The sequence below is a fragment of the Macrotis lagotis genome, chromosome 3, assembly GCF_037893015.1.
Source record: "Macrotis lagotis isolate mMagLag1 chromosome 3, bilby.v1.9.chrom.fasta, whole genome shotgun sequence".
In the NCBI taxonomy this organism is placed as follows: Eukaryota; Metazoa; Chordata; class Mammalia; order Peramelemorphia; family Peramelidae; genus Macrotis; species Macrotis lagotis.
Window position 1 is genome coordinate 288,193,231 of NC_133660.1, and position 144,179 is coordinate 288,337,409.

Consider the following 144,179-nt stretch of genomic DNA (forward strand, 5'->3'; position numbering starts at 1 on the left):
CAATGCCACTTCTTTACAAATTACGTTCATTGTGTACAAGTTTGAATGACCATATTGGATGTTTCCTTGGCATAGATACTGGAGTGCCATGTCATTACCTTTTCCAACTCATTTTACAGGTTAGAAAACATAGACAAACAAGAGTAAATGACTTGCGCAGGGTCACACAGTTTACTAGTTTTGTCTAAGGACAGATTTGAATTCAGATCTTCCTGACTCAAGTCCTGGGATTCTTTCTACTATGTCATTTAGCTATCTATTACAAAGAATAGACAAATCTTTTTCTTTTCTTGTTTTCAGGCTTAAACTCATTTTATAATATTAAATCTCTGTTCACCAAAGAGTGGAAAGGATTTTTCCAAGGACATGCAGCTGATAAATGATGGAAAATGGCTAGAAATGATCTATTTCACAAAACAGTTTTTCTATTACATGCTCCTCACTCTATATTGGGTGGAAGAAACTCACATTGAAGGCACTTTTAATGCTTTGTTGTCAAAAATTTCTGCAGAAGGAACAAGGAAAGAGAGAAAAAAAGAAAGAAATAAAATATAAAGATGGAAGAAAAAGTGAGGAGTATTTTTATTAACAACATAAGAGCCAAAGAGATACTTTACTGTCATTGATGAGGAAGAATTTGAGAAGACTTGGCTCCTTAGGTATTACATTTCTTTTTCAGTATCTCCATGGTATTCCTGTCTACCCTGAAAAGGATCACATAGCACTTGGGAGCAAAGAAGTGGGTGAGAATCCCAGCACTGGAGGACAAGATGGAGAAGACCTCCACCGCTACTATGGCCTTACCCTTGGTGCTCTGATATGTGGGCAGAAAGGAGATACAGACACTACAGAATACAAGCATGCTGAATGTGAGGAAGTTGGCTTCATTGAAAGTGTCTGGAAGATTCCTAGCCAGGAAAGCCAGAGAGAAGCTCCCTAAGGCCAGCAAGGTCATGTAGCCCAGCACACAGTAGAAGGCAAGGAAGGAGCCCACATTACACTGAATGACAATGGGTCCAGGTTCACAGTGGATGTTCATCTCAAGGAATGGAGGGTGTATTCCAAGCCAGATGACACAGATACTCATTAGGATTAGAATACAGATAAAAATGAGAGAAAAGGATGTTGTGGAGCTCCCTCTAAAGCTTGCTTCCTGGCTGGGTGATCTTAAACGACAAAACTACCATGATGGTTTTTAACTAAAATGGAAGCAATGGACGTGGTGAAGACAACTGCAAATGTGGTTTGTCTCAGGAGACAAGTGGTAGAGTTGGGATGGCCGATGAAGAGCAAGGAGCAGAGGAAGCAGAGGATGAGGGAGATGAGCCGAGTGTAGCTGAGACTGCGGTTATTGACTTTGACTGCAGGGGTGTCCCTGTGCTTCACAAAGACTCCCAGGACCAAGGCAGTGAGGAGGGAGAAGGAGAGAGCTGCCCAGGCCAGAGTCATGCCCTGAGGTTCTTAATAGGCCAGGAAGGTCACAGTCTTGTCCAGGCATTGATCTCTCTGCAGATTTGTGTATTGGTCTTCAGGGCACTGCAGACACTGCTCTGCATCTATGAACACACAAAAAAGGAACCTCATATATGCCTTGAAGAACAGACTCTTCCATCTCTAATAAATCTCAGTATTAGGCCTTCCACATTGATCTCAACCTCACCATGATCTCCTATTTCTGAGTCAGAGGGATAAGAAGACTAAAGACTGAAGTAGAGAAGCACTTATATCAGTGCGTACCAATCTCTATGTATGGATAAAATAAAAATTGTTTACAAAATGAAATCAACTACACTTGACTCTTAAGAGGTCACTCGTAAGACAGACATTTTCAGAAGAGATGAGACAAGAAAACCAGTAATACTACCACATTTTTACAGATGAAAGCCGTGATTTAATAATTTATATGATAAACCTTTTTAATGTATATTTTAATGTAATGACTCAACTTCAAATCTTTTGTGTTCTCATGGTATATGATTCTGCTTATAAAATTCAAACATTCTTCAAATAAAGTAATTTCTATAAAGACTGATTTTCTTAAAGTCAGAAAATATATTGTGCAAATATGAGAAATATTTTTTGGTTTACTCAGTATATTAAATGAGGATTTCAAATCTGCCTCCAAGTTTTCTGCTCATCAGTATTATAATCTTATTGTTGGGTATAAGAATTATTCCAGAGTTCTGGCCAAGATGGAGAGAAGCCGCACGCACTGTGCTAAGGTCTCTTCATCTTTTCTCATCTATAATATGAAACAAAACCTCTTTTTTTTTAGTTTTTGCAAGGCAAATGGGGTTAAGTGGCTTGCCCAAGGACACACAGCTAGGTAATTATTAAATGTCTGAGACTGGATTTGAACTCAGGTACTCCTGACTCCAGGGCTGGTGCTCTATCCACTGTGCACCTAGCTGCCCCTGAAACAAACCTCTTAACAGCAATTTGATTGACAAAACCAAGAAAAAGAAGATAGGAGAAAAACATCTACCTCAAGGTTTGTCTTTGGGGATCGTGCATGAGCCAGGGTAAGAGAGCAGAGAGCTGGCAGGGCTGGGGGAGACCTGGAATGGCCTGGGATCAGCCACAGAAGCATTGACTGTGGGAGCCACAGTCCAATAGCCAACTGGGGCTCAGTGGATTTGGCTGTGGGACTAAAGGTATGGGGATATGTCTCAGACCAGGTACCACAGAGACACATTTGTATTAGAGAACAGATAAAAATGAGAGAATAAGAAGCTGTGGAGCCCAGCCACCTCCCGAGCTTGGTCACTGGACGGGTGGACTTAAAAGCCAGAACCACAGTGATGGTTTTAGCTAAAAGGATGTGATGGCCATGGTGAAGGTAACTGCAAATGTGGCTTGTCTCAGGAGACGTGTGACAGAGTTGGGATGGCCAATGAAGAGCAAGGAGCAGAGGAAGCAGAGGATGAGGGAGATGAGCAGAATGTAGCTGAGACTTCGGTTATTGGCTTTGACTATGGGGGTGTTTCTGTACTTCACAAAGACTCCCAGGAGCAGAGCAGTGAGGAGGGAGAAGCAGAGAGCTGCCCAGGCCAGAGTCATGCCAGAGGTTCCTCATAGGCCAGAAAGGTCACAGTCTTGTCAAGGCATCTGTCCTTCTCCTTACTTGGGTACTGATGTTCAGGGCACGGAAGACACTGCTCTGCATCTGTGAATAATAGTAATAATAGTAACAATAATAATAATAATAATTATTATTATTATAAAAAAGAATCTCACTATTTGACATATAGATCAGACTTTTAAGTCTCCAGTAAAGTACAGTTTTGGGAATTCCACTTCAAGTTGAGTCTCATTTAGTACCCCTCCTCCTCAGTAAGGACCAGATTCTTAAGGCTGAATAAGGTAAACACATTATTTCTGTAATTGCAAATCTTCACATACGGAAAAAGATAATATAAAGTATTGATTCCAAATCATAAATTTACTAAAGAAATATTTATACTACTATAATTCATCCCACTATTAAACAATCTACAACTGAATCCTAAATGGTCACTTTATAGATAATCTTTTATTTTCTGAATAGAAATGTGACAATGAAATCAGTAATTCTGTCATTTTTTCATTGTTAAAGGTCAAGAATTAATTAAAATAGATTTTAGAATTAAAATATTTCTTTCAGTGCAAGATCATAACTATGAATCTTGTGAATTCTTAATGTATATGATTCTGCTTATACAAATGAAACTTTCCTCAAATAAGTAATTTTCATAATGATCTTGATTTTTTTTTCTTGGCTAGGCAATGGGGTTAAGTGGCTTGCCCAAGGCCACACAGCTAGGTCATTATTAAGTGTCTCAGGCTGAATTTGAACTCAGGTACTCCTGACTCCAGAGCTGGTGCTCTATCCACTGTGCCACCTAGCCGCTCTGATATTGATTTTTTAAAATCAGAAAATGTATTGTGCCTATATGACAGTGGTTCTTTAGTTATTTAGAATAGTAAATAAGGATTTCAAACCTATCTCAAGATTTTCCATTCATCAGTGATATATAATTTGTAAAAATGTATTAGTCCTACCTTGAGAGCTATTACTCTCTCGATGTCTATTTCTTTGCATGTTGAACAAATATGTTCTTTTCTTTTTCTTTTTAGTTAAATATTAATCAATTTTAGCTAAATATTAATCAGTTTTAAAATTAACTTATGAGATTGAAGAGTGAAATATAGAAAGATAATAATGAAAGCTTTTGCAACAAAATATTTCTCTGAATTTTTAAATAAATGATGATGATGATGTTTGACCCTCATTCTCGAAGAAGACCATGACATGAGGGAGGTGATGTCATATCGAGTACATAAGCAGGATTTGAGTGAGGCAGTATTGTGCTAAGTCACCAGTCTCACTTTCTCCTTTGGAGCCATTTGGATCTTGTGGCTAGATATGGATCAGGATGACTGAAGATGGCCCTGGATGTGAGGCAATCTGGGTTAAGTGATTTGTCCAAGGTCACACAGCTAGTTAGTGTCTGAAGCTGTACTTGAACTCCAGTTTTCCTGACTCCAAGGCCAGTGCTCTACCTACTGCATCATGTAGTACCCCTATTTAATAAATAGCATTTAATAAAATGATAAGGTACCTTTGAGATAATTCATGACTTAATAAAAGGAATGTTGGCATCTTAATTATCAGTACAGACATTAAAGGAACATATCTTTTATTCAGTAGATTCCTAGAACACATGAAATGAGAATTCTTTGAAATTTATTAAATAACCAGATTGCCAGAAAAGCAAATAAAAAGCTTAATTAATATCAGATGAAAAAAAAATTGAACTTACTGTAAAAAGCCAGCCAAGAAAGGGTAACTCTTGCTGCTGCTGCTGTTGAATTCATAGGAGAACATTATGAACTTCTTGAAAAGTTTAGAACAATACTGCAGGCATTATTCTGATATTATTCTGGAAAAGGTATTATCAGATAGATTTTATGAGGCAAATAAAGCCCAATACTTAGAGTAGCATAAAAATCAGATATCATTTACAGATTAATAGATATCTATTCAAAAATTTTAAATGACCCCCTAATCAAAATAGTCTGCACTGATTCATACAAGATACACTTCATCCCCTGCAACCTGAATATGTAAGAAGACAAAGAAATGGCATTAAACTTAAAATATTCCAAGCCAAATATTTATTCTGAAAATAATTCAAAAGTAAATGCAGAGTTTTATATCATTATAATAATCCTTAAAAAGCAAATGATAGACACAATGATCTATCTATCTATCTATCTATCTATCTATCTATCTATCTATCTATCTATCTATCTATATCTTTCCCAATAATGATAGGAATAAAGTTAAGATGAAAAATCTTAACAATTAGTATAGTTCCAGAATTGGTATCAAAAGCATTAAAATAAGAGGAACTGAAGCATAAAGATAGCATATTTACTCCAAAATAAGACTGTCTCTTATATGAATTTTTGCTCCAAAATGCACATTAGGGTTTATTTTCAGGAAAAATCTTAATTTTTTTCCATATATACCAAACTGCATTTATTCATTTGTTCATGTAGAAACATCTTCACCTATTCAAATACATTCATGCCATCTTTTTTTTCTGGGACATCATTTAAAGTCTCCCAACCCCAAATTCTAGCCTGAATTTCTTGCAACTCCATTTCCTATAGATGCATTGATCCCACTCTCTCATGTTCAGCAATAGAGCTCTCTTAAAATGAACATTTCTTTTCCATGTAGTCTGCTCATAGTGCATTGACTGTCGGTGATTTCATCCTATGAATTCTTCACCCAAGTCACAATCTCTTTCAGGCTATGTTGATTCTATGTTGATTTCTCTCCATTCTATTTTCAATGTACTCATTGATTTCCATGCCCAAATGGGTAATGAATATCAGGAGTCTGGTGATATGCAGTAATTCTTCCAGAAGTCATTTTTTTCATCTATTCTTTTCTCTTCAAGGAAGTTCATGTTTTAGAGTGCTGAATGCTACCTGAATCACAGACTAGCTGACTTCTCTGGCCACCTGGCAAAACAAGTGGCACCATTAAATCAACACACTTTTTTAGAACTGTTTTGGCTGCTCCAAGATTTTATGGTTTCAAGAACATAAATTCCTGAAACTTGTTCAATTTTGTCTTTTTTTTTTTTGATGTTACCAAAGTGCATATTATACCTGGCATTGGTCGTACTCAGATTAGTCATGTGGCAATAAGTTGAGTTCATCTTTTCCGGGTTATATGGCATGAAGAGATTATCCCCCAAGAATTTAAGGATGCCTCCATTACTCTATAATGGCAAAGAGAATAGATTGTCCTGTGACAATCACAGGGGATATTTCTATTTTAATCATTGTTGATAAGATTCTTGCAGACTCCTTCTCAACAGGGCTCACCCTTCACCTGGAAGATGGTCACCTCCCTGAGGGCCAGTGTGGCTTCAGCAAGGGTTGAGGAACAGTCAACAGTTGCTGCCTGACAACTCCAGGAAAACACCAAGTACAGAACAGAGGTCTGTGTACAACATTTTAGATCTGACCAAGGCCTTTAATACCATCAGTCATGAGGGTTTATGGGAAATTATGTTAAAATTTGGTTCCCCGGAGAAGTTCATCAGTATTCTCTGTCAGTTTTATGACCACATGCTTGCCCAGGTTCTGGAAAGTGGAGGGTGCTCTCAAGATTTCTCAGTTACCAATGAGTGAAACAAGACTGTGTCCTTGCTCCTATGCTTTTTAGGTTGTTGTTTTCAGTCATGTAATCAAATTGTCTTCACTGATGATGAACATGGCCTCAAGGTCAGCTACTGCACTGGTGGCAAATTCTTCAACTTGAAAAGGTTACAAGCCAAGAGCAAAATGGAGGGAGTGTTGGTGCAGGATCTTCTGCCTCAATGTAGCCTCTGAAGCTGAGATGCAACAAAGTATGGATCAATTCTCTGCTGTTTGTGCTCATTTTAGTCTAATGATGAACACCAAGAAAACCCAGGTGCTCCATCAGCCAGAACCACACCATCCATATGTGGGAGCATTGATTACAGCAAATGGAGAAGTTTTGAGGACTGTCCAGAAAGGTACACTTTGACAATGAAGTTGACACACATATTACCAGAGTAAGCTCAGTATTTGGAAGGTTCTGAAAGAAAGGGTGGGAGAGAAGAGGCATGAGACTGACCACCAAACTGAAGGTCTACAGAGCCATTGTGCTATATGTCTGTGAAACCTGGGCAGTCTACCAGCACCGTGTCAGGAAACTGAATCGCTTCCATTTAAATTCTCAGGATGATTCTGAACATCAACTAGTAGGAGAAGATACCAGACACTGAGGTCCTTTCTCGAGATAAACTGCTGAGCATTCCAACATTATTACAGAGAATGCAACTATGATGGGCTGGACATGTTTTTAGAATGCCAGACATATGCTTGCCCCAAAAAAACTATTCTATGGAGAACTCACACAGGGCCAGTGCTCACAAGGGGGTCAGAATAAGTGATACTGAGACATCCTAAAGGTCTCATTAAAGATTTTACAAGGGGTGATTCTACAGTTCTAAATTATGAAGATAGATGGGAGAACCATCCTTTTGTGCTATTATAATTGTGGTAATATTGTTTGAATTAGTTAATGTATGTTTTCTAGAAAATCTTTGAATTTTTCTTTCTTCTTTATCTTGACCTATGATTTTAAAAAATTAAAAGTCTATTTTCCTTTCCAAGATTCTTCTCTAAATAATGCATCATATTCAATTCTAAAGCAACAAAATTCAAGGTAAGACATTTTGCCAGCCTAGGATAACTTCAAAGGTCAGGAGGAGAAGTCTTTGGCATGGGGGACAAGGGCTTGCAGGGAACTCTTCTTAGCCTGGATCAGTGGTGACATCATTCTGGTACTTTGAGGAAAGCCAAGGCAGGGAGGAGGGCTGGTGAGTGTAAGGAAGCAGGTGCTCATCTTTTGGGCTGTAGTTCCAGTGAGAAGAGGAGTTGTGGTGAGAGAAAGTGGAGGGTCCTACCTGGATAAGAATCAGAGCACAGACCAAAGAACAATGACCAGATCACTTTTATTGTTTTTGTTGAGTCATTTCAATCAAGTCTAATGTTTTTTTCAACTCTATTTGGGGTTTTCTTGGCAGAGATAATGAAATCATTTGCCATTTCCTTCTCCAGATCATTCTTTACAGATGACAAACTAGGTAAACAGGAGTTGTAACTTTCCCAAGGTCAACAAGCTTCTGCAGCCTAATGCTGGTTTTGACTTCAGGAAGAGGAGTCTTTCCGATTCCAATCTTCGCACTCTGATTCCAACCTTCACCACATAGTTGACTTCAAACCACCAAAAATGCACAGGATAGTCCCCACCCCACTCCCAACTGTCTTTGAAAATAGCAGCACAACGACCTGAAACTTCTGGAAGAGACATCTCCCCATTCCCTGCCCACATCCACCCCCAGTGGATGAACTCTACTATAAAGTTCAAGCCAGAACAATGAGCTAACAACAAAAAAAGAACCTGACCACCAAAAGCCATGGGTGACAGGGAAGTTTGAGATACAAACTCAGAGGAAAACAATAACATGAAAATGTTTGTAAGCAACGCCTCAAAGAAAGAGATTGGTCACAAATATGAAAATTCCTGGAAGAATTGAAGAGATTTTTAAAAAGCAAGAAAAAAGTCAAATGCAAGTGAGAGAGGAAAAAAATGGGGAAAGAAATGAAAGCAACACAAGAAAATTGCAAAGAGAATTAATAGCTTAGTGAAAGATGCATAAAAAATATTGAAGAAAAACCATCATTGACCAAATGGTTGAAGAGCTACAAAATCTCCCTGATGAAAATAGTTCCTTAGAAATTAGAATTGGTTAAATGGAAACTAGTGCCTGTAGGAGGAATCAGAGTCAAAAGAATGCAAACAATTGAAGAAAATGTGAAATAAATCTCATTGGAAAAACAACTGACCTGGAAAATAGATTGGGGAAAGATAATTTAAGAATTATAGAACTGTCTGAAAGTTCTTATTTCAAGAACCTATAAAGGAGAACTATCATGAACTTTTAAAATTAGATGGCAAAATAGAAATAGAAATAATCAATCTCATGAGTGAGAATAGCAAATGAAAACTCCTAGGAATATTAAATCCAAATACTAGTGTTTACAGGTCAAGGAGAAAATATTACAGTAAGTACTGTAGAGTCATAGTCAGGATCGCAGAAGAAATAACAGCTGCTATAATAAAGGAGCATGGAGAGCTTGGAATATCTTAATGTGGATGACAAAGAATCTGAAATGACAAATAAGGAAATATCTACCCAGCTAAATTGAGTATAACTCTGTAAGTCAAAAAATGGTCACATAATGAAATAAAGGAATTCTAAGTATTCCTTATGAAATAACAGAGATGAATAGAAAATTTGACATTAAAACACAAGACTGAAGAAATATGGTAATTGAGTGAACCATACTGACCCCAATTTATGAATTATTTTTGAATACAGCTCTGTTCTCTTTCTATTAAATTATGAAATTGTGAGAAAACTTTATTGCATTGGTTCAAATTAGCCAGTGTGACTGGAAAGCTGCACCATCTACACCTTGAACTAATGACCTAGAGTATGTTGACCAGTGATCCAATCAGATCCAAAGCTTAACACAAGGAATTATTTCACAATCATACATCAAGAACTTCATTTATCTTATCTGAAAATTGGCCCTGTACTGATAAATCAGTTACTGTTTCCTGGTTCCTTTGGTTGAATACAGACACTTGGGAATAATGGGACTTCTTTTTCTAATTTCAGTGAATTGTATCTGTTTGTTCTTCCCTCCTAATTTGAAAAAGATCCTAATTGTCCAATCAGATTCCTAATCCTGTATTCTGATTTCTTCCCTTTTAATTGTTGTCTTTTAATACATAAAAATCTGTCTCCCCAATATTTAGGGTCTGGTACCTAGCTGAGGAGGCCTGGTCCTTATTTGTTATGCAATTGTCAGACATTGCATAATAAATTGAAGTGTTCAAAAGCTTAAAAAATGATAAAAAGTATCTAACTAAACCATCACCAAACTACATGTATAATATATATGAATTCCTAACAAGATCAGAATGAAACAAAAGTCCTCATTATAATCACTAATATTCAATATTGCAATAGAAATGCTAGCCTTAGCAATAAAGAGATGTGTTGGGAGTACTACTGATATTAAAGAAACCATGAAAATATGGACTTCAGAAAAGCTTGGAAAGACTTGCATGAAATGATGCAGAATGATGTGAGCGGAGCCAAGACAACATTGTACGCCTTAAAACCAATATTGTTAGATGATCAATGATAATAAATGCAATTTCTCTCAGCAGTTCAGTGATCAAGGACAATCCTGCAAGACCTGTTATGGAAAATGCCATTCACATCCAGAGAAAAAGCAAAGAAGTCTGAATGCAGAGCAAAGCATGCTAAGTTCCCTTTTATAACTTCCTCTATGCTGTTTTCTTTCTTATGTTTTTGCCACATAGTTCTAAATCATTTTTCACAACATGCCTATGGAAATGTTAACTACAATTGAACATGTACAACCCATAAGAGATTGTTAACTGACATAGGGAGGGGAGAGAAAAGAGAGGGTGGTAGAAAAATATAGGATTCAAAAGTTTGCAAAAGGATGAATGTTCAAAACTATCTTTGCATATAATTGCAATAAAAATAAGATACTTCATCAACAACTCCTTTTTTAGGGTTTTTTTGGCAAGACAATGGGGTTAAGTGGCTTGCCCAAGGCCACACAGCTAGGTAATTATTAAGTGTCTGAGACCAGATTTGAACCCAGGTACTCCTGACTCCAGGGCCAGTGCTCTATCCACGACACCACCTAGCTGCCCAATCAACAGCTCTTTTGTCAAAAAAAAAAATACTTTGAATCCAAAGGATTTTGAAAGTTGACCTTTTCTCCTGGAGCACTGGGGCCAAAGTCTAAAGGTTCATGTATTGGATACCAGGGGTCTAGTCACTGACTTTCAGCACTGGGCCTCTGAAGGTAGACACTTGTACAGACTAGAGCAATTGAATAAACTATTCCCTCATTTCACAGCTTACAATATGCCTACTTCACAAGTTCTCCAGTCCTCACTGTTTGCCTTTTATACAGCTAGCCTGTTTAGCCAGCATCCAATGGCCTCAATTACTGATCTTTGCAGTGGCTAAGAACCTATCATTGGTTTCACCCTAATGTTCCTGCACTGAACTGTGGTCTCCTTTTCCCCAAATGGAAAGAACTTTTGTGATGACCCTCCAAAACTTCTTGAGATGGAAAAAAATATTTCACTCCATCATTTTTATGCTCTGCTGCTCTAGAATATATGTGGAATCCTTATTTAAGACTTCTGGTGAGGACACATGATGACACAAAGCTGATAAACTCCTAAAAAGTTTAAGGAATATTATAGCCAAATTTAGATTTCCCAGCTGAAGAAGAAAACATTGCAAGCAATCAAAAAGAATCAATTTAAATACCAGGGAACCACAACCAGGATCACATAAGACTTTTGAGCTTCAACATTAAAGAAACAGGGAGTCAGGAATATGTTATTCTGGAAGACAAATGAGCTTAGGTTACAACGAAGAAATTACTACTCTGCAAAATTAAACATATTCTTTCGGGGGGGGGGAAGATGAATTTTCAATGAAATAGAGAATTTTCAAACTTACCTAATAAAAAGAACAGAACTTATCAGAAAATAAGGTCTTTGAATACAAAATTCAAGAGATGAGCAGAAAGCAAAAATAATCAATAAAACTAGACTGTCCACATCCTTACATGGGAAGAAACTTTCAACCCTTGAGAATTTTATTTCTCATAGGACAGTTGAAAATAGTACACTTATACAGAGGGTATTATGTGATCAAAATTTTAGCTCTTGAAGGTTATATTTCTATTGTGACAGTTGGAGGGATGGTACTTGAGAAGGGGTTTGGGGAAGAAATTGATTGTATTAAGATCAAACTTTTAGCTCTTGAGAGCTGTGTTTATATTGGGACAGTTGAAGGAATTGTTCTTGAAAAGAAGAGAGTATAAGAATTAACTGATTATGATGGAAGGATGCTTATGACTCTTGAGAATTGCACTTCTATCAGGATAATTGAAAGGAGTATAATTTGATAGTGAAGTAGGTATATGACAAAAAGGTAGAACATGGACAAAAGATTATATTGTGGAAAAGAAGGTAGAGGTAGCAGAAGATAAATAACAGCACACAAAGAGGCACAAAAGATCTAATATAGCAGAGGGGGAAAAAAGGAAAGATTGAAAACCATCTTTATTTAAAGTTTTTTTCAGAGGAAAATGGAATCAGTGCAGCTAACTTCTTGGTTTCTCTCCATTAGCTTGGCTGTCTTCTACTTTCTATCATTTTTCTACCATCTAGAACTGTGATCTGATCTATTCAGTCATTCTCTTTGAAACAATCTAAAATCTGAAAAAATTGAAAATAATAATTTTTTTCTATTAATCACTTTTCCCAACCAGGGACAGATTATTCTGATATTTGATTTTCTTGAAAAAATATGCTTACAGGATGGTTTGATGCTTCTGTGGTTGGTTTTTCGGTCCCTTAATTGGTCTCTATACAAAATCCTCCTAATTAGTATAATTATTCTTTTTGCCTACATAACTGCTAGCTGGAAATTTCCTACCTGTCTCAGGAAGAATGATCTATTGATATGACAGTTAAAATATGTTCTCTGTAAATTTAGCCTGCTGATAATTCTGTACCCAGATGGTCTCTCTTGTTTTATAAGGATATGATGATGACTTCCTAAGTTCTGGTTTTCCCAATAATATATGAATGATGCAGTTTCCAATAGTGAGTTCCTCTGCATTTTGAAAACTGTATGCACCATTGAAGCCAGTATACACATGTACAAATATCACCAATGCATCTTAGCCATAGATGTTGACAGAAGTAAAAAAATAGTTGATCAATCAGAAACCCTGGAAAAGATATTTTTGCATTTTCAATGGCACGACCTAGACAATTGGAAAGTCCTGAATTGCAATAGATTTAATCAAAATTTCCTGACATATAGATACATACTCAGAGATATATGCAAAAGAAAGACAAATAACTTCAGCAATGATGCTATATCAAAGTTGAAATAAATGCTTAATGTATGAGGTGATATCATTGTTTTGATACAGAATAAAATGTAAACAAAAATGAAAAAAAGATACAGGGACCATAGTGGGGAATAAAAGGTAGAACTGAAGATTTAGATCATTGCTGCAAACATCTATAGAACAGATAATTGAAAATTGAATGCTTACTGTGTGCTAAATCCAAAAGTGTAAGAGAAACATTACCTTCCAAGAAAAAATCTGATTTTATTTGAAGTTCTGATGTCTCTTTTACTTCAGACTGGAGCATTTGATGGAGAATATTAGCCAATACATAAACCACATTGTAAATATTAAAGCTCAGTTCTGTTATAATCATATCAAAATTTGTGGAAGATGAATCTATTAAGGAAACACCATCTGTGCACAGAATATACAAAATTGTAATATGTCTTTTTTTCTGAAAGTGTGCAATTAAAGACTAATTCCCAGAAAGACTTTAGAAAATGTCCTGTGTTAAAACCAGGATTCAGGCTTCTTACAAAATCTTTGAAACCAGGAATGCCTATCTTGGAATGAGAAAATTAAATTGCTCTTTGAAAATGACTCAACATTTTAAATTGAGAAACTAGAGAAAAATCCAAAGAAGAGGTCGTCACCAACAATTTCCTCTGTAATTCAAAAAAAATTGCAATATAAAAGAAAATTCTAGAAGGAAGTCTCCATCTCCACAGACAAAAATTACATTTGATGTTGCATTATTGATCCTCAAAATGAGTTCAAAATCTTTATCATGGGAAAACTTAAAGCTTTGGGGCACTCTTTCCTTGAAAAACACACATAGATCATTTCTGACCATCTTCTCTTGCAGGTCATTGAAGAAAATTTCCCCTCTTGGATTATCTGAAAGCACCAGTCCCACCCAATTCCAATCAAAATGGATCATCAGTTGGAGGAATGCAAGGTGAAGATTGGATTCCTTGAGGCCTATCTGATAGACATAAGGATATTGGATTTTGTCAGTCAGGATAAGATCAAATGGACCATAGCTGATCTAAAAAATAAAAAATAAAGAATATTTGAATAGTAATTTAAGTATCTCCAGAGCAGGAATTTGTTCTCCTTTACATTTATATATCAAATAACTATCCAAGGTATACACAGAAGAGGTAATGAACAAATGCTAGTTAATTTTAATTTATAGTGTGAAATAAAAAAAGACACTATAATGGTATGTAACAATTTCAAGGAAATTCTTAAATTTTACCTGACCAAGGATCCTTTCTCCAATATCTTTATCAAGCAATTACTGTCTGCTTGAATCTTTTCAGTGGAGTAAAATTCAGTTTCCTCTGAAAAGAACATGCCTCTTTTAGACACTCTACCAATTAGCATCTTTTTCCCTTAACTTCATAACGAAATCAGCCTCTTTGGAATATTGTCTCATTACTCCAAGTTCTTTTATGTTGACTTAAGTCAAACATTATTCCAGTCTCCAGCATGAATCTGTTAATTATTTTCACACAGCTGCATGTTTTCCCTTACTTATCTCACTTTTTCTTCAACTTAAAACATCAATAATTTCTTTGCCCACCATTTCTATGTCATGATTTCCATTTTTTTCATGGTTCCACAGGTATTTATTTGTCTGATATCAAGAATTTTGCCCCAAATCATGTTATAGCATCAAATGTTCTCCAACCCATACCATGTTTGGAGATAGAGACCTCTTCCCACTGAAATCTACTGCCAAGGTTGGCACTGTCTATTACCCATACCCTATGAGTAATCATTCTATGAGATAAATGTTGAGAACTAAAATCCCTGATCTCTAACCAAAGAAAATCAATCAGCATCAAACCTTCAGTCAACAGATTTCTTCTGCAGTGTATTGGGGTTGTAGCTTTTCCTCCCCTAATTATATAAGAATGAAATAAAATAACTAGGTTTTTTTTTATGTTTTTGCAAGGCAAATGAGGTTAAGTGGCTTACCCAAGGCCACACAGCTAGGTAATTATTAAGTGTCTGAGACCAGATTTGAACCCAGGTACTCCTATCTCCAAGGCCAGTGTTTTATCCACTGCGCCACCTAGCCACCTAGCCACCTACTAATAGCTTCTTTTTCTTTTAGGTTTTTGCAAGGCAATGGGGTTAAGTGGCTTGCCCAAGACCAAGCAGTAGGCAATTATTAAGTGTCTGAGACCGGATTGGAACCCAGGAACTCCTGACTCCAGGGGGTCAGTGCTTTAACTAGTTCTAAACTACGACTTTAATTAGATTCCAGAAACCCAATTAGCAAGGATATATTGATCCAGATTCCCAAAATAGTGTCATTGTGAATTGAACACCTCCATGGTTAGTTGTTTGAGACAACACAGTCTCATTCATTCTAACATATTTTCTCCATAAAGAAGGAAGGTGAGAACCTAGGTCAAGGTTACTTTCTCAATTCCATGACATGTAATATCATCAAGTTATTCTTAAACTTGAAGCTATGGGGAAAATGTATATTATTGGACTGACAATTATGGTCATTTTGTCCTCAGAAGAGCAATTATGAAATGACTTTCATTTATATCCCCAATCAGAAAGTAAAACTATTCTTTTTCAAGGAGTTGCAACCTGCTCTACCTGCCATAACATATTCCACCATTTCATTGCTCAGATCTTTTCAAGATAATGATGGATAAAGATAGAAAAGAGATGAAAGAGTCTGGGGGTCCTGATCAAAAACAAGATGATTTAGAATTTTCAAAATTTTATATAATAGGATCAATTGCTGTGGCAAAAAGCAATAAGAATGACAATATTTTTTTACCTCTTAACTCTGCACTCTAACTTTGAAAGATATCTAATAGCACTGAAAAATTGATATTTTGATTTTGAGGTTGTTAAGTCATATTTGATTTGGTTGAAATTTGTTTTGTAATTAAATGATGATGTAATGAATTGGGTTTGCATGTTAATTGAAACACATGAAGCTGAAAAAATGCTAGCAAAATTCAGAGAAATTTAAATTGTAGTCTCGTTTAAGAGATATATTTACTGCTTGGTCTTAAGCAAGTTATGTTTACTTGCTTCAGCATCTCATCAATAACAAGGAAGATAGTAATGCCATCTGCCTCTCAGATTATTTGTGAGAATCAATTGATGGAATGCTTGTAAAGTCCTTAACATATTGACTGACATGTGATAAGGATTATATAAATTTGACTATAATTATTATTATTAATAACATTATTTCTTTAATGGAATATTATTTATTTTAGATTTTAGTATCAAATTCAAGAGGCAATAAGATTAATAAGAAGTTAGAGAGCATGGTGGGTTAGGCTGGATAATCAGGAAGGCCTATCTTCAAGTGTTCAAATTAGGCCTTAAATACTTATTGTATGATCCTGCGGTAATCACTTAACTCTGCCTTGGAGTGAATATTTACTCAAAAAGACCAAAGATTCCTGCAGCATCCATACCAAGTCCAAAGATTAGTGCTCCTCCATCCAGATTGTCAACAAACATTGTCTTTTATCAGATCATACCATGAGGTGAAGTAGTTCTAGAAAAAGCAGGTGAGAAGGATGTCTCTGTATAATATACCCTTCACTATAATTAACATAATACACAAGTCATGCCAAGGTTATCTTGATTGATGTGATATTCTTTGAAATTGGAACTGCTATTATCATTTTTATGATTATGATTATGATTATTACTATTACTAGTAGTTTCTTAAAATGAGCCAGAGAAAGAAATGGTAAACAACTCTAGTATCTTTGCCAAAAATACCTCAAATGGTTCTAAGAGAAGATCAAAGGACAGATGATGGAAATTGACTACCATTTTAAGAAGTGAAAAGGAGAAAGGGAGGGAGAAAAATTTGAAATGCACAATATTATAAAAAAGAATCTCATGGGGCAGCTAGGTGGCATAGTGGATAGAGCACTGGCCCTGGAATCAGGAGGATCTGAATTCAAATGTAACCTCAGACACTTAATAATTACCTGGTTATGTGACCTTGGACAAATCATTTAACCCCATTGCCTTCCAACCTCTCCCCAAAATGAATGCTAAATTTTTTCTTGACCAATATTTGGAAATAGTATTCAAAATCCTATGATTTTAAAACCAAATATAAGCATCATGAAGGAAGGAATTTTTTTTTATTTCCCTTTTGTTTCTTCAGTGGCTGACATGACCCTTGTATATAACTGGATCTGAGAATGTGACCCTTGTATAAGAGTTGAATCAAAATGATGCAATATGATACTTTATTTTAATGGGAATAGAACTCCAATAGAGCATTTTGATCAAGGAAATTGTATAGTTAGATTAGTGCTTTCAGAATTTCATTTTTGTGGCTTTGGGTACAAAAAGATCAGAGAAAACCTTGAGACTAGGAGAAAAAGAATGAGAAACCAGTGCAAAAGCTGAGGTGAAAAAGAACTGAAAATGCACACAGTTGAGAATAAAAAGGTGGAGATTTATCAAAGAAAATATTTTAAAATTCTTTATTATTTATTTTCCAACTCTATGTAAAGATAATTTTCAATATTCATTTGTTTACATTTTTCTTCTTTCCATTTTTTCCACATGTCACCCTAGGATAGTAAGTAATTTGTTATACATTATATATGTAAAAATGTGTTGTGCAAATTTCCAAATTTGTCACACTGAGGAAGAATAAAAAAGACCAAAAAAGAGAAAAACCACAAAAAAAAGTAAAAAAGCAAGATACAGTTTTAAAAATGTGAAAATAGTCTGCTTTGTTCTGCAATCAGATTACATAGCTTTTTCTCTGTATGTGGATAGCATTTTTCATTGCAAAGTTTTGAGAATTATCTTTGATAGCCATAATGCTGAAAAGAGCTAATTCTATCAAAGTTAATCTTCACACAATGTTGTCCTTAAGGCGTACAATTCTGTCCTGGTTCTGCTCACCTCTCTTATCATCAGTTTGTGTAAATATTTCCAGCTTTTTCTTAAATATGCCTGCCCATTGTTTCTTATAGAGGAATAATATCCTATTATATTCATGTAATGTAATTTGTTTAGCCATGCCCTAATTGATGGGCATTCCCTTAATTTGTAGTCCTTTGTCATCACAAAAAGAGTTGCTTTAAGCATTTTTGGCTATGTGGGTCCTTTTCTATTAGTGGTATTGCTGCATCTCCAGAATGGTTGGATAAGTTCACAACTACAACACCAATACTTCAATGTCTCAGTTTTCCCAAATTCTCTCCAACAAGGATCATTTTCATTTTCCTTCTGATTAGCTAATTTTGTAGAGTGGGGTGGTACTTGAGAATTGTTTTAAATTCCATTTCTCTAATCGATAGATATTAAGAGCATTTTTTCATAAGAGTAGAGTTTTAATTTCTTCTTCTGAACACTCCCTGTACATATCATGTGAAATTATCAGTTGGGGAATTACTTGTCTTTCTCTCTAATGGTTTTCTTATGCTATCCACTGGAGGGTCCACTGGGACATAGGATAGAACACATATGATTGTTTCTGTTTAGGAATTAAAATGATATGGGTAAAGGGGCCTTTTGCTGAGAAAGTTCCCTGTTGTGGTGCCAATTGGCAATTTCTTGCTCTTTCAAGTCTGGTTTTGGAGAGTCATCTGGGAGCTCTGTGAGTTAGGTGATTGATTTTTATGCATCTGAGGATAGAGTTGAACCAGGATGCACTTGATCCAAGACACATTCTCTATCCATTTTGTTATGACTGCCACAATTGTCATTATTTATAGATTAAAAATGAAAGGGAGGCACTTAGGTGGTGCAGTGGATAAAGCAGTGTCCCTGGAGTCAGGAGGACTTGAATTTGACCTCAGACACTTAATAATTACATAGCTGAGTGATCTTTGGCAAGTCCACTAATCCTGTTACCTTGCAGGAAAAAAAAGAAAGGAAAGTGAGAGGTCACTGATGGTACTCCAGTTCATAGAATCTGGCAGGACAAAGTCTGGGACTTAGAAGCCTGACCTCTTTCTTTTTATCCTTGACCCTGGCAACAGTTTTGAAACTTTTCTTTCTTCTCAATGCAGTTGCTGCTCCTTACTCTTCTATATTCTCTTTTTATTTCTTTAATTTTCCAGCCTGGAAAGACCGACATGAACTGAAGGTGAGTGAAATGAGCAGAACCAGAAGACCATCGTACACCCTAACAACATAGGTCATCTATGATGGACTTGTTTGTTTCAGCAGCAATTCTCAAAGACTTGTGTTGAAAAATGCCATCCATGCGCGCGCACACACACACACACACACACACACACACACACACAGAGGGAATTGAAGAGTTTAAATCCAGACTAAAGTCTATTATCCCAAGTTTTTAAAATTTGTCTTAGATGTTATGCTATATGTTTCTCCCTAATGTTTTTTCCCATCCATTTGGATTTGATTTGTTTTTCACAACATGATTAATATGGAACTATGTTTAGTTTAATTATACATGTAGGTCCAATATGAAATTGCATTCTGTCAGGGAGAAAGGACAGGGAGTGAAAGATAAAATGTAAAACTCAAAACTTTGCAAAAATGATTGGTGAAAACTACCATTGAATATTGGAAAAACAAATACATACACATATTTTTAAAATAGTTTAGTTTCCCCTCACTTACATGTCCTGTTCTCTTTCTAGAATATAGATAGAGTGCAGCTGGTTTTCACATTCTTGCAATTCACCATCTCCAATTCCCCTCTAGTATTTAGGCATCAAGTGGCCTGTGGTAGTTAGGGTGAGGTAAATGCCTAAAGCTTTCATACTACCCCATTGTGCCATGGATCTTTAGCTATGAGATGCAGGCAATGGGCCTGGACTGATCAATAAGGAAGTTTGGTAACTTCTAAAGAACATCTAAGGAAGACAGCTCCTCTCCTGGAATATGGGCTCACCTTGGTTATTGGTGTCCAATCTCCTACACCTTTGGACATCCTAGTCTGTTGTCCAGGTGCGGAGTCTAATGGGCAAGTCTGTGCTTAGCAGTTGACATCTGCTAAATATTCTAATGTTTCCCTTTCACCATCAACCATCCTCTCTTCTTTGATGACACTGGCACAAAATTTCTGTGGAAGAGAACATGAAGAGAGGGAAAGTTCTCTATTTGCTGCAAAAGGGACAGGCAGGGGACCAATGAGGGAGATAATAGGGGGGGGCTGGGGTTGAGAAGTTGGAACAGGGTCAGCCTCCCCTACAGTTACCTTCCAGGGTCAGTTGCCCCAGGCCTGCTAGATATGAATTTATGATGTTGGTATTTGCTACCTTGCAGGTTGCCCTCTGGATGACTTTCTTTCTCTATGTGGAAGAAGTCCCTTCTACTGAAACATTCAATGAAGGGTTGGTGATTCAGGGCTCTGGTATTGATGAGGCCAAGTTACTCATCAAATATTAGATGTAGCATTTAAACAATGAGTTCTTCAAAGTCTTTCCATGTTCTTCAAAACTTGAGAGTTTTTTTTTTTTGCCTCAGGTTTAGGCGAACTTGAAAATTCACTTGGAAATCCAGTCCTTTTTGTATCTCCGTTTAGCTTCCTTTTTCTTTTGGATTTTTTGGATTTGAAGGGAATTGAGTTTATCTAGAACTATTACTTATTTACAATTTGTTCTTATGGACATCTCAGTGGTTCTACTTCCTTTTATCCCTCTAGTGCCTTCTACTCTCCTTCCCCAGGGACTCAGAACTGTCCAAGGGTACCTACTCCTCCTCCTTCAGATCTTCCCACATGACCTTGATGTGTAGCGTGCTACTCCTTCTCTCACCTGTCCTCCTCTGTATGAGCAGGAAAAGGAAATACCCCAGCCATACTGCCAGACATGACTTTTGCTCAGAGTCCAGAGCCACACTCTACCTTGGGAATCAATTTGTAAAACACTATTTTCTGCTATTTTCTTTTCCTCATTCTCTGCATTTGACACTAAGATACTTGAGGAACATAAGTTCATTAGGCACTCCCAGGATTTCTTCCACTAAAATAAACAAAAATAAAAAAAAATCAGAATTGAGAAATATTCATTAAGATCAAAATGGTGTGAAAGAACTCAAGAAACCTTTAATGGTGAAATTCTCCTTTTAGTTATTGTACATATTAAATGTCAGCAATAAAGTTTTACAACCAAGTTTCATGGTAGAATGAGGAGGATTTTTGAAACCATAGAGAAAACAATTACTCCTATATTATTCAGCATATTTGAAGGTCCTTACAGAAATTGCAATCCATCAACCTATCACCAAGGATTTACATATAATAAATAAAGGCCTGGAGATAGCAATTTAAATTGGAAGGAATCTCAGAGAGCCTCTGATCCAAATCCTTTTTATAGAGAGAAGCAGAAGGTAGAGGTTACATATATAGCAGAAGTTTTATTTAAATATATCCAAATGAATTAAATATGAATTCTTTCAACTTCCCACACTCCAGTTCCCTTTCTTTACAAAGTATTGTGAAAAAATTGCTTCTTAATCTTAAATTCCTGAGGAAAAAACTGATCTCTAATTAAGATTTTTAAGTCTGAATGTTAATCTCTCCTAAGGTTCCCAAGGTTTGTAGTCTCTCTAGTTATAAACTGAAGACTGATTGTCTATACAAAACAACCTCTCCTCCTGATTGTATCTACAAGTTTGGCTTCACCAGTTGTGTAAACAGAGAAAGACCATCCTGAAAAAGGAGGAAATTATTTTGGTTATCACCATAAGAGATTTAAATAAATTCTTATACTTATAACATCTTGGAAATGGAGAAATCTCAGTGTTTTATATGTCTATTACATATCTGTTAACAATATAAAATATCAAGTCAGAAAAAGAGACAGTAGTCCTATGCTTAATTGAATCTCTGTCAATTCTGACAAAGAACAGACTTTATGGATGCATTAGATATAGATGGATTAGATATGTATAAAGCAATCACTGATACTTTTAGGTACTAATGTATAAGGTGATTGGTGGGTCACCAAAATTATACAATCCTCCTGGTGAACCAAGATGGGGGAATAAAGGCAGGGGTTCTCCAGAGTTCTCCCCAAGACCACTTCAAATACTTTAAAATAATGGCACTAACCAAATTCTAGAATGGCTGAGTTGGTATGAGTTGGTATGAGTTGGTCTCAGGCTATGGAAGAATTCAAAAAAAAGAATTTGAAAATCAAGGAAGAGAGGCAGAGGAAAAATTAGGATGGGAAATGAGTATGATATGGGAAAATCATGAAAATCAAGTCAGCAAGTTTGATGGAGGAGACACAAAAACAAAGTGAAGAAAACATTATCTTAAAAACCAGTTTGGGTCAAATGGAAAAACAATCAATGATGAAAAGAATGCCTCCAAAAGTACAATTGACCAGATGAAAAAGGAGATACAAAATCTCTCTGAAGAAAATAATTCCTTAAACTGCACAATAGAACTAAGGGAAGTTGATGACTTTGTGAGAAATCCAGAAACATTAAAATAAAACCAAAAGAATGAAAAACTAGGGAAAAGGGTGAAATATCTTATTGAAAAAATCCCTGAACTGGAAAACACATCCAGGAGAGATAAATTAAAAATTAGTGCACTACCTAAAAGTCATGATCAAAAAATAACAGACTAGAGATAATATTTCAATAAATTCACTAGGAAATCTTCTTTGATATCCTAGAAGCAGAGAGCAAATTAGAAATGGAAAGAACTCAGCAATTACCTACTAAAAGAGATCCCAAAATGGAAACTGCCAGGGATATTATAGCCACATTTTAGATCTCCCAAATTTTGATCAAACTATTACAAGCAGCCAGAAAGAAGCAATTCAAATATTTTAGAGCTGCAGTCAGAATAACAAAAAATGTAGCAGCTTCCATCTTAATTAGGACTCATATGACATGAAATATGATATTCTAGAAGGCAAAAGAGCTTGGATTTCAACTGAAAATCAGCTATCATCATTCCATAAGACATCATGAGATATGGAATTTCAGAAAAGCCTGGAAAGACTTGCATGAATTGATGCTGAGTGAAATAAGCAGAACAATAGAAACAATATACACACTCACAACAGCATGGGGTGATGATCAACTATGATGGAATTGTGCATTTCAGCAATACAATAATGAAAGGTATTTTTTAAGGACTTGGATTGAAATATACTATCTTGGGGTGGCTAGGTGGCATAGTGGATAAAGCACCGGCCTTGGAGTCAGGAGTACCTGGGTTCAAATCCGGTCTCAGACACTTAATAATTACCTAGCTGTGTGGCCTTAGGCAAGCCACTTAACCCCATTTGCCTTGCAAAAACCTAAAAAAAAAAAAAAGAAATATACTATCTATTGCCAGAGAAGAAACTATGGAAATTAAATTATAACCAAAGCTTATTTTAAGTTTTTAAATGTTTTATTATGTATTATGTCATTTTTTCTCACTAACGTTTTCTTTATTATATTTGGATCTGATTCTTCACTCACATGTTCATAATCAATCTATGATTATATAGAGAGAGCTTTTATGAGATTGCTATCTGTTGGCGGGGGAGAGAGGGAAGGAAGAGAGGGAAAAATTGCAAAAGTAAAAACTTTGCATATAAAATAATTGGTAAAAATGACCATTGTATTTGGTTGGAAAAGCAAATAAATGAAATATTTAAATTAAAAACAGATATAGACTAGGCAATCAATGCAATTTTCCCAAAGCTTTCACTGGTCATCTTCAGGATACTAGAATAGACTCTTCCACCTGCGACCTTGCTCTTGATGGTTACTGATGATGTTTATCAAGGAAACCTGGAGAGTCTGAGTCCAATCAAAAACTGGCAGCCCTCCCTCCTTTGACAACAGTAACATGTGCATTTTATGAGGCAAATAAAACTCTTTTTTTTCAAAAATGGAGAAGCAAAAAAACACAGGAAATATCTTTTAATATCTTTACTAGGTATCTATTTAAAATTTTAATCAAAATCCTGTCAAACATTCTACAGGGATTCATCCAAGACAGACCAAGACATCCAAGTTTTTAACTTATCAAACTGTTGGATTTACATCAGAGATACAAAAAATACTCAGCAAGAGAAAAAAGTCACAAATACAATATTTTTCCCTTCTAAAAATACCACAAAAAGAAATGTAAAAGGATCTTTTAATAATATAATAACTCATTTAAAAGTAGAAATTGATGGAAATTGAGGGGTTAAACAAGTTGTGGTACATGCATATTATGGAATACTATTGTTCTATAAGAAACCATAAATGGCTGGACTCTAGAGAAGGATGAAATGAATTACAGGGTCTGATGTTGAGTGAAGGAAGAAGAACCAAGAGAATAATGTACAGATTAACAACAATTTTGTGAGATGATCAATCCTGATAGATGCAACTCCTTTCAGTAGTTCAGACAGCTTGTACAACCCTATTAGACCAGCTATGGACAGCTATGGACCAGTAATTCTCCATCCAGAGGAAGAAAAACAAAACAAAACAAAACAAAAAATCCTTCAGATTCTGATGAACACTTAACTCTATTTTTAAAAAAAAAGATACCTCATGGATTTCTTTCCCTTAATCCTAATTCCTCATATGAAAATGACTAATCTGTAAATGTGGTTGTACATGTTTATATATGTACAATATTAATACATGTATATAGACAACGTTAACTTGAGTGTTTACCACTGAGGGGAGGAGGGTGGGAAGGGAGAGTAGAAGGAAATTTTGTACCTTAAAAATATACATAGGCATATAGATGAATGTTGAAAAACTTTCTTGACATGTATTTAGAAAAAATAAAATTCAATAAAAAGTAGAAATTGAATGTAAAATAATTTAATATAAATTTTCTCAATAACTATTGGAATAAATGTAAGTTGACAAAGATCCTGTTTAGTAATCGATATGGTGCCAGAACTGGTTATAAGAGCATTGAAATTAGAAAAATTAAGAGGGTTAGGACAGAAAAAGAGGGGGCAGAGCCAAGATGGCAGCATGAAGGCAGCATTTCCTGGGAACTCCTTCCTCCAAAAACTCCCAAAGCTGTCAAATCATGACTCTACCCAAAATGTAGAAGAGCCGAACCCACAGAAAGACCAAGTGTTACATTTTCCTAGTCCAAGAAAACTTATAAGCTGCACAGGAAAGGTCTGTTTCATCGGGACCAGGAGTTGGAAAAATGCCCCGGCCGCAGCACAGCCCAGGCCAGGCCAGGCATCACCACCCAGAACAGCTTGAAGGGGGTGGTAAGAGAACTCTGCTACAGCAGAATGAGTGTGGAATGAGGACCACTGACTGCAGAACCTGCACCAAGAATTGCGAATCAGGGGAAGCATCTCCAGAGCACAACCCACAGATGATATAGGGGTCAGGGAGACAGCAGAAATCTCTCTGCTCTCCCTGGGGCAGGACTCCACTCTTCATTCACACTCAGATCCAGTCTTCCATAGTAAGATAGCAGGGACCCTCCTCACAGCTCCAGGGCAGAGGGGAGTGACTATGTTCATCTGCATATCAAAGCACAGGCAAGAGAACCTGAGACCTTAGAGGAATAAAGGTCCCAGGAATAAATGTCTCAAAAAAACCCCAAAGCCTTGAAAATATTATGAATTGGTCTTAGGCTGAGGAAATGCATAAACAACAGAAAAAGAAGAATGTGACCATAGAGAATTACTTTTGTCCCATGGAAGATCAAAATACATACTCAGATGATGACAAAATCGAAGCTTCTGTATCCAAAACCTCCAAGAGAAATAGAAAATGGGTTCAGCCTATGAATGAGCTCAAAAAAGACTTTGAAAAGCAATTAAGTTAGGTAGGAAAAAAATTGGGAGAAGAAAGGAGAACGATGCAGAAAAATCATGAAAACCAAGTCAACAACTTGGTGTAAGAAATACAAAAAAATACTGAAGAAAATAATATGTTAAAAAATGAGTTTAGGCCAAATGGGAAAAAAAAAAGCAAAACAAAAGGCAAATGAGGAGAAGAATGCCTTAAAAAGAAGAATTGGCCAGTTGGAAAAGGTGATAAAAAAAAGCTCTCTGAAGACTGATGACTTTGCAAGAAATCAGGAAGAAATAAAACTCTTCCAAAAAACTCAAAAATTGGAAGAAAATGTGAAATATACCATTGGAAAAACAACTGACCTTGAAAACAGATCAAGAAGAAATAATTTAAAAATTATTGGTCTATCTGAAAGCCATGATCAGGAAAACAGCCTAGACTTTATTTTTCACAAAATAATACAGCAAAATTGCCCTGAGATCCTAGAAGCAGAGGGCAAAATAGAAACTGAGAGAATTCACCAGTCACCTCCTGAAAGAGATCCCAAAAGAAAACTTCCAGGAATATTATAGACAAATTCTCAAACTCCCAAATCAAAGAGAAATTCCAAAAGCTGCCAGAAACAAACAATTCAACTACTGAGGCTCCATAGTCATATTACACAGGATCTGGCAGCATCTACATTAAGGGTTTTTAGGCATTGGAATATAATATTCTGGAATGCAAAAGATCTTGGTTTACAATTGAAAGTCAACTACCCAGAAAAACTGAACATCCTCTTTCAGGGGAAAAGAGGGATTTTCAAAGAAACAGGGGACTTTCAAACTGTCCTATTGAAACAGCCAGTGCTGCTCACAGTCTGATCTCCAAGTACAGGACTCTGGTGAACCATAGAGGTAGTGAAAGAAAAGGACTAACTATAAGGAACTTAATGATATTGAAGTTTGTATTCCTGCATGGGAAGAAGATATTAATAACATATGAACTTTCTCATTTATAAGAGATTATTGGACACAGGAAGGAGTGGAATATAATGGTATAATATAGTAAAAAGTAAATGGTATAATATAGTAAAAAGATGGATTCAATGGGTGATAAAGGCAAGTACTGGGAGGAAGAGAAAGGAAAGGAAGGAGCTAAGAAATTTCCCATAAGGGTCAAGAAAAAGCTTTTTCAATGGAGTGGAATGGGGGAAGGCAAAGGGGAATGAGTGAGCCTTCATTCTCATCAGAAATGGCTCAGAGAGGAAAGAACATACACAATTAATAGGGTATAGAAATCTGTCTTACTCTAGAGAAAAATGAGAATAGAGGGATGGGATAAGGGGTAAATGGGGGGAGAGAAGGGGAGAATAGATGATAGAAGAGAGGGAAGATAGAAGAGTGGGAGAGGGTACTCAGATCCAACCCACTTTTGGATAGGGCCAGGATGAAAGCGGAGAGAGGAGAGAGAGAGTAAATGAGAGTGGGGAGGAAATAGAGTAGATGGAAATAGTTTTAGATTAAACTTTTGTGTAGAAGTGGGAAAGTGTACAATTAAGATATAAGAGCAGGGAAGCATTATGCATTCCAATAGTAGTAAAATACTGGTGAATTCTTCTTGAACTGATTTTCATCATAGTGAACAAGGGGATGTTCCAGATAGTTAGAGGGATGACTAAAAAAATGAATGAAAGTAATTGAATAAGTGCAATACAATTTTAAATCAGAAAATATCATTTGAGTAAGTAAAAGTCACTTCAGGTGAAGATCCTCCCCCACACCCCATTTAAAACACCATGGAAGAAGAAGGCCTGTTTATCTTTCAGGACCCACTTGTCTGGTTGGAAATCTGCCCTTCAGGACATGGCTTGCCATCAAAGCAGCAGATGTCACAAATGCTATTGTTAAATCCAGGGCCACAATTCAAATTGCACATGGAAGTTGGAGTCTGTGTTTAAACCACAGGAAGGGAGAAAATGTCACTGCAAGAATGAATGCTGAAAGGCAATTTCATTGATACCATAATGATTTATATCTCTGCTATGGAAGACCTTTAAAAGAAAGTAGTTCCATTTCCACTGGGCAAGGATGATCTGTTTCTCAGTGGAGAATTTTCCCCTATGTTTCCATCTTCCTCTCCCAATTATCTTTTCTCCAATTAACCCATACAGTTTCCCTACTTGGCATAATCAAACCCTTTGACATTTTTTTACTGTAATATATTGCTGGAATATTGTTTTTTCCCTCAAAGTAACAATATATCTCAAAACTTCACTCTGTTTTTGAATTGTTAAAAATGAAACCAATCAATTACCACATAAGATGACATATTTCCCCCAAAATTTCTGTTTTTTTTTTATTTTCATAAATTTTCCTGAATTTTTCAGGAATTCAGGGAATCATGACTTTGTAGACTAATGAACTAATTTAACAGTTAATTGATTAATTGAATCAAAGTAAAAATCTGATTTATTCACCATACTTATTTATAAGTTTATAGCTACAACCTTCTCTGGGAATCATTTTTAAGACTTGAGTAAAATTTATCAAATCCCACTGATAAATGAAACTACATAGATTCACTTTTGACAGAATAATAACTAACAATAATTAAAAACAATAGTTAAATTAAGAATCTCTGTTCCTTCTTGGGAACACAAACTCAGGAAAAAATAGTTATGCAATTGTAAGATTATAGATATTGGGGAGTCATCCATGCACTATGCCACATCTAGGAAGGTTTTTTCCCACCCTCCACCCTTTGTTATATTTCACATTTAACAGGTTGATCTGGTATATTTAAAGATTCTCTTAGCATAAAAACATTCTTGTCACTTTATAACTTAGCTGAAAAGATTTTGAAAGTAGGATTGGAAAAAATGAAATCAAAGTTCTCACCTACTCACACCATAGAAGAAGAGTAAGTAGATGCTAGTGCCCTAACATAGTAATTTACATTGTCTATGAGGAACTTCTCAGTACCACTGAAGAAACATCAATGTTTAGGACTCTAAAAAAGGGAAAGCGATAAAGTTCTTATCCTCTGGCCCCTTACCATTGTGAAATCTGCTGGTCATTCCATGTCTTCTTCGTTAATGTGGAGTCCTTGACCATGGGACATTACTTCACCCACTTTCACTAGTGTCACAGTCTCATCAGGGAATGATTTAAAATGCAGGATGTCATGTCTCAGCAGTCAACCTGGCTCCATCCCCACATGCCTCATCATTGGTATTATGGATGGGACTAATGCACTTCAGGAAGTGATGGAGTTGAAGACCAGAATAAAAATTTCTTAATACTTGGGGAAAGAAGGATTCATGTCCATGTTGCATAAATGATTACCAACATAAAACAGACTCTCAATGTGGAGCTTCTAAAAGTAATCCTACTCTTTTCTTCAAATTCTTTTTCTTGAGCCACAGTCTTTCCCCCACCCCCTAATTTCCCATAGAAAATAAAACAATGAAATAGATACTGAATTTACTTCAAAAGAGATTTCACTTTACCTGCCAAATGTCTCTGATGACAAGAATTCCAAATTCTTTTCTAAAACCTTTGGTTAAGGCAACTAGGTGACAGTGGATAGAGCACTGGCCTAGAGTCAGGAGGAGCTGAGTTCAAATTGACCCAGAAGTTTATGAATTACCTAGTGGTGTGACCTTGGGCAAGTCACTCAATTCCATTGCTTTGCATAAAAAATAACAAAATAAAACCTTTGGACACAGAGAATCAGGTAACTTCTTCAAGTAGAAGCTTGATCCTTTGGATTATATTGTGAGACCCTCAAAAATGGAGCTTACTTTTTCTATTCATCATATCTCCAGACCTTAGGTAATTTCCTAGCACAAAGTGGGTGCTTAAGAAATGTGTATTGATAGACGTATTTTTAGGGGAAATCTTATTCAAGCTACAAAAATATCTTTAATAAAAATGTCTTCTGAATAGTAGTAGTGCTTCTTAATTAGAAGGGTTATAATCTTCAGGAATTATTTCCTTAAATGCCACACAGAGACCGTTCCTGACCATTGCTGTGTTTAGATCATTGAAGAAACTGTTCCCTTTCATGGTGTCTGAAATAATTAGTCCTACCCCAGTCCAGTCAAAGTGTAGCATCGATTGGATAAATTTGAGGTGAAGAGTGGATTCCCTGCTCCCCAACTGATAGACATATGGATACTTGGACTTCTCAGAGAGGAGAACATCAAATGGAGCATATGTGATCTAAATGAAAAACAGATAAGATTTGTAGGGTGATTTAAGTTCCTTCAGAAAAGGAATTTATCATCTTTTACATTTGAATATGAAGCAACTCTCAATGACTTCAAAGAGCAGATCATGAAGAAGTGCTGTTAATTTTCATTTATAGTTTCAGGTCACAGAATTAAACTGTTACGGAACATAACAATGTGAAGAGAGTTCTGAAACTGCACCTGACCAAGAATCCTTTCTGTAATGCCGCCATCATGCAATTACTACATCTGTGCTTGAAAACGTTCCAATGATGGAAATTTTTAGATCACTGTACTGATTGGAACATTATTTCTTAACTTTGTAGCTTAATCAGTCTCTTTGAAACACTGACTCAAAGTTTCTGCTTCTTTCCTTGTTACTAAATAAAAAAAAAACATGCTTAGAGCCTTTTTCAGGAATCTATTAGTTAAATATTTGAGCACATATAGATATTTTCTCTCTATCTCATCTCACCTCTTCTTCATCTAAAATATCAACAATTCTTTTTATTCAGCTTTTCTGTGCCATTTGCTCCAGACTTCTCATAATTCCAGGGAGAATGGTATTTCCCTGATACCCAGAATTATGTCCCAGAGCTTGCTCTAGGAGGAAAAGTTCTCTAGCCCAAATCCTATCAGAGATGGTTATGTAAATCTCCTCACATTGAGCTCTATTACCAAGGATGGCATTACACATCATGCCTATGTTATTAGTAATCACTTTATGAGAAAACAATGATATCCTCCTCCATGGTCACGCTCCAAAATGCTTGATCAGTAAACAAAAAAAAAAATCTACTAATGTCACACATTCATTCAGGCATCACATTTGTCAGGCAAGAGATTTTTCAAACCCGAGTGTCTGTTATATCCTTCATACCCAATTTTCTAAAAATGAGATAAAGCAGCTGCTGCTGAACTCTAATTTCAATCAGGTCCCTACTAACCCAATCAGCGAGGATATCCTGTTGCAGATGCCCAAAATGGTTTCATTGGGAAATGTACCCCTCCTCTTCTACCCATGGCCAATATTTGGAAGAATAAAATTTGATGTTAGCATCTTTCATGTCATTTAGTAAGAAGTTAAGAACATTAGAGGAATGAACTTCCCATCCCATGTCGTAGCAACAGGTAATTCTTAAACATAGATTTATGATAGAAATATATAAAATAAGTCCTATAATCATGGTACTTTTGTCCTCAGCAGAGCAATTATAAAATGACTCTCTCTTATATCCCCTGTCAGAAAGTTAATCCCTTTTTCAATGAATTGCAGAAAGAATCTTCTCTCTAATTGATTAGAGAAATTCTAATCATTAAAATTTCTATGAAACAGTATCCTACACCTATCAAATTGTCTACAATGAATTATATGAAAGGTTAAAGGGGAAAATGCAGTATTGAAGTGGAAAAATTGTGATATTAATATAATATTGGATAAATTGTGAACTGATCCAACCATTTTGAAAAGTCTTTTGGAATGATATTCAAAGAGGTATAAAGCAAGTCATCTGTATACTTTGACTCAGCAATACCAGTATTGGATCAATTTTCTAAGGCAATCAGAGCAAAAAGAAGCATTTATATTTTCTAAAATATTTATGGCAATAAATAGTATCTATCTCAAACCATCAAGAAATACTCTGTATAAAGAGGATAAACTTGGACCTTTTCTAATAAGATTGGGGTAAAATAAGGGTGCACCACCTCTATTCTGTACAGTATTGAAAATGTTAACTGCATCCAAGAGAGGAAAAAGAAATAGTAGGAATTATAATTGGCAATGAGAAAGCAAAATGTTCATTCTTTGCAGATGATTTAATGGTATATTTAGAGAAAGTTAGAAAAAGCAAAGTATCAGGATATAAAATAAACACATAAATCATCAGGATTTTTATATATAAACAGCAAAGCTCAAGTGCAAGAGATAGAAAACAAAATTTCGTTTAAAGTAAATGTAGATAACATAAAATACTTGGAAATCTAACTCACAAGACAAATCCAGAAACCATATGAATACAGTCACAAAATGCTTTTCACCTAAATAATGGCAGATATAAAGAACTGGTGAAATGTCAATTGTTTATGACTAGGCTGGGCAGATCTAATAAAAATGACAGTTCTATCCAAATTAAATTACTTTTTCCATCCAATACCAATTAAATTATCGAAAATATTTTGTAGAGATAGAAAAAAATAGTAAGAAAATTCATCTGGACCAACAAAGAAGGAAACTGATGAAAAAATGTAAAGAAAGTTACCTAATTGTACCAGATCTAAAACTGTACTACAAAGCAGTAGTCATCAAAACTGCCTGGAATTGGTTAAGAAATAGAATAATGAACTAGTGAATTAGAATAGGTTCAAATGATACCACAATAAATTACAAGAATAATCTATTGTTGGGGACAGCTAGGTGGCGCAGTGGATAGAGCACCAGTCCTGGAGTCAGGAGTACCTGAGTTCAAATGCGGTCTCAGACTCTTAATAGTTATGTAGCTGTGTGACCTTGGGCAAGCCACCTAACCTCATTTGCCTTGCAAGAACCTTAAAAAACATAATCTATTGTTTTACAAACCCAAATTCAATGACTTCTAATAAAAACTCACTACTTGACAAAAATTGCTGGGAAAACTGGAAAATAGTGTGGCAAAAATCAGTCATAGTCCCACCTCTAATACCCTATACCAAATAAGATCAAATAGGTAAAGTATTTAGATGTAAAGAGTGATACCATAGCCCAATTAGCAGATCAAGAAATATTCTATCTGTCAGATTTTTGGAAAGGGGAGAAAAAATGTAGCGGGAAAACTAAATAATTTTTTTTTTTTAAAATATAGCACAAGACCAATTCCCTAACTCTCCCACAGTACGCAATAGAATAGAATAGCAAGCACACCTGAACTAATTCTTGCTCAGACAAGTCAATATGAAAACAATGCCATAGGAATGTGGACCTGGAACCTCAGACTATAAATCCCAGAAGGGACTTTTGCTAAAGCAATGCATTTTATGATGAAGAATGCTGTCCATCCTCAGAGAAAGACTTGATGGTGTCTGAAAGCAGATGAAGCATAATTTTTATACTTTATTTTTCTTGAGGTTTTGTTTTGGGGATCTATATTTTCATTCACAACGTGACTTATTGAAATATTTTTCATGTCTATACATTTATAATATATCAAATTTTTTGCTTTCTTAGTGATGAGATGAGGTGGGAAGAAGATAGAAAATTTGAAACTCAAAGTTTAGGAAGAAAATTTAAAAATTGTTTCTACATAGACATGAGAAAAATAAAATAATTAAAATTTCAATATAATCAAGTTGACATTGTGCTACACAAATAAAAGTAAGACATAGAAGGGGACCTTTAGTTGGACAGATTTTCACTTATTTAAAAACCATGCTAGTTAAACCAATAGAGCGTCTCCTCATCTAGAGTATGGGATAAGTTTCCTGATGGAAGGGACTCTTTCCCTACATTTTTTGCATATTACTTTGTAAAGACAGTGCCTGGAAATTCCAGATAAATGTTAATCAACTCATGACCACTGTACCCAAATAGATCATAAAAATTTGTTGCTTTAAATTAAAAAGAACATACTGAATGAAAATGAGTGACCATATTGGATTTCCTTACCTGTAGGGTAAATTTGTAGAGCTTTAGGATGGTGGCCATGGACATGGACAATGAAGCTGATATCCCTCCAATGACAGCCATGGAGTTGGACTGCAGCTATAGTGAGGGATGATTGGACCCCTCCCTGACATCCATATCAAGGAGCCTTCCACAGCAAGGTTGTTTTTATGAAAGTCACTGACCACCTGGTATCCCAAGGTGATGTTGGGCAGCAACTGAGGGTTCTTGTTGATCTCATCCACGGCAAATAGGAAACGTTTGCCTAAACTAAGAGGAAAAATGTAAATAAAAATGAAAATAGGTAAAACTCTATGTGAATAGTATTATAGTGGACAGAGTGTTTGATATGGAGTCAAGAATTCCAGTATTGATTTCCAGCCAAGATGACGGAGAGAAGCTGGGCCCTGTGCTAAGGTCTCCTGATCTTCCCTCACTGATAATATGAAACAAAACTCTTAACAGAAATCCCATCAACAAATCCCAGAAAGAGAAGCTAGGTGAAGAAAACTGACTCCAAGGTTTGTCTTCCAGGATTGTGGGTGAACAGACACTCTGGGGGAATACAGGATGGGGTGAGAATGGAACTGGCCTGACCAACCACAGAGGCATGAGCCAACTGGGGAGCAGAGGCTTTGGCTGTGGGACTGACAATCTGTGGTGCTCTGGCAGGGCGCCTGAGCTCCTCTGGTCTGGAGGCACTCAAGAGTCCAAACCTTCATCTCAGCTGAAGCCTCCTCCCAGAATGAACAGACATAGCCCACCTTCCCCCATGCTCAGGGGTGGCATCAGAGTTCCATCAGCTGTGAAGGAGGGGAATTACCTTGCCCCAGGGCATAGCCCACCATTGTTCAAAGCAGCTTCACCCACCCACTCCAGGCCAAGAGAGAAGGACTCAAATCAAGGTTACAGACACTCCAGAGAAAGCACCAGAACCCCCTAATGGTCAGCCCAGGTGGAGTTACTAAACCCAGTGAGCAAAGCCTCCAGCACCCCTACTGGCCAGCTGGAGATATTACATGAAATGAGTAAAGCCTCTAGGGATCCCAACACCAAACCTCTGTGAACCAGCCCCTCCCCCAAAACAAGATCTTAGGAAAATGAAGAAAGGCCAGCAGAAGGGGGAAGGGGACAATAGAAAAATTCCGAGAAGGAAAAGACTCTGCTACTAAGTAATATCTCTTCTAAATTTATACAAGTAAATTTCCTTCTTTCAGCCACAATAATTTATGCTGGACTGTATCTCCTAAGTGTTCAGAAAGTCTTGCTATAATGTTAAATAGTTTTGAAGGCTAAAATTTTATTCCCAAATATAATCTGAGAATCTGATGCTGTTATCTCTGATGACATTGGAATAATCTACTAAAGACAACTCCAAAATCTAACTGGATCACTATGTCCCCATCTACAATTTCAAAAATTTCAGAGAGTGAAGAAAGAGTGATTGAGGAAAGGAGAGCAGGGCAAAATGATTGGAGATAGTATTGAGAATTAAAAGGATGATATACAAACCTAGCCTCTAAACCTTTAAAAGGATTCTTATTAATGAGAAGGCTTATTTGCATTAATGATTATCTCAATTATAGACAGCTTTGCAAGACAGTAAGTGAAACAATTCATAATACCATTCGATTTTCATTTGCTAACCTGTAGCACATGACCTGCACACTGTCTACTGATTGTTACTCATTAGAGTTTTCATTTCCTAGACATAAAAGAATTGAAAACTCCATACAATAAATGAAATGGTAAGATTTACTTGGCACTTTGGACACTGTAAAGTTTACATTTAGTCTAATTGTTCTTAGAGCCTATTAGAGTCTATAGACAAAGATAAGCAGTTGGCCTTTTCTGTTGGTACCCCCTTCAGGCAGATCAAGTGTGGAGCTTTAGACTGAACTCTGGATTGAGAAGAATATTCTGAATTCATTTTCTTTTCTGATGCCTAAGATAGTTAACTTTAGATTTTTCCCCCCACTTGGTAGTATAAAGTCATAGAAAATCCCCTCCTAAATCTTATTAGAGATTAGCATTCATAAGTGACCTAGAGAATTCCTTCATCAAATATGGTCCAATAAAAATATTTCCTATATGATTTGTCAACAATAACTGATTCTGAATTAGGCCCATTTTGAAACTCAATAAATCATAACTCTACCAACAACCAAGTAAATCATAAATAAAGGTGATTATTTCATTAATCCAAAAAAAAAAATAAAACAATCACTTACTGGCTTTCTACATAAGTCAACTCCAGATGATGTTTAAAGTCTTCCTTAAGAACTTTATCTTCTGTCTTCAGAAACAAGGAGAAGAAGCCCCCTATGACTATATCTCCTTGTTTTCTATATGTTGGATTGTGAGTTCTTTCTATATGACATGGCCTTTTCCCCATCTGGCACTCAAAATGTACCAGAGACAAAAAGAAGATCAAACATAATCTGGGGAGCAAGCCCCAAAGTTTTTCCAAGCCCATGGCCAACATCCTAAATCTCTAAAGTGCCAAGGAGTAGGATAGCATAAGGTGATTTGATGTCATTGTTAATGCAACCATAGGCCTACTCTTTACTGCTAAACATTTTTCTTTCCTAATAGATGCTCAAGCTTTGAACAGTGCTTGTCAATTGGCAAATAAAACATGAAGCAATGAAGGCGACCTCTGTTTAGGACAAAGGCAAAAGCTAAAATAACAGATATTATTTATAGGAAATTTTTGCCCCCTGGTTATTATTTTCTTTACTCCCTGTGGCTAAAGATTCCTTGCAGTTTCATATCTCATGTGTGCAAGTGAAAAATATTTTCATCAGAGTCAGAGAGAAAAAGTCTCTGAGAATGCTCCTGAGAACTCACCTGTATCCTTCATCTTCAAAACGTTGAAAATTCAAATAAAAAAAAAGATGATTTTGAAACATCCTCCCTACCTTCAGTTTCTGAAGTCTTCACACATCTGATAGGCTATGAGAAGTTCACAAACTTTTCTGATTTTTCCTTTCATGGTAGGTTTCATAGACCTTCTGTATTACTACCTCAATTCTCTACAAGCTAAGTCTCTGAGGTGGTTCAAAATGACCAAATGTTGCATTGGTCAGTGGACAAGGTGATATGGTAAGAGAAGATAGTGCAAATAGTAGTGACAAGGCCTAGACCAACAAGTTCTCAGACTGAGATGAACTTTACAGTTTTCTGGGCATGATGATATGAAACTTTGTGTACACACAAATATATGTGATTGAATGAATACTATAAGAAAGCTAAAGAGAGTGCTCAATAATAAATTTCAATTGGTAAATCTCCTATTTCATAGTCTGCCTCTTACCTCACTAGTGGAAAGCTTGTGACTAGGAAGGTAGTCCTAGTTTTGAGGAGGATTATAAGTAGCAGTGGGTCATAACATAACTGCCATAGCTTAATTGGGTTCACTCAGATTCTTCACTGAAAAAGTCAACATCACTAAGCTAACATGAAGGTTACATGCAATAAATATTCATCATGACACTATATTCAGAATTTTCTGATGATTCAGTCCAATAAATCAATGGTCCCCAGTCTGTGGGCTTTTCTTCAATAACTCAATATCACAACATCCAGTCTTGGGATGCTCTGGTCTCTGCCATTCCATCAATTTTCCAATGGGGAATCACCCCATGTCCCACAGCTCTTCCTTGATTTCTCCTAACTTCACAAAAGAACTAATGGATCACATTAGCAACTGACAAATTGCCACTACCAATTTATTTATTTTTATTTTTATGCTATTTTATTTTCTTTTTTCAGTTGCAAAGACAATTTTCAACATGTATCATTTTCTAAATTTTTGAGCTCTACACTTTTCTACTTCTTTTCCTCTTTTCTCACCTCCTCCTGACAGTGAGCGATCTGATATAATTAATGCATATGCAATCATGTTGAATATATTTGTCTTAGTTACCATTACTCTAGGGCAGCCAGATGGCACAGTGGGAAGAACACAGCCCTCAAGTTAGGAGGACCCAAATTCAAATCTGTCTTCAGACCTTGGGCAAATCACTTATCACTGATTGCCTTGCATCCAAATCTAACTCCAGCCATCTTGATTGGACACAAGTGACTCTGGAGGAGAGAGTGAGACTAGTGACTTAGCACAGCACCCTTCTCACTCAAATTCAACTCATATGCTTATCATGGCATCACTTCCCAGATGACATAGTCTTCTTTGAAAATGGACAAACATTATTATTATCACTACTTTTAACAGGTAATCTAATCATATTTAATCAATACATTTAATAAATGATTGGACTTTTACTGGTCTTCCTTTCATAAGGCTTTTCTTGTAATATGATGATGTTACATATATAAAAAAAAACTTTAAACCATTTTATCCTTTTCATCAATGAACTGGAATTAACCTCATTGACTTATGGTAACTCAATAATTCTCTATAAATGGATGAAGGGAAAAAGAAATTTGGAGAAGATGCCAAACTGCTACTGAGCTTTGGAAATTTTGATGGTGAAGAGTTCTTCGTTGTTCAGCTCTGCTACCAGATATGCAGGGGTAGCATGTCTGCTTTTCATTCTCAACAAACTGTCTTCCTTTTCTGATTCCCATTTCCATCCAAGCCTTTCTGCTCCTCAACCCAAGACCTTCTGCTCAGTGTCCTATCATATCTCATAGCCCCAATTCAAATTCTCTTCCTTTTTCATGTTTCTTCTGGGGGTGGGGCTGGGAGAGAAGAGACAGAAAGAGACATATTAAACCAAAGTCATCAAACTTAATTTTATTTTTTCATAAAGAAAAAAATTGAACCACAGCCTATATTAAGATACATGATTAGGAAGTGTTAGTGGATGAAATAGTAACCTGAGAAATCAGTTTTTTAAATATAAATTCCAGTTGTTTTTTTCTAGTCCTCACTCTGCATGTGACCCTGATATGTTTTGAGGAAGACAAGTTCATTGGATAATTCCAGTTTCTTGGAAGTGGAAGCAGCTCCTTCCCCTGAGGCTTCTGTTCCCAGGGACATTGCCTAACATGACCCCAAAATCAGGACCCGTCTCAAGGCATGTTCACTTCCCAAGTCATCCTTTCCATGTTTACAGCGGACACTATTTCTGATGTTGGTTTTATCTGGCCTGGATTTAAGTATCACTGTGTATGCAGCTTTCTTTGACTGAAGGAGAGTTAGTGTATGCCAATGGGGAGGTTCCTTACCCACCATACCATGAAGGGATTCTTTGAAAGAGGATGATTGATTTACATTTCTGGGACCACATAGCAGGTGCTGGTGAGCAAGGTACAGGATGGACCCTTGTTGACAAGGGAAAGTCCTTGTTGTTACAGATAATTCAACTATGAGATCAGGAGTGTTGGAGGACTGGTGTCAGGAAGGTCATGTCTTCCTATCCCAAGGCCGCCATATCAATTCCAACTTAAGGACAACTCTTTGTAACACTTTGAATGAAAAACTGGAGGCCCCTTCTCATAAAATGATGAGGTTTTAGAGGTCACCCTCATACGAGAGAGCCAGTGTCAAAGAGAACTGTGATCCAAGGTTCTGCAAACTCACAATTTGGATGGAGAGGCTGGAAATGTTTGTTCCTTTCAAAGTAAATTTGTTTCTTCTACGTAAGTTATGAACTTTCCATGTTTGTCCTTGTTTCCAGTCTTATAGAGGGATTCCAAGAAATGATATCCCACAGAGCATTTTTCTGTGTTACAAATTGCCCCTCCACCCTACCCCCCTCTGTTGTTTTCAGATGAGCTGGGGATGGTCAGATATGGTGCATATTGCAACCACTTCTGCAAACCAGAATCCAATTATATCCTTCCTATGATTGTTCTTTGCTCTCCACAGACTTGACCTAGAGAGCTGATACCTAAGGCTCTTGCCAGGGCTGTGATATTCCCCAGTTTAATTTGCCTGTTTCAATGCAAAGGACATGAAGCTTTTGTGTTAAATCAGGGGAATATTGGTACAATTTATTTACTCATTTTTTTTGACTGCAAGACTTCTTTCCTATATTACTTCTCAATTGTGTTTTTAAAGGAATAGAAATTCACAGGGAAGATATGATAGAACAATATCTGGAAACCAGAAATCAGAGGCCAGGGTATATCTCTAGAAGAGGAAAAGGCACATCCTTTTTGACTTCAACATGAGGAAGGGCAGGAAGGTAAGTTTAAGATTTGCAATCTTCTCCAAGTAAAAAATTTCATAAAAGGGTCATTCACTCTTCTCCTGCTTGACTTTCTCTAGCTCCTCTTGAAATCTAGAATCTGTCTACATGGCTCCATTCACATATATGTTGGAAGGTAGGTCCCAGGTATTGAAGGTGTGACTGTTCCTACAAAGGCTGATATTTATCTCCGTCTTCTGGTCTTAGCCATCTCATCTCACCCCTGGGAAGGTTTCTAATCTGGCAAAGGGTTTTCAGAATTGGATCAGATCTTGTTTCTTCAGAAAACTTCTCTGGGAGGGAAATACTACTCCTCCCTCAAAAATTCAAATGAGTCTCCTTGAGCTTTCCAGGGGACAATAATATAATGAGGAGGGAGGGGACATAAAAGGAGAGGAAGAAGTTGGCAGGAAAATGAAAGGAGGTGAGGAAAAGCAGAGAAGGATGAAGGGAGAAGAGACAGACCTGAAGCAGATGCTAAAGATTACAACACACCTGGACTTTGCAAACATTGCACAGGACCCTTGTCTGCACTGCTGCTGTGTTAGGTGGGGACTTGAGATGGAAAACTCAGAAGTAAAATAGTCTCCATCCTCAGGAATTGTATACAGTATATAAAGGGGCAAATACAGGGAAGGTAATTGAGAGTGAGACAGAAAGAGACAGAGAGAAACAGAGACAGTCAGACACACACAGAGACAGAGAGACCTCTTCAAGAAAAGACCCCCAAGAGAGGGAATATCAGAGTAGTAGGAATTGTAATTGTTGCCTTCATGGTCCATATAGTCAATCAAACAGTATCTATTAAGTGACTACTGTGTTCTGGAGGATGGACTGAGGCCTGGGGGATACAAAAGAGACCAAAGAGGATCCTGTTTCTCAAGGAACTCTGACTCATGGGAAGACAACATGCAAACAACTTTGTACAAAAAAGCCAGAGACAGGAAATAATCCATAAAAAGAATGCGTGCGCATCACAGGGAACAAGAACTGACTCATTGGACATGTCAGGTTCTTAAGAGGAGGGACAAGGTGTCTTTAAGGGAGATTACAGGGACACAAGCCTGGGCCCCCATATCTCAGTACATGGATTTCTAAAGGAAAGCTTAGAAAAAATTTTAAAATTTTTATATGTTATATTTTATTTATTTATATTTATTTATATATTTATATGTTTTTATTTTATTTATATATTTTTATATATTTATAATATATTTCTATTTTATATTTTCATGAGGAAAAAAATGGGAGGATTCATATGGGAAATGAGGTGTCATCACAAGACCTTCATGATCTAACATACCTTCCCTCCCAATGTGGGATCCCAGGAGAGTTGTTAGTGTGGCTGGTTTAGTCTGGATACAGTTTTGGATGGAGACTCAGGATGGGCTCCGCTCAAACTAATTAAGAGTAAATGCTTCAACTGAGGGAAGACAAGTATATTTCTAAAACTCTGATATTACTATAAATGCTAAGGGAGTGGGAGAGGGAAGGAAGGACAGATAGAAGGGAGAGAAGGAAAAAGGGGAAAAGGGAAAGGGGAAAGAAAATAGATGGTGGTGGATAGAAGGGGGGAAACAGGTCAAGGGAGGTGGTGTACAGAGGAGTGGTAAGGTGAAATATGGGGTCAAATGCAAATGGAGGGGAGATAACATGGAGGGCAATAAAGAGTTAGCAATTATAACTGTGATTGTGAATAGAATAAACTCTCCAGTAAAATGTAAGTGGATAGCACAGTGAAATAAAAATCAGAATCTCACAAAATGCTCCTTACAAGAAATACATTTGAAGCAGAGGGATACATACTGCAGACTGGAATAGAATATATTATGCTTCAAGTGAAGTGAAAAAAGCAGTAGCAGCAGAACTTATATCAGAAAATCAGTTGCAAAAAAACAGATCTCATTAAAAGAGAAATAATTAAGAAAACTATAGCTGGCTTATAGGTAACATAGACAATCAAATAATTTCAATACTAAATGTGTATGCACCAAGCAGTATAGCATCCAAGTTCTTAGAGGAGAAGCTAAATGAGTTCAAGGAAGACATAGACAGCAAAGCTCTACTGCTGAGGATTTCAATCTCTGTCTCTCAAAACGAGATATGTCTAACCATAAAACAAACAGAAAGGAGGCTAAGGAAGTGAATAGAATGGTGGAAAACTTAGATATTATAGACCTCTGTAAAAACTGGGATAGAAAGGAATAGAAAATAAATTATATTTTTTCCCTTGTGGTACAGGTCATGCAAACAAAAATTGGTCATGTATTAGGGCATAAAACCTTATAATTAGTAGTAGAAACACAAAAATATGGAATGCATCCTTTTCAGACCACGATGGAATAAGAATCGTGTGTAATAAAGGATTATGAAGAGATAGACCAAAAAAGAAATTGGAAACTAAATAGCTTGATTTTATTTTTTTATTTTTAAAACATTTATTTATTTTCATTCATTTAAACAGGTATATTTTCAAGTTACAAAATTTCCTTCCACTCTCCCTTCCCACCTGCCTTGCCCCCAGTAAAAAACAGTCAGGTTAGCATTTCACATACCTATTTTGTTAAATATATTTACAAATTAGTAATTTTTGGTATGAGAAGTTAGGATTAAAGGAAAGAGTTACATAAGAGATAATTTTAATAAGTGTTCATCAGATTCGGGAGGGGTGTTTTTTTTTTCTGTGTGTTTTGTTTTGCTTTATTTTTCTTCCTCTGGTTGGGGACAATATAATCCGTAATCTGTCAAAAAAACAATTGTCCTAGCTCTCTGTACTGTCAAGAGGTTGCTTCCAATTCTTTGCCTCTATAAATATTTTGGAACATGTAGGACTTTTTCTATTTTCACAATTTCTTCTGGATATAGACCTAGAATTGGAATTACTGGGTCAAAGGGTATGAATAATTCTATTGTTCTTTGGCAAAGTTCCATATTGCTCTCCAGAAAGGTTGGTCACAACTCCACCAGCTACGCATCAATGTCACAATCCTCCCACAACCTCTCTACCATTGATCACCTTCCCTTTTTCTCATTTGGGCTAATCTAATAGGTTTGAGATGATACCTCATTGTTGCTTTAATTTGCATTTCTCTAATCAATAGTGATTTGGAACATTTTTTCATAGGCTTATATATTGCTTTAATTTCTTCATTTGAAAACTGTCTGTTCATATCCTTTGACCATTTGTCAATTGGGGAATGACTTGTGACCTTATAAATTTGATGCAGTTCTCTCTCTATATTTTAGAAATGAGATCTTTATCAGAACTCCTGGTAGTGAATATTGTTTCCCAGCTTTACTCTTTTCTTCTTATTTTGGGAGCATTGATTTTATTAGTGTAAAAACATTTTAATTTAATATAGACAAAATCATTCATTTTGCAGTTTATAATGTACTCTAATTCTTGTTAGGTCAAAAATGTTTCCCTTTTCCATAGATCAGATTGATAGAATATTTTTATTCTATTATCTATGGTATCACTCTTTATGTCTAAATATTGTACCCATTTTGACCTTATTTTGGTGAGATGTGGATCTATGCCTAGTTTTGGTTATTTTTTTCCATTTTTCCTAACAAGTTTTGTCAAATACTGAGTTCTTATCCCAGAGGCTGATGTCCTTGGATTTGTCAAATAGTAGATTGCTGTAGTTGTTACTGCATTTTATATTGAATCTATCCTAATCCATTGATCCATTACTCTATTTTTTAACCAGTACCAGGTAGTTTTATTGACTGCTGTTTTATAATACAGTTTTAGATCAGGTAGAGCTAGGCCACCTTCCTTTACAGCTTTTTTTCCCATCAGTTCCCTTGCTATTCTTGCCCTTTTGTTGCTCCAGATGAATTTTGTTACTATTTTTTCTAGCCTGGTAAAGTATTTATTTGGTAGTTTGATTGGTATAGCACTAAATAAGTAATTTAATTTGGGTAGAATTGCCATTTTTATTATATTAGTTCGATCTAACCATGAGCATTTGATATTTTTCCAATTGTTTAGAACTGATTTTATTTGGGTGAGGAGAGTTTTATAATTGTGTTTATACAATTTCTGACTTTGTCTTGGGAGGTAGATTCCCTGGTTTTTTTAATGTTATCTACAATTATTTTAAATGGAATTTCTCTCTCTTTCTTGTTCTTGGGCTTTGCTGTTCATACATAGAAATGCTGATCATGTATGTGGGTTTATTTAATATCCTGCTACTTTGCTGAATGTGTTAATTGTTTCAAGGAGTATTTTTAGATGCTTTTCTTGGATTCTCTAGATATGACATCATATCATCTGCAAAGAGTGAAAGTTCTGCTTCCTCATTGACAATTCTCATTCCTTCAATTTGTTTTTCTTCTCTTATTGCTACTGCTAGCATTTCTAATACTATATTGAATAGTAATGGTGATAGTAGGCATCCTTGTCTCACCCTTGAATTTATTGGAAATGCTCTGAGTTTATTTCCATTAAAATATAATATTTGTTGATAGTTTTAGATAGATACTATTTATTATTTTAAGGAAAACTCCATTTATCCCTATACTTTCTAGTCTTTTTAATAGGAATGGATGTTATATTTTATCAAAGGCTTTTTCAGCCTCAATTGAGATAATCATATGGTTTCTGTTGGTTTTACTGTTGATATGCTTAATTATGTTGAGTGCTTTCCTAATGTTGAACCATCTGCCTGGTATAAATCCACTGGATCATGGTGAATTAACCTAATAGTAACTTGCTGTAGTCTCATTGCTAAAATTTTATTTAAGATTTTTGCATAATATTCATTAGGAAGATTGGTCTATAATTTTCTTTTTCTGTTTTGGTTCTTCCTGGTTTAGGTATCAGCACCATGTTGGTTTCATAAAAGGAGTTTGGGAGAACTCCTTCCTCTCATATTTTTAAAATAGTTTATGTAGAATAAGAAATAGTTTTTCCTAAAATGTTTGATAGAATTCATTTGCAAATCCATCTGGACCTGGAGGCTTTTTCTTAGGGTGTTTATTGTTGGTTTCTTCAATTTCTTTTTCTGAAATGGGGTTAAGTAATTTATTTCCTCTTTTGTTAATCTGGACAGTTTGTATTTTTGTAAATATTCATCCATTTCACTCATTTGTTGGCATACAGTTTGGCAAAGTAGGTCCAAATTATCTCTTTCATTTCCTCCTCATTGGTAGTTAGTTCAACCTTTCCATTTTTGATACTAGTTACTTGGTTATCTCCTCTCTCTTTTTTTAATTTTTAGGGATTTTTTGGCAAGGCAAATGATGTTAAGTGGCTTGCCCAAGGCCATACAGCTAGGTAATTATTAAGTGTCTGAGTCTGGATTTGAATTCAGATACTTCTGACTCCAGGGCTGGTGCTTTGTCCACTGCACCACCTAGCCACTCCTCCTCTCTCTTTTTTTAATCAGATTAACCAGAGGTTTGTCTATTTTATTGGCTTTTTCATAACACCAGCTCTTAGATTTATTTATGAGATCAATGTTTTATGGGCTTTTTTTTGCTTTCTATTTTATTAATGTCTCTCTTGATTTGCAAATTTCTAGTTTGCTATTTAATCAGGAATGCTTAATTTGTTCTTTTTTAGCTTTTTTAGATGCAAACCCAATTCATTGGTGTGAGGGATAAAAATCCATTTAAAAATATAGAGACTCCTCTGAACAAAAAAGAAAGTTTATTTTGTTTTTTCTCAAGAAAAGGGCACACTCCAAGTCTCACAAAAGTAATGAAGATCAAGGAGCTGCCCCAGGTGATGGTCAAGCAAGATCATATGGCCTAGGGTGGCTAGGTGGCTCAATGGATAGAGCACAACTCCTGTTCTCCCAGTCTATCACCAAAAACCTTAAAAAAAAAAAAAGATTGTATGGGCTAGCATGATTCCCCCGCCCAGGCCCCTCTCTTCCAACCTGATTGGTTAAGGTTTTCAGAGTTACAATCTTTAGGTAAAAAAGAGAAGAATAAAAGGTTTTCCTAGAATATTACCTCACCATCCAGATGGTGAGAGTATCTGAAGATTCTTTTTTTTGTTTGTTTGGCTTTTTTTTTTTAGGTTTTGAAAGGCAGTGGGGTTAAGTGGCTTGCCCAAGGCCACATAGCTAAGTAATTATTAAGTGTCTGAGGTGGATTTGAACTCTGATACTCCTGACTCCAGGGCCAGTGCTCTATACACTATGCCACCTAGCCACCCCCAGGGAAGAAGATTTCTAAAGACTTTCTGTTGTCTATCTAAATGATTTAAAGTCTGTGTATGCAAGGTCATCTTAGTAGGAGGAAGCAGTCTACTGTTCTCCCAGTCTAACACCAAATAGGTGGCTAATTAAGAATGCAAGGTCTCTTCTCTGGAAGTATTCCACTATTTCCCTCCCTAACAGAATCTGGAGGGTGTCTGAATGGGAATGCAAAGCCTCTCTCCCTCTTTCTTCTAAGAATAGTCTAGGAGTAATAGTCTGTCTTTGTTTTAATGATTTTTTAACCCTGAGAGTACTTAACTAGGAATATTAACTCTTAAGAGGGAATATTCCACTCATTGATCTCCTCTTTCCCTATTTTATTCATATAGGCAGTTAGATATATAATATTTCCCTTCAAAACTGCCTTGTTACATCCCATACATTTTGGTATGATGTCTCATTATTATCATTTTCTCAGATATAATTATTTATTATTTCTATCATTTGCTGTTTGATCCACCCATTATTGAAGATAAAGTTATTTAATTTCCAATTAGTTCTTGGTTTATTTTCCCTGAACTCTTTATTACATATAATTTTTATGGCATCATGATCTGGCATTTCTGCCATTCTGCATTTGATTTTAAGGTTTTTGTGCCCTAGTACATGGTCAGTTTTAGTGAAGGTGCCATGTACTGCTAAGAAAAAGGTATACTCTTTTATATCCCCATTAAGTTTTCTCTAGAGGTCTATCATATCTAAGTTTTCTAAGATTTCTTAATTTCCTTCGTGTTTATTTTGTTGTTAGATTTATCTAGTTTTGAGAGAGGGATGTTGAGGTCTTCCATTATTAAAATTTTGCTGTCCATTTCTCCTTGTAAGTCACTCAATTTTTCCTCTAGGAATCTGGAAGCTATCCCACTAGGTGCATACGTGTTTAGTATTGCTATAGCTTCATTTCCAATGGTGCCTTTTTTTCTTTTAGATTTTTTGCAAGGCAGTGGGGTTAAGTAGCTTGCCAAGGTCACATGGCTAGGTAATTATTAAGTGTCTGAGGCTGGATTTGAACTTAGGTACTCCCGACTCCAGGGCAGGTGCTCTATCCACTGTACCACCTAGCATCCCCACCAATGGTGCCTTTTAAGAAGTAGTTTCCTTCCTTATGCCTTTTAATGAGATTGATTTTTGCTTTTACTTTGAGATTAGAATCGATAATGGAGACTTTTTTCCTTCAGCTGAGATATTTTTTCCAACCTTTTACCTTTACCCTGTGTGTATCTTTCTGTTTCAGATGTGTTTCTTGTAAACAACTTATTATAGGATTCTGATTTTTAATCTGTTCTACTATCCATTTCCCGTGCTATGGGACAGTTCATCCCATTTATATTTATAGTTAAGATCACTAATTGTGTATTTCTCTCTATACTACCTTTCTCCATTTATATTTATCTTTCCTTTTCTCTCATTCCTCCTCACCAAAATTTTACTACCTTTCCCCTTTGATTTACCTTTAAAAATTTAACTTTCAGTTTATTTTCACTTATACTGTTGCCTTTCCTTTTATCAGTCCCTTCTTCCCTTTTCTTTTCAGTTCCCTGTCCCCACATTCCCTATAGATTAGGGTAGATTTTTAAACCCAAATGAGAATGTATCTTCTTCCCTCTCTGGGCTAAATCTATTGAATAGAATTTATACCGCAATCACATTCTTTCCCTCTATAATTATAAATCTTTGTGCCTCTTCCCTCGGTGCTTTAATATTATTAGTCAGGCATCATCAATCACAGTTCTTGTTTGCTTGATAAGTTTCTACTGTTATGAAGATATCACAGATTGTTTACTTGGCTGTTTGATAAGCAACATTGACTCAAATTTCATCAAATTATAATTATAATCATTTTTTCACCTTACACTCTCTTCGAGTATTTTTCAACTACATACAATCCTCTTCACAAGCCAAAGTATCATCCAAAGTCTTATCATTTCTTGATCTGTGCCCCTCCCCCCCAGTTATTTTCTTTCTTACTTTGCCTCCCTACCTCCCACTCAAGGTACTTAACACCTTGTTAAGTGAACCAAGGCCCTTTGTCTCTCCTACTTTAACCGGCCCCACCCAGGATATTTAACACCTTTTTAAGGGAAGCATCCTGATCTAATTAAATAAAAGTATCTTGAAGATCTCTAATTACTGGGAAGCTCTGGAGGTCTCAGGATTCTAAAATGATTTTAAGAGACACACTGTCTCAAGGTCCTTGCAGTTAATAATGCCTTCATTAGACAAGATGCTTAGCACCTTGTGCATTAAGCCAGTCAAAATGTAATGAGATACTTAAGTTAAAGTTGACACTCCTGCTTTTATTTTCCCCTAGGGTTTTTTATCTCAAACATAGTGATGTGATCTCTGACATCTTCAATTGAGAGAGAAGACCCAATTAAACCTATATCTCTTAGGTTCATTCTCTTCAATTATATTCTACCTTCTAATTATACTTAGAGAAGTAAAGTTATAATGAGTTAAAATTGTTATATCTTCCCTTTTAGCGTCCAAGATTTGTTTAAAACAGTTCTTTTTTTTCAGTCCCCTTTTATATTTACCTTTTTAATGTAACTTTTCAGTCATGTATTTGGCAATTGAATGCTATGCTCAGTTCTGGTCTTTGTGTCAGGAAATTCTGGAAATTCTCTATTTTATTGAATACCCATCTTTTCCCTTGACAATATTTGCTGAATTTTGCAGGGTAAAACATTCTGGGCTGTAACCCCAGGTCCTTAGCTGTCCAAAATGTTATTCTAGTTCTTTTGATCCTTCAATGTTCTTTTTTGCTATTTCTAATATTCTCTCTTTTATTTGATGGTTCTGGAATTTGGCTATTATAACCCTTGGAGTTTTTATCCTAGGAGTCTCTTTCTGGAGGGGTTCTGTGGATTCTTTTGAGTGGGATATTCCCTCTTAAGAGTTAATATTCCTACTGAAGTCCTCTCAGGAATAAAAATCAAAGACAGACTATTCTTCTTAGGCTATTCTTATAAGAAAGAAGGAGAGAGACCTTACATTCCAAGTCAGACACCCTCTGGATTCTGTTAGGGGAGAAAACAGTGGACTATTTCCAGAGAGACCTTGCAATTTAGTTTGTTACCTATTTGATGATTAAACTATCTTAACAGGGAGGACAGTAGACTGTTACCATTAAAACAAACAATCAAACAAACATTGCATTCCAACAAAGTTCATAAGACTCCACTTGTTTGATGATAAATAAACTGTTATTTCAATAAAATAGTTATAATCCTGAAGGTTATTCTCATTGGATGGTGAGGTAATATTTTATGAAAACTTTTCATTCTTTTCTTTGTTGCTTGGGTAGATTTTCACAAATAGAATGTAACTCTGAAGACTAACCAATGTGTTGTCAGAGAGGGACAAAAGGAAGGAGGAGGGGATCTTGTTAGACCATATAATCTTGCTTGACTGTCAATTCGGGGCAACTCCTTGATCTTCACTACCTTTGCAAGACTTGGAGTGTGCTCTTTTCTCTAGAAAAGCCAAAATAAACTTTCTTTTTTGTTTAGAGGAGTCTCTATATTTTTAAAGTGGATTTTTTATCCCACATACTTTCAATTGTTATATTGTTATTTTGTTCTAGTAGATTGGGGCTGGTTTCCCTTATAATTTCCTGCATGAGTTTTCCAGGTTCTTCTGTTGATGCAGGCTTTCTAGGATTCCAATGATTCCTAGATTATCTTTCCTGGATCTGCTTTCCAGGTCATTCATTTTCCCTAGAAGATATTTTACATTTTCTTCAATTTTTTCAGCCTCTTTAATTTTGTTTCATGGAAACTTCTAATCTTGTAGATTAATTAGTTTCTAACAGTCTAGTTTTTAGTATTTTGCTTTCTTCAATTACCATTTGTGTTTCCTTTTTTAAAAGTGTTGAATTCTCTGGTCATCTTTTCACAATTTTCCTGCATGACTCTCATTTCTTTTTTTCCATTTTTCTTCTTCCTCTCTTCTTTGGTTTTTAAATCATTTTTCAAGCTCTTCAATGAGCTATTGTATTTGAGTCCAGTTTATAGATTGTTTTGACACCTCTGTGAGTGACTTTTCACTGCCTTCTTCATATATGGCATTGCTGTCATCTTTATCTGTAAAGTAGTTTTCTATAATGAGTGCTCTTTTAGCTTTTTTGCTCATCTTTGTTGTTGTAATTTTGCTCCTGGGGTATGTAGAGTATAGATCCAAGCTTTTATTTCACTGGCACTGGGCTCTGATCCTGGGCTTGTTGTTGGCCAAGATGTTGCCTATGAAGTTCAGGCCTTGTCTTTGCAGAGGTCCCCCCCACCTTTATGTCCAGTTTCTGACTTAACAGAGGATTGTTCTCAATTGCTATCCAGCTGTCAGGACCTCTGTTATTATTAAGCTGTGGGGACCTGGATTGTACTTTGGTTAAATGCCTCCTACTGACTTTCCCCTCTGTCCTGCCTCCTGAACTTTTCTTTCCCTGTTCCCCCAAAGAGACACACCTTCAATGAAAATCCTCCATGATTTCTATGGTTGAAAATTTCTTTGACTCTTCTTTCTTGGTGGGATCCCTAGTCTGAATGACAGAGTAGAGCCTTCATGTATCTTTGGTAGGGAAAGGCTCCAGGAACTTCTTAACTTTTTGCCACAATCTTGGCTCCACTCCAATAGCCTAATTTTAAAGAATGAGTAGACCAAACAACAAATGATAGAAGGAATTCATGATTTCATCCAAGACAATGACAATAATGAGAGAATATACAAAAACTTATGGAATACAAACACAGCAGTTATTAGGGGATGCTTTATATCTCTAAATGCTTGCATGAATAAAATAGAGAAAGATGGAAACCATGTATTGAGCATGTAACTAAAAAAAAGTAAGAGAAAGAACAAATAAATAATCCCAAATTAAAAATTAAATTAGAAATTCTGTAAATTAAAGGTGAAATTAATAAAATTGAAAACAAGAAAACTGAATGAATTAAAAAAACAGGAAGTTGGTTTAGGAAAAGACCAATAAAATAGATAAAATTTTGTTTAATTTCATGAAAAAAATTAGAAAACAAAATTACTAGTATTAAAAATGAAAAAGGTGAATTTACCACCAATGAGGAAGAAATTGAAGTAATAATTCAGAACTATTTTGATCAAATGAATTTCAATGAATTGGATGATCTAAGTGAAATGGATGAATATTAACAAAAATATAAATTGTCCAGGTTAAAAGAAGAGGAAATAAATGCTTAAACAACCCTATCTCAGAAAAAGAAATTCAACAAGTCATCAGTGAATTACCTACGAAAAAACTTCCAATTTCTAGGGCAAAGCAATGTGAAGCTCACATGCCCCTGGAGTTGTTCCCTACACAAAGCTAAATGATGCCTCTATATATATTAAAGCTACAGATCCCACCAATTACAGACAAGACTAAAAGAAATTTTCAGTGTTAGATAGCATGGAGTATCTTCAGTGAAGGTCTGTCTCTTTGGGGCAAAAGAGGAAATGAGCCCAGTTAGGCTGCAAGGCCAGAAAGCCAGTTTGGGGGTGGGGGGGTGGGGTTTAGCCACAAGGCCTTCCAGGTTCCAACAATCTGATAACAGCACAGGTCCTGCAGTTATCCAGCAAGCCAGCAGGAAGGGTCCTAATCCCAAACAAAGTCTGAACCCTGGGAATACTAGGGCAAAAGACAGGATCCGATTGGGAACAAACCATTGTATAATCAGAATCTGGACATAAAAGAGACATAAAAGATCTGCAAAGGCAAGATCTTAACTGCATAGGGTACCAAGGACAAGTCAGGGGTAAGAACCCAGGCCCAGCATAAAAAGATTGGGTCTACACACCCTCTACCCCAGATTTAGAGCTCAGATAATCAAAGGAAGGAAACACTTAAAAGGTTGTTTACTATAGAAAGTGACTATGCCATCTCAGAAAAAGAAAACACTGAACAATAACCCACAGGGCTAGTCTCAAAAGAATCTATGAATTGGACTCAAATCCAAAAGATCCCTGAAGAGCTTAAAAAAGAATGTAAAACAAAATAAGAGGGGCAGCTAGGTGAGGAATTGGCCCTGGAGTCAGGAGGACCTGAGTTCAAATCTAGTTTAGATACTTAAAAGTTATCTAGCCATATGATCTTGGGCAAGTTGCTTAACCCCACTGCCTTGTAAAAAAGAAGAGAGGAAAAAGAAAAATGGAGAAAAGAAATGCGAGTCATGTAGAAAAATTATGAAAAATTGTACAAAGAAATCAACTCCTTTAAAAGTAAAAATAACTTGGGGTGGCTAGGTGGCACAATGGATAGAGCACCAGCCCTGGATTCAGGAGTACCTGAGTCCAAATCCGGCCCCAGACACTTAATAATTATCTAGTTGTGTGGCCTTGGGCAAGTCACTTAAATCCATTACCTTGCCAAAAATCTAAATAAAAGGTAAAAATAACTAATTGGTAAAAGAATGTAACTCTTCAAAACATAAATTCGAGCAGCTGATAAAAAGGACTTGCGAATCAGCAAAGAGTAAAATTAATCAACTGGAAAAGGAAACACAAAAAGCCAATTGAAAAAATAAAACTCTAAACATTACAATTGGATAAATTGAAACCAATGAATCTCCAAGAGTATAAGATTCCATCAAACAAATTAAAAGGCTGAAAACATCTTTCAGAATTTTGAATTGATTGTAATGGAACCACTTAAGGCAGGGGCTTACCCTTACATCTGATGGATTCCAAGGAGAATTTCATGAATCTCATAAAAAATTATTACTACTGTTACAATCATCATTCTCAAGAATTTAGAAAAGAATAAAAATACCAAAAAATACATGGTTGTACTCTAGAATCTTGCATTCCAGGGGTGGCTAGGTGGTACAGTGGATAGAGCAGCGGCCCTGCATTCAGGAGTACCTGAGTTCAAATCTGGCTTCAGACACTTAATACTTACCTAACTGTGTGGCCTTGGGCAAGTCATTTAACCCCATTTGCCTTGCAAAATCCTTAAAAAAAAGAATCTTGTATTCCCACATAGGAAGACAACATAGACAAGGTAGTGGTCTTCAGGGTAGAGTATTTTGGTTTGAGAAGGCACAGGTATAGTTGATGAAATCATAGAGCAACTGAGTGACATCATTTTCTGAGAATGGTAGTTGATTTGCTTAACTACCAAAAAAAAGGAGAGGTAAGGAGTAGGTGATGCTGTCCTGTAGCAGCATGATAAAACTGCCATGGGTGATCTCAGAAGGGTGCTGGAGGCATATATGAGACATGAAGAGTATAGAGCCCTGAAGCTTCGGATGGATGTTGGGGGAGCCAGCTAACATGCTGCATGTGTTGATCTCCAGGTCTGCAGGTACTGCTACACAGTAGTTCATGTTGCAACTAGCAAGCCATACTTTAGGGAGCAAATTTTTGGGTAACCAGTCATTATTGATTAGATAATTGCAAAGAATTTCTTTTTCCAGGGATTTGTGTGACATGTCCCTCTTAGAAATCCTAAAATAGCAACTAAAGTGTTGCAGCTGATTTTTTTCTAGGTTTCACTTCTGCCTGGTGAGGAATCCCAACTTAGACTCGGGAATGCAGGTTTTGGAAAGAAAATAGAAATTTATAAAAGAAAGTGACACCATATTAAGAAAGGGATAGTAAAGTTAGAAAGAGTTTAAAGAGAAAACTACCTGGATTGCTGATTCAATTTTGGCCAGGCCAGCTGGCCAGGGTTCCACAGGAGACTAGAACATCAAAGAGGCCACCTCCCACCTTCTCTCCCAGAGTCCATGGGAGGGGGTGGTGACCTGGGCAGGATCCAAGTCCCTCTTTGGAGATTTTACACCTTGGGGAGGACTCTCTTTTTGGGTGGTCTTTAGGACCTGTGCTGCCTGGCTGCCCCACCAAAAGAGAATGGAAACCAAACCTGGTTGAAGGTCAGCCCCTCTGGTGTAGCCTAAATTAAATGATAAAGGAAGATTCCCTTTACAATGGGAACAAAAGATTTACAAAGTTTGTCTCCAACTGATCTCATCATTCCCAGGCCCAGTTTTCTCTGCTTCAAAAGCATACCCTTGTTTTCCTGCAGTTCTCCCTCCCGTGACAGCAGTGCCAGGGACATTTTATGAGGCAAATAAAGCCCTCAGATCCCTTTAGGGACCCAAAGGGCAGAATATCAGCTTAATCCTACTCACAAAAGTAGAATGTGGAGCTTGTGATAAGTGATATATGAAGGATTGTCCAAACTGGTTTTGAATGGTGTGAACCCAAGTCACCCCCAAATTGAAAATTATGAAGCCAGTCATGATGGGAACTACCTTGAAGAAGGTATAGAAATTGAGAGCCATTGCTCAGGGCTGAGTCACCTTTCTGTAATTTCTAACCTATTTACTTTATTCCCAATGCTAACCTGCTCTATTCAGAGAGGAAGAGAGAGTTTTCCCCCAGATTAAGCTGATACTTGTGACCTTGGTCCAACTACCTTCTTTACCCCATGGCAGACCCCCTGCACAATCCTGGCTCCTCTCTGTAGTATTTCTTTCTGCCCTTTCTCCTTCAGTTTTCGCTGTCACCTACAAACATACCTAGATATAATGAGGAGCACATCTATTACACTAGGCAAAGTTTCAATATGTTCCAAGTGATTAGACCTGCAACACTGAAAGCTAATATATTAAAGTAAGGGGAAATGGAAAGGGGGCATTTTCTGAGTCAACAATACTGCTTTTCAAAATCATCCTCCCAGGTCTTCTTGCTTCCAATGGGTCCTCTTTCTAATTCACTCTCAAAGTATTTCCTAAATCACAGAACTGACCTTGCTGTCCCTATGCCTCCAGGGAAAATGCAAATTACATTTGAAGTCCCTCATGATTAGCTGCAACCTCCCTTTCCAGCAATATCATACAGCATTCCCCCTTCACTTATTCTACAATCTGGACAAATAGACACTTTTATTGTACTTGAAAATTAGTCTCCAAGTCTAGAAAGCCCTCTCTCCTGTCCTTTGCCTCTTTGAATCCCTAATTTCCTTCAAATCACAGTTTAGCCATCAGCTTCTACAAGAAGTCATTCTTGATGACCTGAGATGCTCTCTACTCACTTAAAAAAGTTACCTTCCACAATATGTATGAACATGTGGTCTCTGCCCTGGAGGGCAGGAGCTGATCTGTCTTCTCATATAGCCCAGCCCATAGCACAGAACTAGGCTTGGAGACTACACTTAATTAGTGCTTCTAGAATGAATAAATAAGGTAAAAGACCAGCTCTCCTTTTCACTCTACCTAATCCACATCCTTTGTCCTTCTCTGAGGCTTTCACAGAATCAGCCTCTCCAAACCTTTCCCTCCTCTTGACTTCTCCATTACTATTGTTCACACTGCTATTGTCCCAGTTAGTCATGCTTCCAACTCTGTCATTCCCAAGTCACTACTCTCATTCACTCCACTTAACCAACTAGTGGTGAAATATGACCATTTCTGTCTCTTCACATCTCTAGTGTGTCCCTTCCCCCCCATTCACAAAGCAACTCTGTCTGAGAATTTGAGAATAGTGAGGAAAGGGCTGGTATCAGCTCATGCTGGCTTGGAAGGACCAAATGTTAAATTTTCAGCATAACCATTTACTCCTTGGAAATTGACAAAGTTACAAATCAGAGATGGAATTTTTTTAATTGTTGAAATTTAAGAAAGTCACACAGAAAATGATAATAATACAGATTAAACAATTCAGAAGCCACATGTTGACCATTTAATTGATCTTTTGGACTCAAGCCTACTCCTCGTCTATTCCATCCTCCCCAGATTTACCAAAGAAATTTTCCTAAGAAGAGGCTACCATCATATCAAGTCTCTGCTGAGGAAACTCCAATGGTTCCCAATTGCATTTAGAATGAAATTAAAATGCCTTTTTTTAGTCATTTAAAACTTTACATCTTGCCCTTTTCTTGTCTTCCCAGTCTTGATTTCCATGGCCCTGCTGTTCTTAAATGAAAAGAACCTATGTCTGGTAACATGCTTGCACAGCCCCAGAACTGGAATTCTCTGTCAGTTGAAGGTTTTTTTGCTGGAGGTGTAATGAAACCAGTCACCATCAAGTACTTGGTCTTCTGCTTCATTCACCTACACAATGGCATAAATGACATGTTAGTTATCTGAAGGCAAAAGCCAACAACTTCCAGGTTTCTTATGGTCCATTCCATCTCTAAAATATAGAGTTTTTGTTCTCATTTACTGAGTTCATCTTTTTTTTTTTTTGCAAGGCAAATGGGGTTAAATGGCTTTCCCAAGGCCACACAGCTAGGTAATTTAAGTGTCTGAGGCCAGATGGAACTCAGGTACTCCTGACTCCAAGGCCAGTGCTCTATGCACTGTGCAACCTAGTCACCCCCTGATTTACTGAATTCTTTAGCAAATATTCAGTAAAATTGGATCTATTGTGGTTAATAATATAGAAGAGGCTGAAGCCTGGAAAGGTTTGTAGCTGCATGAACAAAGAAAACATGGGAAATGTAATTAGGAAAGACATTGCTTACTCCTCTGACAAAGGTTTCTTTTTATGCCTTTTCACTCTTCCAATCATTTATATGGGAGAAAAGTTGTGGTCTTAAAATCATTCCAAGTTTGCCTGAAGGATGTAGGGATGCTGACAAGAAAGACTCTTGGAAATAAGGTGAATTAGATGACCTCTGAATCTAAATCAGACAGAGATTTTTAACAGAGATATGCTCCAGGATTCCACAGTGATTAGGAAGTATAGATGAAGAGGTTTAACACAGCTTAACAAAATGATGCTAGCTCAGTATTATTAAGACGTTAGCTGGATAATGATTTTCTTTCTGGAAAGAGGATACACATTCTCCTCAAAGCTCCAATAAATAAGCACAGTTTCCTTTGGGGGCAGAAAAACCTCTTGGAATTTTGCATGGTTTCCCTCCCTAGTCTTATGAGTAAAGGTGATTGGGCTTCTGTCTTCCCCTAAAGGAGCTACATCAAATAAAGCTTCTCCTGCTAGACAGCAAAGGGTAAGAGGCAAGATTCATTCTGTCAGTGAGAATGAGATCATAATTCGCTATGTTCAGTTGAATGGCATGTGGGCATGGGGAGGGGGGAATCCTATAATAAAAGTAACAACAAATACCTCAGATGGAACTGCATAAAAGGCAGAAGAGGGCAGCATTTCCTCTAGAATCTCTAAGACATTTGGGCCTAAGACTAACTGATTCCCTGCCTTCTCTTTTCCCCCTCTTGCACTGTATTACACTCCTTTCAAATCTCCTTCCTTCTTTTCTTCTCTCTCTCTTTGGTCCTTTCTTTTCTGAAGTTGCCCACCCTCCATCCCCAATCCTCTTGCAGAAGATCAACAAGAGAAAAAAATAATAAAGGAGAAGCTTCTTTTCCGGGTTCTCTCTAACCTCAGAAAAACAGATGTGCCCACAGAGGAGAGATAATGGCTTCACGCTTGATTTGCCAAATATATGACAGTATCCTTCTATTCAATCCATTTTTCCTACTTTTTATTTTTTTCAATTATGTGAAACAATAATTTTCAACATTTATTTTTCTAAAACATTCATTCTCTCATACTTTCTTCCCCCCACCCTAGGTTTGCAAGTAATCTGATATAGGTCATTCATGTATAGGTATGTTACCCTTATTAAAATGAGTCAATCTGCAAAAAGAATCAGAAAGAAAAGAGAAACCATGGAAAGGAAGAAGCAATAGTCAAATTTAGAAAGGTGAAATGAGGGGTGGCTAGGTCGTGCAGTGGATAGAGCACTGGCCGCGGAGTCAGGAGTACCTGAGTTCAAATCCGGCCTCAGACACTTAATAATTACCTAGCTGTGTGGCCTTGGGCAAGCCACTTAACCCCATTGCCTTGCAAAAACCTAAAAAAAAAAGGTGAAATGAGTAGTGTTGGATCTGCAATCAAATTCGAAATTCGAAATTCCAGATTTTTCGGGATGAGGTTGTCATTTTAAATAGGAGGTCTTTTAGAATCATTGTGTATCACTGTACTGCTGAAAAGAGATACATCTATCACAGTTGATCATCACACATTGTTGTCACATCACTCAGCATTAGGAAACAAGGGAGACAAATATCTATTAAAGGTTTCATTTCTCAAATATGTATAAAATTCAGTAAAATTTTCAAGTAGAAAGTTTTTTCATATCTGACATGCAAAGAAGGGGTCAGAGCTGTCTATAGTAATTTGAAAATTATGATAAATCATTTTAAATTGGAGAAATTCTGTAGAATGACACAAATGAGGAGTCACTTAACTTTTTTTTTAACATGTTCTTTAATTTATTTACACATTACTAAAATCTTCTTGTTGTAAGAGTAAACATAATACCACATCCCCCCACAAAAATATAAAACCTCATGGGAAATAAAGTGAAAAAAGGGGAAAAATATTATGTCTCTGTTCTGATACCATCAGCTCTGTCTTGAGTGAATTGCATTCTTGATCATAAATTCATGATAGAAGTTTCTTCCATGTTTTCCATAGTTGTTGATGCTGATTGTAATTTGCTCCATCTGTTCCTTCCTACCAACCACCATCTATTATATTTTCTCTTTCCTTTCACTCTGTCCCTCTTCTAAAATGTACTGTTAGGGCAGCTGTGTGCTACCGTGGGCAGAGCAGCAGCCTTGGGGCCAAGAAGCCCCAAGCCTACATCCCACCTCAGAGATCAGGCAACCACCTGACTCAATAGTCCCAGACAGGCCACCCAATCCCACCACCATGCGAAAAAAGAAAATGTGTTATATATGATTATCCTCTCCTGTCCACTGTGCCAACTAGATGCCCCCTAATTGTTTTTAAAAGCAGATCATTAGCAATTATAATTAGAAAAATATAATTAAAATTAAATGCAGTCCTTAAGCCTGTATAATTTAAGAACAGTATACCACTTCAGCATAATACTTTAGAAACATAAATTGATTATGGAAAGACAATTCCCTAAGAATACTGAAAGAAAACTGTGCAGCAAAACTTCTTAAAAGTACAGATTTGGGTTTTTGAAATTATCACTGTAATGAAGACTATCTGTCAATATCACTGACTGTCTCAGGTATAGAGACACAAAAATGTGCAGGTCACAGGAAAGTTAGATTTGTTTGGCCAATTTCCTTTCCAAAAATGAGATCAAAGATAATGTGTATTTTCAGTATTACTCAATATATTAATAAGACTTACGCATGAACTGAATCTTAATATTCAAATTTAATGTTTGGTTTTATTGGTTCTATTGTTTCCTAATTTCTTTTACTTGTGTGTCTTGTTTATTTTACTGTGGGTGGCCTATTATTTGATTTATTAGGCCTTCCACTGTTGGTGGCAAACTGATTTACTTTTATTTGATATATTTTCATGTTCCCTTAAGAACCAGGGAGTATGTGCTGTAGCTTATGTGGACTTCTAGTCACTGGCATGACCTATCAAATGTGACTTGGTTTGGGGTTATTTCTATTACCAACAGTTTTGTTGTTCTTACTGTTTATTTAAGCACATATTTCCTACACTTCATATTATTTTTTATAAAATCCTGCTACTGTTCCTGTCTTGTACACTGTCCTGTCATGTGTATGCTGCCTTGTATAGCGGTGTTCTCAGTTTTTACATCATAATATCTCAGGTCGTCTCAGGTACCCACATAGGAGAAAGTATACTTTGCATTTTTTATTTTATAAGTAATAATTTCAAATTCAAGTGCTACATGTCACTGCCTTCCCACGTCCACATTCCAGCAGGGCAACATTTGAGAGAGATTTACATATGCAACAATAAATAAATATTTCCATTTATGAAATCTTTCTCTAGAGGTAGATAAGATTTTTCTTCATCAGTCCTTCCTATGTGACTTCAATGTATGATTACTCAGAATCACTTAGTGACTCAATAATTGTATTTAGAATATGCTTGCATGGTATTCAATATACTCTTTGATTTAATCTTGTCCCTCTGCAGCATTTCATGGCAGTTTCTCCATTTTTTTTCACTAACATCAATTTGTTTGTTATTTCTTATACCTCAATAATCCAATGTATCACAATAATAAATCCAATATCACAAAAATAATCCAATATATCACAATTTATTCGTTTGTTCCCCATTGATGGACAACTATTCAATTTGAATTCTGTGCAATCCCAAAGACAGTGGCTGCAAATACTTTAGAATATATAAACTTGTTTCATTTGGTCATAATTACTTAAGAATGTACCAAATTAGTAGTATTCCTGGCTCAAATTGTACTGATTCTTTTATAGTTCTTTCAGTGTAATTTCCAGTAACTCCTCAAAATGGTCAGCTCACTTCACAATTCCACCAATTGTATATTAGTATCCTAATTTTTCCACTTCCTTCCCACATTCATTTTTATCAATTTGATAGGTAGGGGAAAGAATCTCAGAGTTGTTTTCATGTATATTTCTTCAATCAATAAAAGAAGATATATTCTTGGCATATGGAAATTAGGACTGTCCCCAAACTATTGATGAAGGAATTTGCTTTATGACTGGAGCTCTAAGACAGCATCATTTAAAATTCTACTGCTGAGGGCAAACTTACTATTATTGCTGGCCATATTCTGTATATTATAATCATAGATCTGAGCCTAAGAATAACTGGTTGTTACAAGTACATATGTCTCAAGCTCTCACTTTTCCACCAAGTGAGATGAAAGGTGTTAGAATGAAGCTTTATCCTCTGAATCAGTTGTCTGTGGGCTGGAGTGGAAGGGAAGAACAGTTCAGAAGGACATCTTCTTGGGCACCTTTATCAGGCTATTCTTTCTGACTTGGTGACTGGGGAATGACTTAAATTACATTTCTGCACAACATATTTTATCTTATTTCTTGAAAGTTGTGGAAGAAGGATAAACCAAAGACAGTATATAAAACTTTCTCTTGCATTTCTTTCTTCTGACACTAGTAGATTATTTCGGGTTCAGATCAGACATGTGTGTGCTCAGTGACTATAGAGGAGTGAATCATTCATTAATTAATAGTGTTCTCACTAATAGTGTAAAGCCAATCTTGGCAATAGATTTCAGTGTGAGATCTCCATCCCCATCTCGGATAGGGTTAGGACTAGAACAAATTTCCTCCTTGAACAAGCAGTAGGAAATAATTCTAAGTTTAAAGGAAATATTATTCTTTCTGGAATTATGTGAGGAATGGGAAATATGCCACCTAAAAACTGGATAAAGGAAATGGGGAGATGAGAAAGAGCAGGGATTTATCTAGGCACAAAAAAAATATCTAATAGTTGCATGAAGGAGACTCTAAGCATGTCCTCCTTAAATAAACACAGGAGAAATAGTAAGAAGTGAGTCATTATTCCAAAGAGGCTGATTAAGGTACAAAGTTAAATAATAAGATACTCATGCATAGCATGTCGTAAAAGTGAACTTTTTAGGAAGGGAGCTCAGATTTCCATCATTGGAAGCTTTCAAACACAGATTTAGTAATTGCTTGATGGAGGTATTGGAGAAGGGATTCTTCTTCAGCTAAAGTTTCAGAAATTCCTTCATATCAGTATCTTTCCTAAGAGTGTAATTGTGTGACATGAAACTATAAATTAAAATCAAAAGCTCTCATTTATTGCCTGTTCTGTGTAAGTGATTAATATATTTGTTTTTTGAACACAAATGACACAAATGACCATTCCAGTCTTCTTTATTTTTCTTTTAGATAAACTATGGTCCATTTGATCTTCTCCTGACTGATAAGCTCCAGTATCCATATATCTATCAGATGGGCAGCAAGGATTTCACTCTTCACCTTGCATTTGTCCAAATGATGCTACATTTTGGCTGGACCTGGGTAGGACTAATTCTTGCAGACACCATAAGAGGGGAAAGTTTCTTCAGGAATCTACAAGCAGAGATGGCCAGACATAGCCTCTGTGTGGGATTTATAGAAATAATTTCAAGCACATTTGACCTTTATTCGGGTGAAAAGTATAGCATCCTTTCTAGGACCATTGCATCATGATCCAATGTGATTTTTACCTATGGAGATTCAGCTTTCCTTCAGCATCTTTTAGTTACATTGGTTGAATATATCCTATATGGAAAGGTGTTGGTGACCACTTTTTCCTGGGAATTTTTTAGTGATCAACAGCCTGAACAGTTTATTAATTTACATTGAACAATAATACTTTCTCCTCCCCAGAAGGAGATTCCGTGTTTCATAGATTTTGTAGAAAGCCTGAATCAAAGTGTGATGTCTGAGAACATTTTTCTAAAAGCATTCTGGGAGGCAGTCTTTGGTTGCAAATTTTCAGAAAACAATAATCTAGATATGTTCATTCCTATTTGCCAAGAAGGTCTTTCCTTGGCTGATGTACAGGCTCCAGATTTTAATCTGATCATAAGAGAACTGAATTTTAATGTTTACAATGCAGTTTATATAGTTGCCTATGCTCTGCATGAGCTGTTCCAGTCTGAGCTAAGGGAGACATCAGAACTTGCAAAAAGCCCAGACCTCTCTTACAAGGTAAGATTTCTTTGTGACTTCTATGCTTAACAGAGTGTAAACCCAACCTCCTATTGTTAATTATCTGTTGTATGAAGGAAGCAGGAGTGGTGAGAGTCTGCAATAGTACGTTTTGTTTCCTACCATTGCTTCTGGTATGTTTCTTAGTTTGTGCTTATAAGGAATCCTGGTTAACAAAACCAATGAAATGATCTCCTAGAGGAGGCATTGATTTCAGCTGATACGGCAGCCATGGGGAAGTTGTTATTTTTACGCATCTCTCTGAGTTTTGGGAACTTCTTAAAGTCTCCTAAGACGTAGCAATGGTGTTGATGGGAGAGAAGCTATTCATAGTTTTAGAATCATTTGTGCACAGTTCCACATTGTTCTGCACATTGGTTCGATGAGTTCCCCCGCTGCACCATCAATGCATTGGTGTCCCAGATGAAGCATATCTCATTCAGTATTGATCATTTTCCTTTTTTGTCATCTTGTACAGTCTGATAGATGGGAAGTAGTCCCTCATACTAGTTTAAATTTACGTTTCCCTGATCAATAATGATTTCAAGCATTTTTTCATTTGATTAAAGATACCTTCACTTTCTTCATCTGATAACATACATTTTGACTATTTATAAGTAGGGGAATAATTTGAATTCTAATGAATTTGACTCAGTTCGTTCATGTTTTAGAAATGTGTCCTTTGTCAAGAACACTGTGTAAAAAAGACATTCCCACCATACTGATTCCTGTTTATTCATGGTTTCATTGTTTTTATTTGTGTAAGATCTTTTTAATTGATTGAAGTCAAAACTATTCATTTTGCATTTTATAATGGTATCCATATTTTCTTTAATCATTAGCTGCTACCATTTCCATATATCTGACAAAGATATTATTCCTTGAAACTCTAACTGTCTTAGCTTAATGTATCATGCTTTATGGCCAAATTCTGATCTCATTGGACCTTACAGTGGTATAGAGCATGAGATGTTGGTCTATGCCAAATGTCTGCCATATTATTTCCAGTTGTCCTAGAATTTTTTTTTTAAAGGAGTGAGTTCTTTTGTCAGTAGCTGGGGACTTTGGTTCTATTAAACATTTGATTGCTATAGCAATTTGCTATTCTTTCCTATCCAGGTAAACACTTCTGTTGCGCTACAACTCTATTATATATTCATTTTTTTCTCTTAATGTACTTATTCTTTTGTTCCTTTATATGAATTTAGCTGCTTTTTCTACCTTGATAAAATAATTATTTTGAAATATGACTAACCTGGTTCTAAACAAGGAATTAAATCTGGGCAAAATTATCATTTTTTCTATTAGCTCAGTCTAAGCATGAGCAATTGACACCTGTCCAGATATTTAGATATGATTTGATTTGTGCGATTATTGTTTTACACTTTTTTCACCTAGTCCCTGAGTCTGCCATTACTTTGAATGGAATTTCTCTTTGTATCCCTTGATGCTGACTCTTATTAGTTATATACAGAAGCGGTGATGACATTTGTCTTTATTATATATCCTGCAACTTTGGTGGAGTTTCTAATGTTTTCAAGGAACACTGTTAGATAATTTTCTAGGATTCTCTAAATAAACTGTCATATATGCAAAGAATGAGAGTTGTATTTCTTCATTACCTATTCTAATTGTCAATTTATTTTTCTTCTTTAGTGTTGAGGTTAACATTTCTAATGAATTATTGAATAAAAGTGGTGACAAAGATATCCTTGTTTCAAAACTGGTCTTATTGGGAATACTTCTAGCTTCTCCTCATTAGATATAATGATTGGATTTTAGATAGATTCTGTTTATTGTTTTAAGGAACACTCCATTTATTCCTACTCTAGTGTTTTGAAAGGAATGTGTGTTTTATTTTGGCAAAAGCTTTTTCAACATCTATTGAAATAATGATATGTTTTCTGTTAGACTTTTTAATTATGGTCAATGATTCTGGTAGTTTTAATAATATTGAGCCAACCCTGCCCTTCTTGTATAATTTGTACTTGATTATTGTGTATTATGCTTGTGAAAACATGCTGGAATCACAATGATAAAATTTTATTTAAAATTTTTGCACTCATATGCATTGTGGAAATTGGTCAGTAATTTTCTTTATCTGTTTGCCTCCTTCTGGCTTAGGTATCAGCATATTAATAGTTTCACAGAAGGAATTTAACAAAACTCCTCCATCACATTTTATTTCAAATAGCGTAAAAAAATTTGTTCCTTTGATATTTGGGAGAATTTGCTTGTCAATCCATCTTACAGGGGATATTTTTTACTTAAGGAGTTCATTGATGGCTTTTTCTATTTATTTTTCTGAGATGGGATATTTAAATATTTAATTTCCTCTTCTTTTAACCTTGGTAGTTGATTTTTAGTAAATATTTATCCCTTTCATTTAGTTATCAAATTTTTTGTCATACAGGTGGGCATTACACGTGGGCAAAACTTACCTATATCATTCCTTTTTTTCCTTCCTCATTGGTAATGAATTCAGCTTTTTCATTTTATATACTGGTAATTTGATTTTCTAATCAAATTAAACAAACTTTTATTTATCTTATTGTTTTTTGATAAATACCATCAGTTTCATTTATTATTTTAATAGCTTTTTTACTTTCAATTTTATTAATTTTATAATTTTCATAACTTGAAATTTGAGGAATTATTTGTTTTGTCTGTAGTTGTTTAGTCATGAACAATTCCTTGTAATCCTCTTTCTCTATTTTATTCATGGATGCACTTCAAGGTATAGAAGTTCCCTCAATAAATGCTTTGGCTGAATCTCACAAATTTTGGTATAATGTCTCATTGTTTTGAATGAAATTTCAATATTTTGATGATTTGATGCTTGAAACACTCAGTCTTTTAAATTAGATTATTTAGTTTCCAATAAATTTTAGGTCCATTTCTCTATGACCCTTTATTGCAAGTGAATTTATTGAATCATTTTCTAAAAAAGAATACATTTAATATTTCTTCCTTTGTGCATTTGGTCATGAGGTTTCAATGCCCTAATACAAGGTCAATTTTTGCGTAGGTGCCATGTGCCACAGAGAGAAGAAAAAGTATATTCCTATGAATCTGCATTCAATTTTCTCCAGAGTTCTATCATATCTGACTTTTCTTATATTCTATTCACCTCCTTAATTTCTTTCTTCTTTATGTTATGATTAGATTTATCTAATTCTGAGAGTCAGAGTTTAAGGACCCCTACCAGTATAGTTCTGATATATATGTCTTCCTGTAACTCATTTAGTTTCTCCCTAAGAATTTGGATGTTATCCCACTTAGTACACACATCTACTATTAAAATCACCTCATGGTCAATGGTACCTTTTAAGAGAATGTGCTTTCCTTACTTATCCCTTTGAATGAGATCTATTTTGCAATTTCTTTTTTTGAGGTAAGAGTTGCTACTGCTGCATTTTCACTTCAGGTGAAGCATAATATATTCTGCTCAGGGTTTTATCTCTACTCTGTGTGTGTCTCTCTGCTTCACATTTATGTCTTTTAGTAGCATATCATAGGTTTCTGGTATTTCATCTACTCTGCTATCTGCTTGCGTTGTTTGGGAGAGTTCACTTCCATTCATATTCACTATTATAATTATTAACTCTTTATTAACATCCACTCTACTCCCCCGTACTTGTACTTTTTTCCCCTCCCTTCATCCTTATTCCTCCTCGTCAGTGTTTTGCTTCTGCATGCCAGCTCCCTCAATCTGTTCCCCATCAAACAGCCACCCTCCATTTTTTCCCCTTTCCTTATTCCTTTCCACACTTTATCCCTTCTAATACTTAAAGTTAAAAATAACTTTCTGAACCAATTCAGTGTTTGTATCATTCATTCTTTAAGCCAAATCTTATGAGGGAAAGAATCAAATTGCCATTAGCCCCTCTCTTCTTCCCCTTTCCTACAATAGGTCATTTTGCCACTAGATGCGAATTAATTTACTGCATTCTGACTCTGCCTCCAATCTCATCACAATCCCTATTTTAATGTCTTCACTTTAAAAAATCATTCCATCAAAATTAACTTATGTCCATACTTTCAATCTAAGTACATTTCTTCTAAGAGAGTTATGATTCTCAAGAATTTTGAGATATAGGTATAAAACCAGTTTATAAGCCATTTTAATCTTATTGAATGGCAGTCTTTTTTTTCCTTCTCTTTACCTTTCATATATCTTTTGAGGCTTCTATATGAAAATATTTGTTTTTTTCAGGGGTGTGTGTCAGCTCTGGTCCTTTCTTCAGCAAATTTTAAAATCCACCTATTTCATTAACTATCCATCTTTCCCCCATAAAAGAGTGTGCTCAGCTTTGCTAGTAGCTTATTCCTAGGGCTAATTCAAATCCCCTTGACTTTCAGAATATCAGATACCAGGCCCTTCAATCCTTAACATTATGATAGGAAGGTCCTGTGTAATTCTGACTGTGGTTCTTCAGTATTTGAATTGCTTCATTGTGGTTGCATGCAGTATTTTCTCCTTTGTCTGAAACTTTTGAGTATCCTAAAGTTTTCCTGGGCAGTTTCATTTTGGATCCATAGAGGAGGTGAAAGGCAGATTCTTTCCATGACATTTTATCCTCTGATTCCAGGATATTGGGGCAGTTCTTTTTTTAAAAATTTCCATCCACATGCATATGTAGACTTTTTAGGTTTTAATGAGGTTTTAATTCTAGCTATAAATTTTTTAAGCTATAAATTTCCTTCCTCCCCCCTTCCCATCCCCCACCCTCAACTGTGATCAGGCAGGTTAACATTGGACACACATAATTTTGATAAAGGTTTACAGATTAGTTATTTTCAGTATGAGGAATTAGGATTAAGGGAAAGAGAAACATAAGAGATAACTTTGATAAAGTGCTCATCACATTCTGATGGTTTGAACTATTTTGCTTTTTATTTTGTTTTTTTTTTTTTCATTCCTCTGGATAGAGGTAACATTGTCTTTGGCTGCTCTATGGTTGTTTTAGCACTCTGAACTGCTGAGAGGAGCTGCTTCTATCAAATTCATTCACCTCACAATGTTGTTGTTAATGTGTACATTGTTTTCTAATTTCTATTCCCTTCACTCAGCATCACATCCCTTAAGTCATTTCATGCTCCTCTAGAGTCTGACCATTCATGGTTTCTTATATAACAGTAGTATTCCATTGTATTCATGTACCATAACTTGTTTAGCCATTCTCCAGCTGATGTGTATCCCCTCAATCTCTAATTCTTTGCTACTACAAAAAAGAGCTACTATCCATATTGTGGAATAAGTAGGAATTTCTATTTTAAAAATAATTTCTTCTGGATTTTGACCTAGAATTGGAATCCCTGGATCAAAGGGTATGAACAACTTTGTTGCTCTTTGGGCATAGTTCCATATTAATATCCAGAAAGGTTGTATTCATTTAAAACTCCCCTAGAAATGCATCAATGTCACAATCCACACACAATCTCCCCTACATTGTTCATTTTCCCTTTTTCTCATCTTCACCAATCTGGTAGGTGTGAGGTGATACCTCTTTATTGTTTTACTTTGCATTTCTCTAATCAATAAGGATTTGTGGTATTTTTTCACAGAATTACACATAACTTTAATTTATTCATTTGAAAACTCTCTTTTGTATATACTATGACTATTTATCAGTTGGAGAAGTCAGGGAAGTTCTTGATAATTTTCTGTGAAATGGAGTCCAAGTCCCTTTTTTGATCATGGCTTTCAGATAGTACAATTATTTTTAAATTATCTATCTTGTATCATTTTTCCATATCAGTAAGTTTACCAATAAGTTATTTTGCATTTACTTATATTTTGTTCATTTTTGTTTAATAGATTCTTCATTTATGAGGAAATGATTATCTTTAGTTAATCCAACTATTTTCCTCTTTGTTGTTCATCTTGGCTTTGCATTTCCTGTATTATTTGATCAATTCTATTTTTAAAATAGCTGCTATTTTTTCTAATTGCTCAGTTGTATTTTTAATCATTTGTTTTCTTCTTTTAATTTTTGCATTAATTTTTGTTAATTTTCTCTTGCATTTCTTTCCACATTTTTTCCATTTGCTTTTAAATTCCTTTCTGAGCTCTTGGAAGAAGTCTTTCTGGGCTGGAGCCCAACCTCCTTTAGAGGTTCACATGTAACCACTTCTGCTCTTCTTTTCTGAGGTTGTATTTGACTCATTCTTCTCTCCAAGGTACCATTCAATGATTCCCATTCAGTGATTCGTGGTGTGGGTTTCTGTTCTGTGCCCTGCTCTCAACAATGATCTCCTGTGACAGACCTTGCTGGAAGATGTTCCCTTCTTTTAGCATTCTTTTGTGTATTCTGTCAATTCAAAATCTTTTAAGAGGCTTTATTTATGTAATTTCTGGGAAAAATGCCAAAGAGTTTATAACAGAACCTGGCTTCTCTCTGTCATCTTGAGTCATGGACAAAAGTTTTAGTAAAGAATTGAGTTTGCAAGTGATCCAAGACATTTGGAACATAAGGTGAAATGTCTTCTGAGGGAAGTTCAATACCTACAATTCCTTCCTTTCTGCTGATTCTGTGATTCTTTTGTTGTGTAAAGTTTGCAACAGATAATGAGAAAATAAGTGTAGAACTCTAAGTGGAGCTTAAGAAGAAAAAATAGAAAAAAAGAGAGAAAGTTAATTTATGATAGTGCCAAAATAATTTTATGTTGATAATCAAATCTGGGTTATAGGCATAAATACTTCTTCCCTTGTCCTTGCTTTAGCTCCACCATTTTCTGAAGTGCAAAGTTCCTGTGAGTAGTGCCAGTGATGAGCTATGTGGAGATGCAGTCACCAAGGATGTTGAGACATATGAGATCCTGAATTTTAAATCTTTTCCTAATGATATTGTGACACTGGTGAAAGTGGGTGAATTCATCCCTCATGGTCAGGGATTCAGGATTAATCAAGAATCCATTGAATGGCCAGGAGATTTCTCTCAGGTAAGGGGACAAGTAATAATGTGAGTTTTATCATTTTGCCTTTTTAGAATCCTGCACAGTGTTGTTTCTTTATTGGCACCAGGAAATTCCCCATCGACATTAGAAATGACTGTGAGAGGGAGCTAGTATCTAGTCACTTTTAATGCTCTGAGTAAGATGGAACTCTGATTTCCCTATTTTCAATCCTACTTTTAAAATATTTCGAAGTTGCAAAAAAGTTCTGAGTATTTCACGTTTAGAGAATTTTGAAATACATCAGTTGCATTTGCTCAAATTTGAAATATAACAAGGAATGCATAGTGGAGAAAAAATTTGCCAAATGGGACATATTACATGAAAATCTCTCCAAGTTTGGGAATTCTGCAATTATATAAAGATTTATCCTAAAATTTTACTCAGTTCTTTTTATAAAAATATCAACACAAAAATTTGTATTATCTTGGATAAATCAAATGTACATAAACTTCTGATGATGGGTAAATTATTAAAACATTTTATACTTATATACTTTTTAGAAAGTTATATATAAACTATTCAAATTATCATCTCTAATCTATTTTTCTCTTTTGATTTGTAAATAGTAATTCTTTTTGCATTAATTAAACATAATAAAATATAAAGAAATAAAGAAATAAAAAGATTTATCCTGTTTTCCTCTAAATATGATAACGATTTTAGAGACAAAATTTAAATTGTGGTAATATAAAACATGGGTCTATGCAGTTTCATTTGCCTATGTGATTTGATAATCCCACCCCAGTCTTCATAGTGGTCTCCAGTGGAGGCTAAAAATGTAAACAAACAAAGAATAGTCAATGGGATCACCTGATACTTACTTTGATTCAATTAATCCTGTTTACTGTCATTATTAGAGTTTATATTCTAGAAAGTCAGGATTCTCTAAAACTTTCAGGACTCTTTATGCAAATCCAAAACAACTGGAGTTTTGAGTGGAAGATTAAAAATATATTCCCCTTATGTAGTCAATGATTTATTTCAACTTTACCTGTTTAAAAATGGAGTGAAGTGGGGCAGCTAGGTGGTGCAGTAGATAGAGCACTGACCCTGGAGTCAGGAGTACCTGAGTTCAAATCTGGCCTCAGATACTTAATAATTACCTATCTGTGTGGTCTTAGGCAAGCCATTTAACCCTATTTGCCTGGCAAAAACCTAAAGCTAAGTAAATAAATAATTAAATAAACAAACAAACAAATAAATAAACAAACAAAAAATACATACATACGTACATACATACATAGATACTTACATACATCAATAAATAAAATAAAAAAATGGAGTGAAATTTAGAGATACACTGGTACTTTAGCTGTAGAAAAATATATAAGTCAGAAATAGACTAAAGATAGATTTAAAAAACTAACAAAATAATCTCAGGAAAAACAAGTGGTTTAATTTTGCCCAAGAGAGGATTTTATGCAGGTTAAGTGGGCAAAAGTCTCCATTGAAGAATAGATCAACCTTGCTCTGTTGAATTGCTAAACGTTTGTAATAAATGTCTTGCCTAGTAGAGAAATGAATTCCTTGTGGACTCAGCATATCTATCTTTCAACGCTTTTTCTTACAGCGACTTTTTCTCCCTTTCTATTGAGGGAAATGAAGATCCAGATTGCCATGTGCACCCCCAGCTGTGGTCCTGGATTCAAGAAGACCATTCTTGAAAGTAAGCCCATCTGCTGCTTTGACTGTGACCCGTGCTCTGAGGGACATATTTCCAACCAGACAGATGATTTCCTAAAGATGCACAGTACTGGGGTGGCTAGGAGGCATAGCGGATAAGGCACTGGCCTTGGAGTCAGGAGTACCTGGGTTCAAATCCGGGCTCAGACACTTAATAATCACCTAGCTGTGTGGCCTTGGGCAAGCCACTTAACCCCATTTGCCTTGCAAAAAACCTAAAAAAAAAAAAAAAGATGCACAATACTTCTCCCAGAATAAGAGACATACTATTTTTTAGGGGTTGGGGGAATCTTAACCTGTAGTGACTTTTACCTACCAAAACAATATTTGCTGAAATATAGTAATACTGTACTTATTCAATAATTTTCATTAACTGAACTTTTTTTTTTAGGGTTGTTTTTTTTGCAAGGCAAACAGGGTTAAGTGGCTTGCCCAAGGCCACACAACTAGGTGATTATTAAGTGTCTGAGATCGGATTTGAAGCCAGGTACTCCTGACTTCAGGGTCGGTGCCTTATCCGCTATGCCACCTAGCCACCCCCTCATTGAATTTTAAGATATTCCTGTAACTAATAGGAGCATCCCCTGCTTCCATTTAACAAAAATATATCCAATTAGAACCCAATAATATTTTGCTAATTTGGGATTTAATAATTCTTCCCTGCTTTTATAATGAACTCTAACCTCTGTATCTGCAAGAGAGCTTAATCTAATTTTCCCCTACAATTCCTAGCCCATAAGGGAAATATTAATAATCCAAAATATAAAATCTAAGCTTTACCTACGTACATTTGAATTTTGATTGAGGGTAGGAATGGGCATTTTGCTGGTGGAAGTATCTTCACTAAAATAATTTCTTCGCTGTTGCTGGGTTTTTTGGTTTGTTTCTTTAGGCAAATTTGTTTTCCTAGGGGTCAAACAAGATTTGCTCCAAAACAACGTATAAGGGTGGGACCAGGAAGACAGGCAGGAATTCACATAAGCTGTCCCGCAGACCACTTGAAATACCTTTAAAATGATGACTTTAACCAAGTTCTAGAGTGGCAGAACCCACAGAAAGACTGAATGAAAAAACTTTTCAGTCCAAGATTATTTTGGAGCTCCGTGGGAAGGGTCTATCAAACAGGGTTAGTACAGGCCCAAAGTACAGTGGAAGCCATCTCCAGCCATCCAGAACAGCTCACAAGTGCATCTCTAGGGGTGACTGAGTCTATGGCAATAACAGGGCAGTTTCCAGACCTTTCATTCCAGAGTTTTCAAAGGAAAATTTCATCAGGAGATCTCTGCCACACCAGAGTGAGAGCAGAACCCAGTCCATTGCAGGCTTCAGTGTAGACTCAGTTCTAGAACCAGCAGCCAAGTAAAAAAAAAGAAAAAAAGAATCAGGAGTACACCTGGGGAACAGTCAGGCAAGAAGTCAACTTGCAGCTGCTTCCAAAGCATTCAACCCATGGATTTTAAGGGGTTGGGGTAAAACTTCATAGGCTTCTTTTTTTTTCTATCCCCGAGGCACAACTGTGTTACTTTGCCCATTCTCATATCCGGGTCACTGTCTGGGGCCCTAGTCTCAGGGAAAGAAAATTTACTGCCATATGAGAAAAGGGACCCAGGGCAGAGTTTCCTGGAGAACCCTGGAGCAGAAGGATGTGCTCTGATCTTCCAACAGAGCATAGACCAGGAAAGCAGTTAGAATTACTCAAAGTCTTTGAAGGAATTGAGGTCCCTGGAAACACCTAAAAATACCCTCAAATGCTTGACAAAGTGCATCTTCCACACTCGAAGCTGATCCCCCACCTTAAGAAAAGAATTAAAACCAAGGCTTAAGAAATTAGCAAACAATAGAAGAAATAAATCTGACCATAGACAATTACATTGTCCCTATGACCAATGGAGGATAAAATTACACATTCAGAAGATAAGATCAAAATTTCTTTATACAAAGTGTTCAAGTAAAATAGGAATCAGACTCATGCTAAGAAAGAGTGCCAGAAGATTTCAAAAATTGAAGTGAGGGAAGTAGGGGAATAATTGTGAAGAGTATTTAGTCTGATACAGAATAATCCTGAAAATCAATTCAGCAAAGAAGCTACAACTAAATAGTAAAGAAAACATCATCAGAAAAGCCTGTTTGGGTCAAATGGAAAAAGTACTCCAAAGGACCAATGAGCAGGAGAATTTGTTCCAAAGCAGAATTGGCTAGATGGAAAAAAGTGACTCAAAATCTCCCTGAAGAAAACTATGCCTTCAAATGTAGAATGAAGCTAAGGGAAGTAAATCACTTTGTGGGAAATCAATAAACGATAATACAAAATGAACAGAATGAAAAAAATAGAAGAAAATGTAAGATCGCTGATTGGAAAAACTATTGACCTGGAAACCAGATACAAGAAAGAAAATTTAAAAATTATTATACTGCCTGAAAGTCATTAACAAAAAAGACCTTTTACTTCATTTTTCAAGAAATTCTCAATGAAAATTGCTTTGATTTCCAAAAAGCAAAGGGTAAAATAGGAATTTAAAGAATCCACTAATCAGCTACTGAAATAGATCTCAAAATGAGAACTGTCAGGAATACTATAGTGAAATTTCAAAGATTCCAAGTTAAGGAGAACATATTACATCCATTCGGGCAGAAATGATTCAATTATCTTGAATCTACAGTCAAATATTGCATGATTTAGTAGCTTCTACTTTAAGGACTTGTAAGGCTTGAAATGTAACATTCTGGAAGGCAAAAAAGACTTTGATCACAGCCAAGAGTCAACTCTTCAGTAAAATTAAACTTACTCTTTCAAGGGGAAAGTTGGACATTCGATGAATTAGTGAGTTTTCAAAATTACCTATTGAAATGACTAGAGATGACCAGAAAATATAATCTTCAAGCTCATGACTCAGCTGAAGCCTAGAGAGAGCAAATGGTAAAGACAAATTATGAAGGACTTAATGATATTGAACTTCTTTTGAAAATCATACTAATTGCTCATATGAACATCTCATTTATTCGGGCAGTTAGAAGGAGCCTATTTAGACAACACACATGAGCGAGTTGAGTTTGAATGTATAATACATTCAAAAGATGGAGTTGATAGACATGAAAGGAATGTATTGGGAGTTAAGGAAAGGAGAGTGAGAATATGGTAAGTTATTTCATATAAAATTGGCAAGGAGAAGCTTTTGCGATGGAATGGAAGGGGGGAATGTTAGTAGGAGTAAGAGAGAATTTATTCTCCTTGGAAGTGGCTCAGAGAGGAAATGAGATGCGCACACAGTTGGAAATAGAAATGTATCTTACCCAAGAAGAAAATAAGAGAGGAAAGGGATGATAGAAAAGTGACAAAGGGCTTGGAGGGGGCAGTGGTTAGTTGTTAGAAGAGAGGGAAGATCTAAGGAGTAGATAGTCAGATATATCACACATTTAGGGATGGAAAGAGCAAAATAAGGGAGAAAAGAGAGTCAATGGGGGTGGGGAGAAATAGAATGGAAGGAAATAAAGTTAGCAATAGCAACTGTGGGAAAAATGTTGAATCAATTTCTCTGATGGACTTAGGGTAAACAATATTTTCCATCCCACCACAATGTAAAATAATCTGACATCTTCCACATTCCTGTTCTCTCTGCAATTGGCATCCGGTGTCAAAGCTGATAGGTCTGGTCCAGATTTCTTAGATAATTGGCATACTAAATTTGAACTTATTGTTTTAGTGTCCTGTCTTCATCTGTTTGGTGACTTGCATTTTCCATTACAATATCTCCTTTCTTTAGTCTCTTGGAAACTTTCAGTTTTTAAGATGATGTCTACTATATCATTATTGTCAATCCAGGAGCATACACTATTTCTCCAGTCATTTATGTAGGCATTTAATTGCTTAAAGACTTTTTTTCATAATTAAATCAATAGGATTTTGTATAGTTCCAAGCACACTGTGATATTTTATGCACTTTGGAGTTATTTTAAATGAATTTCCATTCCTCTTATAACCTGTTGGATTTCTCCTTATGATTTTCTCAATTTTCTGATTTAATAAGATTGCAGATTCTTAGGTAAGTAAAACATTGTGTCAATAAAAATAGTGAAAATTTTCTCAGTTCTTTTATAAATTTCAAGCAAAACTAAAGGCAAATGAGGAGAAGAATGCCTTAAAAAGCAGAATTGGCCACAGGGAAAAGGAGATAAAAAAATCTCTCTGAAGAAAATAACTCCTTCAAATTCAGAATGGAACCAAAAGAAGCTGATGCCTTTGCAGGAAATCAAGAGGAAATAAAACTCTTCCAAAAGAGCTAAAAATTAGAATAATATATGAAATATCTCACTGGAAAGCAATCGAACTAAAAAACAGATTCAGAAGAATTAATTTAATTATTGGAATACCTGAAAGTCAGGACCAGGAAAAGAGCCTAGATTTTACTTTTCAAAAAAGAATACAGGTGATTGCTAGGAGATACAGTAGAGTCATGAGTACCGGAGTTCAAATCCAGCCTCAGGCACTTTATAATTATCTAGCTGTGTGACCTTGGGCAAGACACTTGATCCCCATTGCCTTGCAAAAAACCCCTAAAAATAGAAAAAAAAGAAAAATAATAGAGTAAAATTGTTCTGAGAACCTAGAAGCAGAGGATTAAATAGAAATTGAGGGAATTTACCGGTCACCTCCTGAAAGAGATCCCAAAAGAAAACTTCCAAGAATATTATAGCCTAATTCCTAAACTCCCAAGTCAAAGCGAAACTACTAACAAGCTGTCAGAAACAAACATTTCAGCTACCATAGCTCCATAGTGAGGATTACACAGGATCTGGCAGCATCTACATTAAGGGCTCATAGGAATTGGAAAATGATATTCCAGGAGGCAAAAGATCTTGGTTTACAACTGAGAATCATCTACCCAGCAACACTGAACAATGTCATTCAGGAGGAAAAGATGGACTTTTTTCTTTTTAGGTTTTTCAAGGCAAATAGGGTTAAGTGGCTTGCCCAAGGCCACACAACTAGGTAATTATTTAGTGTCTGAGACCAGATTTGAACCAAGGTACTCATGACTCCAGGGCTGGTGCTTTATCCACTGCGCCACCTAGCAGCCCCAAAAAGATGGACTTTCAATGAAACAGGGCTTTCAAGCTTTCCTATTGAGACAACTAGAGCTGAACAGAAAGTTTGATCTCCAAGTCCAGGACTCCAGTGTACCTTAGAGGGAGTGCATGAGAAGGACTAACTATGGGGAACTTAATAATATTGAACTGTTTGTATTCCTGCATGGGAAGAAGATACTGATAACTCATGTGAACTGTCACATTTATAAGAGCTGTTAGAAGGGGCATATATAGACTGGACATAGGATGGAGCAGAATCTAATGGTATAATATAGTAAAAAAGAGGGAGTCAATGGGTAATAAAGGAAAGTACTGGGAGGAAGGGAACAGAGATGAAGAAGAAGCTAAGAAATTTAACATAAGTGTCAAGAAAAGGATATTTCAATGGAGTAGAATGGGGCAAGGTGGGTTGATTGAGTGAGCCATCATTCTCATCATAAATGCCTCAAAGAGGAAATAACATACACACTTAATAAGGTGAGTAAATCTATCTTACCCTAGAGAGAAATGAGAAGAAAGGGCTGGGATAAGGGGAAATTGGGGGAGGGAAGTGGGGAATAGGTGATAGAAGAGAGAGAGGATGGATGGAGTCGGTACTCAGATTCAACGCATTTTTGGACAAGGTCAGGAAGAAAGGAAAGAGGGAATAGAATCAATGAGAGTGGGGAGGAATGGAGTGGAGGTACAGCTAGCAATAGCAACTGTGGGAAAAATATTGAAGCATCTTGTCTGGTGTATGTATGATAAAGAAGACAAATCACCCCAGGGACAGAGACATTAGAATCTGAGCACAGACTGAAGTAAATTTTTTGCCTCTCTCTCTATATTCTTGAGGTTTCTCAGCTTTATTTTAGGGGGAGCGTTACGTTTACACTTAGAACACATTTAATTTCCATCAATGCATAACATGGAAACAATATAAAGACTTACAGACTGCATTCTATGAGGGGTAGGGAAGGAAGGGATGGTGGTGGGGAAAATTGTAAAATTCCAAACTTTACAAAAATGATACGTAGATACTACTATTGTATATTATTGGAAAACAAATAAAATGTTAAATTACTGAAAAATAACACTCAGGGGGTTCTGAACTCCTAGGATCTCAGTTTCAGAATACCAAACTTGATGCTGACACCTAATTAGTTTAATCCCATCATAGTTTAGAAATTATTAGTGCAAGAGACCCACTAGCTTTACTTTACCTCAGTTGCTGTGTCTTTTAGGCATGCATTACCACACCAGGTAAATTAGCATTATTAGTATTAGAATTGCAATTATGTCAAGGTAAATTTAAAGATCTGTATTCCACAGTTATCAGAAGTGGTATTACTACACACAATACTTTATTCAACTGTCAAAGCAACCTTCCTAAAGTGAAGGACTGACAATGTAACCAACAATCCCTCCATCCAATAAACACCAAGGAAATTTTTTTTTCTAAAATGTGTCACCCAAGTGATCATTGTAAGAGACTTAATATTGGAAAGACTTATAGATAGTTAGATTTTTGTTTGTCAAACATTTGAAAGGTCATCAATATGCTTTCCAAATTATTGTATTCAAACGTGAAGATATGCAGATACTGAAATATGTGATTGTCTTTTACATCCTCTAAAATTCTTGTCCTTGTGACACAGAACATTGAACACAAAATGAGTCTGAGATCAATGTGGAATGTCTAACAGTGTGCCTTACTGAAGAAGAAAAGCTGATCAACATGGAATTTACTGAGATTTCTTTGTTTTTTCTTTTGGTTGCAGATGCAGAGCAGTGTCTGCAGTGCCCTGAAGAGCAGTACCCAAGTAAGGAGAAGGACAGATGCCTTGACAAGACTGTGACCTTTCTGGCCTATGAAGAACCTCTGGGCATGACTCTGGCCTGGGCAGCTCTCTGCTTCTCTCTGCTCACTGCTCTGATCCTGGGAGTCTTTGTGAAGCACAGGGACACCCCTATAGTCAAAGCCAATAACCGCAGTCTGAGCTACATTCTGCTCATCTCCCTCATCCTCGGCTTCCTCTGCTCCTTGCTCTTCATTGGCCATCCCAACTCCGCCACTTGTCTCCTGAGACAAAGCACATTTGCAGTTGTTTTTACAGTGGCCATAGCCTCCATTTTAGCTAAAACTATCACGGTGGTCCTGGCTTTTAGGGCCACACAGCCACGGAGCACACTCCAGAGGTGGCTGAGCCCCAAAGCATCTTATTCTCTCATTGTTATATGTTCTCTAATCCAAATATGTCTTTGTGTCATCTGGCTTGGGACATATCCCCCATTCCTTGAAATGGACAATGACTCTGAGCCTGGCTTCATTATCATTCAGTGTAATGCGGGCTCCATCCTTTCCTTCTACTGTGTGCTGGGCTATATGGCCTTGCTGGCCTTAGGGAGCTTCACCCTAGCTTTTTTTTTTATTTATTTTTTAATCTCATTTTGTACACATTTTTTTTACATTAATAAAATATACTTGTTTACAAGTAAACAGAATACCCCTCCCCCCATGAATATAGATAGACTTGTTTGGGCGAAAAAGTAAAGGGGAGAGAAGAAAAATTAAAATTAAAAAAAAATAATAGTAATAATTGTAGGTATGGCCAGTTGGCTCAATGGACAAAGCACCAGCCCTGGAGCCATGAGCACCTGAGTCCATATCCAGCATCATAAATCCAATAATCACCCAGCCATGTGACATGCAAGCCACCCGATCCCCACTGCCCTGCAAAAACCAAAAAGAAGTAAAAAAAAAAAGACCCAAAATAATATAAAATAGTAATAATAGTAGGGGTGGCTGGGCGGCAGAAAAAGCATTGGCTCTTGAGCCAGGAGCACCTGGCCAGGAGCACCAAAGATCACCCTGCTATGTGGCCCCAGGCAGGCCACTGAGCCCACTTGCCCTGCACCCTCCCCCAAATAATACTAACAAAAAATGTGCTTCAGTCTTTGTTCCAACACCATCAACTCTGTCGTGAATGGATCACATTCTTTATGATAAGTCCATCACAAAAGTTACTTCCATATTTTTCCAACGTTGCCATTGCTGATCGCAACTCCCTCCTTTCTTATTTCTCCACTACCATGTACTATATTTTTTCTCTCCTTTCACTCTGACTCTGCTGTAGGGTCGCTGAGTGGTGCAGCAGACAGATCCCTGGTCCTGGGGCCAAGAAGCCCCAAGCCCCCATACCACCCCTCAGGCCCAGAATCCACCTGGCCCCATGGTCCTGGGCAGGCCTTCCAATCCCAGGCCCTTGCAAGAAGTAAAACAGAAAATGTGTTATATCTGACCACTGTCCCCCCCATGGTCCATCCTCTCCTCCTTTATTCACATCCCCACCCCTTCCCCCTGCTCCCCCCTCCTTCTTACTCCAGATGCCTGTATCCCATTGAGTATATTTGCTGTTTCCTCTCCTAGCCATCTCTGATGAGAGCAAAGGTTCCTTCATTCCCCCTTGCCTCCCCCCTTCCATATCATTGCAATAGCTCATTGTAATAAAAAAAAATCGTATTCTGTGAAATATCTTGGACTATTCCCCCTCTCATTTTTCTTTCTCCCATTCCATTTCCATTTTTTTCCCTATTGACTCCATTTTTACACCATATTTTATCTTAGAATTCAGCTTTCTCCTGTGCTTCAACTATAAAAGTTCCCTCTACCTGCTCTACTAACTGAGATGGGTCATATGAATATTATCAGTATCATTTTTCTATACATGCAGTTCATCCTCATTAAGTCCCTCATATTTCCCCCCTCTCCTCCAATCTCCATGCTTCACCTGAGTCCTGTATCTGAAGATCAAACCTTCTGTTCAGCTCTGGCCATTCCAAAAGGAACCTTTGAAATTCCCCTGGTTCATGGAAAGTCCATCTTTTTCCCTGGAAGCGGACATTCAACCTTGCTGGGTAGTTCATTCTTGGCTGCATTCTAAGCTCTTTTGCCTTCCGGTATACTGTATTCCAAGCCCTACGAGCTTCCAATGTAGTTGCTGCTAAGTCCTGTGTGATCCTGACTGCAGCTCCACAATATTTGAACTGCGTCCTTCAGGCTGCTTGTAATATTTTCTCTTTGACTTGGGAGTTCTGGAACTTGGCTATAATATTCCTAGGGGTTGATTTTTTGGGATCTCTTTCTCTGGGGGATTGGTGGATTCTCTCCATTTCTATTTTTGCCCTCTGCTTCTAGAATATCAGGGCAATTTTCCTGTAGTAATTCTTTGAAAATGATGTCAAGGCTCTTTTCCTGATCATGACTTTCAGGTATTCCAATAATTTTCAAATTATCTTTTCTAAGTCTGTTTTCCATATCTTTTCAATGAGATATTTCACATTTTCTTCTAATTTTTCATTTTTTTGGTTTTGAAGTATTGATTCCTGATATCTGGTAAATTCATCAATCTCCCTGAATTCTATTCTTTGTCTGAAGGATTTGTTCTCCTCAGAGAGTTTTCTTATCTCTTTTTCCATCTGGCCAATTTTGCTTTTTAAAGCATTCTTCTCCACAATAACTTTTTGAACTGTTTTATCCATTTGACCAAAGCTGGTTTTTAGCATGCTATTTTCTTCAGCATTTTTTTGGATTTCCTTGACTATGCTACTGACTTCATTTTCATGTTTTTCCTTCATCTCTCTCACTTCTTTTCCCAGTTTTTCTTCCAACTCCCTCATTTGATTTTCAAAGTCTTTTTTTGAGCTCTGTTATAGCCTGAGACCAATTTCTGTTTTTCTTGGAGTCTTTAGAAGCAGGAGATTGTGCTTCCTCATCTTCAGACTGAGTATTTTGATCCTTCTTGGGCTCATTTACAAAATATTTCTCAATGGTCTTCCTCTTGTTTCTTTGCTTGTTCATTTTCCCAGCATAAGCCTGTTTTTTGGGGTGCTTCCTGAGCTTTTGGGACACTCCCACAAAGGTCTCAGTGTGTGAGGTTCTGTCCTCCCTCCTGGTCTGTGACAGGATCTGAATGTGGTCAGAGCCCCAGAGTCCTGTTCCAGGGGCAGAGGACGGAGCTCAGCAGTCTCTCTTCACTCGCCTCCCTCAGCTCAATGGGCTCATGCCCTGGGGGCTCCTGCTTACCAGCTCAGCCTGCTTTTGTTTCCCCATCTGGGCTGCCAAAAGACCCAGCTGCTCCCTGTGTGCCCTGAGGGCTGGGCTCCATGTGCTTGCTCTGGCAGAGGTCCCCCCACTGTTCCCCCACTTTGTGCCGGTGCTCCCCAGGGTGCAGCTCAGGAGACTCCTCTGCTGCTGTGAGCCGGGGCTCCCAGCATCCTGGGGCTGCCTCCAGGAGGCTGAAGTTCTTTGGCTCTGGCAGGCCACCCCTCTGGTGGGCCACCCCTCCAACCCGGGGGAGCAGAGCCTTTCTGCTCTTTTCCAGGTTACCTTGAGTAGGAGAACTGCCTCACTGGGTCCCTTTGTGGGTTCTGTCTCTTGAAAGTTTAGTTAGAGTCCTTAGCTGATGAGTTTTTATCAGAGAGCTCCTAAGACTCGATCCCTTCATATCGCCATCTTGGCTCTGCCCCCCACACTAGCTTTCTTGGCCAGGAATTTGCCAGATACTTTCAATGAAGCCAAGTTCCTCACATTCAGCATGCTTGTATTCTGTAGTGTCTGGATCTCCTTTCTGCCCACATATCAGAGCACCAAGGGCAAGGCCATGGTGGCCGTGGAGATCTTCTCCATCTTGGCCTCCAGTGCTGGGATTCTCGCCTTCATCTTTGCTCCCAAGTGCTATGTGATCCTTCTGAGGCCAGATAGGAATACCCTAGAGATGCTTAAAAAGAAAGCTTATATTTCCTGAAAAGTCAATTCTTTTCTAAATCTACATGATCAAAAATTCTTCTATGGCATTGAAATCAATATCATTCATGTCAGATATCCAACACCCTTCTCTGTCAAAAAAGTTAAGCTCATATCAAAAAGAACCACACTCCCTCAATGACCAGAGAAATATCAGAGTTCTAGGAATATCCTTATATTCCTTCACTTGAGACTCTTACTCTCAATTAGCTTGAGGTGAGAGCATCTTGAGTCTCTACCCTAAACTCTACCCAACTTAATTTTACCCCAGGTAATAACTCTCCTGTGAGTTTGCGTAGGGATTTAGGGCATCCAGAGTGAAATGAGGTTTCTTGTTCATACTGCTGAGGCAGTTGCTTTTTTTGTGAGGAGTGCTCACTTCCCATATAAGCCCTCAGCTTTTATCCTCTTGAAAATATAGAAAGGTCACAGCATAAAATGCAGTTCAAGTTTTTTCCTAAGTTTTCTTGTCAGATATCTAGGTACTAAGATTTCGGTGGACCACAGCTGGGGCTAGTGATCCTGTTATCTTCATTAAAGACACCTTTTCCCTCCTCTTATGAGGTTTGATTCATTTTAGATCTTGACATGACCAATAAGCCAGCATATGCACACAGTAGTTACTTAATAAATGCAGAATGACTAACTGTTGGACCCTAATGCCAAAGTTCCAGAGGTTTAAGAAGTAATAATTCAGGAAAGGAAAGAGAGTAGGGCAAAAAGATTGAGATAATAATGAGAATTAAATGGGTTGTACTGAATCCTATTCTCTACCCTTTCAAAAGGTGCAGTCTCATTAATTACTGGGATTATTTGCAGAAATGATTATCTCAAAGATAACCAGTATTGCAATGATAGTAAATGAAACAATTCATCATTTTATTCCTTCCTCATTTTGTAATCTCTAGATCATGTCCTGTGAATGGTCTTTTGATAGTGGAGTTTAGGTTTCTTAAAGATAAAAGCCTTGAAAGTTCCATGCCATAAAAGAACCTTTCACTGGTAAGATTACACTTTCAATTTTGGACATTGTAAAGCTTATATTATTGAGGTTTTAGATATATTTTGATAGTATGTTTATAGTTAGAGGACTCTAATGTGGAGTGAATTAGTCAAAGTGCTCCTAAAACCGATCAGAGGTTTTAAGCAATCATAAACATTTTGTCCTTTTCTGCTGCAAACACCCTTCAGGCAGATGAGGTTTAAAACTTTAGATTAGATGAAACTTTGGACTCAGTGGAGGATTCTGAATTCATTTTCTTTTCTGCTACCTAAGATCATCAGCTTTAATGTCTTCCCCCCAGTTTGTAGAATAAAGAACTTTTTCCTCAGGTATGAGTACAATAAGAAATAATGCCTCCTTGATTTGATTACAATACCAGATTATGAAGTGTGTCCATTCTGTGAGAATAAATAAAATATAAATCTACTGACAAACTCTTTAATAAGAAATATGGATGATTATTTCAGTACTCAAAAGAAAAGTAAACAATTATGGTATTGCTACAGAATTCAAGGAAGGATGAAATTTTATCATCCTTGAGTACTTTACTTTTCTGACTTCACAAGAAAGGAACAGAAGACACCTATAACTAGGTCTCTTTTTCTATATGTGGGAATGAAAATTTGCTTTATCTGATATGGACTTTTCCCCATCTGGTACCCAAAAAAGCCAGAAAGAAATGTAAGATCAAACATAATCAAGGGACCAAGACTCACAGTTCATCAAAGCCCGTGGCCAATACTCTAAATCTCTAAAGAGCCAGGGAGTTGGATAATGTAAGGTGACTGGGAGTCATTGTTCATGCATCTATAGGAATATTCTTTGTTGCTAAGTAATTTTTTTCCTAATAGATTCTCAAGCTTCAAACATTCCCTCTCATTTCAGAAATAGAGCACGAAGTAATAAAACCAAGCTCTGCTTAGGAAAAAGGCAAAAGTTAGAGCAGAGATTATTTTTAGGAACTTTTTGCTCTCGTTATTACTCTCTTTGAGCCCTATGAATGGATGAACGGATGAATGCAGTTTCAGAGTTCTTGAGTACAAGTGAAAAATATCTTGTTTACTCAGAGAATGACTGTTTAGCAATTCCATGCCTTCAGCCTTCATCTTCAAAACTTTGAAAACTCAAGTGGAAAAAGATGATTTTGAAACATCTCCTCTGCCTTCAGTTTCTGGAGCCTTCACACCTTTGGTAGGTTTTGACATGTCTGCAAGATGCTCTGATCTCTCTCAAGGAAGATTTCATTAACCTTCTAGATTACGATGTCAAGTCTCCCAAAGCTGAATCTCAGGAGTGCCTCAAAATTTCGAGATGTTGAATCAGTCAGAGCACAATGTCATGTGACAAAAGTAGATGGTGTAAATGGTAGTGTTAAGGCCTGTAAGTCCTCAGACTGGAATGAATTTTATACTTTTCTGGCCTTGATGATGTTAAGTTTAGTGAATAGATGTACACACTATACTATAGGTAACTGAATGAATATTAATAATCAAAAGAGAGCTCTCAATATATTTCAGTTGCTAAATCTCATTTTTATAGTCTATTACCTCATTAGTGAAACATATGATCAGAACGAAGAGTTGTAGTTTTGAGAAGGATAAGCAACAGGATGTCATAACATACCCATCCTAGTTTATTTGGGATTCACTCAAACCCTTCACCTGGAATGTTACTGTGACTAGGGTAAGATTAGGGTTAAATAATTTATCTGCAATAAACATTCATCATCCCCAGCATCACAAGCTATAACTACCATTTTAGTTATTTTTTATTTTAATGTTATTTTATTTTTTCAGTTACATGCAAAGATACAGTTCAACATACATCTTTTGCTAAGATTTTGAGTGTGACATTTTTCTACCTCTTTCCCTTTGTTTTCCCTTTCCCATGGCAGCAAATGATCTGACATAGGTTATGCATATGATATCGTGCTGAGCATATTTGACATATTGGTTATCACTACTCCAGGGAAGCCAGATGGCACAGTGGGGAGAGCTCAGGTTTGAATTCAGGAGGACCTGAATTCAAATGTGGCCTCAGACACTTAGAAGCTTTGGACAAGTCACTTAACACTGATTGTCTACATCCAATGCAATCTCCAGTCATCATGATTCTTATATGGCTACTAAATGCAGGTGGCTCTGAAGTAGAAAGTGAGATTTAGGACTTAGCAAACTCCCCTCTTCACCAAATCCAATTCTCATCCTTGTGATGACATCAACTCCCTGATGACTTCTTGAAAAATGAAGGGAAAACATCATTTTTATCCCCTTCTTAACATGTAATCCAACTTCTGCAAATTTATTCAATGCATTTAATAAATGGTTATGTTTTTACTGATTTTCCCTTCTTATAGCTTTTCTTGTAAGTTTTCAACATCTGTTTAATATATATTTATATGAAAATAGTAATTCTACATCATTTTGCCCTTTTTCATTACAGAACTTGAATTTCATTTGAAAACTTATAATAACCAAGCATGAAGATTTATATAGAAATGGATGGAGGCAGTAAAAATAAGTAAAAGATTCTCCACAGCTGTTGAGCTTTGGAAGTTCTAATGGTGAAAAGTTCTCCATTGTTCAGCCTTTTTTTCCAGTTGGATTGATGACTCAAGGGGTAGTTTGTTGACTTTTCATCCCCAATGAACACTCTCCCTTCCTTCTCTGGCTCCCATTTTCATCCTAGCCTTACAGCTCCTAAATGAAAATCTTCTGTTCAGTGTCCTACCATATCTCATAGCCCCAATACAAAATCTCTTTTTTTCTCATATTTCTTTGTGGGAAGGGGAGTGTCTTGGGTAGGAGGACACACATTAAACAAAAGTCATCAGACTCAATTCAATCTTTCCATTAAGGAAAAAAAATAATTGAACCAAAAGCTATCTTAAGATGCATTGTTAGGAAGTCTTAGTGGATGAGATAGTAAACTTAAAAGTCAGTTTCTTAAACATAATTTCTAGCTATTTTACAAACCTCATTCTCTGCATGAAATCCTAAGATGCTCTGAGGAAGAAAAGTACATTGCATACTTCCACAACTTCTTGCAAGAAAATAGGAAGTGTTAAATATCTTTAAGACATAAATCATATGAAAGAACCCAGCAAAGTTCTGCTTCTGTATTACTTCTTCTTTTGTTCTTGATTCAAAGTACCAGCAGTAGAGAAAGTTTAGCATCTTTCCAATAATCAGATTTCAGAGAGGAATGAAGAGATATTTGGAAAGTTTAGACTTAGAAATTACCCCAAATGATTTTGTAGATCTTAAGATGTTTAGAGATATTTGACTCCATCAATTGAACACAAAATATTTTAAATTATTAAATAAAGAGTTGGGGAAGGGAACTCAAATTGGAAAGAATATTTGTGATCCTCTGGCCCAAATGTTTCTTTTTACAGAGAGAAGCAGAAATCACATATACAGAAGTAAAATTTAAACACTGACTCAATAACTTCAAATATGGATTCTTTCCATTTTCCCATATCGCCTCTCCAGGGACCCTTACTTGAAAAAATATTCATTGTGTCCAAGTTTTCTCACCCTATTTTGAGTTTTCTTGCCAAATATTCTACAGTGATTTGTTATATCTTTCTCCAGTTAATTTTACAAATGAGGAAATAGAGGAAATCTGGGTCAAGTTACTTGTTTCAGCTAATTCTAGTTGTATCTAAGGGCAGATTTGATTTCATGTCTTCTTGATGTTAGGTCTGGTGCTCTGTCCACTGTGACATCTAGCTGTCCCTAACAAATTATTTTCTTCTTCTTGGTCTCATTTTATAATATTAGTATTTTGTAGGTCAATGAATGTTCCCAGGACATGCGAGTGATAAAAGATGATACCAGGGTGGGAAATAGTTACTTTTGTCAGAAAACTGCACTTTCCAACCATTTTATCATTATAGAACTTAGCAGAATTTTGAATTGATGGCCCTTTTTAATATTTTTGTATAGAAAATGTCTCTCTTCTATATTCAGAAGCAATCTTAAAAAAAATGTGAAAACTCCCATATGCTTCAAAATATTCCTAGCAGCTCTTTTTGTAGTGGCAAAGAATTGGAAGTTGAGGGTATACTACTCAATCGGAGAGCAGCTAAAGAAGTTATGCCATATGAATACTCTGACATATCATTGTTTTATAAGAAGCCATAAATAATTGGCTCAAGAGAAGCATGGAATTATTTATAGGATCTGATGCTGAGTGAAGGGAGCAGAACCAAGAGAACAATGTTCACATTAATAAAAACATTGAGCCCATCAGTTGAGCAATAGCTAAACATGTTATGGAACATGAATACTATGGAATACTATTATTGTATAAGAAACCATAAAGGGTCAGACTCTAGAGAATCATAAAATGATTTACAGGATCTGATGCTGAGCACAGGGAGCAGAACCAAGTAAAAAACATTATGAAATGAATAATGTTGATGGAAACAGCTCCTCTCAGCAGTCAAGAGAGCTAGGACAACTGTATTTGACTAGTTATGGACTATATTATCCCCAATCAGAGGGAGAAAAACAAACAAAACAAAACAAAAGAGATAGGAAAAAAACCCTTCCAAATCTGATGAACACTATAAAAATGATCTCTTATGAATCAGTTTCCCTTAATCCTAATTCCTCATCCCCAAAGTGACTAATTTTAAGCATGTTTAACAAAATGTATATGTAAAATGCTAACCTGACTCTTTCCTGGGGAGGGGAGAGGGAAGGGAGTGTGGAGGGAAATTTTTACCTTGGATAAATCCAGGTATATATGGATTAAAATTAATAAATAAATTTAAAAAAACCAGAAAATAAAATAATGGCAGTGTGAGATGAGCCTGCTTGATGGAAGCAGATCCTCTCTGCAGTTCAGGGAAGTAGAACAAACTGATTAGACCTGTTATAGACAATGTTATCCCCATCCAGTGAAAGAAAAACAACAAAAAACCGAACAAAATAGCCCCCAACAATTCATAACCTTATGAACACTTTATAAAAGTTATCTCCTATGTATCTCTTTATCCCAATCTTAATTCCACAAAACAAATGTGATCAATACTAAAAATATTTATCAAATATATGTATGTACAATGCTGACCTCACTGTTCAGTGAAGGGGGGGTGAGTGGGAAGGGACAGTAAAAGGGAATTTTGTAACTGAAGAATATACATGTGGATGTAAAAAAAATAAATATAGTTTTTTAAAGTACAAATGAAAAGGCAAAGGAAAAAAGAAAACGAACAAAACTCATGTTAGTAGACACCGTTAAATTGCATGTGACCCTATAACGGAAATTATAAATATATTATTATATTATAAATTTGAATATAAATATAAATATATCATTATACATTATATATAAATGTGTTCTTATTTTGTAAATATAAATTATAAATATAAATATATATTATAAATATATCATTATATTATAAATAAAAAAGAATATTTCTCTCTGACACTGACAAAAGGGTAACAGAGAACGAGAGAATAAAAGAAAAAAAAAACAAAGAAGAGAACAATAGCACAATTTTATTAAGGCCAAGGATGTTCTTCATTGTGAACAATGAGAAAGACCTTGAGAAGATATGATTTCTCATGGATTTTCAGAATCTTCAAGGTATTTATGCCTGAGCATGGACGCAAGTGAGAAACCCAGCCCTGTAGGTCAAAATTAAAAGACTTCCATGTCTACCATGGTTGTACCCATGGTGCTCTGATATATGGCCAGAAAATCTATCCAGTTACTGCAGAATAACAGTATATTGAAGACAGAATCTTGGCTTTGCTGAAAGTGTCTGGTAGGTTCCTGGTCAAGAAAACCAGTATGAAGCTCCTGAAAGCTGCAAGTTTATATAGCTTAGGTCACAGTAGAAGGTAAGGATAGAGCTCTTATTACAGTGAATGACAAGGACACTAGGCTCACAGTATATATCCTTCTCAAGGAATAATGGGTATGCCCCAAGGTATTTGCCACAGAGCCACATTTGGACTAAATAACAAACAAAAATTGGAGAATAAGATACTGTGCAGTCCAGACATTTCTTGAGGCTCCTCCCTTGCTATATGACTGACAGAACCACAAACATGCTTTTAGTTAAAATGGAGGCAATGGATATTGGAAACACAACTGCAAATGTGCATTTTTCAGGAGACCAATGGTGATATCCTGAATGAAGAACATGGAGAAGAGGAAGCAGAGGGTGAGGGAGACAATCAGAGTATATATGAGTGAATGGAGCAAAACCAAGGAAAGATTGTATACAACATTGTGGGATGATCAACCATATTGGATACAGCTCCTCTCAATAGGTTTACATACAAAGGAGGGAAAACTAAACTATGGGATCTGAGTGGCAGAGTGATGCATACTATACTCACTTTTTAATGCTTCTTTTATGTTTTCTCTAGATGGTGTGGTTAGAGCACTGACCTTGGACTCAGCGGGACTGGAGTTTGAATTTGACCTCACTTATGCACTATGTAACAGTCCAGGGACATTTCCATTCTTCCTGATTCATATCTGAGCTCTGGACCAGATGGTTTTGGAGGAGAAAGTGAGTTTGGTAAATTAGCACAGTACCCTCTTGCTGAAATCCAATTCATGAGCTTGTCATGGTCTCACCTCCATGACATCATGGTTTTTTTTGAGAATGAAGGACTACTATTATTCTTTCTCATGTTTTTTCTCCTTTCTCCATAGTTGTAATTCCTCTCCTACAACACGATTCATGTGGAAATATATTGAACACAAGTGAACATTGTTCTATTTTTACGAGACTGTTCACTGTCATGGGGAAAGCAAGAGAAGGGAAGGTAGAAGAAAAACCAAGAACTTATAAATTGCAAAGTGATCAGTGTTAAAAAAAAACTACTTTTGCAGGCAATTGGAAAAGTAAAATAAACTTTGAATTAAAAATAAAAGTAAACCTAAATAAAATGGTATTGGCAACTTTTGAAATACTATTGAGATCCATTTATTCTTTTTTTGTGATGTTGGGAGATACTGGAGTAGAGCTCAGTGACAAGGGGTTAGCCCATGGGAAAACTGATGAGAACACAGTGACCTGAAAACCCCAGGATAGACTAACTTATTAAAGTTGTAATCACAAATTATTAAGGAAAAATCCACAGTGTCAAGTCCACTGATTTATTATGGTGAGCCAAGTGTTAATGTCACTATATTCACTGATATCATTTCTGTATCTAAAGCATGTTTAAAGATGATAAATTATTTAACTCCATGTTAACTTTGAGAATGAAGAGTGTGAATGCACTCCAACTGAATTTGTACAGTTATAGTATGACATGCTGTTTTTTCAAGTTTCTCTCAAAAGTATGACTGCCCTTTTGACCATAAGATTAACACTAATGAGGTTACAGGTATATTGAGAAAAATGTGATTTAGCAAGCTAAATACTTTACTGAGAATTCCCTTTGGATCATTATGATTATGATTATGATTATGATTATCTTTCATTCAGTTAGAAATGGTTTAATGTGCACATGTAAACACCATACTTATTGTCCTCAAGACCAGAAAAAATTCTTTTCATTATGCATACTTGTGGGCCCAGGTCTTGACCCCTTAACAACTTCACAGATTTAGAATAGGGAGAACGTAAGTAGTACTACAGTACAAGGTCAAGGTCAGTGAAACCTACTTGAAGGGAGATCAGAGAGTCTTGTGGATAACTGAGAGTCCAGGAATGAAGCCTCCAGAAATTGAAGGTAGGGAAGGTGTTTCACAATCTTATTTTTTCATCTGTGTTTTTGAAGTTCTGAAGAAGAATGCGGGTGTAGACTTGCTGAACAGGAAAGTCCCTCACTCTAAATATTTTTCACTTACCCACAAGAGACATGAAGATGCAGGACTTTTCCTTTTCCATCCACAGGGAACAACAAGAATAATAACCAAAGGGCAAAAGTTTTCCATAAATAATGCCCGTTCTTTTTAGCTTTTGTCCTTGTTATAAACAGAGGTCTGTTGTATTGCTTCACATTCTATTTCCCACAAAAGAGGGACTGTTTGAAACCTGAGCATCCTTTATGAAAGAAAATTCCTTAGCCAAGATGGACAATGACCCCCAATCACCTTACACTATCCTATTCTTTGGCTTATTAGAAATTTAGGATATTGGACATGGGCCTGGATAAGCTAAGGGTCTCACTCGAAAGATTATGTATGATCCTACTTTTGCTTCCAGTACATTTTTAGTATCAGATGGGGAAATGTCCATGTCAAATAGCAAGAGCTTACAATCCAACATATAGAAAAAAGGAGACCTAATCTTAGGAGGTTTCTTCTCCTTGCTGAAGAAGACAGAGGATAAAGTTGAAAAGGAAGACTTCATATACTTTCCTATGATGACATATACAAACATAGAGTAAGTCAATTTTTTCTTTTTCTCATTAATGAAATAGTCATCCATATTTCTGAGTGGTTGCCATGCCAGTTCAGTTGTATTTTATTTAGACTTGTAGTATAGACTGAGGTAAGAATCAATTACTGTTTCCAAATAAGGGAGGACTTATTTCTTATTGTATGCTTACCTGATGAAAAAGTTCTCTATTTCACTTATGAATGTTCTCCTCTGAGGAGCTTTGCATAAGGGGAGCTTCTGTGACTTTATAGCAAAAATTGGGTAAATAAACTAAATTTTCCTTTCTTAGACCTCATAAAAGAAGATGATTTCAGAATCCTCCACTTAGTCCAGAATTTCACCCAATCTGCCAAAAGCGAGTTAGTTATCATTTTGTCTGATTGGCTGATTGACTTTAGGAGCACATTGTTAAGCCACACCATATTTAAGAACTATAATTGGAGACATGATATTTAACTAAAATATCAGATAATCTAAAGATGTCCAAGAATGACACATTAATCAGGCCAATGAAAGATTCTTAAATTGCATGGAATTTGCAATCATTTTCTGTCTTGGTAATATTAATTCTAGGGCAATTTTCATGAATTGAAAAAGCAGAAGACTGTGCAGGCCATGAGCTAGAGATTGCAAATGACAAATGAATGGTGTCGTGAATTCTTTTCATTCATATCATTGTAATACTGCCCATGTTAGAAATAATCATTTATCCAAATATTCCCTCCTCTGATTAATGAGAGTCCTACTCATATTCTAGTGCCTAAAATGGTATAATAAAATTTTTAAATAGGTATGTCATTTTAATAAGATCTTTGAAGAGGGTTAGTGATTCATTTTACAGATGGAGACAGTGATGCTCATGGTGGTGAAATGATATGCCCAGCCAACGCTGTTGGGGAATGTTTGGGGTAACTTTTTAACCAGGAGTTCCTGACTCCATATTCAAATTTAATGTACTACACATTGTTGTGTCCATGCATATAGAACATTGCCTGTTTCATTGTTCTTTGTATTTTTTTGTTTTGTTACACTTTCCTCTTATTTGGGGTCTCTTTTCCAAACATTATCAACCTTTGTTTGCTTACCTATTTGCTGTGAATGAGATTCACAAGAACCCTCATTTGCTGAGCAACACAACCTTGGGATACCAGGTGGTCAGTAACTTCCACAACAACCACCTAGCTGTGGAAAGCTCTGCAATGTGGATGGCAGGGAAAGGTTCAGTCATCCTTAACTCTCATTGTGGCGAGCAGGCCAATGCAGTGGCTGTCATTGGAGGCAAGGCAGCTAGACTGGCCACGTCCATGGCCACCATTTGAAAACTTTATAAAATTCCACAGGTTAGAGAGCCCAGTACTGTCACCCGTATTCTTCCAAAATGTTATTTAAAAACAAAACATCTTTATTATCTCTTCTGGTTCAGAGCTAGAGACGTGGCTTTCATTTATCCAGCAATTCCAGGCACAGATTTCATAAAAGGAAATACAAAAAGGGGAAAACAATCGATTCCCTCAGGGAACTTCTGTCCTCTATTGCAATATTGTTGAACCAAATTATAATCTGTCCAAATAGGCTTCTAATTCTTCTTTATATTTGTATAGAATTTTGATGACTTGGTTTTATTTAATAATTATTTATTCAATATTTTATTTTTCCTGCCATTCATGCAAACAGCTTTTTTAGTATTCATTTCCAAATCTTCGGGTTCCAAATTCTTTCCTTTCTTCCCACCCCAAGTCCCCTCATTGAGAAAGCAAACCATTTTGGTAATAAGTGTGTAGTCATGCAAAGGAATCCAAGAATAGTCACGTTATAAAAGAAAACATCCATATTTTGGGGGGTATGACTGAGTGAGCAAATTACAGTTTATTAATGTGATGGAACAGTATTGTTCTAAACAAAATCATGTGGAACAGAGTAGCCTAGAAATACCTGCATGAACTGATGCTCAGTGAAGTGAGCAGAATCAGAACAATGTTCAGATGAACAGTAATACTGGGTGATGACCAGCCATGTTTCTGCTCGTTTCAGAAGTATAATAAAAAAAGAAAATTCTACAAGACTTGTGATGGAAAACACCATGCATATTCACAGAAGAATTTATGCAGGTTAAAAGGAATTCAAAACTTACTGCTTTCAACTTTTAAAATTTGTATTATGTTTTTTCCTCTCCATGTTTTCTCCATTTTGATTTGATTATTCTCTCACAAAATAACTAACATAGATTAATGTCTGACACCATTCTATGCGGGGGTCGAGCCTCCACGGGGTTCCTGGAACCTGACAGGAGGGAAGGAGTCGGCAAAATGAGTTGAGTCAACAAGGGAGTATAGGCAGGAGCATGTTGACTGACTGTTAGCTGCTTGGATTTATTTTTATAGTCTCAGCATCATGTATGTTTAAAGCAAGCTGAGATCATTTCCTTGGTTACAAGACGGTACAATTTTCATCATCAATCATATAGTTCATATGGTTACAAATTTTAATCATGTGATTACAAGTTTAAGTAATAATCATGGACCACAATGACCTTCACCTGTCTGTTACCATGTTTATTGCTACATTGTTAATGGTTAATTCATTTAGGGTTATTAATTAAACAATTCTTTTAATGGAAAGTTTTTATATTTTTTGTGTAGGTAATGTTTTTTGATACACTTCCTTAACAGTCTGTAGAAAGGGTCTTTATGCTTGTCCACCCATCCGTTAACTCTTACAATAATCAATTTTTCTTCCTGGCCTAGTTGGTAGAAGCCACAGTTTCTGTGACTTTTTTATTCTTTCCCATGAAACTAAGGCTGCTGGAGTTCACGTATCAGTCACCTGTACTAACTATTTTCTCACCATCTTTTTCATATATTCCTGTGTATTGTAAGGGGGACAAAACTATTACTTTCCCTGGAATTCTATCTGTCTCATCTTGTATCTGTTTTCCCTGTATATATTCTGGCATCTCCTTGGAATTCCCAGTTCTGGGTTTTCCAGACATTTCATAATGTTGAAGCCTTTTTTATGCCTCAGGGAGAGGCAGTCCTATTAAATTTAGACAGAGGTTTACAATCTGTTTTATTCAAGGAATTTTTCTGAAATCCTTCCTTTATAGTCATTCCAGGATTAGGGTGAGTAAATATTGTAATCAATAATAAAACTATAAATATTGGTATGCATGAAATCCCTATATATATATATTGAAGAAGGAAATGTTGTTCCACCAGGCAGTGTGACTGCCTTGAGTCTTCTTAGTGTGACTGTGTCAAACAGCTTAGACACCCTGGCTCCCAACATTTGCCCCTTTTATTTTTAGTTTGATAGCAGAAAGTTCAACTTGGGCCATTTGAATTGATCTTATTATAATCTTGAAGAAGACTGGAAGACAAAAAAGGAGGATTAACAGAGATAATATAGCATCCAAAGATGCTATACTATACATAATTACATTGCAAGAATTAAAACGAGACTTCAAGTTTGATAAAAATTTGGAAGTCACATCAGCAGGAGTGAAAAGAACCAATGGAGCAGAAGCCAAGGCAGAAATCTGGGAATGTAATTTTGATAAATCTAATGACAAATCAGAACGATTCCAGACACCAAGGACATGGTTCTTAACATTGTCCCAGGGAATCGCTGGGCAATCCATGGCAGAGGGGTAACACAGACAGATTTCAGGGAAAAATGACACCTAGCAGATTGACGAACTTTTAAATCTTGTAACTGATTGCCTAAATATAGAACTGTCTCCTCTATAGCATTGACTTTAGCTTCTAGCTTCCTATCAATTATTTCTTGTGAGCTTAGGGCTCGGGAAACATTCTTTGTAATCTGATCCACCTTGTGTGCTGTATGCACTTCTTGAATAAGAGTGGTAGATGTTAAGGCAACAGAAGTTATAATAGCAAATAAGGCAGAAATTCCAAGTATCAGGGAAATTATAAATCTTTTTTGCCAGGAGACAGCATTACTGACAACATCTAAAGCAAATAACCCAGAATCCTCAGACCATGTCTCATTGAGGGTAGTAGGGAGTAGGATAAAAGAGGCTTGATTGATTACAATAACAGCATTTACATTAGATTCAGAATCAATGCAATTAGAACTTATACAGGCGGTACAGTTAACAACAAATAAATCGGGAGGCATTTCTTTTATAATAAAATCAGCTTTAGATGGAACTTACAAGAGAGCAAAAGGCACTGAAACACATGATCTAACAGAGGGAGAGTCTTCTCCTGGAGGCAGGTGGAGGAATAAATGTGTCTTCAAGAGAGAGCTTCCAAACCTGGTTCACCAAGGAAGAAATAGGGACACCTTGTGAGTCATCATTCCTCTGGGGGTTTTGCGGGTTTGGTCTTTTCCTAATAATGATGGATGAATCGATCAAGGATCCAGATAGGTGAGTCCACGTCCTTTGGGAATATACAAGCAAACCCTCGTCTGGATGTTAAAAGAACATCAGGAGCCAGAAAGCAAATCTTTCCACTTGACTAATGGCTTTGGAGCCTTTTCAGGTACTAACCAGTGATTGGCTGCTGGTGAAAAACCATTATTATCTACAAATAAATGGTTTAAGACAAACATTGCATGGGATAAAATATGATGAGGAGAAGAATTTTTGTAATCATTAGCTTGAAGTTTAAAAATTTGTGTCTTAAGTGTCTGATTAGCTCTTTCCACAATGGCTTGTCCTTGAGGATTACACAGGATCCCTGTAATATGAGTAATTGAAAATTGAGAAGTGGCAACTTTTGAAGTATTATTGAGATCCGTTTATTCTTTTTTGTTTTGTTGGGAGAAACTAGGGAATAGCTAAGTGACAAGGGGTCATCCCCCATTGGAAAATTGGTAGGAACACAGAGAAATGAAGTTATCATGTCAGAGTTGTGGACAAAATTCTTAAAGAAAGCCCACAGTGTGGAGACCATTCATTTATTAGGGTGAGACATGGTAATATCAATATAATCCTTGAAATAGTATTTGGCTATGATGCATGTTTAAAGAAGGTAAATAATTTAACTTATCAACTTTGAGAATGAAGAGTGTGAATGCACTTCAAGTAAACTTGTTCAGTAATAGTATTACATGCTGTTATTTAAAGTCTCTCTCTCTCTCTCTCTCTCTCTCTCTCAAAACTTTGGCTACTTTTCTGTCCACAAGATTTTCAATAATGAGGTTATAGTCAGAGTGCTAAAAATGATTTAGCAAGCTAAATACTTTCTTGAAAATTTTCTTTGGATTATTGTTATTCATTCAGTTAGAAATGGTTCAATGTCCACATCTAATCACCAAACATAATGACATCAAGGCCAGAAAAAAATGCATTTCATTATGGACACTTGTGGGCCTAGATCTTGTCACTATGATACTTTCTTCTCTTGTCATGTCACATTGACCTCTGACTGATACAAAATCTGGAATATTTTGTGTCATTGCACAAAATTTAATATAGGGAGAATTTCAGTAGTACTGTACTACAAGGTCAATGAAATGTAATTTAAGGGAGATCAGAGAATCTTGTAGATATTTTAGAGCCCATGGAAGGTTTGAAACCTCCAGAAATTAAAGTTAGGGAAAGTATTTCACAATCATATTTTTCACAGGTGTTTTTGAAGTTCTGAAGAACAAGGATGCAGGTGCAGACTTGCTGAACAGGAAGGACCTCAGAGGCCCTCACCCAAAATATTTTTCACTTACACACAAGAGACATGAAGATGGAGGGCCTCTCCTTATCCATCCACAGGGAACAAAGAGAATAACAACCAGAAGGCAAAAATTTCCTATAAATAATCCCTGTTCTTTCTAACTTTTGCCTTTGTCCTAAATAGAGTTCCATTTTATTGCTTCATATTCTATTTCCCATGAAAGAGGGGCTTTGAAACCTGAGCATTTCTTATTAAGAAAAATCCTTAGCCAAAAATATGCCTTTGGATGCATGGACAATGACCCCCAATCAGCTTACACCATCCTACTCTTTGACTCATTAGAAATTTAGACTATTTGCCATGGACCACAATAACCTAAGGTTCTTGTTCCTTACATTATGTGTGATCCTAATTTTGCCTTCAGTACATTTTGAGTATCAGATAGGGAAAAGTCCATGTGAAATAAAAAGAGCTTACAATCCCACATACAGAAAAGAAGGTGACCTAGTCTTAGGGGGCTTCTTCTCCTTGCTTCAGAAGACAGAGTATAAAGTTCAAAAGAAAGACTTCAAATTTTTTCCTACCCTTACATCTGCAGACCCAGGGTAAGCTATTTTATTATTTTTTCCGATTAATGAAATAGTCATCCATATTTCTGACTGTTTATTTTGTTGGTAGTATTATATTTTATTTAGACTTGCATAATAGACTGAATTCAGAATCAATTACTGTTTTCAAATAAGGGGAGAAATATTTCTTATTGTATGCATACCTGATGAAAAAGTTCTCTAGTTCATTTATGAATGCTATCCTCTGATGAGCTTTGCATAAGGGGAGCTTCTATGACTTACAGCACAACTTGGGGAAATAAACTAAAGATAGCCAGCTTAGGCATTAGAAAAGAAAATAAATTTACAATACTCCACTGAGTCCAGAGTTTCATCCTATATGCCTAAAGAGAATTAGCTATCAGAAGAAAAAGACAAAATATTTATCTTTTTTTTCATATTGGTTGATTGACTTTAGGAGCACATTGTTAAACTATGTCATTTTTGCCTTCTATGATTATAAGAATAACATTGAACTATGTCTAACTTATCAGTTAATCTAAAATTTACAATGTCCAAAAGAGTCACAGAAATCAGACGAAGGAAAGGTACTTAAATTGCCTGGAGTTTGCAATCATTTTATGTCTAGGAAATATTAATTCTAAGGCAGTTTCCAACAAATGAAAAAATCAGAAGACTATGTGCAGGCCATGAGTTAGAGATTATAATGTCATGAATTGCTTTAATTCATATCATTGTAATGCTGCCTATTTTAGAGATAATCATTTATGCAATTAATCCCACATCTGATTAATGAGAATCCTACAGTCTAATGACTAAAATGTGACATTAATTTTTTTAAATAGGTGAGTTGTTTTAATAATCTCATAGAAGATGTTTAGTGTTTCATTTTACAGTAAGGGATAGTATTGTTCATGGTTGCTCATGGTTGTTCGTAAAATGATTTGCTGAGGCAACACAGCTGGGAAATGTTTGAGGCAGCATTAAAGAAAGTGGCTCCTGATTTCATATTCAAATTTATTGTATTATGACACATTGTTGTGTCCATGAACATCGAATATTGTCTTTTATTGATTTTTTTGTTTTGTTACATTTTCCTCTCACCTCAGGTTGGTGTCCGAAAATTATCAACCTTTCTTTGCTTTCCAATTTGCTGTGAATGAGATCAACAAGAACCCTCATTTGCTGAGCAACATCACTTTGGGATACCAGGTGGTCAGCAACTTCCAAAACAACCAACTAGCTGTGGAAAGCTCCATAATATGGATGGCAGGGAAAGGTCCAATCATCCTTAACTATGATTGTAGTGAGCAGTCCAATTCAGTGGCTGTCATTGGAGGCACGACATCTGCACAGTCCATATCCATGGCCACCATTCTAAATCTTTATAAAGTTCCACAGGTAAGGGGATCCAATGCTGTCACTCAATTTAATACAAAATATTATTTAAAAGAACAGAAAATCTTTATCATCTGTTCAGTGCAATGTTAGAGATTTGGCTTTCATTTCTCCAGAAGTTCCAGGGACAGAAATCACAAAAAGCAATGCAAAAAGGGGCAATAATCCATTTCCTCAGGGAAATTCTTCTGTCCTCTAGATGAAGAATTGCTAAATTGGTTGAACTCTCATGGCTTTTAACCAAATTCAAATTTGCTTCTAATTTTTCTTAATAATTGTAAGGAACTTTGATGACTTGATTTTATCTAACATTTATTTATTCAGTATTTTATTTTTCCAGGGATTCATGTCAACAGATTTTTTTATTCATTTCCAAATCTTCCAGTTCCAAATTTCCTCCCTTCCTCCCACCCAAGTCCCCTCATTTAGAAAGCAAGCAATTTGATGTAGGTTATAAGTATGTTGTCATGCAAAACTTTTCCATAATAATCAGGCTATGAAAGAAAATATACAACCCCAGCCCATTAATTGGAGACTAAGTGAGCAAATTATAGAAAATTAATGTGATAGAACAGAAGTGTTCTAAAAGAAATCACGAAGGACTCTACTACAGAGTAGCTTGGAAACACCCGCATGAACTGATGTTGAGTGAAGTGAGTAGAACCAGAAGAACATTATCCGCACTAATAGCAATGCTGGGTTAGGGTTTATTTCACTAGTACAATAATCAAAGAAAACTGCAAAAGACTTGTGTTGGAAAACATTACCCATATTGAGAGATAAAACTGTGGAGTGTAAATGTAGACCAAAACTTAATGCTACCAACTTTTAAAAGAAGTCTTATGTATAGTATTCTCTCACAATATAACCAATTTAGATCTATGTTTAGAATCATTATACATGTATGCCCTATGTTGAATTGTTTTCTCTTCAGAAAGGGGGAGGGAAGGATAAGAGGGAGAAAAAGACAAAACTCTAAGCCTTTGAAAAAATTGTTTCTTGAAAACTCCCATTCCATGTCATTGGAAAAATAAATAAATTAAATATAAAATTATAATAAAGAAAATATATCTTCCTCAAAAATAAGACATCAAGAAAAATAAAAATCCAAAAAACATGCTTCAGTCCATATTCAGATAACAACAGCTGTTTCCTGGGAAAATCGTCACCAAAAGGGCAGTACCCATACTTTGGTCTAGGTTATGTCCCTTCTTCATTTATTATCCCAAGTTCCAGGTCCACTTTTCTGTGGTACTGATTTCATACTGACTGGACCAAATAGGAGTTATTTCAGTTGTGCTTGCCATTTTATTTTAATGGGTCCTATGGAGGAGTTAGGGAACTGGGTTTACAAATTGTCTGACCCAAACAGGAGCTAGGTCATGGTATGCTGGGATACACTCCCTCCTAGGGATCCACAAGTGTTCAGCTCTTTCAAGGTGATAGTCGTTAAAATAATGTGTTTCCTGCTCTCCTAGCATATGCAATCATCTGAGAATGATAACAACATTTTTTTTAGTCCTGGAATTGGAACAGTTGTCCCTGCTACCCTGCCCTAGAAAACGCTGGTGAGCTACTTCTACTTCTGTTCCTTGAGATGGTGATCCAGGGTAGTGATCCAGATGCATTTATGAGCAAAGCAACAAGGTCTGCCTCAGAGATAGTAAAGTGACTTGTAATGCCCTTCTGATCTGTAGGCTGAGATTTGGGAGAAAACCATTGTCCACTGGCATGGGATAGACACTTCCTGCTGACCATCTCAATTGTCTTGTGAATCCATGGGCTGAAAGGTCTGGAAACCTCCACTGTTTCCTCTGAGGTCATAGATCCCAAGGCCTGCTCCTAGATTGTTGGGAGCCTGTCAGCCTGATGTGTCTTATTCTGCACTGCACTCTTCTCTCATTCTAGTGAAATAGATTTTACCTGTCAAACTGCAAAGTTGTCTTGGGCTTTATGTTTTTATTCTGCCTTCATCTGCCCTCTAGAATGTGTTTAGAGTCATTACTTAAAGCTATTTGGAGGAGTTTGGTGGGGGGAGTTCTGGTAAATCCTTTTCTTCCTTTGCCGCTTTGGCTCTTCCTCCTCTGACAACTTTAGTTTAAATAAATAGTTCTCTTCCTCATCTCAACTAATCCCCATGTACACACTCATTCCTTTTCATTTTAAAATGGGTTTGGGAATTTTTTTCAAAAAGGATGAGCCATTTGTCTTCACCAGTTTCTGGTAACTAGCAGCATGTAATTCTGTGTTTACAATGATCCTTCCATTTTGACTGAGAATTTGTTTCCTGTATGAATCTGAGCTTGATTTGCCAAATATATGACAGTATCCTTCTATTCCAACCATTTTTCCTATTTTTAATTTTTTTCAATATGTGAAACAATAATTTTCAACATTTATTTTTCTAAAATATTCATTCTTTCATACTGTCCTCCCCCCATCGTAGGTTTGCAAATAATCTTATATAGGCCATGTATAGGTATGTTACCCTTATTAAAATGAGTCAAGCTGCAAAAAGAATCAGGAACAAAAGAGAAACCATGGCAAGGAAAAACAATAATCAAATTTAGAAAATGAAGTGAGTCGGGTTTGATCTGCAATCAAATTCAGAATTCCAAATTCCAGATTTTTCTGGATGAGGTTGTCATTTTAAATAGGAAGTCTTTTAGAGTTATTGTGTATCACTGCACTGCTGAAAAGAGAAAAATCTATCACAGTTGATCATCACACATTGTTGTCACATCACTCAGCATTGTGAAACAAGGGAAACAAATATCTATTAAAGGCTTCATTTCTCAAATATGTATAAAATTAAGTATAATTTCCAAGTAGAAAGTCTTTCCATATTGATATGTCATTAAGCATATGCACAATCTGACATACAAAGGAGTCATAGCTATTTATAGAAATTTGAAAATTATAATGAATCACTTTAAATTGGAGAAATGCTGTAGAATGACACAACTGAGGAGTCACTTAACTTTTTTTTAACATTTTCTTCCATTTATTTACACATTACTAAAATATTCTTGTTGTAAGAGTAAACATAAAACCACATCCCCCAACAAAAGTATAAAACCTCATCAGAAATGAAGTGAAAAGAAAGAAAAAAATATTCAGTCTGTGTTCTGATACCATCAGCTCTGTCTTGGGTGAATTGCATTCTTGATCATAAATTCATCATAGAAGTTTCTTCCAGTTTTTCCATAGTAGCTGAAGCTTATTGTAATTCCCTCCACCCATTTCTCCCCACCACCACCATCTATTATATTTTCTCTTTCCTTTCACTCAGTCCCTCTTCTCAAATGTGCTGTTAGGGTAGTTGTGTGCCCCAAGCCTACATCCCACCTCAGAGACCCAGCAACCACCTGACCCCATAGTCCCAGACACGACACCCAATCCCACCAGCATGCAAAAAAGAATATGTGTTACATATGAGTATCTTCTCCCATCCATTGTGCCCCCTATTTTTTTTTAAAGGAGATCATTAGCAATTATAATTAGTAAAATAAAATTTAAATTAATGCAATCCTTAAGCCTGTATATTTTAAGAACAGTATACCACTTCAGCATAATATCTCAGACAGATAAATTGATTATGGAAAAACAATTCCTTAAGAATACTGAAAGAGGGCAGCTAGGTGGCGCAGTGGATAAAGTACAGGCCCTGGGGTCAGGAGGACCTGGGTTCAAATCCAGTCTCAGACACTTAATAATTACCTAGCTGTGTGGCCTTGGGCAAGCCACTTAACCCCATTTGCCTTGCAAAAAAAAAAACCCCTCAAAAAATAGTGAAAGAGAACTGTGCGGCAAAACTTCTTAAAAGTACAGATTTAGGTTTTTGAAATTATCACTATAATGAAGACTATCTTTTAATATCACTGACTAGCTCAGGTATAGAGACACAAAAATGTGCAGGTCACAGGAAACTGAGATTTGTTTGGCCAATTTCCTTTCCAAAAATGAGATCAAAGATAATGTGTATTTTCAGTTTTACTCAATATATTCATAAGGCATATGCATGAAGTGAATCTTTAACATTCAAATTAAATGTTTTGTTTTATTGGTTCTATTGTTTTCTAATTTCTTTTACTAGTGTATCTTGTTTATTTTACTGTAGGTGGCCTATTATTTGATTTACTAGGCCTTCCACTGTTGGTGGCAAACTGATTTACTTGTATTTGATACATTTTCAAATTCCCTTAAAGAACCAGGGGGTATGTGCTGTAGGTTATGTGGACTTCTAGTCACTGGCATGGTCTCTCCAATGTCACTTGGTTTTGTGTTATTTCTATTACAAATAGTTTTGTTATTCTTACTGTTGTTTTTAAGCACATATTTCCTACACTTAATATCATTTTTCATAAACTCCTGCTACTGTTCCTGCCTTGTCTGCTCTCCTGTCAGGTGTATGCTGCCTCCTGTAGCAGTGTTCTCAGTTTTTGCATCATGATATCTCAGGTCGTCTCAGGTACCCATAGAGGAGAAAGTATACTTTGCATTTTTTATTTTATAGGTAATAATTTCAATTCCATGTGGTATGTGTCACTTCCTTCCCACGTCCTCATTCCAGCAGAGCAACATTGGGAAGATTTAAATATTCAACAATAAATGTTTCAGTTTATGAAATCTTTGTCTGGAGGTAGATAAGACTTTTCTTCATCAGTCCTTCCTATGTGACTTCAATGTATGATTACTCAGAATCACTTAGTGACACAATAATTGTATTTGGAATATGCTTGCATGGTATTCCATATACTCTTTGATTTAATCTTGGCCCTTTTCAGCATTTCATGGCAGTTTCTCCATGTTTTTTTTCACTAACATCCATTTGTTTGTTTTTTCTTATACCTCAGTAATCCAATATATCACAATAATAAATCCAATTTCACAAAACTAATCCAATATATCACAATTTAGTCGTTTGTTCCCAATTGGTGGACAACTATTCAATTTGCATTCTGTGCCATCCCAAAGACAGCGGCTGCAAATTCTTTAGAATATAGAAACTTGTTTCAGTTTGTCATAATTACTTAATAATGTACCTAATTACTAGTATTCCTGGGTCAAATTGTGCTGATTCTTTTATAGCTCTTTCAGTGTCATTTCCAGTAACTCCTCAAAATTGTCAGCTCACTTCACAATTCCACCAACAGTATGTTAGTATCCTAAGTTTTCCACTTCCTTCCCACATTCATTTTTATCAATTTGATAGGGAGGGGAAAGAATCTCAGAGTTGTTTTCATGTATATTTCTCTAATCAACAAAGGAAGATAATAGTCTTGGCATATGGAAATTAGGATTGTCCCCAAACTATTGATGAAGGAATTTGCTTTATGACTGGAGCTCCAAGATAGCATCATTTAAAATTACACTGCTGAGATCAAACTTACTATTATTGCTGGCCATATTCATATATTATAATCATAGATCTGAGCCTAAGAATAACTGGTTGTTACAAGTACATATGTCTTAAGTTCTGTCTTTTCCACCAAGCGAGATGAAAGATATTAGAATGAAGCTTTATTCTCTGAATCAGTTGTCTATGGGCTGGAGTGGAAGGGAAGAACAGTTCAGAAGGACATCATCTTGGGCACCTTTATCAGGGTATTCTTTCTGACTTGGTGACTGTGGGAATGACTTAAGTTACATTTCTGCACTACATATTTTATCTTATTTCTAGAAAATTGTGGGAGAAGGATAAATCAAAGCCAGTATATAAAACTTTCTCTTGTATTTCTTTCTTCTGACACTAGTAGATTATTTTGGGTTCAGATCAGACATGTGTGCGCTCAGTGAATATAGAGGAGTGAATCATTCCTTAATTAACAGTTTTGTCACTAATAGTGTAAAGCCAATCTTGGCAATAGATTTCAGTGTGAGATCTCCATCCCCATCTCTGATAGGGTTAGGACTAGAAAAAATTTCCTCCTTGAAAAAGCAGTAGGACATAATTCTTAGTTTAAAGGAAATATTATTCTTTCTTGAATTATGTGAGGAATGGGAAATATGCAACAGAAAGACTGGATAAAGGAAATGGGGAGATGAGAAAGATCAGGCATCTATCTAGGCACAAAGAATTATCTAATAGTTGCATGAAGGAGACTCTAAGCATGTCCTTCTTAAATAAACACAAGAGAAATAGGAAGAAGTGAGTCGTTATTCCAAAGAAGCTGATTAAGGTACAAAGTTAAATAAAAAGATATTAATGGATAGTATGTTCTAAAAGTGGACTTTTTTTAGGAAGGAGCTTACATTTCCATCATTGGAATCTTTCAAACACAGATTTAGTAATTGCTTCATGGAGGTATTGGATAAGGGATTCTTCTTCATCTAAAGTTTCAGAAATTCCTTCATATCAGTATCTTTCCTACGAGTGTAATTGTGTGACATGAAACTATAAATTAAAATCAAAAGCTCTCATTTATTGCCTGCTCTGTGTAAGTCATTAATATATTTTCTTATGCAAATGTGAAGGAACATAAATGACCATTCCAGTCTTCTTTATTTTTCTTTTAGATAAACTATGGTCCATTTGATCTTCTCCTGACTGATAAGCTCCAGTATCCATATATCTATCAGATGGGCAGCAAGGATTCCACTCTTCACCTTGCATTTGTCCAAATGATGCTACATTTTGGCTGGACTTGGGTAGGACTAATTCTTGCAGACAACATAAGAGGGGAGAGTTTCTTCAGGGATCTACAAGCAGAGATGGCCAGGAATAGTCTCTGTGTGGGATTTATGGAAATAATCTCAAGCACATTTGACCTTTATTCGGGTGAAAAGTATAGCATCCTTTCTAGGACCATTGCATCATCATCCAATGTGATTTTCACCTATGGAGATTCAGATTTCCTTCAGCATCTTTTGGTTACATTGGTTGACTATATCCTATATGGAAAGGTGTTGGTGACCACATTTTCCTGGGAATTTTTTAGTGATCAACAGCTTGAAGAGGTTAATAATTTACATGGAACAATAATACTTTCTCCTCCCCAGAAGGAGATTCCTGGTTTCATAGATTTTGTAGAAAGCCTGAATCAAAGTGTGATGTCTGAGAACATTTTTCTAAAACAATTCTGGGAGTCAGTCTTTACTTGCAAATTTTCAGCAAACAATAATTTTGATATGTTTATTCCTATTTGCCAAGAAGGTCTTTCCTTGGCTGATGTACAGGCTCCAGATTTTAATCTGATCACAAGAGAACTGAGCCTTAATGTTTACAGTGCAGTATATGGAGTTGCCTGTGCTCTGCATGAGCTGCTCCAGTCTGAGGTAAGGGAGACATCAGAACTTGCAAAAAGCCCAGGCCTCTCTTACAAGGTAAGAGTTCTTTTTGACTCCTATGCTTAACAGAGAGTACACTCAACATCCTATTGTTAATTATCTGTTGTATGAAGGAAGCAGGAATGGTGAGAGTCTGCAATAGTACGTTTTATTTCCTAACATTGCTTCTGGTATGTTTCTTAGTTTGTGCTTATAAGGAATCCTGGTGAAAAAAAAAACAATGAAATGATCTCAGAAAAAGGAATTGATTTCAGCTGATACGGCAGCCATGGGGAAGTTGTTGTTCTTTTTACACATCTCTCTGAGTTTTGGGAACTTCTTAAGGTCTCTTAAGTCCTAGCAATGGTGTTGATGGGAGAGAAGCTATCCGTAGTTTTAGAACTATTTGGGCACAGTTCCAAATTGTTCTCCACATTGGTTCCATGAGTTCCCCACTGCACCATAAGCGCATTGGTGTCCCAGATGAAGCATATCTCATTCAGGATTGATCATTTTCCTTTTTTGTCTTCTTGTACAGTCTGATACATGTGAAGTTGTTCCTCACACTTGCTTAAATTTACATTTGCCTGATCAATAATGATTTCAAGGATTTTTTTTCATGTGATTAAAGATACCTTCACTTTCTCCATCTGATAACATACATTTTGACTATTTATAAGTAGGGGAATAATTTGAATTCTAATAAATTTTACTCAGTTCGTTTATATTTTAGAAATGTGTCCTTTGTCAAGAACACTGTTTGTAAAAAAGACATTCCAACCATACTGATTCCTGTTTAATCATGGTTTCATTGTTTTTATTTGTGTAAGATCTTTTTAATTGATTGAAATCAAAATTATCCATTTTGTATTTTATAATGTTCTCCATCTTTTCTTTGATCATTAGCTTCTTCCATTTCCATATATCTGACAAAATTATTCCTTGAAATTCTAACTGGCTTAGCTTAAAATATCACCCTTTATGGCCAAATTCGGAACTCATTCGACATTATAGTGGTATAGAGTATGAGATGGTCTATGCCAAATGTCAGCCATATTATTTCCAGTTGTCCCAGAGTTTTTTTTTTAAGGAGTGAGTTCTTTTCTGAGAAGCTGAAGACTTTGGTTTTATCAAATATTTGATAGCTATAGTAATCTGCTATTCTTTCCTATGTACCTAACAAATTCTATTGAGCTACAACCCTGTTATTTATTCATTTTATCTCTCAATATTCTTCTTTTTGTTCCACTGTATGAATTTAGCTGTTTTTTCTATCTTGATAAAATATTTTTTTTTGAAATTTGATTGATCTGGTTCTAAACAAGTAATTAAATCTGGGCAAAATTATCATTTTTTCTATTAGCTCAGTCTAAGCATGAGCAACTGACACCTGTCCAGATATTTAGATATGGTTTGATCTGTGCGATTATTGTTTTACACTTTTTTCACCTAGTCCCTGAGTCTGCCATTACTTTGAATGGAATTTCTCTTTGTATCTCTTGATGCTGACTCTTATTAGTTATATACAGAAGCGGTCAGGAAATTTGTCTTTATTCTATATCCTGCAACGTGGGTGCAGTTTCTAATGTTTTCAAGGAATTGCTTTAGATAATTTTCTAAGATTCTCTAAATAAACTGTCATATATGAAAAGAATGAGAGTTGTATTTCTTCATTACCTATTCTAATTGTCAATTTATTTTTCTTCTTTAGTGTTGAGGTTAGCATTTCTAATGAATTATTGAATAAAAGTGGTGACAAAGATATCCTTGTTTCAAAACTGATCTCTTTGGGAATACTTCCAGCTTCTCCTCATTAGATATAATGACTGGATTTTAGATAGATTCTGTTTATTGTTTTAAGGAACACTCCATTTATTCCTACTCTAGTGTTTTGAAAGGTCTGTGTTTCATTTTCGCAAAAGCTTTTTCAACATCTATTGACATAATGATATGTTTTCTGTTAGACTTTTTAATTATGGTCAGTGAATCTGGTCATTTTAATAATATTGAAGCAACCCGGCAATTCTCATATAATTTGAACTTGATCACTGTGTATTATGTTTGTGAAAACATGCTGGAATCACACTGATAATATTTTATTTAAAATTTTTCACTCACATGCATTGTGGAATTTGGTCAACAATTTTCTTTATCTGTTTTGCCCCTTACTGGCTTAGGTATCAGCACATTAATGGTTTCATAGAAGGAATTTGGCAAAACTCCTCCTTCACATTTTATTTCAAATAGCTCAAAAGAATTTTAAAAAAATTTCTTCCTTTGATATTTGGGTGAATTTTCTTGTGAATCCACCTTACAAGTGATATTTTTACTTAAGGAGTTCACTGATGTTTTTTTCTATTTATTTTTCTGTGATGGGATATTTAAATATTTAATTTCCTCTTCTATTTAACTTGGTAGTTGATGTATAGTAAATATTTATCCATTTCACTTTGTTATCCAATTTGTTGTCATACAGGTGGGCAAAACTTATCTATATCATTCCTTTTTTTCTTCCTCATTGGTAATGAATTCAGCCTTTCCATTTTTGATACTGGTAATGTGAGTTTCTTTTTTCCTAATCAAATTAAACAAAATTTATCTATCTTATTGTTTTTTGATAAAAGCCAACAGTTTCATTTGTTACTTTAATAGCTTTTTTTACTTTTACTTTTATTCTTCTTTTCATTTTCATAACTTAAAATTTGAGGACATATTTGTTTTATCTCTAGTTTTTTGGTCATATGCAATTCCTTGTAATCCTCTTTCTCTATTTAATTCATGGATGCACTTCAAGTTGTAGAAGTTCCCACAATAACTGCTTTGACTGAATTTCACAAATTTTGCTATATTGTCTCATTGTTTTCAATGAAACTTCAATATTTTGATGATTTCATGCTTGAAACACTCAGTCTTTTAAATTAGATTATTTAGTTTCCAATAAATTTTAGGTCTTTATTGCAAGAGAATTTATCGAATTATTTTCTAAAAAGTATACATTTAATATTTCTTCCTTTATGCATTTGGGCATGAGGTTTTAATGCCCTAATATGAGGTCAATTTTTGTGTAGGTGCCATGTGCCACAGAGAGAAGAAAAAGTATATAGCTATGAATCTGCATTCAGTTTTTTACAGAGTTCTAGCATATCTGACTTTTCTCATATTCTATTCACTCCTTAATTTCTTTCTTCTTGATGTTATGATTAGATTTATCTAATTGTGAGAGTCAGAGTTTAAGGACCCCTACCAGTCTAGTTCTGGTATATATGTCTTCCTGTAACTCATTTAGTTTCTTCCTAAGAATCTGGATGTTATCCCACTTGGTACACACATCTACTATGAAAATCACCTTGTGGTCAATGGTACCTTTTAGAGAATGTGCTTTCCTTACTTATCCCTTTGAATGAGATCTATTTTGCAATTACTTTTTTTGAGGTAAGAGTTGCTACTGCTGCATTTTCAGTTCAGGTGAAGTATAATATATTCTGCTCAGGGTTTAACTTCACTCTGGGTGTGTGTGTGTCTCTGCTTCACATGTATGTCTTTTAGCAGTATATTATAGATTTCTGGTTTTTCATCCACTCTGCTATCTGCTTGCATTTTTTGGGAGAGTTCAACTCCATTTATATTCACTTTTATAATTACTAACTCTTCATTAGCCTCCACTCTATCCCCCCCCCCTTACTTATGCTTTTTTCCTCCCTTCATCCTTATTCCTCCTCATCAGTGTTTTTCTTCTGAATGCCAGCTCCCTCAATCTGTTCCCCATCAACCAGTCACCTTCCATTTCCACCCCCCTCTTTCCCTATTCCCTTCCACACTTTTCCCCTTCTAATCTTTAAAGTGAAAAATAAATTTCTGAACCAATTCAGTGTTTGTATCATTCACTCTTTAAGCCAAATCTGATAAGAAGACCATTCAAATTGCAATTACCCCCCCCCCTCTTCTTCCCCTTTCCTGGAATAGGTCATTTTGCCACTAGATGTGAAGTAATTTACTGCATTCTGACTCTCCCTACCACCAATCTCTTCAGAATCCCTATTATTTTAATGTCTTCACTTTTAAAAGCCATTCCGTCAGAATCAACTGATATCCATACTTTCAACCCAAGTACATTTCCTCTAAGAGAGATATGATTCTGAAGAGCTTTGAGATGTAGGCATAAAACCAGTTCAATCTTATTGAATAGCAGTCTTTTATTTCCTTCTCTTTACCTTTTCATATATCTCTTGAGTCTTCTATATGAAAATAGTTGTTTTTTTCCAGGGTGGGGGGTGTCAGTTCTAGTCTTTTCTTCAGAAAATTTTAAAATCAACCTATTTCATTAACTATCCATCTTTCCCCCTTAAAAGAGTGTACTCAGTTTTACTGGTAGCTGATTCCTAGGGGCAATTCAAATCCCCTTGACTTTCATAATATCAGATACCAGGCCTTTCAATCCTTAACATTATGATAGGAAGGTCCTTTTTAATTCTGAATGTGGTTCTTCAGTATTTGAATTGCTTCTTTGTGGTTGCATGCAGTATTTTCTCCTTTGTCTGAAACTTTTGAGTATCCTACAGTTTTCCTGGGCAGTTTCATTTTGGATCCATAGAGGAGCTGATCTGCAGATTGTTTCCATGGCATTTTAACCTCTGATTCCAGGATATTGGGGCAGTTCTTTTTAAAAAAAATTTCCATCCACATGCATATGTAGACTTTTTAGGTTTTAATGAGCTTCTAATTCTAGCTATGAATTTTTTAAGCTATAAATTTCCTTCTACCCTCCCTTCCCATCCCCTACCCTCAACTGTGATCAGTCAGGTTAACAATGGACACACATAATTTTGATAAAGGTTTACAGATTAGTTATTTTCAACATGAGGAAGTGGGATTAAGGGAAAGAGAAACATAAGAGATAACTTTGATAAAGTGCTCATCGCATTCTGATGGGTCGCACATTTTTGCTTTTCATTTTGTTTTATTTTCTTTCCTCTTGATAGAGGTAACATTGTCTATGGCTGGTATAATATGGTCGTTTTCGCACTCTGAACTGCTGAGAGGAGCTGCTTCTATCAAATTTATTCACCTCACAATGTTGTTGTTAATGTGTACATTGTTTTCCTGTTTCTGCTCCCTTCACTCAGCATCACATCCCTTAAGTCATTCCATGCTTTTCTAGAGTCTGACCATTTATGGGTTCTTATATAACAGTAGTATTCCATGGTATTCATGTACCATAACTTGTTTAGCCATTCCCCACTGATGTGTATCCCCCAATTTCCAATTCTTTGCTACTACAAAAAAGAGCTACTATCCATATTGTGGAATAAGTAGGAATTTTCCTTTTTTTAAAGAATTTCTTCTGTATTTTGAACTGAAATTGGAATCCCTGGATCAAAGGGTATGAACAACTTTATTGCTCTTTGGGAATAGTTTCATATTAATCTCCAGAAAGGTTGGATTCATTTAAAACTCCACTAGAAATGCATCAATGTCGCAATCCTCACACAATCTCTCCTACATTGTTTGTTTTCCCTTTTTCTCATCTTGACTAATCTGGTAGGTGTGAGGTGATACCTCATTATTGTTTTAATTTGCATTTCTCTAATCAATAATGATTTGGGGTATTTTTTCACAGAATTACACATAACTTTAATTTCTTCATTTGCAAAATCTTTTGTAAATCCTATGACTATTTATCAATTGGAGAAGTCAGGAAAGTTCTTGATAATTTTCTGTGAAATGGAGTCCAAGTTCCCTTTTTGATCATGGCTTTCAGGTAGTACAATTATTTTTAAATTATCTGTCTTGTATCATTTTTCCATATCAGCAAGTTTACCAATAAGTTATTTTGCATTTTATTACATTTTGTTCAATTTTATTTAATAGATTCTTCATTTATCAGGAAATGATTAGCTTCAATTAATCCAACTCTTTTCCTCTGGGAGAGATTTTGTTCATCTTGGCTTTGCATTTCCTTTATTATTTGATCAATTCTATTTTTTTTCACAGCTCCTCCTCGTGGTTACGTCTGTGCTACACGTTCAGCCGCAATTCTCTAGTAACAAACGATAGAAATGAAAGTATAGTCTTGCTCAATTCTATTTTTAAAGTAGCTGTTATTTTTCTAATTGCTCAATTTATTTTTAATCATTTGTTTTCTTCTTTTAATTTTTGCATTAATTTTTGTTAATTTTGTCTTGCATTTCTTTCCACATTTTTTCCTGTTGTTTTTAAATTCCTTTCTGAGCTCTTCGAAGAAGTCTTTCTGGGCTGGAGCCCAACCTCCTTTAGAGGTTCACTTGTAACCACTTCTGCTCCTCTTTTCTGAGCTTGTGTTTGACTCATTCTTCTCTCCAAGGTACCATTCAATGATTCCTGGGGCGGGTATCTGTTCTCTGCCCTCTTCTCAACAATGATCTCCTGTGACAGATCTTGCTTGAAGATGTTCCCTTCTTTTTGCATTCTTTTTTGTATTCTGTCAATCCAAAATCTTTTAAGGGACCTGATTCTTGTAATTTCTGGGAAAAATGCCAGAGAGTTTATAAAAGAACCTGGCTTCTCTCTGTAATCTTGAGTCATGGACTAAAGTTTTAATAAAGAATTGAGTTTGCAAGTGATCCAAGACATTTGGAAAATAAGCTGAAATGTCTTCTGAGGGAAGTTCAATACCTACAATTCCTTAGTATCTGCTGATTCTGTGATGCTTCTGTTGTGCAAAGTTTGCAACAGATAATGAGAAAATAAGTGTAGAACTCTAGGAGGAGCTTAAGAAGAAAAAATAGAAAAAACAAGAGAACGATAATTTATGATAGTGCCAAAATAATTTTATGTTGATAATCAAATCTGGGATATAGGCATAAATACTTCCCTTGTCCTTGCTTTAGCTCCACCATTTTCTGAAGCACAAAGATCCTGTGAGTAGTGCTCGTGATGAGCTATGTGGAGATCCATTCACTGAGGCTGTTGAGACATATGAAATCCTGAATTTTAAATCTTTTCCTGATGATATTGTGACACTGGTGAAAGTGGGTGAATTCATCCCTCATGGTGCGGGATTCAGGATTAATCAAGAATCTATTGAATGGCCAGGAGATTTCTCTCAGGTAAGGGGACAAGTAATAATGTGAGATTTATCAGTTTGCCTTTTTAGAATCCTGCACAGTGCCGTTTCTTTATTGGCACCAGGAAATTCCCCATTGACCTTAGAAATGACTGTGACAGGGAGCTAGTATCTATTCACTCTTAATGCTCTGAGTAAGACAGAACTGTGATTTCCCTATTTACAATCCTACTTTTAAAATATTTCCAAGTTGCAAAAAGTTCTGAGTATTTCACGTTTAGAGAATCTTGAAATATATCAGTTGCATTTGCTCAAATTTGAAATATAACAAGGAATGCATAGTGGAGAAAAAAATTTGCCGATTGGGACATATTACATGAAAAACTCTCCATGTTCTGGAATCCTGCAATTATATAAAGATTTATCCTGAGTGGAAGTTTAAAAATATATTCCCCTTATGTAGTCAATGATTTATTTCAACTTTACCTGTTTAAAAATGGAGTGAAGTGGGGCAGCTAAGTGGTGCAGTAGATAGAGCACTAACCCTGGATTCAGGAGTACATGAGTCCAAATCTGGCATCAGATATTTAATAATTACCTAGCTGTGTGGTCTTAGGCAAGCCACTTAACCCCATTTGCCTTGCAAAAACCTAAAGATAAATACATACATACATACATACATACATACATCAATAAATAAATAAAATAAAAATGGAGTGAAATTTAGAGATATACTGGTACTTCAGGGGTAGAAAAATATATATGTCAGAAATACATAAGTGATAGATTTAAAAAAACTAACAAAAAATTCTCAGGAAAAAACAAGAGTTTTAATTTTGCCCAAAGGGAGGATTTTGTGCAGGTTAAGTGGGCAAAAGTCTCCATTGAAGAATAGATCAACCTTGCTCTGTTGAATTGCAAAAAGTTTGTAATAAATGTCTTGCCTAGTAGAGAAATGAATTCCTTGTGGACTCAATGTATCTATCTTTCAGCACTCGTTCTTACAGTGACTTTTTCTTCTTTTCTATGAGGGAAACATAGACTCCGATTGCCATGTGCACCCCCAGCTGTGGTCCTGGATTCAAGAAGACCATTCGTGAAAATCAGCCCATCTGCTGCTTTGACTGTGACCTGTGCCCTGAGGGACATATTTCCAACCAGACAGGTGATTTTTTTTTTCAGCTTTAAACTTTATTTCACATTTGATAGAAACTGTGAAAAAGATGTACATCTTCCCAAGTACAGCAAAACATTTCAACGGAATATAAGATTTCTTACCATAAATAAAGTAGTAACATTTTGTTGATTTTCATACCAACTAAAACAGTTTATGTTCTTCAAAATAAAGAAAAGTGATTCAGTAAATGATTGTTTTAAAATTTTAAGCCCAGACCTTAAACTTTTGGTTTCATTATTAACATTCCATACAGTACATTACTAAATTATATCCATTATGTGTCAATTAGCACCTATTTAATAAAGATGCACTGATAACATAGCAATAATAGAACAATTACAATTCTAAAACACCAAGCATATTTTTCTGCTAAGACTTAAAGTACTCTAATAACAGAATGCTTAGTTAATAGGGTTCTGACTAGTTACCCAACCCTTTTGATACATTAACAAATTTGCCTCTCAATTTTCTGAATGATCTGAGACTTTTGTCTGTATAAAAATCAATTTCTTTTATGTTTGCAAAAAAATTAATTCTAAAAAGCTTTTGAAAAAAGTCTTAATCTGACATTGCTCAAATGACAGAAAAAAAAATAAAGCAAATTCTGGTAAGGGCTAATGTATTTTCCACAGTGCTTGGTTTAGAATAAATCTATAAAACAGGTAATCTCAAATCTAAATCCATTAATCTACTGAAATCCAAGAATTCCTGTAATTGTGAGAGGGAAATAATTCAAACTAAACACTTTATGTTCATAATCAGTTTGACAGTTATTGTCACCTTGAAGGTCATCAAGGCGTTTACAGAATTGAAACTTGATGATTAAACATTCCAGGACATGGAACTGAATAAATTGTCTAAGAAAACTCAAGCGTTTTCTTAAAGGTACACTCCTCAGAAATGTAAGAAACCAGCTCTAACAAGGCAAACCATTACATTTCACAAAGGCAAACTATTTCCACTCTATTAGGGTTTCAAATCAAATTGAAGGAAATCCTTTAGGACCAAAATTCAGAAAGCATTATTTTTCAGCTGATTACAGCAAAATCTTGAAAATTACTCTCATCACCTAATCTGTAGAATGTGCTGTACTAACTGGATCTTAGTTTACATTAATATACAATTTGAGAAAAAAGCTAATTTTGAAAGTTGTGTTGTCTACTTTCTTCCTGTCAAATAAATATTTTTTGTATAATGTATATAATTCAGGGTATCAATTCATAAAAACATATAAACACCAAATAGCTATGGTCTGAAGAAAATATTTGGTTGGCTAGAAGGATAATAGAGGAAGAATGAGTTACACAATCAGAGAGGAAAAATGAGACAAATTAATTTTGAAGAAAAGGTAACAGGGCCTGGTCCCTAAATATAAGGGCCATTAGGATGGAAGAGCATAACATTACTTACACATTGACACTTTAAAAGCATTATCCGTTATTCTCAGGGATAATGTAATACCATCTCGTTCCTATTATGGATTACAAACACATATATGAATACATATATAAAAATACAGAAGATGCATGGTGACTAAGCAATTTTGGAACAAATCCTTATATGAAGCACAGCATGCACGAAGTGATTATATTTTAACTGCTCATTTTATACCTGAACAAATTTTCATTAAGCATACTAACACTTTATTTTTGAATTACTTAATCAAAAAAGTCAGATTGCAGTGTTTTATCTTAGTACGCTGAATTACTTTTGGAGAAAACCCAGCTGCCTCATTTATTATAACACTTGTATATTTTATAACAGATACCATACAAATATATGTATAGAAATTTGAAAGACCATAATTTTCTGAAGAAGAGACATTATTTCATCAGTATCACCGGCATGTATTTGCAAATCGGTAGCAACACTGCCATAGTAGAAGTAAAGTTTCAGGACTGGGCTTGTGAAAAGGTTTATTCTTGGCTACAATGATGCTGGTGTAGTTCTATAGAAGGCCTGTTAAATGATGTCAATCAATTGGAGGTAGGAGTTTATCCACGAATTGCTTAATATCCAACATTTCCTGGTTACACGAACTGTGCCTCATGCCTTTATAGGTGCGGAAGTTTACATTAGATGGATTTACCAATGTTTTTAGCTTTTCAACAGTAAGAGAACCAAACATATGGGGAACCAAAGGGTCACTGTCCCCATGGCACTGGAGCATAGCGCTATCTTTATTAACACCACCGATGGGACCCTGTGGAAATTTCCTATCCTCGAGGGCTAAAACACCCGCTAATTTGTGCTGTGTTGTAAGAGCAGTATACAAGGACAAAGCTCCTCCCTGAGAAAATCCTCCTAAAACAATTCTATGCGACGGCATGCCATTCTTCACTTCTTGACCTATTAAAGCCTTAATATTTTCTGCAGCTTTATTCCATGTTCATCCTCCTGCGAGTCAGGAGAGAGTCCAATCATATCAAACCAAGAAGGCCCGGCCATACTCATATTTAAGGTAACGGGCATAACTGGTGCATGTGGACAAATATATTTGCTGTGTGAACTTCTAATACCTGCAAAAGCTTCTGCCCATCCACGCCCCGTCTCTCCTAATCCATGAAGGAACATGGCGGCGGCGCTTGCTTTCCTGGCTGCCGGCACTATAGCACGTTGTTGGCGGACGTGCACCGGGCTCGGCCGAGGACGAGGCTGGGCGGCGCAGGCGCAGCGCGGCCTCCTAACTGGGGGCACGCGAGGATCGTTTCCGGGACCAGGCGCGCGCGCCCTCGCTCGAGAGCGCGCGGCGCCGGCGGCAGGCGCGGCCCCCCTCCCCCAGGTCCACGGCGCGGCCCCGAGGGACTCAGACAGGTGATTTCTTAAAGATGCACAGTACTTCTCGCCGAATAACAGCTGTACTATTTTGTAAGGGCTTGGGGGAATCTTAACCTGCAGGGACGTTTACTTAACCAAATGATATTTGCTGAACTGTAACAATGCTGTACTCATTCAATCACTTTCATTCACTGAACTTTGAAGACATTCCTGTAACTAACAGGAGCATCCCCTGCTTCTATTTAACAAAAATATATCCAATGAGAAGCCAATAGTATTTTACTACTTTTGGACTTAATAATTCTTCCCTGCTTTTATAACGAACTCTAAGCTCTGTATCTGCGAGAGAGCTTAATCTAATGTTTTTCCCTAAAAGTCCTAGCCCATAAGGGAAATATTAATAATCCAAAATATAAAATCTAAGCGTTATCTAAGTGCATTTGAATTTTGATTGAGAGCCGGAATAGGCGTCTTGCTGGTGGACGTATCTTCATGAAAATATGAAAATTATTTCGTTGTTCTTGCTGGGTTTTTTGGATTCTTTGTTTAGGACCAGTTGTTTTCCTAGAGGTCAACCAAGATTTGCCCCAAAACACTGTGTAAGGGGGGAACCAGGATGACAGGCAGGAATTCTCACAAGCTCTCCCTCAGACCACTTCAAATACCTGTAAAATGGTGACTGTAACCAACTTCTAGAGTGGCAGAACCCACAGAAAGACTGAATGAAACAATTTTTCAGTCCATGACAATTTCGAAGATCTGTGGGATGGGTCTATTAAACAGGGTTAGTACAGGCCCACAGTGCAGTGGAAACCGTCTCCAGCCATCCAGAATAGCTCACAAGTGTGTCTCTGGGGGTGACTGGGTCTATGGCAATAACAGGGCAGTTTCCAGACCTTTCAGTCCAGAGTTTGCCAAGGACAATTCATCAGGAAATCTCTGCCACACCAGAGTGAGAGCAGAACCCTGTCCACTGCAGGCTTTAGAGGAGACTCAGTCCTAGAACCAGCAGCAAAGTAAAAAAAAAAAAAAGAATCAGGAGTACAGGTGGGGAGCTGTCAGGCAAGAAGTCAACTTGCAGCTGCTTCCAAACAAGCCATGGATTGTAAGGGGTTGGCGGAAGACTGCAGAGGCTTCTTTTTTTTCCTATCCCCAAGGCACAACTCTGTTACTTTGCCCATTCTCATATCTGGATCACGGTCTGGGGCACTAGTCTTAGGGAAAGAAACTTTACTGCCATATGAGAGAATGGACCCAGGGCAGAGTTCCCTGGAGAACCCTGGAGCAGAGGGCTGTGCTGTGGTCATCCAAAAGAGTATAGGCCACAAAAGCAGTTAGAGTTACTCAAAAGTCTTTGAAGGAATTGAGTTCCCTGAAAACACCTAAAAATACCCTCAAATACTTGACAAAGTGCATCTCCCACACTGGAAGCAGAGCCGCCAACTTTATAAAAGAATTAACATTAAGACTTAAGAAATTAGCAAACAACAGTTGAAAAAAATCTGACCATAGAAAATTACTTTAACCCTATGACCTATTGAGGATCAAATTACACACTCAGAAGATAAGAAGATCAAAATTTCTATATACAAAGTGTCCGAGAAAAATTGGAATCTGTCTCATGCCATGAAAGAGCATGAAAATATTTTTAAAATCAAGTAAGGGATGTAGGGGAAAAATTGTGAAAAACTCTTTCATCTGATGCAGGAAAATCATGAAAATCAAGTCAGCAAAGAAGATAGAACAAAATACTAAAGAAAACAACATCATAAAAGATAGTTTGGGTCAAATGGAAAGAGTAATACAAAAGACCAATGAGCAGTATTCCTTACAAAGCAGAATTGGATAGATGAAAAAAGAGATACAAAAGCTCTCTGAAGAAAACAATTCCTTCAAATGTAGAATGGAGCTAAGGGAAGTAAATCACTTTGTGGGAAATCAACAGAATGAAAAAAATAGAAGAAAATGTAAGATATCTGATAGGAAAAACTACTGATCTGGAAACCAAATACAAGAAAGAAAATTTAAAAATTATTAGACTACCTGAAAGTCATAATCAAAAAAGACCTTTCACTTCATTTTTCAAAAAATTCTCCATGAAAATTGCCTTGATTTCCAAAAAGCAGAGGGTAAAATAGGAAGTGAAAGAATCCACTAATCACCTACTGAAATAGATCCCCAAATGAAAACTGTCAGGAATACTACAATCAAATTTCAAAGCTTCCAAGTTAAGGAGAACATATTACAAGCAGTCAGACATAAATGATACAATTATCTTGAAGCTACAGTCAGATAATGCAAGATTTAGCACCTTATACGTTAAGGACTGGTAGGGCTTGAAATGCAACATGCTGGAAGGCAAAAAGACTTGGATCACATCCAAGAATCTACTATTCAGTAAAATTAAACTTACTCTTTCAGGGCGAAAGATGGATATTCCATGAATTAGTGAGCTTCCAAAATTGCCTATTGAAATGACTAGAGCTGACCAGAAAATACAATCTTCAAGCTCATGACTCAGTTGAAGCCTAGAGAGAGTGAATGGTAAAGACAAGTTATGAAGGACTTAATGATATTGAACTTCTTGAGAAAATCATACTAATTGCTCATATGAACATCTCATTTATTAGGGCAGTTAGAATGAGCCTATATAGACAAAGCACATGAGAGTTGAATCTGAAGGTATAATATATTCAAAAGATGGAGTTGATAGACATGAAAGGAATCTATTGGGAGTTAAAGAAAGAAGAGAGAGAATGGGGTAAGTTATTTCATATAAAATTGGCAAGGAAAAGCTTTTGCAATGGAGTGGAAGAGGCGAATGTGAGTAGGAGTGAGAGAGAATTTATTCTCCTTGGAAGTGGCTCAGAGAGGAAATAAGATGCACACTCCTTTGGAAATAGAAATGTATCTTACCCAAGAAGAAAATAGAGGAGGAAAGAGATGATAGAAAAGTGACAAAGGGCTTGGAGGGGGTAGTGGTTCACTGTTAGAAATAGGGAAGGTCTAAGGAGTAGATAGTTAGATACATCACACTTTTGGGGTTGGAAAGAGTAAAAGAAGGGAGAAAAGAGAGTAAGTGTGGGTATGGAGAAATAGAATGGAGGAGAACAAAGTTAGCAATACCAACTGTGGGAAGAAATTTTGAATCAATTTCTCTGATGGCCTTAGGTCAAATGATATTTTCTATTCCCCCCAAAATGTAAAAAATCTGACATCTCCCACATTCCCGATCTCTCTGCAATTGGGGTCCAGTGTCAAAGCTGAGAGGTGTCATCCAGATTTCTTAGATAATTGGCATGCTAAATGTGAACTTATTGTTTTAGGGTCTTGTCTTCATCTGTTTGGTGACTTGCATTTTCCACTTCAATATCACCTTCCTTTCGTCTCTTGGAAGCTTTCAGTTTTTAGGATGATTTCTATTAATATTATTGTCAATCCAGGAGCATAGACTATTTTTCCAGTCATTTAAGTCAACATTTAATTTTTTAAAGAGTTTTTCACAACAGAATCAATAGGATTTTGAATAGTTCCAAGCATACTGTGATATTTTATGCACTTAGCAGTTATTTTAAATGAATTTCCATTTATCTTATAACCTCTTAGATTTCTGATTATGATTTTATCAATTTTATGATTTAATAAGATTGCAGATTCCTAGGTAAGTAAAATATTGTGTCAATAATAATAGTGAAAATCTTCTCAGTTCTTTTACTTTCTTTACATTTTAATGTTCTTACCATCATTCTGGCAGTATACCAATCATGAGGAGGAGATTTGTCATTTTAAATTAATTTTAATAGTTATTGGGAATGATTGTAGTATTGTAGTGAATGCCTTACATTAACTGTTTGTTACTTAAATATATAATATTATATTATAAAAGTCCCATTTAACATTTATTTGTGAAGTATTTTCATAATAAACATTCTATTTTGATAAAGTTGTTTCTGAACGTTTTGAGATTTTTGATTTATTGATGTTTTCAACTTAATGTGAATTATTTTATGATCAACAATATATGCATGTATAATATAAATTGATCTTGGAGACGATCAATTCTATCTTAGATAAATCACGTTAGAATATCTGACTAAAAATTCGTCAAATTTTTGAATATTTAGCATGATATTAAATGATATTGCCTATGTTTTATGCTTCTTTAGTAAAGAAATTATGTTTCATTTGCCTCATAAAAATGCATTTGTAACTGCTGGCAAGGAAGGGAGGTATCTAGAAAAAGAAGGGCATGCCATATGTACCATTTTAAGCTTCCTATGAAGGAGAAAGCAAACAAATTTCTGGGAAATTGTCTAAGTAGTACGAACTGGTTCATCAAAATCTTGCATGTCCCAAACTAAGCTTGTAGTTTCAACAAGGACTATTGTGGGGCATTTCCTGCTGCCCTGGGTCCCAACACATGAAGTATATAGGTTGGCTTCTGAGTCCCTCAGTTCATTCCCTTTGGAATTCTAAAATTGTTGTGATTTCTATTTATTCCTGCAATGGACTTCCCATGGACACATTGGCTGTTTTCTCATGCTGCCACGTGGTGGAGTCACCCAATATGTTCCTTCTCCTTACAAGCTTTTTTTCAGGAGTAGTAAGTAAATCAACTACCCTTCCCAGACAGTGATAAAAATCAGTTACTCTATATAATCCTAACATAATACTAATAATTCTGTACCTTCCCAGACCAAAAAAGTCAACCCTGATGAAAACTACTTTTCCTATATTTTCTTCCTTTGTTGAAATGCAAGATTCTTGAGTACAGCCTTTGTCTTTTTTTATTCCTTTCTAAATTCTTGATAATAGTATTGTGGTATTGGTTCTAATTGATGTTGCAGTAGTAGTCCCTTCCTTGAGTGATTCCTTTACAATTATTACAATATTTACATCTGATATTGAATCATTTTAGAGATTTAGTTGATCTTCTCATAGTCTCCATGAGAAGAGAATTATCCCAATGGCATCTGATTAAGTGTTATTTATTAAATAACTCAGAGAAACATTTTTCCTACTACATTTAACTAGTAATTTCTTATGTTTCAGTTTTTGGTCCAATGTATTAAACATAAATATAATTAAAAATAAAAATTTTGAAATTTATTAATAGTCAAACAAATAATAAAAGGAACCTGCTCCTATGAAAAAAATCTAATCATCCCTGAAGTTGAAGTTATGCATAAATACTCAATAACATTATAACACTAAAGAGCTGCAAATATGAAGAAAGGTTTGAAATCCCCAGTAACTCTTTTGTGAAACTTAGAAAATCATTGTGATTTGTGAACAAAATATTTTTTGAATTAAAAAACTGTCAATATATAATGGAACATACAATATTTGACAATTGTTTGAATTCTATAAACTGAAATATGTACCATAAAACTACAAGAATTTTTAGTACTGAGGTTACATTAAAAGAGAAACATGAAATAGTTCTTCATATAAGTATTATTAATTCAAGGAAAAGAATAGAATTATGATTGTCAGTGTGTCACGTCTCTTTTAAATAAAGAAATTGGGAACGGAGCCAAGATGTCGGCTTAAAAGCAGCATTTCCCAGGAACTTCTTTCCCCCAAAACTCGAAAAGCCAGCAAATGATGACTCTAGCCAAAATTTAGATGGGCAAAACCCACAGAAAGATTGAGTGATACATTTTCTCAGTAAAAGTTAACTTACAGGTTCTGCGGGAAAGGTGTGTTTCACCAGGACCTGGGTTGGAAAAAAAGCCACAGCTGCAGTGCAGCCCAGCCCAGCCCAGCCCAGGCCAGCCCAGAGATCACAGGCAACAGCATGAAGGGGAAGTGAGAGAACCCTGCTACACCAGAATGAGTGTGGAGTAAGGAGTACCCGCAGTAGAAAAAGCAACGAGAATGTAGAAAAAGCAGTCGGCACCCCAAGAGATGGTAAGGGGATCAGGGAAGTCTGCAGAAATTTCTCTGCTCCCCCTCGGGATAGGACTCTGCTGTTTGCCTTCACTCTGATCCAGGTTGTAGTTTGGGCTTCCACAGTAAGTTGCCAAGCAAGACAACCCCTTACAGCTCCAGGACAGAGGGAAGTAAGGTAGTGATCTACATATCAAAGCACAGGCAACAGAGCATAAGACCTTGCAAGAATAAAGGTCCCAGTGAGCTGTTCCTCCCAATGAGGAAAAAACCCAAAGCCCTCAAAGTGCTGTCTTGGGCTGAGGAAATAAATAAACAACAGAAAAAGAAGAATCCAAATCTAGAGAATTACTTTAGTCCCTTGGAAGATCAAAACACATACTCAGATGATGACCCAATTGAAGCTTCCATATCTAAAACCTCCAAGAGAAATAGAAAATGGTCTCAGCCTATGAATGAGCTCAAAAGCAGACTTTGAAAAGCAATTAAGTTAGGTAGAAGTCAAATTGGGAGGCGAAATGAGAGCAATTCAGATGGATCATGAAAACCAAGTCAACAGCTTGGTAATACAAAAAAAAATCCTGAAGGAAAGAATAAATTAAAAGTCAGTTTCGACCAAATGGAAAAACAAGCAAAACTAAAGGCAAATGAGAAGAATTCCTTAAAAAGCAGAATTGGCCACATGGAAAAGGAGATAAAAAAACTCTCTGAAGAAAATAACTCCTTCAAATGCAGAATGCAAGCAAAAGAAGCTGATGACTTTGTAAGAAATCGGGAAGAAATAAAACTCTTACAAAAGAGCTAAAAATTAGAATAAAATGTGAAATATCTACTGGAAAAGCAATCGAACTCAAAAACAGATTGAGAAGAAATAATTTAAAAATTATTGGACTACCTGAAAGTCATGACCAGGAAAAGAGCCTAGATTTCATTTTTCAAAAAATAATACAGGGCTGGCTCGGTGGCACAGTAGATAGAGCACTGGTCCTGGAGTCAGGAATACCTGAGTTCAAATCTGGCCTCAGACACTTAATAATTACCTAGCTGTGTGGCCTTGGGCAAGCCACTTGACCCCCATTGCCTTGTAAAAAACCCTAATCAAATAGAAAAAAAAGAAATAATACAGTAAAATTGCTCTAAGATCGTAGAAGGAGAGGAATAAATAGAAATTGGGGAAATTTACCAGTCACCTCCTGAAAGAGAGCCCAAAAGAAAAACTTCCAAGAATATTGTAGCCAAATTCCAAAGCTCCCAAGTCAAAGAGAAAATACTAAATGCTGCCAGAAACAAACATTTCAACTACCATGGTTCCATAGTCAGGATTACACAGGATCTGGCAGCATCTACATTAAGGGCTCATAGGAATTGGAAAATGATATTCCAGAAGGCAAAAGATCTTGGCTTACAACTGAGTATCAACTACCCAACAAAACTGAACATGGTCTTTCAGGGAAAAAAGGTGGACTTTCAATGAAACAGGGGGCTTTCAAGCTTTCCTATTGAAACAACTAGAGCTGAACAGAAAGTTTGATCTCCAAGTTCAGGAATCTGGTGAACCATAGAGGGAGCACATGAGAAGGACCAACTATGAGGAACTTAATGATATTGAACTGTTTGTATTCCTGCATTGGAAGAAGATAGTTAACTCATATGAACTTTCACATTTATAAGAGCTGTTAGAAGAGGCATATATAGACAGGACAAAGCAAGGAGAAGAATCTAATGGTTTACTACAGTGAAAAAGAAGGAGTCAATGGGCAATAAGGAAAAGTACTGGGAGGAAGGGAAAGGAGATGAAGAAGAAGGTAATAAATTTCACATAAGGGTCAAGAAAAAGTTATTTCAATGGAGTGGAATGGGGCAAGGTGAGGGGGATGGAGTCAGCCTTCATTCTCATGACAAATGGCTCAAAGAGGAAATAACATACACACTTAATAAGGTGAGTAAATCTATCTTACCCTAGAGAGAAATGAGAAGAAAGGGCTGGGATAAGGGGAAATTGTGGGAGGGGAATAGGTGATAGAAGAGAGAAAAGATGGATGAAGAGGGTTTTCAGATCCAACACATTTTTTGGACAAGGCCAGGATGAAAGGCAAGAGAGAATAGAATAAATGAGTGGGGAAGAATGGAGTGGAGGTACAGCTAGTAATAGCAAGTATGGGAAAAATATTGAAGCAGCTTTTCTGGTGGCCTAATGATAAAGAAGGCAAATCACCCCAGGGTCAGAGATATTAGAATCTGAGCCCAAACTAAAGTACATTTTTTTCTCTATCTATTCTTGAGGTTTCTCATCTTTCCTTTTTTAAGGGGGGGTTATGTTTACACTTAGAACACATTTAATTTCCATCAATGCATAACATGGAAACAATGTAAAGACTAACAGACTGCCTTCTAGGAGGGGGGAAGGAAGGCAAGGTGGTGGAGAAAATTGTAAAATTCAAAACTTTACAAAAATGATAGGTAGATAGTACTATTGTATATTATTGGAAAAAAATAAAATGTTAAATTACTGAAAAATAAATACTCAGTGGGTTCTCAACTTCTAAGATCTCAGTCTCTGAATAACAAACTTGATGCTGACACCTGATTAGTTTAATCCCATCATAGCTTAGAAATTAGGAGTGCAAGAGACCCACTAGCCTGACTTTACCTCAGTTGTTTGGTCTGCAGGCATGCATAACCACACCAGGTAAATTAGCATTATTAGTATTAGAATTACAATTATTTCAAGGTAAATTTAAAGATCTGTATTCCACAGTTACCACAAGTGGTATTACTACACACAATACTTCATTCATCTGTCAAAGTAATCTCCCTAAACTGAAGGACTGACAATGTAGCCAACAGCCCCTCCATCCAATAAACTCCAAGAAAAATTTTTTTTCTAAAATGTGTCACCCAAGTGATCATTGTAAGAGACTTAATATTGGAAAGGCTTAGAGATATTTAGATTTTTATTTGTCAAATATTTGAAAGGGAATAAATATGCTTTCCAAATTATTGTATTCAAACGTGAAGATATGCAGATACTGAAATATGTGTTTATCTTTTACATCCTCTAAAATTCTTGTCCTTGTGACACAGAACATTGAACAGAAAATGAGTCTGAGCTCAATGTGGAATGTCTAACAGTGTGCCTTACTGAAGGAGGAAAGCTGATCAACATGGGATTTACTGAGATTTTTTTGTTTTACTTTTGGTTGCAGATGCAGAGCAGTGTCTGCAGTGCCCTGAACATCAGTACCCAAGTAAGGACAAGGATAGATGCCTTGACAAGACTGTGACCTTTCTGGCCTATGAAGAACCTCTGGGCATGACTCTGGCCTGGGCAGCTCTCTGCTTCTCTCTGCTCACTGCTCTGCTCCTGGGAGTCTTTGTGAAGCACAGGGACACCCCCATAGTCAAAGCCAATAACCGTAGCCTCAGCTACATTCTGCTCATCTCCCTCATCCTCTGCTTCCTCTGCTCCTTGCTCTTCATTGGCCATCCCAACTCTGCCACTTGTCTCCTGAGACAAACCACATTTGCAGTTGTTTTTACAGTGGCCATTGCCTCCATTTTAGCTAAAACTATCACGGTGGTTCTGGCTTTTAGGGCCACACAGCCAGGGAGCACGCTCCAGAGGTGGCTGAGCCCCAAAGCATCTTATTCTCTCATTGCTATATGTTCTCTAATTCAAATATGTCTTTGTGTCATCTGGCTTGGGACATATCCCCCATTCCCTGAAATGGACAATCACTCTGAGTCTGGCTTCATCATCATTCAGTGTAATGAGGGCTCCATCCTTGCCTTCTACTGTGTGTTGGGCTACATGGCCTTGCTGGCTTTAGGGAGCTTCACCCTAGCTTTCTTGGCCAGGAACCTGCCAGATACTTTCAACGAAGCCAAGTTCCTCACATTCAGCATGCTTGTATTCTGTAGTGTCTGGATCTCCTTTCTGCCCACATATCAGAGCACCAAGGGCAAGGCCATGGTGGCCGTGGAGATCTTCTCCATCTTGGCCTCCAGTGCTGGGATTCTCGCCTTCATCTTTGCTCCCAAGTGCTATGTGATCCTTCTGAGGCCAGATAGGAATACCCTGGAGATGCTTAAAAAGAAAGCTTATATTTCCTGAAAAGTCAATTCTTTTCTAAATCTACATGATCAAAAATTCTTCCATGGCATTGAAATAAATATCATTTATGTCAGATATACTGTACCTTTCTCTGTCAAAAAGTTATGCTCATATCAAAAAAAAAAAAACACACTCCCCCAATGACCATAGTAATATCAGAGTTCTCAGAATCTCCTTACATTCCTTCACTTGAGACTCTTACTGTCAATTAGGTTGAGGTGAGAGCACCTTGATTCTCCACTCTAAAACTCTACCCAACTTAATTTTATCACAGCTAGTAACTCTCCTGTGTGCTTGCATAGGGATTTAGGGCATCCAGAGTGAGATGGGGTTTCCTGTTCATACTGCTGAGGCAGTTGCTTTCTTGTGAGGAGGGCTCACTTCCCATATAAGCCCTCGGTTTTTGACCTCTTGAAAATATAGAAAAGTTCAAGCATAAAATGTAGTTTAATTTTTTTCTCAGTTTTCTTGTCAGATATCTAGGTACTAAGATTTTGGTGCACCACAGCTGGGGCTAGTGATCCTGTTATCTTCATTAAAGACACCTGTTCCCTCCTCTTATGAGGTTTGATTCATTTTAGATCTTGACATGATGAATAAGGCAGCATATGAGCACAGTAGTCACTTAATAAATACAGAATAACTAACTGTTGGGCCCTAAGGACAAAGTTCCAGAGGTTTAAGAAGTAATAATTTAGCAAAGGAAAGAGAGTAGAGCAAAAAGATTGAGATAATAACGAGAATTAAACAGGTTGTACTGAATCCTATTCTCTACCCTTTCAAAAGGTGAAGTCTCATTAATTATTGGGTTTATTTGCATAAATGATTCTCTGAAAGATAACCAGTATTATAATGATAGTATATGAAACAATTCATTATTTTATTAATTTGTCATTTGATAATTTTGATAGTGGAGTTTAGGTTTCTTAAAGATAAAAGCCTTGAAAGTTCCATCCAATAAAAGAACCATTCACTGGTAATATTTCCCTGGTACTTGTGGACATTGTAAAGCTTATATTATTGAGGTTTTAGATATATTTTAATAGTATGTTTATAATTATAGAACTCTAATATGGAGTGAATTCATCAAAGTGCTCCTAAAACCTATCAGATATTTTAAGCAATCATAAACATTTTGTCCTTTTCTGCTGCAAACACCCTTCAGGCAGATGAGGTTTAAAACTTTAGATTAGGTAAAACTTTGGACTCAGTGGAGGATTCTGAAATCATTTTCTCTTCTGGTACCTAAGAACATCATCTTTAATATCTTCCCCCAGTTTGTAGTATAAAGAAATTTTTCATTAGGTATGAGTACAAGAAGAAATATTGCCTCCCTGATTTGATTACAATACCAGATTATGAACTAGGTCCATTCAGTGAGAATAAATAAAACATAAATCTACTGACAAACTTGTTAATAAGAAATATGGATGATTATTTCAGTAATCAGAAAAAGAAAATTAAACAATTATGGTATTGCTACAGAATTCAAGGAAGGATGAAATTTAGTCTTCCTTGAGAACTTTACTTTTCTGATTTCACAAATAAAGAAAAGAAGACACGTATAACTAGTGGCTCAAAATTTCCAGATGTTGCCTCAGTCAGAGCACAATGTCATGTGACCAAAGTAGATTGGGTAAATGGTAGTGTTAAGGCCCATAAGTCCTCAGAGTGGAATGAGATTTATACTTTTCTGGCCTCGATGATATTAAGTTTAGTGAATAAATGTACACACTATGTTGGGGGCGGGGGGAAGAGGCTTGGTGGTCACTTAGCGGGGGAAACATAATCCCCTTATAAAGGAATGTTACAGAACTCGGCCCCTCATTGTTTAAGAGTTCATGGGAGGGAGGACAGAAGGGATAAAATAATCCCATTATAAAGGAATGTTACAGAACTCGGCCCCTCATTGTTTAAGAGTTCATGGGAGGGAGGACAGGGGGGATAAAAGTGTCTGCTGAGAGGTGGGGAAGGAGCGGGAATGTGATCACAGAAGAATAAAGACTCATGACCCACCTCAGGCGCTCTGTCTGGTTCTTCCCCCATCAAAGAGTGGGGGCCGGAGGTACCCCGAAGACTCACCACGCGTTGGACTGGTGAGTAAGAGGACGGACTAGCATTAAGAAGCCGGCGTTGTAAATAAAAACCCGGCAAGTGGTGCCGAAACCCGGGACCTGATTTTGCTAGGGAACGTCTGAATCCGCTGGTCGGATTCTCCAGACAGCCTCGGTCGTTTCTGACCGGGAGGAAGGAGAGGGCGTTTACTCTCAGATATTGCCTGAGGGACATATCCCTATTGTGTTGACTATGCTTTCTTTCTCTCCCCTTTCTCCTTCTGCTCTAATCACGCTCCTTGCCGTGCTGGCCTGTCTGATTGTGCCCTGCTTCCTCCTTCTCTTTTGCCGAACGGGAACTTTCCAGTTCTGCCACCTGTTAGGATTGCAGCCTCGGCTAGTAGACAGCATGGGGGCCGGAATAGTATTCCCGCCTTTGAGCCGGAGGAAAAAGAGGCCGTTGCAGTGCAGCTTTATAAACTCTGTGCTAAGCATGGCTGTAAATTACCTATCAAGACGTGCCGTGCTTTTGTTGAGAATATCTGGAACATCTGCCCTTGGGTGCAACATAGTGGGATCCAACCAGATAAATGGAAGGTGGTAGGGCAGCAGATGGCCTCCTATGATGACACCTGCCCGGGAAAACTGACCCCCAAGGATTTTACAGTGTATAAGATAGTGGAGGCAGCCCTGCATCCCCAGAAGGTGACTTTGGCACGAACAATCAGCACTCAGGTGGGTAGCTCCTTGGCGGGATCGGATTCAGAGGGCTCAGAGGAAGAGGGAAGGCCACTCCCTCCCCTGTATCCGTGGGAGGAACTTAGAAGAAACAATGGGGGAAAAAGGGGCCCCCAGGGAGAAGAAAATTAAACAATTATGGTATTGCTACAGAATTCAAGGAAGGATGAAAGAAAAGAAGACACGTATAACTAGTGGCTCAAAATTTCCAGATGTTGCCTCAGTCAGAGCACAATGTCATGTGACCAAAGTAGATTGGGTAAATGGTAGTGTTAAGGCCCATAAGTCCTCAGAGTGGAATGAGATTTATACTTTTCTGGCCTCGATGATATTAAGTTTAGTGAATAAATGTACACACTATAGTATAGGTAACTGAATATTAGGAATCAAAATAGAGCTCTCAATATATTTCAGTTGACAAGTCTCATTTTTATAATCTATTACCTCATTAGTGAAATCATGTGATCAGGACGAGAGTTGTAGTTTTGAGAAGGATAAGTAACAGGATGTCATAACATACCCATCATAGTGTATTTGGAATTCACTCAAACCCTTTACTCAGAATGTTACTGTCACTAGGCTAACATCAAGGTTAAATAATTTATCTGCAATAAACATTCATCATCCCCAGGATCACAAACTATAATTACCATTTTAGTTATTTTTTATTTTAATGTTCTTCCATTTTTTCTGTCACAATGCGAAGATACATTTCAACATACATCTTTTGCTAAGATTTTGAGTTTGACGTTTTTCTACCTGTTTCCCTTTGTTTTACCTTTCCCATGACAGCAAATTATCTGATATTGGTTATGCAGGTATCGTGCTGAGCATATTTGACATATTGGTTATCACTACTCCGGGGAAGCCAGATGGCACAATGGGGAGAGCGCAGGTTTTTGAATTCAGGAGGACCTGAATTCAAATGTGGCCTCAGACACTGAGAAGCTTTGGACAAGTCACTTAACACTGATTGCTTACATCCAATGCAGTCTCCAGTCATCATGATTCTTATATGGCTACGAAATGAAGGTGGCTCTGAAGTAGAAAGTGAGGTTAATGACTTAGCAAAAACCCCCTTTACACCAAATCCAATTCTCATCCTTGTCATGACATCAACTCCCTAATGGCTTCTTGAAAAATGAAGGGCAAACATGATTTTTATCCCCCTTCTTAACATGTAATCCATCTTCCTCAAATTTATTAAATGCATTTAATAAATGATTACGTTTTTACTGATTTTCCCTTCTTATAGATTTTCTTGTAAATTTTCAACAGCTGTTTAATATATATATATATATATATATATACACACACATATGAAAAAAGTAATTCTAAATCATTTTGCCCTTTTTCATTACAGAACTTGAATTAGATTTGCAATCTTATAATAACCCAAGCATCCAGATTTATATAGAAATGGATTGAGGTAGTAAAAATAAGTCAAATATTCTCCACACATGTTGAGCTTTGGAAGTTCTAATGGTGAAAAGTTCTCCATTGTTCTGACTTTTTTCCAGTTGGATTGATGACTCAAGGGGTAGTTTATTGACTTTTCATCCCCAATGAACACTCTCCCTTCCTTCTCTGGCTCCCATTTTCATCCTAGCCTTACAGCTCCTAAATGAAAATCTTCTCTTCAGTGTCCTACCATATCTCATAGCCCCAATTCAAAAATATCTTTTTTTTTCTCATATTTCTTTGTGGGAAGTGGAGTGTCTTGGGTAAGAGGACACGCATTAAACAAAAGTCCCCAGACTCAATTCAATCTTTTCATTAAGGAAAAAAAATTAATTGAACCAAAATCTATCTTAAGATGCACATGTAGCAAATCTTAGTGGATGAGATAGTAAACTTAGAAGTCAGTCTCTTAAACATAATTTCTAGATATTTTACAATCCTCATTCTCTGCATGAAATCCTAAGATGCTCTGTGGAACAGAAGTACATTGCATACTTCCACAGCTTCTTGCAAGAAAATAGGAAGTGTTAAATATATTTAAGACATAAATCTTATAACAGAACCCCGCAAAGTTCTGCTTCTGTATTACTTCTTCTTTTGTTCTTGATACAAATTACCAGCAGTAGAGAAAGTTTAGCACCTTTCCAATAATCAGATTTCAGAGAGGAATGAAGAGAAATTTGGAAAGTTTAGACTAATTACCCCAAATGATTCTGTATATTGTAAGATGTTTAGGGATCTTTGACTCCATCAATCAATCACCAAATATTTTAAAATATTCAGTAAAGAGTTTGGGAAAGGAATTCAAATTGGAATGAATATTTGTGATCCTCTGGCCCAAATGTTTCTTTTTACAGAGAGAAGCAGACATCACATATACAGAAGTAAAATTTAAACACTGACTCAATAACTTCAATTATGGATTCTTTCCATTTTCAAATATCGCCTCTCCAGGGACCCTTACTTGAAAAAAATTTCATTGTGTCCAAGTTTTCTCACCCTATTTTGAGTTTTCGTACAGAAGATTCTACAGTGATTTGTCATATCTTTCTCCAGTTAATTTTACAAATGAGGAAATAGAGGAAATCTGGGTTAATTTACTTGTTTCAGCTAATTCTAGTTGCATCTAGGGTCAGATTTGAATTCAGGTCTTTTTGATGTTAGGTCTGGTACTCTGTCCACTGTGACATCTAGCTGTCCCTAACAAATTATTTTCTTCTTCTTGGTCTCATTTTATAATATTAGAATTTCGTAGGTCAATGAATGTTCCCAGGACATGCGATTCATAAAGGATGACACCAGTATGCGAAGTAGTTCCTTTTTTCTGAGAACTACACTTTCCATCCATTTCCTCTTTATAGAGCTTAGCAGAATTTCTAATTGATGGCCCTTTTTAATATTTTTGTATAGCAGATGTCTCTCTTCCGTATCCAGAAGAAATTTTTAAAAATGTGAAAACTCCTTTATGCTTCAAAATATTCCTAGTAGCCCTTTGTGTAGTGGCAAAGAATTGGAAGTTGAGGGTATATCCATCAATCGGAGAGCGGATAAACAAGTTATGCCATATGAATACTATCGAATATCATTGTTCTAGAAGAAGCCATAAATATTGGCTCAAGACAAGCATGGAATTATTTATAGGATCTGATGCTGAGTGAAGGGAGAAGAACCAAGAAAGCAATGTTCACATTAATAAAAACATTGTGCCCATCAGTTGGGCAATCTCTAACAGTTATGGAATGTGAATACTATGGAATACTATTATTGTATAAGAAACCATAAAGGGTCAGGCTCTAGAGAAGCATGAAATGATTTACAGGACCTGATGTTGAGCTAAGGCAGCAGAACAAAAGAAAACCAAGAAAACCACATTATGAGATCAATAATGTGGATGGACACAGCTCCTCTCAGCAGTCAATAGAGCTAGGACAACTCTGTTTGACTAGTTATGGACTATATTATGCCTAGACGGAAGGAGAAAAACAAAACAAAACAAAACAGAGAGGAAAAAAAACCTTCGAAGGCTGATGAACTCTATAAAAATTATCTCTTGTGAATCACTTTCCCTTAATCCTAATTCCTTATCTCCAAAGTGACTAATTTGTAAACATGTTTAACAAAATATATATGTAAAATCCTAACCTGACTCTTCCCCAGGGAGGGGAGAGCGAAGGGAGGGTGGAGGGAAATTTTTAACTTGGACAAATGCCGGTCTATATGGATTAAAATTAATAAATAAATTAAAAAAAACAGAAAATAAAATAACGGCAGTGTGAGATGAGCCCCATTGATGGAAGCAGATCCTCTCTGCAGTTCTGGGAAGTAGGACAAACTGATTAGACCTGTTATAGACAATGTTATCCCCATCCAGAGAAAGATAAACAACCAAAAAAACCCCAACAAAATAACCACCCAAATAATTCAGAACCTTATGAACACTTTATAAAAATTATCTCTTATGCATCTCTTTATCTTCATCTTAATTTCTCAAAACAATTGCAATCAAAAGGTAAAAATGTTTATCAAATATATGTATGTACGATGCTGACATAACTGTTCACTGTTGAGTGGAGGGGGTGGGGGTGGGAAGGGAGGGTAAAAGGGAATTTTGTAACTGAAGAATATACATGTGGATGAAAAAAAAATAAAATATTTAATTTAATTTAAATTTAATTAAACTAAATTTAATTAAATTTAAAGGGTAAATGAAAAGGCTAAGGAAAAAAGAAAACGAACAAAACTCATGTTAGGCGACACAATTAAATTGTATATAACCGTATAAAGGAAATTATAAATATATTATTATAATATATAATATGAATATAAATGTAATATAATATAATATATGAATTTATTATATTTTATATGTAAATACATTATTATATTATAAATATACATGTGTATTATAATTGTACTGTTATTTTATAAATAAAAAAGAATATTTCTCTCTGACACTGGCAAAAGGCTAACAGAGAATGAGAGAAAAAAAGATAAAAAACAAAGATAGAAGAGAACAATAGTACAATTTTATTAAGGCCCAGGATCTTCTTCGTTGTGAACAAAGAGAAATAACTTGAGAAGATATGATTCCTCAAGGATTTTCAGAATCCCCAGGTTATTTCTGCCTGAGCATGGAAGCAAGTGAGAAACCCAGCCCTGTAGGTCAAAATTAATAGACTTCCGTGTCTACCATGGTTGTACCCATGGTGCTCTGATATATGGCCAGAAAGTCTATCCAATTACTGCAGAATAACAGTATATTGAAGATAGAATCTTGTCTTTGCTGAAAGTGTCTGGTATGTTCCTGGTCAAGAAAACCAGTATGAAGCTCCTGAAAGCTGCAAGTTTATATAGCTTAGGTCACAATAAGAAGGTAAGGATAGAGCTCTTATTACAGTGAAAGACAAGGACACTAGGGTCAAAGTATATATCCTTCTCAAGGAATAGTGGGTATGCCCCAAGGTACTTGCCACAGAGACACATTTAGACTAAATAACAAACAAAAACTGGAGAATAAGCTACTGTGCAGTCCAGACACTTCTTGAGTCTCCTCCCTTGCTATATGACTGAAAATTAGAACCACAAACATGCTTCTAGTTAAAATGGAGGCAATGGACATTGGAAACACAACTGCAAATATGCATTTTTCAGGAGACCAGTAGTGATATCCAGAATGAAGCGCATGGTGAAGAGGAAGCAGAAGGTGAGGGAGACAATCAGAGTATATATGAGTGAATGGAGCAAAACCAAGAAAAGATTGTATACGTTACCAACAACATTGTGAGATGATCAACCATAATGGATACAGCTCCTCTCAGTAGGTTCACATGCAAAGGAGGGAAAACTAAACTATGGGATCTGAATGGCAGAGTGATGCATACTATATTCACTTTTTAATGCTTCTTTTATGTTTTCTCTGGGTAGTGTGGTTAGAGCACTGACATTGGACTCAGCAGGACTGAATTTTGAATTTGACCTCACTTATGCATTATGTAACCTTTGGGAAAACCATCCAGGGATACATCCATTCATCCTGATTCATATCTGAGCTCTGGACCAGATGGTTCTGGAGGAGAAAGTGAGGTTGGTGAATTAGTACAGCACCCTCTCGCTGAAATCCAATTCATGAGCTTGTCATGGTCTTACATCAATGACATCATGGATTTTTTTGAGAATGAAGGACTACTATTATACTTTTTAATGTTTTTTTTTTTCCTTTCTCCATAGTTGTAATTCGTCTCCTACAACACGATTCATGTGGAAATATATTGAACACAACTGAACATGTTCTATTTTTACCAGACTGTTCACTGTCATGGGGAAAGGGAGAGAAGGGAAGGTAGAAGGAAAAACCAAGAATTTATAAATTGCAAAGTGTTGAATGTTAAAAAAACACTTACTTTTGCAGGTAATTGGAAAAATAAAATAAACTTTGTATTAAAATAAAAAGAAACCTAAATAAACTGGTAATGGCAACTTTTGAAATACTTTCTAGATCCATTTATTCTTTCTGTGATGTTGGGAAAAATTCCGGAAGAGCTAAGTGACAAGGGATTATCTCCCATTGGAAAATTGATGGGAACACAGAGACCTGGGAACCCCACGATAGATTAATCAGGGTTGTGATCACAAATTATTAAGGGAAAGTCCACAGTGTGGAGTCCACTGATTTATTATGGTGAGAAAAGTGTAAATGTCACTGTAATCACTGATATAATTTCTGTACCTGAAGCATGTTTTTTTCTTTAAGTTTTATTAATATGTTTTGTTTTAACATCAGCCATTTTGCAATATTCCTCAACCCATCCTCCAATCACAGTGAGACTTCCCATGTAACAAGTTAAGCAAAACCAATAGAGGTACATCTTCCACGTCATTTTATGCAACAGTCATACACAAAGTACTCTAATTCAAGGAAAGAAGAAAAAAGCATTATGGCTTGTTCAATATTGCTTTATAAAAATGAGCTGTTTAAGATTCTTAGTTTTTTGGCGTAATTTGTGTATTTGTAGGATAATCATTTTAAAAACTGAATTTAAAAACATTGAAAACCTACAAATTCTCTCATGATTTACAATCATTTAGCCATTGCTCTGCTTAGCTGCCAATCTCTTATCTCTCTCCTCAGCAATTGTAAGATAGATACCCTTTCCTCTGGGAAGAGAGATCCAAGGCTTATTACCTTTGCCAATAACAAAAATGTTTGAAAGCCTAGTGGCAAAACTATTGCCATTGGCATCTTTTACATGAACAACATCAAAAGAGCCAAGATGTTTCTCCCTATTTGTAATCACACCAATTCGACCCAAGTTGGCTCCACCGGTCACCATACATAGGTTTCCAGTATCAAACTTAATGAAATCAGTGATTTTGCCAGCTTCTAAATCAATCTGAACTGTATCATTCACTTTGATGAGGGGATCTGTATAACGGATAGTACGGGCATCATGGGTCACCAGATGGGGAATACCCTTTGTACCCACAAAGATTTTTCTCACTGTGCATAACTTATATTTAGCCTCCTCAGCTGTGATATGATGAACAGCAAAGCGTCCCTTTGTGTCATATACCAAACGGAAATGTTCCCCTGTCTTCTCAATGCTAATGACATCTATAAAACCAGCAGGATATGTGATATCAGTGCGGACCTTGCCATCAATCTTGATGAATCGCTGCATCTCCAGTAAGGGCATACTTGAGCCTGTTTCTCAGGAAGATGATGAGGGGGAGACATTCTCTCAACTTGTGGGGACCTGTAGATGGTCTTGGAGCAAATACTCCTGTTAACTTATCCAGCATCCAGTGCTTTGGAGCTGCTATACGTTTCAGCTGTTTCTTGGGACCACGAGCCATGGCTACACTAAATCTGGGATAAAGCAGGAAGTTTATTCGACTGCTGGTAGGGTCAGGGACTACTTAATGGCTGCGTTTGGCCACGTCACTTTAACCCTCTGGGCCTCGGCGCCTTCTCCAGAAGCACGACCGGCCGGTCCCAAGGCCGTGCGGCAAGAGCCTGAAGCATGTTTAAAAATGATAAATTATTTAACTCCATGTTAACTTTGAGAAAGAAGATTGTGAATGCACTCCAACTAAATTTGTGCAGTGATAGTATGACATGCTATTATTTAAAATTTCTCTCAAACCTATGACTGCCTTTCTGACGATAAGATTTACGGTAATGAGGTTAGAGGTAGAGTGTGAAAAATGTGATTTAGCAAGCTAAATAATTTATTGAGAATTCTCTTTAGATTATAATGATTATTATTATTATTATTATTATTATAAATATTATTATTACAATTCATTCAGATGGAAATGGTTTAATGTGCCCATCTAATCACCAAGCTAAATGTCATCAAGACCAGAAAAAATTCTTTTCATTATGCATACTCGTGGGCCTAGGTCTTTTCCCCTCAACCACTTCACAGATTTATTATAGGGAGAACTTAAGTAGTAATATAGTACAAGGTCAAGGTCAATGAAACGTACTTCAATTTAGATCAGAGAGTCTTGTGGACAACTGAGAATCCAGGTATGAAGCCAACAGAAATTGAAGGTAGGGAAGGTGTTTAACCGACATAATTTTTTATCTGTGTTTTTGAAGTTCTGAAGAAGAATGCGGGTGTAGACTTCCTGAACAGGAAAGTCCCTCACTCAAAATATTTTTCACTTACCCACAAGAGACATGAAGATGCAGGACCTCTCCTTTTCCATCCACAGGGAACAACAAGAATAATAACCAAAGTGAAAAGTTTTCCATAAATAATCCCCGTTCTTTTTAGCTTTTACCTTTGTACTAAACAGAGGTCTGCTGTATTGCTTCACATTCTATTTCCCACAGAAGAGGGACTGTTTGAAACTTGAGCATCCTTTATGAAAGAAAATTCCTTAGCCAAGATGGACAATGACCCCCAATCACCTTACACTATCCTATTCTTTGGCTTATTAGAAATTCAGGATATTGGACATGGGCCTGGATAACCTAAGGGTCTCACTTGCAAGATTATGCATGATTCTACTTTTGCCTCCAGTACATTTTGAGTATCAGATGGGGAAAAGTCCATGTCAAATGGAAAGAGTTTACAATTCAACATATAGAAAAGAAGGAGACCTCATCTTAGGAGGCTTCTTCTCCTTGCTGAAGAAGACAGAGGATAAAGTTCAAAAGGAAGACTTCAAATGCTTTCCTATGATGACATATCCAAACATAGAGTAAGTCATTTTTGTCTTTGTCTGATTAATGAAATAGTCATCCATATTTCTGAGTGGTTGCCCTGCCAGTTCAGTTGTATTTTATTTAGACTTGCAGTATAGACTGAGTTAACAATCAATTACTGTTTCCAAATTCGGGAGGACATATTTCTTATTGTATGCATACCTGATGAAAAAGTTCTCTAGTTCACTTATGAGTGCTCTCTTCGGAGGAGCTTTGCATAAGGGAAGCTTCTGTTACTTTATGGCACAATTTGAGGAAATAAACTAAACTTACCTATCTTGGACATCATAAATGATAATGAATTCAGAATCCTCCAATTAGAGCAGAATTTCACCCAAGGAGTTAGTTATCATTTTGTCTGATTGGTTGATTGACTTTAGGAGCACATTGTTAAGCCACACCATATTTAAGAACTATAATTGGAAACCTGATATTTAAGTATAACTAAAATATCAGATAATCTAAAGTTTACAATGTCCAAGATTGCCACATTAATCAGACCAATGAAAGATTCTTAAATTGCATGGAATTTGCAATCATTTTCTTTCTAGGTAATATTAATTCTAGGGTAATTTTCATGACTTGAAAAAGCAGAAGACTGTGCAGGCCATAAGCTAGAGATTACCAAATGACAAATGAATGGTGTCATGAATTCTTTTTATTCATATTATTGTAATACTGCCCATGTAAGAAATAATCATTTATCCAAATAATCCCTCATCTGAATAATGAGAGTCCTAGTCATATTCTAATGCACAAAATGTGATAATAAAATTTTTAAATAGGTATGTAGTTTTAATAAGATCTTTGAAGAGGTTTAGTGTTTCATTTTATAGATGGAGACAGTGATGCTCATGGTGGTGAAATGATTTGCCCAGCCAACACTGTTGGGGAATGTTTGGGGTAACTTTTTAACCAGGAGTTCCTGACTCCATATTAAATTTAATGTACTACACATTGTTGTGTCCATGCATATAGAATATTGCCTGTTTCATTGTTCTTTGTATTTTTTGTTTTGTTACATTTTCCTCTCATTTTGGGTCTCTTTTCCAACATTATCAACCTTTGTTTGCTTTCCTATTTGCTGTGAATGAGATCCACAAGAACCCTCATTTGCTGAGCAACACAACCTTGGGATACCAGGTGGTCAACAACTTCCACAACCACCACCTAGCTGTGGAAAGCTCCACAATACGGATGGCAGGGAAAGGTTCAGTCATCCTTAACTCTCATTGTGGCGAGCAGGCCAAGGCATTGGCTGTCTTGGACGCAAGGCCGCTAGACTGGCCACGTCCTTGGCCACCATTTGAAAACTTTATAAAATTCCACAGGCAAGAGAGCCCAATATTGTCATTCATATTTTTCCAGAATGTTATTTAAAAACACAACATCTTCATTATCTCTTCTGGTTCAGAGTTAGAGGCTTGATTTTCATTTATCCAGCAATTCCAGGCACAGATTTCATAAAAGGAAATACAAAAAGAGGAAAACAATCGATTCCCTCAAAGAGCTTCTGTCCTCTATTACAATATTGTTGAAACAAATTATATTCTGTCCAAATAGGCTTCTAATTCTTCTTTATATTTGTAAAGAATTTTGATGACTTGGTTTTATTTAGTAAATATTTATTCAATATTTTATTTTTCCTGTGATCCATGTCAACAGCTTTTTTACTATTCATTTCCAAATCTTCAGGTTCCAAATTCTTTCCCTTCTGCCCATGCCAAGTCCCTTCATTGAGAAAGCAAACCATTTTGGTAATAAGTGTGAAGTCATGCAAAGCAATTCAAGAATATTCATGTTATGAAAGAAACCATCCATATTTTGGGGGGTATGACTGAGCAAATTGCAGTATAATAATGTGATGGAACAGTATTGTTTTAAAAGAAATCATGTGAAACAGAGAAGCCTAGAAATACCTGCATGAACTGATGTTGAGTGAAGTGAGCAGAATCAGATGAACAATGTTCAGCTGAACAGTAATACTGGGTGATGACCAACCGTGTTCTTGCTCGTTTCAGAAGTATAATAAAAAAAGAAAATTCTACAAGACTTGTGATGGAAATCACCATGCATATTCAGCAAACAATTTATGCAGTTTAAAAAGAGTTCAAAATTTACTGCTTTCAACTTTTAAAATTTGTATTATGTTTTTTCCTCTCCATGTTTTCTCAATTTTGATTTGATTATTCTCTCACAATATAACTAATATGGATCAATGTCTGGCATCATTATATGCGGGGGTCCAGCCTCCATGGGGTTCTTGGAACCTGACAGGAAGGATAGAGTCGGCAAAATGAGTTGAGTCAAAAAGGGAGTATAGGCAGGAGTAGGTTGACTGACTGTCAGCTGCTTGGATTTATTTTTATATTTTCAGAATCATGTATGTTTCAAGCAAGCAAGCAGGCTGAGATAATTTCCTTGGTTATAAGAGTGTACAATTTTCATCATCAATCATATAGTTCATACGGTTACAAGTTTTAATCATGTGATTACAAGTTTAAGTTATAATCATATAGTTAATTAATTTCTTATCCCTACTTGGACCACGATGACCTCAACCTGCCTGTTACCATATTTATTACTACATTGTTAATTGTTAATGCATTTAGGGTTATTAATTAAGCAATTCTTTTAATGGAAATTTTTTTATATTTTTTGTGTAGGTAATGTTTTTCGATATACTTCCTTTCAGTCTGTAGTAAAGGTCTTTATGCTTGTCCACCCATCCGTTAACTCTTACAATAACCAATTTTTCTTTCTGGCCTAGTTGGTAGAAGCCACAGTTTCTGTGACTTTTTTATTCTTTGCTATGAAACTAAGGCTGCTGGAGATCACATATCGGTCACCTGTACTAACTATTTTCTCACCATCTTTTTCATATATTCCTGTGTATGGTAAGGGGGGCAAAACTATTAATTTCCCTGGAATTCTGTCTTTCCCATCTTGTATATGTTTTCCCTGTATATATTCTGGTATCTCCTTGGAATCCCCAGTGCTGGGTTTTCCAGAGATTTCATAATGTTGAAGCCTTTTGTATGCCTCAGGGAGAGGCAGTCCTATTAAATTTAGACAGAGTTTACAGTCAATTTTATTCAAGGAATTTTTCTGAAATCCTTCCTTTATAGTCATTCCAGTATTATGGTGAATAAATATTGCAATCAATAATAAACCTATAAATATTGGTATGCATGAAATCCATATATATATATATATATATTGAAGACAGAAATGTTGTTCCATCAGGCAGTGTGACTGCCTTGAGTCTTCTTCCTGCGACTGTGTAAAACAGCTTAAAGACCCTGGCTCCCAACAATAAAAGATCTCCAAAGGCAAGATCTTGACTGCATAGGGTCCAGCTTGACCAAAGACAAGTCAGGGGTAAGAACCCAGACCCAACATAAAAAGATTGGGTCTAGACTCCCTCTACCCAAGATTTAGAGCTCAGACAATCAAAGGAAGGAAAAACTTAAAAGGATGTTTACTATATAAGGTTATTATGCCATCTCACAAAAAGAAAACAGTGAACAATAACCCACAGGGCTAGTCTCAAAAGAGTCTATGAATTGGACTCAAATCCAAAAGATCACTGAAGAGCGTAAAAAAGAATGTAAAACAAAATCAGAGGGGCAGCTAGGTAAGGAATTGGATAGAGCACTGGCCCTGGAGTCAGGAGGATCTGAGTTCAAATCGAGTTCAGATACTTAAATATTATCTTGCCATATGATCTTGGGCAAATTGCTTAACCCCACTGCCTTGTAAAAAGAAGAGAGGAAAAAGAATAATGGAGAAAAGAAATGAGAGTCATGTAGAAAAATTATGAAAAACTGACCAAAGAAATCAACTCCTTTAAAAGTAAAAATAACCTCTGCCAGAGCAAGCACGTGGAGCCCAGCCTTCAGGGCACACAGCAAGCAAAGTGGTCTTTCTGCAGCCCTGATCCAGGAACAGAAGCAGGTAGAGCTGGTAAGCAGGAGCCCCCAGGACATGAGCCCATTGAGCTGAGGGAGGGGAGTGAAGAGAGAGAGATGGCAGACCTCTGTCCTCAGTCCCAGAAACAGGACTCTGGGGCTCTGACCACATTCAGATCCTGATGCAGTCTAGGGCCCCCCCCCCAATAGAACAGCAGGGCCCCCCCACCTCAGCCCTGTGACAGAGGAGGGCGCATATGGTCATTCTCAGACCAGGAGGGAGGACAGAGCCTCACACACTGAGACCCTTGTGGGAGTGCCCCGAAAGCTCAGGAAGCACCCCAAAACAGGGCTTAGGCTGGGAAAATGAGCAAGCAGAGAAAAAAGAGGAACATAATTGAGAAATATTTTGCAAATGAGCCCAAGAAGGATCAAAACATTCAGTCTGAAGATGAGGAAGCACAAGCACCTGCATCTAAAGACTCCAAGAAAAACAGAAATTGGGCTCAGGCTATGACAGAGCTCAAAAAAGACTTTGAAAATCAAATGAGGGAGTTAGAAGAAAAACTAGGAAAAGAAATGAGAGAGAGATGCCGGAAAAACATGAAAATGAACTCAGCAGCCTAGTCAAGGAATTCAAAAAAAAAGCTGAAGAAAATAGCATGCTAAAAACCAGCTTAGGTCAAATGGATAAAACAGTTCAAAAAGTGATGGAGGAGAAGAATGCTTTAAAAAGCAGAATGGGCCAGATGGAAAAAGAGATAAGAAAACTCTCTGAGAAGAACAAATCCTTCAGACAAAGAATAGAATTCAGGGAGATTGGTAAATTTGACAGAAATCAGGACTCAATACTTCAAAACCAAAAAAATGAAAAATTAGAAGAAAATGTGAAATATCTCATTGAAAAAACAACTGCTATGGAAAACAGACTTAGGAGAGATAATTTAAAATTATTGGAATACCTGAAAGTCATGATCAGGAAAAGACCCTTGACATCATTTTCAATGAATTATTACAGGAAAATTGCCCTTATATTCTAGAAGCAGAGGGCAAGATAGAAATGGAGAGAATCCACCGATCCCCCCTGAGAAAGAGATCCCAAAAAACCAACCCCTAGGTATATCTCAGCCAAGTTCCAGAACTCCCAAGGCAAGGACAAAATATTACAAGCATCCAGAAGGACACAATTCAAATACTGTGGAGCTACAGTCAGGATCACACAGGACTTAGCAGCAACTACATTGGAAGCTCGTAGGGCTTGGAATAGAATATACCAGAAGGCAAAAGAGCTTGGAATGCAACTGAGAATCAACTACCCAGCAAGGCTGAATATCCTCTTCCAGGGAAAAAGATGGACTTTCAATGAACCAGGGGAATTTCAAATGTTCCTTTTGGAATGGCCAGAGCTGAACAGAAGGTTTGATCTTTAGATATAGGACTCAGGTGAAGCATGGAGATTGGAGGAGAGGGGGGAAAATATGAGGGACTTAATGATGATGAACTGCATGTATTCCTGCATAGAAAAATGACACTGATAATACTCAT

At 36.3% G+C, this 144,179-nt stretch overlaps 2 protein-coding genes and 3 pseudogenes across 2 annotated transcripts; 2 read left to right on the top strand and 3 right to left on the bottom strand.

The window, feature by feature from the left end:
- Positions 1-655: 655 nt before the first annotated feature.
- On the bottom strand, positions 656-34,396 carry LOC141519418 (vomeronasal type-2 receptor 26-like; annotated as a pseudogene).
- Positions 34,397-53,304: 18,908 nt separating this feature from the next.
- Positions 53,305-82,135, top strand: LOC141519420 (vomeronasal type-2 receptor 116-like). Its single transcript, XM_074231662.1, is given in 7 exon segments — positions 53,305-53,356; positions 56,970-57,010; positions 61,692-62,498; positions 69,225-69,443; positions 71,064-71,208; positions 77,987-78,617; positions 81,736-82,135. Coding segments are annotated over 7 exon segments (2,172 nt in total). The 3' UTR covers positions 82,013-82,135.
- Positions 82,136-96,608: 14,473 nt separating this feature from the next.
- Positions 96,609-127,295, top strand: LOC141518973 (vomeronasal type-2 receptor 26-like). Its single transcript, XM_074231396.1, has 6 exons — positions 96,609-97,620; positions 98,694-98,985; positions 105,502-106,308; positions 113,118-113,336; positions 114,335-114,458; positions 126,347-127,295. The coding sequence occupies exons 1-6, from the start codon at positions 97,376-97,378 to the stop codon at positions 127,252-127,254; spliced, it is 2,595 nt and encodes an 864-aa protein (XP_074087497.1). The 5' UTR covers positions 96,609-97,375; the 3' UTR covers positions 127,255-127,295.
- LOC141518972 (acyl-protein thioesterase 1 pseudogene) lies at positions 114,413-117,068 on the bottom strand (annotated as a pseudogene).
- A 9,293-nt stretch (positions 127,296-136,588) lies between the features above and the next one.
- On the bottom strand, positions 136,589-137,360 carry LOC141516648 (small ribosomal subunit protein eS4-like; annotated as a pseudogene).
- Positions 137,361-144,179: the final 6,819 nt, after the last annotated feature.

Excerpts from the sequence above, each read along its gene's own strand:
- LOC141518973 (XM_074231396.1), top strand. The coding sequence starts at position 97,376 with ATGGACCACAATAACCTAAGGTTCTTGTTCCTTACATTATGTGTGATC. Across the intron at positions 97,621-98,693 it reads CTTACATCTGCAGACCCAGG|GTTGGTGTCCGAAAATTATC; the intron begins GTAAGCTATTTT and ends CTCTCACCTCAG. Across the intron at positions 114,459-126,346 it reads ACATATTTCCAACCAGACAG|ATGCAGAGCAGTGTCTGCAG; the intron begins GTGATTTTTTTT and ends TTTTGGTTGCAG.